At 32.2% G+C, this 123,474-nt stretch overlaps 4 protein-coding genes across 6 annotated transcripts; 1 reads left to right on the top strand and 3 right to left on the bottom strand.

The window, feature by feature from the left end:
- Nucleotides 1-4,238: 4,238 nt before the first annotated feature.
- On the bottom strand, nt 4,239-20,303 carry LOC134707214 (ATP-binding cassette sub-family C member 3-like). Its single transcript, XM_063566801.1, has 18 exons — nt 20,220-20,303; nt 19,672-19,737; nt 18,884-19,010; nt 17,971-18,147; nt 16,323-16,490; nt 15,758-15,947; nt 15,400-15,514; nt 14,733-14,931; nt 13,130-13,361; nt 11,819-12,129; nt 10,947-11,146; nt 10,386-10,509; nt 9,576-9,677; nt 8,931-9,074; nt 6,320-6,478; nt 5,889-6,055; nt 5,159-5,353; nt 4,239-4,354 (listed from the first exon to the last, which is right to left on the bottom strand). The coding sequence occupies exons 2-18, from the start codon at nt 19,701-19,703 to the stop codon at nt 4,243-4,245; spliced, it is 2,754 nt and encodes a 917-aa protein (XP_063422871.1). The 5' UTR covers nt 19,704-19,737; nt 20,220-20,303; the 3' UTR covers nt 4,239-4,242.
- Nucleotides 20,304-24,218: 3,915 nt separating this feature from the next.
- Nucleotides 24,219-32,174, bottom strand: LOC134705763 (ATP-binding cassette sub-family C member 3-like). Its single transcript, XM_063564481.1, has 10 exons — nt 32,163-32,174; nt 31,703-31,837; nt 30,863-30,991; nt 30,097-30,213; nt 29,405-29,466; nt 28,073-28,210; nt 27,473-27,706; nt 26,841-27,024; nt 25,457-25,636; nt 24,219-24,368 (listed from the first exon to the last, which is right to left on the bottom strand). The coding sequence occupies exons 1-10, from the start codon at nt 32,172-32,174 to the stop codon at nt 24,219-24,221; spliced, it is 1,341 nt and encodes a 446-aa protein (XP_063420551.1).
- Nucleotides 32,175-36,671: 4,497 nt separating this feature from the next.
- LOC134707213 (ATP-binding cassette sub-family C member 3-like) lies at nt 36,672-84,906 on the bottom strand. Of its 3 annotated transcripts, none has more exons than XM_063566799.1 (30): nt 84,647-84,906; nt 78,441-78,614; nt 76,909-77,043; nt 75,334-75,462; nt 74,359-74,475; nt 67,542-67,603; nt 66,360-66,497; nt 65,887-66,117; nt 64,584-64,767; nt 62,331-62,651; nt 61,873-62,010; nt 60,348-60,494; nt 56,966-57,050; nt 56,291-56,360; nt 54,390-54,516; nt 53,275-53,451; nt 51,898-52,065; nt 51,242-51,431; nt 48,152-48,269; nt 47,122-47,326; nt 46,543-46,774; nt 44,997-45,307; nt 42,713-42,912; nt 41,885-42,008; nt 41,122-41,223; nt 39,845-39,988; nt 38,864-39,022; nt 38,316-38,482; nt 37,567-37,761; nt 36,672-36,984 (listed from the first exon to the last, which is right to left on the bottom strand). In XM_063566799.1, the coding sequence occupies exons 1-30, from the start codon at nt 84,683-84,685 to the stop codon at nt 36,873-36,875; spliced, it is 4,701 nt and encodes a 1,566-aa protein (XP_063422869.1). In that variant the 5' UTR covers nt 84,686-84,906; the 3' UTR covers nt 36,672-36,872. The 3 variants fall into 3 exon arrangements, with proteins under 3 accessions (XP_063422869.1, XP_063422867.1, XP_063422868.1); XM_063566797.1 differs by lacking the exon at nt 84,647-84,906 and adding an exon at nt 81,659-81,911; XM_063566798.1 differs by lacking the exon at nt 84,647-84,906 and adding an exon at nt 81,659-81,911 and having other exon boundaries at nt 65,887-66,111.
- An 8,127-nt stretch (nt 84,907-93,033) lies between these two features.
- On the top strand, nt 93,034-122,288 carry LOC134707204 (zinc transporter ZIP10-like). The gene is made up of 9 exons (XM_063566786.1): nt 93,034-93,102; nt 108,206-109,171; nt 110,945-111,134; nt 111,429-111,598; nt 115,554-115,721; nt 115,963-116,086; nt 119,082-119,411; nt 121,362-121,549; nt 122,086-122,288. Exons 1-9 carry the CDS (start codon nt 93,070-93,072, stop codon nt 122,227-122,229), a joined length of 2,313 nt encoding a protein of 770 aa, XP_063422856.1. The 5' UTR covers nt 93,034-93,069; the 3' UTR covers nt 122,230-122,288.
- Nucleotides 122,289-123,474: the final 1,186 nt, after the last annotated feature.

Here is a 123,474-nt window from a genome sequence, read left to right as displayed (position 1 = left end):
CTGTTTACAGTTTATCTCTATCTATAATAAAATTCAAGATAATAACAAAAAACAGCAAAATTTACATAAAATTACCAATTCAGGGGCAGCAACCCAACAACGGGTTGTCCGATTCATCTGAAAATTTCAAGGCAGATAGGTCTTGACCTGATAATTTTTTTTACCTCGGGCAGATTTGCTCTAAATGCTTTGGTTTTTGAGTTATAAGCCAAAAACTGCATTTTACCCCAATGTTCTATTTTAAGCAATGGCGGCCATTTTGGTTGGTTTGGCGGGTCACGCCACACATTTTCAAAAGTAGATACCCCAATGATGATTGTGGCCAAGTTTGGATTAATTTGGCCTAGTAGTTTCAGAGGAGAAGATTTTTGTAAAAGTTAACGACGACGGACGACGGACGCCAAGTGATGAGAAAAGCTTACCTGGCCCTGTGGGCCAGGTGAGCTAAAAATCTGAGTATATTTTTAGATTCAGCATATCAAAGAACCCCAAGAATTAAATTTTTGTTAAAATCAAACTAAGTTTAATTTTTGACTTTTTGACCTTGATGTAAACCAATTTGAAAACAGGACCAAAAATTAAGAATCTAAATTCACTGTTAGATTTGGCATATCAAAGAAACCCAATAATTCATTTTTTTATGAAAGCAAACAGTTTAATTTTGGACCCTTTTTGGCCCCCAATTTCTTAACTGTTGGGACCAAAACTCCCAAAATCAATCCTAACCTTTCTTTTATGGTCATAAACCTTGTATTTAAATTTCATAGATTTCTATTTACCTATACTAAAGTTATAGTGCAAAAACCAAATGTCTTTGGATGACGACGACGATGACAACGACAACGTCATACCAATATAGAACCAATATTTTTAAAATTTTTGCGGTTGTATAAAAACAAATATACACAGATAAATGATTAAACTGTTGAGCAAACATACAATTACCCTACCACGTCCACTTGTATTTTTGTCCATCGGATGAGTTAAGTCATTTTCAACTGATTTTTATAGTTCGTTCTTATGATTTACTGATATACCACTGTCTCTGGTTACGGGGGGGGGGGTCCCGCTGACATGTTTAACCCCGCCACATTAATTTATGTATGTGCCTGTCCCAAGTCAAGAGCCTGTTATTCAGTGGAAGTCGTTTGTTTATGTGTAACATATTAGTTTTTCGTTCATTTTGTATATACTTAAGGCCGTTAGTTTTCTCATTTGAATTGTTTTACATTGTCTTATCGGGGCCTTTTATAGCTGACTATGTGGTATGGGCTTTCCTCATTGTTGAGGGCCGTACAGTAATCTATAGTTGTTATAGTTGTAATGTCTGTGTCATTTTGGTCTCTTACTTGAAGACAGTTGTTTCATTGGCAATCATACCACATCATCTTTTTTATATTATCATTAAAATGGTAAGATTTTACTGTTCATATACATGTAATATTATTGTGGTCTACCGTAAAGAAAAACGTGCAAAATGGTCTGAATACAAGTTTTTAGTCATGAATGAACATGATGAAGGTATTAGCAAAAAAGAGTAAAAGTATGATAGATCTAAAAAAAAAAATCACATAATAAAGTCATCAATATCTATTTTAACTAAATATTAAACAATTTTTTCAGAGTTGAACATTTTTTTTATAAAAGCAAGCATTCTGCGAGTAATAGATGGCAATACATAGTCCCCAACCCGTTACAAATTCATTGTAATGGAACAAAAAAATGATCTATGATTTGTCATAATGTAAACTACATAAAAATATCGGGACAAAATCTTCCAGCAAAACGTAAAAACTTGTTGAATTCTGACTATCTCAGTGAATTTTCTATGTCCAAAGACAACAACTCTGCACACAGTTATCAGACTGGAACAAAATTGAATCACTAAATAACAAAGAAAAGAAAAAACATTCAAAATGTCATTTAAAAAAATGAGTTATTTCCGTTTGAACAGAAGTCTTCTAATGAATAAGTAGTTCATCAAAAATTCAATTCTAGAGAAAGGGCTTCAACTGAACAAAGAGGAAAGCTTAAAGCGTGAATAATGAATTTGACCTGTAACTTGTCATGATAACTCAAATCAATTACAGATAGACAGACTGACAGACACGCAGTGCAAACCTAAGTCCACTTAGACATTAGCCGTTAGGGGACTAAAAGTCAAAATCTCAAAGTATCAACAAACACGAAAGAGATGCTCTTTTGAGAGGGAACATTCAAGATAATTTTGGAAAAGCTTTCGATTTTTGAAGAAGTAGGGTTACCTCAAATGTCTTTTATCTTGATTTAATCTGAGATATAAATCAAAAACTTTTATATGGCACATTATATATGCAAACATAATTTTAATTAAAAATTTAAATTAGATAAAAAAAAAATGGCCACATTTTTTTTTACATACGCTCTAATAGACACAACTTTCTAATCAAGACACTCAATGAGTGATTGGCCCTATAATTGGTCGCATTCCAATCAAAAGTTTCAAAGAGAAAGATTTTTTTAAGTACAAGTATGTTCACAACTCTGTTTCATATAACAAGCTTTTTAAAAGACTGTCATCAATTGAAAGTATGTGAAAACCAGGTGCTCCGCAGGGCGCAGCTTCATACAACCGCAGTGGTAGGAATCTGAACAGTTGGGGCAAATTAAATATGGTCACAATGTTCAAGCGTGATGCTGTCTGAATTTGGATTGTGATTGAATTTTTGGCCAAAAAAAAAAGGTTTTTGTTACAAAATAAATGTGGTCAAAGATCAACAAATCAATTGCACAATACTGTGAAGATTTCTTCTTGAAAATTTTGAAAATTTTAAATTTTAAATATTACAATTCCCCCCCCCCCCCCCCAAACTTATTGAAACCCCCCTTTCAGCAATAACCCTTTAAACAATCCCATCCTTTCCTTTTTAGTATTGAACCTTGTAGTACAATTACAGAGAGATCTAGATACATGTACTTAACCCCAAGTTATTGTTTGGAAACTAGAAATGAGCTTCTTTTCGGCCCTTTTTTGGCCCCTTATTCCGACATATTTTGGGCAATTAATCCAAAACTAAATCTCAGCCCCCTCCTTTGTTATATTAATCATTGTGGTACAGTTTGAAAGAGATCCATACAATTACACACAAGTTATCGTCTTGAAATAAGAAAATGCTTGTTTTGGGCCCCTTTTTGGCCCTTTATTCCTAACTTTGATTCCAAGACCCATTTAAAGGAATCCAAACCTTCTACTTGTGGTTTTAAACATTATGATACAATATCAGAGCAATTGAAATACTTATACACAAGTAATTATCCTTAAACTATAAAATGCTTGTTTTGGGCCCCTTTTGGGCCCTTAATTCCTAAACGGTAGGGACCATCATCCCCAAAATCGTTCCAAAGCTTCCTTTTGTGGTATTGAACCTTCTGAAAAAAAATCATAAAGATCTATACACTTAAACTAAAGTTATTGGCCGAAATATAAGTCTACTTTGATCAGTTTTAGTTAAAATGTTAAGGTCCAAAAACTATTACAATAGTGCATTTTATAGATATTTGGGGTCATTTTTTACTAACTTCCCGTTATTTGCCATGCTACAAATTTCTACTTGTCTTAGAACTGATATGCACCTTTAAAATAATCCTAAAAGTTTAAAAAAATAAATATGATCTTGAGAGAAAACACCTACTGAGTACATGTACTACATGCAAGTTATCTAATACATCAGTTGCACGAATCTCTCTGGCAACCTGCCAAAAGGTAAAAAGTATGTAAAAATGCATTGTTTCATTTTTTTTATAATGTTCTTTGCAAAATATAACAAGATAATGCTATATTTAAGAGATATATATTCAGACCTTTAAAAAGTACCTAAATTTTGGTGAATTTTTGGCATTACTTTTTTATAATTCACAAATATGCAAATAAGGCTGTTAAATGGAAAATCGTGTGAATTAACCAAAAAAAATTTTTTTATCTTAACTCCTAAATACTCAAAGATTTGGGAAATATATATAATGTTGCAAAGTTATTACTACCAATTTGGACGAAATTTGAGATTTTGCATGGTTTTATGGCAGACTGGCTCTTAAGATCAAATTATTGTAAATGATATGCTATATATGGTTATAAACACCCTGCAAGTGTAATGCGGATACTCACATGTCTTGTAGTCATAGATAAACAAAAAATTATAATGTAAGCTATATTTAATATGTGTTTATTTAATTTTTATTGTAAAACGTATAAAATCAATCCGTTCAAACTAAACCCGCGTCGTGTGCCATAGAGTAAAATATGCCATCTTTATTTCTCAGCAGATTGTCTGGTGCATCAAATTCTACAATAACACCTTTATCCAAAACCATTATCCTAAAGATTATAACAAAGTAATTACTCTATAATGTGAAAATGATTGATTGTATTTATATCAAATCAATTTCAGTTCAAATATTATTGCTAACAATGCAAACTTATAAGTTTTTTAGTCAAGCAATCAGACGGATATACAAATATTGTGTATACGATGGAAAAGTGTAATGCAGTAAAATACTCAGTTAGTTTTTTTTGGAGTTTATTATTCTTTTTTGCACAAGTTTTTTTTTTATTCAAGGTAAATGGTAATGAGAACTATTTCCATTCTGTATATTTCAACTTGTTAAATTAAAGTGAGGAGATGTTGTATTATTTCGAATGAGACTAACTATCCATCGAAATGAAGTAGATTTAAGTGCCAGTCTGCCTAAGAATCAGGCAGCGGTGAAAACATGACCAAAAAAACCCACCCAATTTGACATTGATTTCAGTTCATAATATGTAGTTATGCACAAAAATAACATTTATTTCCATTTTCTGTTCTGGTAATAGAAGATACAATTTGGTTGAAATGCACTAGAAATTAACAAATAAGGGGAGATAACTCCCTAATTTTTCTGTAATTTGCTATCATTCTAACCAATTTTCTAACGAAGTAATTTGATATTACCAGACACACACAAACGAAAGACTCATACTTTTTAACTCAGGATGATGGTTAGAATTGAATAGCATGATTAGCTCGGTGGGTTTTTTCTAACCATGTTTTAATTTTTACCTAAATTGCCTGATTCTTACAAAGATTGGCACTTCATCAATTATTTGCAACTGTACGACCTTCTACAATTTTTATTGTTTTACCTGTCGTAGTCCATAACTGTATTCAGTCTGTGGGCTATTGATAATACGGTACACTCAGCAAATTCTTCACTAATTGTCCGTTGGATTAAATCATCTGTTTCCATATCGACAGCAGCTGTTGCCTCGTCAAGGATTAATATATTTGTTTTGTGAAGGAGTGTGCGAGCTAGGCACACCAACTGTCTTTGACCAATACTAAGATATAAAAACGGGGATAAGTATGCTGTGTATGGCAGTGTTCGAGCTAATTAAATAACAAATATAGTGCCAATACTATGATAAAAAAAATTGTGAAGCTATATTCGACCTAGGGAACCAACTAAAAGTTTAATTTTGACACAAAAAAACTGTTGTATGGAGGCCCCGTCAAATGCGTACGTCTCGGTTACTTCTGACTCATACCATGCGCTCGATTTAAAACAGTTGTATACAAGGTTAATGAAGAAACATAACTATAGTCCGAAATTGTGCGTCAAATTAAAAAGAGAAACTGAATCTTTATAGACATTTTTAGTGATAACATATTAAAATTGTAACAGTTATTTGAAAAAGATTACACTATCCTGTTCTTCTACCTCTGTATAAGTGACTGACGAGCTGGCATAATTGTCAATATTTTTAACGAGAGAGCTGATTTAGTCTTCTTTCAATGGAAAAATATTGAAATTAAAATAGTGTTTATACATGTATCAATTTTATTTCTTTTCTGTGAAAAAAAATTTAGGAATACCTCAGATTATTGCCTCCTTCTCCAAGTTCTGACATAAGCTGTTTTGTCTGGTTCATTGTAAAATCTTTCAGATGAGCACATTCTAGTGCCTTCCATATTTCTGTATCTGAAAATTGTCCTAACGGATCTAGGTTTACTCTCAATGTATCAGAAAATAATACTGGGTCCTACAAAATTAGAAATGTGTGATCATATCATTTATGCCAATATATAAAAAAATTTCATCGTCTTTCTTCTATTATTTCATTTTTTTTAATTAGCCGAAAGATTATAGTTGCATTTTCGAGTATAGTACAAAGAAACTTTTATTTCGGACTACTTGACGTTATTATCTAATTGAAAAGATAATCGGGTTTACAATCATTAATTTTTATTATGTTTTAATTTAAAAGAGAGATTTGAATAAACATTTATTTAAAAGAATTGTTTACCTGAGGTAGTATTGTTATCTTTCGCCTGAGGTCATGTAAACCTATTGTTGTAGTTGTAATGTCATCAATAACTATCGAACCTTCTGCTGGTTCTATAAGTCTGAACAGAGCCTGCATGAGAGATGATTTACCTGCTCCCGTTCTTCCTACTATTCCAACCTGTAGTTATAAAAAGGTCACAAAATATTCCCTCAAAGTATGATTTAAATCATTTGTTTTCTTGTCACGATAATTGACAAGAATGTTTGTAGTTTTTTGAACATTTTATCATCGAACCATCAGCACATAAGCTTTCCTTCTGTTCTATACATCTGAACAGATACAATATGTATTTAAGAAATGTCAATTTACTGTTTCCAATTTACACACTCACCCGCATTTTGAATGTGTAGTTTATTGTGCGGTATGTGCCGAATATCATTCCATATGTTCCTCTCGTGGCACTTTTTTCCACAATTGATGCTTACACGAAAGACAGAATTTTGAAAACTAGCAAATAATGAACTATGCAGGGCATGATGATATTGTGATACGAGTAATAATTATCATTAATGATCTTGTTTTTAACTTTATAATGTCCAAGTGTTGGGTCAAGGGGAGAAGAGGGCGTTCACTTTTATCACCCAAAAAAGATTAAAATAAAACCCACACATTTCTCTGCTCCTTAGTTTACTATTTTCTGAAATTACGCCTACTTTAGAAATCCTCAAGACTGTATCTTGCACATTAACCTATGACTGATTGAAATAAATGATTATACAGACATGGTGGTACAAAAATGGAACGATCAACAAATATGACATACAACAACAGACGACAACCACTGGGTCACGTACAGAAAATTGAGGAGTAAATCATGTTTGCGGTACATATCTGATAGCTATTACAGTTATTTTCAGCTAGTACAAAGTTAATTACAACTTATAAAAACATCATGCATCATGTACCAAAGACTAAAATAACAACCACTTCTCATCCAACATCCAATGTATTTAGTATAGGAACGTCATATAAATAGTTTGGTTAAAGAAGGAAGGATACAGAAACAAAACAATTTTCTAGAAATTTTCTATTGGAACAATATGGCAAAACGCTTTAATATTTGTCAAGGATGAATCAAATTTCAAAGACGATCGTTTTTAAATGGTCTAGCATCACAAATTTATAAATATTACATTACAGAATTTGACTTGTAGTTTCAGAGAAGAGTATTTGTGAAACAGGTCAAATATATAGCTTAAAACGCATTTTTCCGACGTAGTCGGTATAGTTTCGGTTTGTGCCCTTTGAAATTAAAGACGCTCAACTATGACAACAGAATACGCATGCTCGAAAATCCTTTCTGTGATTGGACAAAATGCTGTCATGGTAGGTGATTTGGTTGTGTTTGAAAAAACGTCTCGAAAATCATATCGTGATGGATAGCAAGTGAGAAACTATAAATATTTGAACTAGATCTTACAAAGATTTATATTTTTATTAAAATCATTGTTTCTCCAATAATTGTTTGCATCCATGACAGCTGTTTATTCGGGACAATTATATAATTGTTAATGTAAACTATTGTACGAACGTACATGACTTTTAGAACGCACCTACGCATGTGAGATTTCCGCGGGGTTTGGTGAATGTAAAGAGAAAGATACTACTCATACTACCAATAGTTTCCAGCTTTGTTAACTAGAATTGAGTTTAATGTAAACAGTAGTAAATGTATAGTTGTTTCTTGTAATTTGCACTGGATTCTTTGACAAATAAACTTTTAAGTTACATTCAGATGGAGATTTTATTAAAGAGGTTCTGCATCATTAAGTCTTTGTGCTTATGAAGGTTATCGAAATGATAGTTTTAAACATATACTCAAATTTAAATACGTCGGATATCTTTTTTAAAGATAATTCTTTGTTTAACATTAGTTTTATCTGAACCAAATACATATCCGGAAATTTTAAAAGATACACTACAACAAAAATTCAAATAACAAAGGAGTAGGGGCAATAAGCCCCTTATTTGGCCCAAAAATTACTGCAAATTTAAAAGTTATCGTACATATTTTCAAATTACTAAAACTTGACTAAGGTATAAGGTACTAAGAAAAACAAAACAAATTTGACATCGAACAAGTTACCATGGCAACGAATCATGACTTAATTTGCATATTTTGTTAAATTTCATGATTTTCCTTGTTTTTTCATCAAATTTTAAGTATATTTTAGATTGAAAAAGTATGTGCGCACACAAGAAACAACTTTATATTTGGTGAGATTATTCCAATAGTTATAATAAAGCTTCTGTTAAATTATTTTGTTGTTTCTCGGCTGCGCAGGATGTTTCCTCAACGGAAATTATGATAGAAAACTGCATAAATTCTGTATTTTTCATCGTTTTTGTGAAAACAATACATATAATGACGTAATTGTGACGTCATCAGATAAAAATCTTTGTGTTTTTAATTTATATTTCTTGACCCTATACATTTCTAAACATAATGTGTCAATTTGAAATGGTTATCAAATATTTTATTTTCTTGGGCCAAAACTAGGCCTTAAAGCCCCTACTCCATTAATTTACTTAGCAAAAAAGTTATGTTAGGTGTAATATAACTCCATACCCTTTCTCCATTCTTAATGAAGCAATCAATTCCACTCAATACTAATTCTAATCCAATTCTGTAACGTGTTTTGTAATTACAGAACTGTATTGTTCCCTTTTGTGGCCAGTCGATTGGAGGTTTATGTCTCTGTATCCAGTCGGCCTGAAAAACAACAGTAATAAGTATGTATATGCTTTCTATATTTCAATTATTATTTTGAGCACCTGGTTAACTTATATCCTAAGTACTTTAAAATAGAGTTTCAGCTGACCTATCATGTCAATAGACTGAATGATGTCTTCATTTTCCGATACAAAAATTGTTTAGTCTTATATGGAAAAAAACTGCTGTGAAATACAAAATATAATTGGGAAAGTGTCAAAGAGACAAACCGATCAAAGAGCCGAAAACAGCTCGAGCTATGTACATATCTTTTTCTCTTTGGTTTTACGTTATTTTCGTCTATGGTCATCGACACCAATTTGGCAGCACATAATGCTTTATTTTAAAAGTAAAATTGGAAACTTTCGGTCATATTTGTATTATTCGGGGTTTATTTGACTTTAAAATATCGGTATTTCATTGCATCCAATATAATGAATACCGTTCATACGTACATGCTATTTCACAGAACTTTTATGGTGTTTGATCAAACTTACTTACCTCAGGAGGTAAATGCGTATATTCTTCACATCTTTCAATGGATACTAAGTTCATCTGCATTTCACTCACTCCTCTGACTACAATATTCATAGCAATAATTATCTGAAAGAAATTAGAGATGTTACATTAAGTAAAAAAGATAAAGACAATAGTACAAATATTGATCATTTCGAATGTTAAATTTAATTGATGTCATTTTGTCTGAGGGAGTTGGAACCTTAGTATGACTCTCAAGAATTTCATAATCATTCAATTTGGATTTTAACTTATTAAGTTAAGCATAATGTCAATAAGACAGCACCGGCAGGTGAGCGGATGATTCCTTCGTGAACTAAGAGTCCATTAATTAGCAGTAGTATCGTCAAATCATTATCAGAATTGGTTCTCAGTGTGTTAAATTCGTCAAAACAATTAGATTACATGTGTTTCTGTTAATTCTGTTTTTTACTCAGTACTAAATTTGTTTTTAGGATATGAAAGTTATTCCTATTTGTTTGATGTAACTGAGCTAGTGATTTCGACATTTGATTTATCTGACTTAAATTTTCTGTTATATTACTTCCTGCTTTGGGTTCCTTTGATTCTATTTTTTCATTGTTACTATTATAGTCTTTGGATTGTTGAAGAGTCAACTCCTGATGTATATTTTTTTGCGTCAGTCACACGGTATGTCTAACGCTAAACACTATTGCTAGTACTAGTGTTAATAAAAGGAGTTTATTGTCTTCAATGTTTCTACTTTATATGTTCATGAAAGTTTGATAGGATTTCATGCCCTTCTGAAAAAATAATGCCAACAAAATTATATACCTGAAAGGCATAAGTTAATGCTAAGCCAATATCTCCACCATTTATATCAGTAGAAATGATGCCAAATAAGGCAACGGCTAAAAGAATCAAATTTCCTAATGATTCAATAAAGATACCAATCCATCTGTGTAAAAGAAATATCATGTTTAATGATAACCATGCGTGCAGAAAGTAAACATCAAATTGGAATTCAGTTGTAATTTGACTGCGGATTCAGTCTTTAATCAAAAGAAAAATGCATCTTACACGGGATAACTATTGTACTACACACGACTCGTTTTATTTTCAAAAAAAAACACTACATTAATTACAGAAATATTGCAGTTCACATTAAGTATGGTTGCACTCAGCATTAATAATGAGTAAGTGTAAATTGTCTGTCAGGAATATTACATTTGCTCTGCATTCCTTTGATGTGTTGGAGCTTTTTGTTTTGGCTATCAATAAAGACATGTTCGTTTTGAATTTTCAATGTAGTTTTGAATTTTTGTTATTCTATATTTTGTTCTGCGTTGAATGTTGTAATTTGAACAAATCTATTATCTATTGAGTTATGCTTACCCCATTCCAGTGTTAGCCGCATAATAAAAACACGCATTTATATCAAGACGAGTATGAAGTTCATCAATAAATCTATTTACAGATCTGTAAGACCGAATTATGCTTGCACCAGAAATTGTTTCACAGAAGTGGTTATAAATGGGTGATCGGGTAACCGATTCTATTCTCTTAAGCTGTCTTGCCGACGGCAGATACAGTTTCTTTAAAAATAAAAGAAAACAAATCATCAAGAATAAAAATCAAATTGGTCACAAAAGTATAATACTCATCGGATGTGAATGAATTATGAGCTACATATCGCCGATAAATCAGATTATCTCGCATGAGATATGTCAACTGTCATTTATATACACTAACGAACATTTGAAACAATAATTACAAATAAAGACATAATTGGTGTTTCCTGTGCCTTTTTATTTTCTGAAGAAGGTTAAAGATAGGCATGGTAAACTTGAGAACGATCAAGTAATTAAAGTCACAATTCTTAACAAAGACATACTCAACATGAAATAATCATAAATCATAAGTGTGTTTAAAAATGTATATACGAATTTGTCAAGGCAATGGTTCGGGGCAATAAACCAATCTTTCTAGAATTGAACCTATGAATATAAGGAGATGGGGTATGACGTAAACGCATCACTAATATTATTCAAAATAAAGACATGTTTCGTGTCTACGTTATGTATACATTACAAAATCGAATTCATAATTGTATTACATCTTTTTGGTAAGCAAAGAAACAACGTTCATTTTCTTATGAATAACTTATGATCTAATTTAAAAACATTATAAAGTATAATGTAGATATCGCTTATGTGTGGGTTTATTTCTTCTTTTTTTTAGAAGTAGATAAAGAATAAAACACTTACAATGATAACGATGTATACTATTAACATAGGTAAGATAACAGCCAATGATACTGGAGTAGTCACAATGATAACAAATATTGTACCAAAAAGCATGAATCCCATGATTGACAACATTCGGAACGTTCTAGGAAATCTGTCATCTATTACGTCGATATCGCTACTAAAGCGATTCATTATTCGACCTACAGGCGTTGTGTCGAAGAACGACATTGGAGATCGAAGAATGCAGTTCAATCCCCTGTCATGTATATCACCAGTAGCTTTAACAAACCGGGTAAATGCTATCATTCCAAACAAGAATAGAGTAATACCTGAAATGTATCGATACACTTTGTAATACCGTAAATTCAGAAATTATTGCGTGTATTTATTATTGCGATTATGTCGTTTTAGGCTCAAATGCGATTTTAATTTTTACGATTTTGAGAAAAATCCTGTTAAATTCGTATAAGATATTTAAAGTTTAAATTATTGCGTTTACAACTCAGTCGCATTTTTCGCAATAATAAAAACCTCGCAATAATTTCTGAATTTACAGTAATACGATGCAAATTGTGTCTCAAAAATTACAATTCAAACACATTGCTGAAATATATGTCAATAGATAGTAATCACACCAGACAAAAAAACTTTATATTCAATTTGATAGATATCACATACGCATATTTAAATGTTTTATTAAAACATATTGTTAAGTTTCTTGAAGTCATTAATAAATCACACATAAAGTAAAGAATGAAAACGTGGAATATGTCAAAGAAAACAGCCAAATACCACCCTCTACAATGAAGCGAAAGATACCCACACCCGGAGGTGGATTTTAGTTTAAGCTTAAGTGCATTTAAGACTATTCTACAAAGTACAAACGATCACGGTTTGGGATAATTTGGGAGATAAAAGAGACCCGTGTTAGTTTATAATACCATGGCATTTTCTGTTCGTTTTTTATACATGTGTTTAAATATACCTTTGGTATCATCTGTCTTGCGTTCATAGCATAATTGTCAGAGAAGTTATGAACAGTTAGTGAAAATCAACATTTTGTCAACATGCACATCTTCAGTAAACATATACAACAAAACTGATTATAAAGTGCTATTTATTCTAAACTGTAATTGAAGCAGGACAGAAAAACTATGTTCCCCAAAAGCCAGACTAGCTGTAGTAGATCAATATACCCACGACTTCGTTTCATAGTTTTGAGGAGAATACAAATGAAATGAATTGCTACTTTGAAAATGTTTATCAAAAATCCTGATTATGAATCTCTAATAATTTGTTGAACGTTTATCATATCCCTGCATTTCTCACCTTGCAAACATCCTAGTAGGGCGTATATTCCTAGATAATAAAACGTAATATCAGTATATGACTGGGTTTGCATCAATGTTGTATTTTTGAGATAGCTGTCCTCTGTCCAGAATGTTATCCAGAAATTCTGGTATATATTTAATCCTTGCTGTGCTGCTAACGCCAACAGTCCCATTATAGTAGCAGGGATTCCCATGGCTTTTATGAACTCTATTAATACAGATAGATTAACCTTCAAGAAAATAATACGTATATATTGATTGACAGTGGAAATATCAATTATCAGAATTAAACTTAAGAATTTTAAGAACTATATGTTTTCTTATGATATCCTGTACAAAGTCAGGAATATAGAAGTTCATTTCTGTGTGCGTTGGCATGTTTCGTTGCACTTTGGTGTTTCTGTTGTTTCTTTGTTGTCCTCTTATAGTTGATATGTTTCCCTCGGTTTTGGTTTTTAACTCGGATTTGTTTTTTTCTCAATCGATTTATAACTTTTGTAACTCTGGTATGCTACTGTTGCCTTGATATATGTTATTTTTGCGAATTCCTGTTATAATCATCTGTTCAAATAGAGAGTATCTTAAATCATAACTCGAGAGAGGTCGATAGTAAGGAAAACAAAGTAAAGGTTCTAATACAAAGACAATACAGCTACAATCAATTGGTTTGTGTTATCTTTAATAGGCACACAAGTCTTAATATTTAGTCATGTCTGTAACATACATGTATACATATGTTTATGTCTATGTCATGTTGGTCTCTTGTGGACAGTTGTCTTATTGGCAATCATACCACATCTTCTTTTTTATATATAAAGTGTATGCTTTTCTGAATTTTAAACTTTTGGATTATTGTTTTAATAAGACATACACCGCATTTTCTTGATCCCCTTTCCTTAATTTCCACGTTAAATTTTTAATTTCAAATATTTATGGGGGCAGCGGGGTGAACTGGTAACCAGAACTTTAGAAAAACTAGACTTGAAACTTTATAGCTGAGAAAGCTGGCAATATATGCCATCAGTTAAACCTCGGTCAGTGTTTTGACAATAAAAAACGTACAAAAGCGTTGATAGAAAAAGATAAAAGAAGTTAAATAACTATGTTAGAATACGAGCAGTTACTGAAAGCTATGGCAAAGCTCAATTTCAACTAAAAATAACCCATGTTACCAAAGATAATCGTCTTTACATCATACCATACATATCTACCTTATTTATATAATATTACAGTAACAATTTGATTATAAAATATATATATACCCTTGAAAGAAATACGAGCAGTTACTGAAAGCTATGGCAAAGCTCAATTTCAACTAAAAAAAAACATGTTACCTAAGATAATTGTCTTTACATCATACTATACATATCTACCTTATTTATATAAAATTACAGTAACAATTTGATTATAAAATTTATTTATACCCTTAAAAGATTTCTACACAAATTAACCAAAATACTTAAATTATTTTAAGGCCTATAAAACACAATAATTATGCTCTGAAATGTGTTATGAATAACATATAGCTGGAAATTATGAACATGTTAAGCTAGGGATGAAGGCTATGCATATTCCTAATACTTCTACATTTAGAATCTTACCGATCCTTCTTGTGCTGTTTCTTCCTTGATCAGTTGTCCTTCTGTAGACTCTGGTATACTAGTTTTTCGTGATTTCTTAGACATGCTGGCCTTGGATTCTCTTAAATTGCGTTGCCGCCTGGCCATTGTGGCTTTAATCATTACAGCAGCAGAAAGACTTTTCTCCAAGTCAATTAAACTGCCTTGCTTTAATAGAAGTCTAAATTGAAAAACAAAATACACAGAAACATACCTTTAATGGGACATTGTATACAACATTATTTTCTTGAAATACAGAGAGTCGTAGCCTATCAACATATTATATAGGAGTAGCACGACGGATGTTACATGTGGATTTGGATCTGTTAACGTGTCCATAGCATCTGGGGCTATCCTATGTTTTTTTTGCGATGTTATGTGGGAATGTCTCATTGGGGGGGAGGCTCGACACAATAGTTTGCAAACGCAATTAATTTATATCTTATTGATGTTATTACGATTTTACTTCTCTGTCATGTTATAAAAAATCTAAATTATGTCACAGTGGGACTACTTTGAATTAACTAACACAATGAGTTTTGAGTGTTGAATATGTTTTACTAAAAAATTTCGAAAATAGTTGTGTAATAACTGCACATGCTTATGCATTATGAATATCTTACAAAACACATTGTTATTTTATACTTACTGGGATTTACGACGAGACAACCCCCCTTGCATAAATATATTGTCATCCGTCGTTAACCCTCCCTCAGAGGTTATACTTTCTACTTGATCCCAAATTTCATCTTTGATTTTGCTGACTAAAATTAACAAACAAAATATTTGCTCAAAATCATAATATAAAGCTTACAACGGATTCTAAAGAAATTAACAGGTCTTTTTGCAAAATATTAATTCCGGAGTAACCAATTGTATGTCCAGGGCTTTTCATTTGAGAACTAGTTGTTTGCTGTCCTCATTCAATTTGAATTTTTGAATTTTTAATTGGACCTTCTTTTAATTTTCTCAAATGATTTCATTGTCCTCATTTTTGTTCCACTTACTTTCGGCGTGATTTTCTTCGTCCGGAGCGTCATCATGTAAAAGGTAGATCTGCAAAAATTGTGCGAATGGTCCGTTATGTTGTAGAAGTTGTTGAAAAGTTCCACGTTCTGATATTCGACCATTATCCATGACAATTATTTCATCCACTTTTGGTAGCCAATGAACCCCATGGGTTACTAAAATCCTTGTCTTAATTTAATTGAAAAAAATAATTAATGCAAGCTGGCTTTGTTTGATATTGTTATATACATAAAATTGACAAATATTCATTTCAGAGAGAACTTAAGTTATATCTTACACGACAAACATTAACAAGAAACAGAAATCGATGTACGTTATACTTTCAGATTCGCCTTATTGCTGATCTGCCATAATTGTACCCTTAAATCACATAGCGTATCTCTTTCCATATTTCAAATGGTAAGGTATATTTGTTTTGAAATACAAAATATGACAATGAATCTACGGAAAGGTTTTGAGCAAATTATGTAAATACTATATATTTGAATATTGACTGTATCATGATTGAAACATTTTTTTTACTAGTACAACAATCAATCTTACCTTATGTCTTAACATCCCTTCTGGTCCGATGACCTTTTTGAACAGGTCTTGACCAACGTGTGAATCAACAGCACTTAGTGGGTCATCTAGCAGATAAATGTCACTATTACTATACACTGCCCGAGCGACGTTAATTCTTTGTTTCTGTCCTCCACTTACATTTATTCCCTAATAAAATAGTGGGTTTGTTTTATCTAATGATATAAAAGCTCAAAAATATAATTGTAAGTGTCGTATAGCTGAGCACTTTGATTATTCCAAATATATCTTGGAGTCGATAGGTACGTTTCTGTATTCTTGAACAATTCTAGGCTTTTTTTTAAAACAAAACCCGTACAGAATTAACGCCAAAAGAACACATAAAATTTTATAAATGAAACAATAAAATAATTTGACAATATTAATGTATGACTACATGCTACTAGGAGTCTGACTCGTCTATAATTATAACACTCCAACATACACATTTTTTTGCCATCCGATAAAAATCATATGAAGATGTTTTGTACAGACTCTTAAAACTCTTAATACTCATTAATCAACCGATTGACTTCGATGATCATATATTGTATTTGCCCGATACTCAATAAGGGACCCTTTTCAATGGATTTCCCTATACATTGTTCTAGAGGAGTGTGACTAAAGATGAAAGCATAGTTTTCCAGAAGTAGTTCAAAAGAAGGACTTAACTAACGAAAGACCACAAACAATGGCGAACGAATAAATAGAAATACAAAAATCTATATGGCTTACTAAACTTCGATGTATAATTACATTGTTTTAGAAAATATCCCTGATTATTACTATGAGTAGGTATTTACCGTGTTTATGGTGATAACTATGATTATCCCCGGCTTAGTATATATCTAGGATTTTGATTGGTTAACGCACGTCGTTACAAAACCCATAGCCCCTGGGTGTTGCTAACCCATATCCCCGGACGTTGCTAACCATTATCCCGGGGATCTTCACGCATGTTTTCCTTAGTTCCATGATTGCTCCTTGTGAAATATTGAATTCTGTAGATTATCCATGATGTGTGTAATTATATATTTGATTCATTAACGATTTTGTCCTATTATGCCGATCATTTACACTCATTTCATTAAATGCATCACTTGACTGCCACATTTTCAAGAAATGGGACTACTGACCTAGCTATGCAAATGACCCGCGTTGACGTCACACCATCTATGACGTAACTCTCACAACATTGAGCGCCAAATTTGACTCAATACAGTTTCTCTGTCTCCGTATTAAAAACGTCTTACATTTGACTTCCTGTAGGGTTCTACCAAAGGTAGTACCCTACACCCCGTAAAAAATATGTAAAATTTCCATATTTCAATAAAACTTTTTTAGATAATGAAAAAAACGTTGTTTTCACGTTACACTTTGTACCCAAATTTCCATAAAACTCGCCCGATTCGGACTAAGACCGGGGATAAATTCGTTATCTACGTTCATATCCGTAGATATGGATATTTTAACACCCTTCAGTACCCTGTACACCCTTCGGCTACGCCTCATGGTGTACTGGGGTACTTCAGGGTGTTAAAATATCCATATCTACGGATATGAATGTAGATAACTTATATTGTTTTAGATAAGATTTATAAACATTTCTAGCTTGAAAATCAGTACCTACCCTTTCACCTATTTCTGTCATATCTCCAGCAGATAAGATTTCAAGATCTGTTTTCAGACAACAGCCTTCAATGACTCTGTTGTATTTTCTATCGTTAAATGTGTGTCCATACAAAATGTTATCTTTAACTGTCAAGTTTTGTATCCATGCTTCTTGTGAAACATACGCAACAGAACCCTAGAAAATGTAATTCTATACTTAAGTACATGTAAATCGAATTATTATAATGTGTTTTAATTACGTTATGTTCATGATGGAATTTTACATTACATAAATATACCTTATGATTGTCCAAGACGAAAAAAAAAATACTAGGGATGTGTTTTAATTGATTTGAGTCTATGATGCATGTTTTTTTTTTATTTTAATTGTTTTGGTAATTCAACCTGTTGACCCAATTTGTAATGCATTTCTGTAATTCAATACTGATACCCTTAACAACATATTTGTTATATTCCTAATCAATGTTTACTTCTGTACTCATAACAACAAACATATTATATGTTAATTGACCCGTGTACGTTATTTCATGTAAGACCATTTAGTATCTTTATCTTCTTTTTTTTTTATTAATAATGCATACATTTTGTGGCATAGATCAAACCTATTCGTTTAGTGTATGTTTTTGTTCAAATTTTTTCTCGAGTAAAGCCATTGCAATTGGTATCTTATATTGTGTCCTTTTATGTTATAATGTAGCACTACTGTCTCAGGGTAGGTAGACGGTTGGTGCCTGTTAAAACGTTAATTTAACATTCTCCCTCTTCACGAGAGACATTTTTTCATCAACATAGATATTTTGATATCGGTATTTTGTGTAAATGTTACGGTCAAAATAATAGCTTTACTTTCATAAATGAAAATGTGAAGCATGTCTTTAGTATCATCATATTACTCCATATGTAAATCTTACTTTGACTCTGACTTCACCAGCAAGTTTTTCCATCTCTCCTAAGATGCTTGCTATAAAGGACGATTTCCCAGATCCAACATGACCAACAACCGCAACTAGCTTTCCTTCCTTTATATTGACATTTATCCTATAATACCCAAAATTGAAAACTATAATTAACTGCAAATAAATGTTCAACCAAAAATTGTCTGTTTTGTGTTTTTAACCTGTTACAACAGAAACATTGTTGATTATGACACACATGTACGTCTAGATAATCAAACGACGCCATGGCACAAATAACAAAGACGATGAAAAGACAAACAAGTTTGTAAACGTTACATAAACGTTTCACTTAAAACTGATCATCATTATTTCTCTGTTAAGGATGTTCGCTACTCTGTGTATTAAATATATACTCTTTACATAAAGGAACTTTAAAAACAGATAGATAAAATTACGGGTCCATACGCTTGTTTTTGAGATATAAGCCATTGAAAATTTGGCGGGAAATTACCCTCTCTCTCTAAATTTTTCATACATTTATCGTTGACACCTTTTTTGTTTCAAATACTATGTTAAACAAGTGTTTTATAAAAATTTTAAATTTGGTTTTTAACGTTAATGTATACGTACTGATGTACGAAAATAGAGATGAGAAGTTAAATATTTTTAATGGCATTGTATGGTTAAAACCAGGGAATTCCGAATATCTGGGATAAACGAGAGAAGCGAACATCCTTTAATTAAACATCGGTTATTATTAGGAACTTCTAAATAATTTAAAATATTTGTGCATACATACCCACCTAATGTAGATCTTTCTGTGTTCTTTTCCCATGTAAAACTACCATTTTGTACTGATACAGCAAAATCTAAAAAAAAATAAAACAGGACTATTATCTAAGGACATGCAGAACTCAGACCAAAAAGCAACATCAAAAGCAAATAATATCACACAAATAAGAAGAAAATATGTAGTTGAAATTATATATAATTCATATATCAATTTTAATGGTAAATTGTAAATAACAAATAAGTTTGATTTGTCCTGTTTAATTTGCCCTGTTTGATAGTCTAGAATATAAAAAGAAATCAAATATGTCGACTTTTTTATGTACTTTGAGTGTATTTAAGACAAAGTACAGGGCGAAATTGTAAATAAAATACAATTCAGCTGATGAAACACATCAACAGCTAATGTAGTTTTGTTTTGACCCATAGATTGATTCTACTTTACAGTGGTTATTGTTAGTGTCAATTAATCGTACATGGCTTTACTTGTTTGGTTCCACATATAAAATAAGAATTTGAATATTTTATTTTGAATTGATATAGATAAAACAAAATATCTTACCCGAATGTGTAATGAACTGAACATTTTGTGGATTGACATCATCTGTCAATAAAAACTGTTGAATTCTCCTGATGGAAACAAAGGCCTATTGTGCAAAATGAAAACAAACAAAATTAAAAACCAATTGTTCAGAGAACAATTGAAGGTCTTTCCACATCAGTTTTTGATAAGAAACTTGTTCCTGTTTACTCAAATTTGAAATTGGCATCCAACCATAATATTCTTTATACTTATGCAATAAAAAGTGGTTTCAATATGCTTTTGAGTCAAATAAGTAAGTTTATTAACTACTTCCGGTTAGGTAAATGTCACTTCCGGTCTCTTATGATAACTTTTTTTACACTGATTCCAAAATTATATAGTTTTATATACTTTTGCCTGTAAACCAGGGAATGATTGGTTACTTTCGGGTGATCAAAAGTCACTTGTAGTATTTAGAGATAAGTTAATGTATTTAAGTTATAAAATATATTAATTCTTGGTACTTTTTCATGAGAAAAGTGCAAAAATTGCTATTTCGGTTTTCTCAAGGTCACTTTCGGTTGTCATTTTACAAGGTTACATGCCACCAAACATTTGTTAAGGGTCATATGGCTTTATAATGAACCAAGTTGAAGTTATAATCATTTAACCTTACATTTAGATATTTAAGGGGCACCAAATCCTATAATAAGCCTTTTTTATTTATTAAGACCAAATATAACCGATCTTTATTACAGTAAAGCAAACATTTGCACTTGTTCTTTTATATATATCATTTAAATTGTCGGAGAAATGCAAAAACGAGGAAAAGTCAAAATTGTTAATTTGACCTTAACCTTTGACCTTGCCCTTATTTTCTAAGTTAGGACGTAGGGCCTCAAATAAAATCATTCAAGGGTAATACGGTTATCGGTTTATGGGTTAAAAAAACTTACTGACAAATTTATTCGGTGAAGGTAGATAACTCCTATAAAATTTCATCGAATCGCTTCGATTCAAATTACTTAGTAGCCAAAAATCCCTCAGTATGTAACGAACAATTTGTTAAAAGAATTTTGTCGATATCTTTTTTTTTGTTACGATGGCGATCCACAAATTGGATGAACAGTGAATAGGGAGAAAACACTAACAAAGAAAAATGTTTGTCTAAGCAGGGAGAAATTTAAAAGTGCATAAACTGTACAATACAATATATGAAATATCTAAGCGACATATTGCGAAACAAAATTTCAAAATAAGGCTGGAAAAGAAATAATCAGAACAAATTCAATAGGGCTTTCCACAGATTTTTGATTAAATTGCCTTGATGCATATTTTCCAAAGGAATATTCTTCATCAAACAGCATTTTAAGCAGCGAGGAATTCTTAAAATGTGTAGGTTCATAGTTATAAGTTATTGTAATTTAACATAGTTTTATTAAAGTCCTACACAATGGGTATTTGCCTCTTCTCCTCAGAGCAAGCAAAAAGTAGAAGTGATAGCAAAGTCAAGTCTACTCAGAGTCATGATAAAGGTTACGGTAGGATAACATGTCTTCCTTTTGGACTATTACCTTCTGATTAATCGCTTTAAAACAGGATTAGGTTTTCGGTTTAGTACAAAACATGGTTCAAATGTTTATATGATAAACATGTTCTTGTCCTAATATGCATGGAATTTTTGCCATGCTCGACGACCACCATTTCGTCACCACCATAACGCCGCTATTTATAATGATTGTTTTTAGACTAAAAGCAACAACAACAAAAAAATCAAAATGTACATGAACGTATTTGCTCATTTGAGATTCGTTTTTATTATTGTATTGATTAACTAATACGTACCTGTATAACTCCAGTTATAACAAAGGGAATCATCGTGAGAGGAAAACTTAATATATTGACAACGGACAAGGCAAGAAAGGCTTTTCCAGCGCTGAATGGTTCGGTTTGAGCAGTCATGGTGTATATAAGCAATATTGCAAAGTTCATCTGAAATATCGACACAATTGCTGTACTTGTGGGCTATATTGTAATGTGTTAGTTCATAATTTAAAATGCCAATGATACCTATGGAATTGAAATTTACATAATTGTAACTTGTTTTTACTAATGCTGAGTTCAAACGTAATTCGAAATCGCATTAACTTATTCGAATTAGTTTAATTCGCATTCAAAACGTTTTAAGTCCTAACGTCAATTATAATTCGAATTACAATGCGCGTCAAATTTGCTTTACTGTCTAAACGACGTTAATTTTTAATTCGTATTGACAAAAGCGTATTTCTAAATTTAGATAATTCGAGTTAGCCAATTCGAATCAATTCGAATTAAAAAGGAAGAATGTGTGAACGTGATTAGCGAATTCGATTTGCATTCGATTCGAATTTTATTCGAACCAAATGTACGTGTGAACGAGGCATTAAAAACTTTTAAAAATCCATCAAAAACTTGCCAAAATTCAATAAGATATAGCTAATTTTAAAATTGAATTATATAAAAATAAAATTACTGATACATACGTTCCAGTTACGTTGGACACGAGTTTATATCTTTATTTTGATTTTGATTGAGTACGAGTAGAATACATCGTTTAAATAAAGGCAACAGTAGTATACCGCTGTTTAAAACCCTGGTATCAGCCCTCGACTCCCATATCAAGCTTGATATGGGTCGTGGGCTGATACCATGGACCATATGAAAAATGACATGTAATAATCTATTTATCACATATTTTCAAGCAAGAGAAAACAAATAGCTTACACCAAATTATGTTTGATATTTCATCAAAAATCAAAAAGATATTTAACGAAAAAACATAAAAAAATGTATCACTGCGAGTTAAAAAAAAATCGTATCACAGTAGGTAAACAACGTTTTGTGAACAGTTTCAGATATAATTAACAATAAATATATTAATTTTAAGAACTGCAAATATTAAACGACTTTAAAGTGTTAAATGTAAAATGTTAAAAAATGCTTAAGAAGAATCCTATATCGCTACTCATTCCAGTGTGGCGTCATATATTTTCTAAATTCTTTATGACGTCAATATTTTACGGGAACTTTTGTGATTTTCACTGTTGATTTCTACTTTTTCTACTACAGCAGATTCATTACTTTCTAAATTTCTTTTCGTTGTGTTCAACTTGTTTACAAATAGTCTTTGATTGACAGGTTACCAGAAGTTAAACTCGGGGGCTTGATATGATTTCGAGGGCTGATATCGATATCGGCCCCGAGGGCTGATAACCAACCTTGACTTCCGGCTATTATTGGCCATGCAAAAACGTACATATCAGTACAAAATATGTGATAAAAACTGATAATATTTCACTGTCGATATAAATCAAGAGTTCATATTGTCTTTTGAAAAAAAAACAGGGCCAGTACGGAAAGAAACAGAGCATATACGGATAAAAGCTGTATTGGCCCATGGGCTAATACAGGACGTTTACTTCCTGTTTCAATCTTCTAACGCCATTCCTTAATTTTGGGGGTCATTTGATACATACAATATTTGTGTAATCATAAAATAAAAAGGTAAAATTATGTGCACTGTTTTGAAACGTCTTGAAATCTTGCAACGGAAATCAGACGATCCAACACAATAGTTAGATATGTTAACTGAAACTGTCTGATTTATTCTTCCCAGTTACTTTATATTTGCTACATAAAATGAATTGTATTTGCATTTTATTAAGAACATGGACGAGAAATCAAACATTTCATTTGACAATGAGAATGCCAAGAAATCCATGGTCGTGAAATTAAAAGCGAAAAGCGGTGACAAGTTCATATATGAAATGATTTTTGTATATTCTTCACGGTAAGTTTCTTAATTTATTCTTATCAAAAGTATATGAATTATTTAATAAAATTTTTAACTTGCTGTTTTTGTATTGGTCCTGTTATAGATTCTCGGTCAACCGTATTGGACTTGACTCTTCAAGTCGCGGTTCCAATACAGCTAACCTCGAATCTATAAAAGGGCAAATACAAAAACAGCAAGTTGATAACACTATAGTATAACTGGTCTTAATTATTTACCATAAAAGGACTGTGTGTTGCACCAACAATAGAGCATGCTGTTACACGTGCTATTTTGCCTAAGATAGCCATTTCTTTTAATCTGATTCCTCGTATCTTCTTCTGAAAATATGGTTCCCAAGCGTACATCTTTATAACCTGTAAACAAATCATAACAAGAAAATAAAAAAAATAAAAAGTTGTGCTGTGAGTGCACCACGATTGTAGACTAGTTTTTTTTTCTTTTGAATATTTCATAATTTTAATAAATAAACCAACATTTGTTTTTCATCGGCAATTTTTTTTTTTTTTAAAAACAATTAAAAATTATAAGTTGTTATATAATATATTAGATAATTAGAATAATTATGATCATCTTTGAAAAGAGTGTTATATGTAACAAGATAAATTCAAAGCAAATTATTTAAGCTATCGAGCAAATGTTTGAGAAATTACACAAACGACAGGCTTGAGATGCAAAAGAGATATCAATGGTGGACTTCTGCAGTTGTCTATTCTAGGGTCGGGTTGTTGTCTCTTTGACACATTCCCATTCTCAATTTTATCATAAGTCGAAAACTAACTGGTAATGTCATGTTCAAGCAAAAAAACGATAAAAAGACAAATAACAAAATACACAACACAACAATGAAAAACTTCACCAAAATCAGATGTCAAATAAATTAAAGATACTGCTGGTTTAGTACGATCATATGGATCAGTTCAATTCAAAATGTATTTAACTAGTGAAAATAAGTTTACTGGTGATATTACATTCTAACTTGTCTCAAGCATAATGAGATTCAGCAGAGACGAACCTACTCGATTCTACAAAATGTGAGTAAAATCAAACTATGTCTTTGATAAACCCGCATCTTGTCTAGACGACTTATAGTTTAACATTATTTATATACACTGTCAAAGGTATGTTGTCCTAAAGCGATATTTTCTTTTTACATTGTATCGTTGGGTTGTTGTCTCATTGAAGTTTATCTCACTTCTCGTTAATCTATAGACCGATTAATTATACTTGATAAAAATGAGATGCATAACTCTAAGTCCAAAAAAAAATGTACTTTGAATTGTTTCATATTAATTGCTATTACCTTCATCCCAAATATGATTTCATTTAGTAGTTTACACCTTTTTCCTTTATAATATAAAATGTCCTTTAAATATTTCTCTTGTAACTTTCCAAAAAAAGCATTTAGAGATGTTAGAATTACTATGACAACCAAACATCCTACTGTTGAAGCACCCATGACATCCCAGAGCTCATATACTCCAAACGTTAGTATAGAAAAGTAAGATAACATTTCGTGTGAATATGTGAAAGCATCTTGAATACGTTGACAGTCGACAGAAACTAGGTTGACTATTTCTCCGACTGTATAATCTTTTCTCACGCTGTTGTTTACTTTCAAAGTCTAAAAAAGAATGTTTTATTTAAATAACGATGCAAAGCTATTAGTTTCATTCGATAGTCGCACCATCTTGAAATCATTACTTTAAAAATATTGGTTCTGATTGGTTGCATTATGATGTAACTAAAATTTGATTGGATAGAAACAGTACTGACGAAATCAGTACCAAAAGTACTGTCAAAATCAGTACTGAAACAGTACTGTCAAAATCAGTACTTAAACAGTACTGACAAAATCAGTACTGAATTTATAGAAATAGTAAATGTACCGTTTTTGTATAATAATAAACAGTACTGAATAAACAGAAAGTATAACATTACAAGTTTTCTGTCTTGCGGAACAGTACTGATATATACGAGGGTAGAAATGTACCAAAAAAACGTGAGTAAGTTCGTGGTAGTGTACGTTATAGTTAGAACTTAGAACAAGTAAGAACATCTGGACAGGAGAAGATAAACATTGGTTATTTAAGACTTTATCAACAACTCTTGTCTCATATTACCGTAAACAGTGATAGCTCGAAGCTATACGTACCATTTGAGAAGGTTTAACTTGGACTTTTTAGTTCTACATAAAATAAAACTATGACTATTTAGTCTCCTTGACAGACATATTACAAAGGACGCGTTACGTTGAAACAAGACTTGTTATTGTTGATTGATTTGTGGTGTAAATTCGGTAGACTGGAATCGGTTACTTAAGATGATGGAATTTATTATTCCAAATTGCTTAGTAAACTACCAAACAATGTTTGACATTTTGTATATGCTTTGTTTAGCTTAAGTTTAAGTTTCGTCCCGGAGGGTATCACCAGCCCAGTAGTCAGCACTTCGGTGTTGACATGAATATCAATTATATGGTCATTTTTATAAATTTTCTGTTTACAAAACTTTGAATTATTCGAAAAACTAAGGATTTTCTTACCCCAGGAGTAGATTACCTTAGCCGTATTTGGCACAACTTTTTGGAATTTTGGGTCCTCAGTGCTCTTCAACTTTGTATTTGTTTGCCTTTTTAACTATTTTGATCTGAGCGTCACTGATGAGTCTTATGTAGACGAAACGCGCGTCTGGCGTATAAAATTATAATCCTGGTACTTTTGATAAGTATTAAGACCAGCACTCAAAAACCATATTTCATACTATAAAACATTTAATTCATGATCAAACGAAGAAAAATGGACAAATCACATGAAAAATTGAGTTACCTTCCTGTATATGATACCTATAAGTGCTGTTTTGACCTTTAACCCTAGTGTGACCATCAGCTGTAATGAATGAATATAGAACGTAGCATCCAACTGTCCAAGCAAAAATATGAGTACTGCTAATACTATTCCATACCACATTACTCTTTCTTCGCTTGGCTTCTCTGTTTCGTTAACAATTAGCCTAACAGAAAAATAACGATAAGGTGTAAATGAAAGTTGAATATATACAAATGACAAATGACACAGAAATGAACATTTATCTGTCACCGTACGGCCTTCAACAATGAACAAAGCCCATACCGCGTACTCTGCTATAAAAAGCCCAAAAATATATGTTGTTAAATTCGATTGATGCAACAGTCATTAAAAATGCAGATGCCAAATGTCAATTGTTTCTCCTTTAATATGTCAGACGACTAATTATCTCCCTTGAAGTTAGAATGTATGTAAAAGTAGCTCTTTTGTAGTTCTTTTGTTGTCATTGCTACTTAAACTAATCAACACATTTCCAGAAATGAAAGTATTGGTGAAAGAGAAATATATTTAGCACTTGTGATATTTAGACTGCTTTTAGTCAAATAATTTGTCTATGAGTTTGCATTGAAAAAAATAGTCTTTGAATTACTTACTTTAGAATTAAAGGCTGTAATAAGATTGAAATATCGCAGCAAATTTTCAGGCCGGCTGCACGAAACCATTCTAGTCCATAAAGTTGAAAACAACATTTATAAAGGGAAGGATTTTCCAATTTTGAATCATCTTCTTCATCAGAGAGACTTCGTTGAAGCAAGGCTGTCTCTTCTCCCGGAATATTCCCATTCGTATTGTATTCACTTCTGACTAAACTGCTCTCTTGAAGAATTCTGTAATATGCCATCAAATCTACTATTATGCACATCATACATATAAAAAGTAAGAGGATACTAAGGGAGTTATCAGAAACCACACATCAAAGACAGACAGACATTATCTTTGATACATAAAATTTGAAGTTTCTTACGTGGTTATTACTGGTAAAAAAATTATGTATCCATTTCCTCCAAACGAAGTTTAAACATAATCAAAATAAATAAATACGTTTGTAGTAAACGTCAGAACAATTTCTTACCGGTAAATTAAATATCAAACTTATTTAATTACATTGTCCAAATGCATTGTGATGTTTCTTCGTCATTGATTTTGTGTTTCATTAATATAAATATTCTGGATGCTGAAGTAAAAACAAATACCTCCTACGATTTGCAATATTTTCTTGTGTCGCCCACAACAACTGTAAATCATTGACTACTGTTTCCGCTTGAAGCTCTGGATGCTGATCCCAAAGGTCGTCTTTGCTGATTGTACGTTTATAACAGGTCCGAACAATTCTGTAAATATTTGAAGCAGTAGTATTTTGAATGGAAAGTCCGTTTACGCCTTCGATATCAACTGTTTTAGGAATGACATTTATCCGACAAGTTTGGTTTTTGTTAATAAATATTCGGTATTATTTAAGTCATAAAATATTGTAAACTATCAAAACCAAACATCCAACAATTGAACAGACAAAAGTCTTAGTTCTGTTACACCTGCATATCTAATACAACACACATTTATATCAAAGATGAATCGTTTAAATCATCACTTAGCCGAAATATTTAATTTTGATTCTGTTAAAAACAAATTACCAAGCAGTAATAACATATATAAAGTATAAAGACTAAACAGAAACCATTTATATATATCTTTTCCAAGGTAGATGTTTGGCAGCATTTTGAATAAGTGATAACTTGCATTCGATTTATTTGTTTTACTTAATGACATATGGTCCAAGGACACAGTTATCGTCCTTTGTTTTCCATAGTCAAAACAGTGTATAACTTGAATGTTTAATTTGATACACTTTCCCAATTTATTTCTTGATATTAAATGCATGAAATATTAAGTAGGGAGATGTAATTACATGTTAAAAAAATTTGGGTGCTGAATCTTTATGTTAAGTAATGATTTGGTTCAGTTCAAAAAGGTCAAATTTTATCACGTCTGAAGCTGTCAAACTGAATTTTTCACCCCCTTAACACAGAATTGTCAATATTTTGAATTAGAGCTGGTATAAATTCCTATAATTTTGACATTATTTGTCTCACTGATAGTAAAATACACTGTAAAAATCTTTTTGAGAAAGATTAGGTGCGATGTTTTAAATTTGAATTTATTGTCTAAAAGAAATGCACTACGAAATAACTGTGTTCTCGGGACATATTCGATTTCGATTCAATCGGTATATAAATATATGCATCGAACATTCGAATTATTCGGTATTCAGGAATAACAACCGAATGATTACTGAAACCACAATTCAGATCATTTTTTTCAGAATTAGCTATTCATTCAAAATTCGTCGGTCGGCCCATGCGTACAAACTTTATGTCAGAATCATTATCCTTTCTTCTAGATCTTTGAATATATGTACTTTTAAATGACGCACCAAGAATATAAATGATATATAACAGCATTCTGTAGGATAATACACTCACTGTATGAAATACAGACAACTGACGAATAGTATAGATAATACTTACGGGGTGAACCACCAGAAAAACAGCTTTGAGATTACTGAGGCATAAGACTTTGGGCACACAGGCTATAAATAAAGGTTATGCAAACAGTTTACTCTGGCATTCTTTATATATACATGAAAAACGTGCTTAAATGATTTCTTTACTGTAAAATTTGGTGACGGCAAAAGAGTGAATACACAATGTTACCGTATAACACCAAATATACTGCATTACGCGAAAACATGTCTTTTCTAATTTTAATTTATTTAGTTAGGACAAAAGTCGAAAAAAAATACGTAGAAAAAAATGCATAATTCCGAAATTCAGAAGAAGAAAAAATGGGTGTCTAAATTGGTCAGAGGTTTACACTCGAGGATATCAGCAGCCCAGAAATCAGCGTTTCAGTGCCACATGAATTTTCATTGAAATGGTCATCATTATTAATTAACTGTTTACTGAACTGTAAATTGTTTCGAAATACTTACGATTTTCAACCCGAGGAATAGATTTAATAACTTACTTTCTTTGGCAAAACCTTTCGGAGTTTGTCCTTTAACTTTATTTGGCCTTTTTATCTTTTTTTATTCTAGTACAATGATGAATTGATTGTAGACTAGCGTACACAATGTTAATCTTAGTAACTTTGATGAGTTTATATATATAATACCTGTTTTAACATCAAAAGTTAATCATGATTGTCAATTAATTTATACCTTTCCTATTCTTTCGTATCCATAAACACTCGGACTATCAGCTAAACTGTATAGTACAAGTTGAAAACACGACAATCCGAAACTGATATACTGCAATATACTACTTATACATGTTGGCTGAAAATGTAGAAGTATAGATAATTATGTCTATTGATAAGTCTAAAAAAAAACAGAAACTGAATCTTGTACACTGTTATTTACTACAAAGACATGTTTGCTCAAACACAAACATGTTTTTGGTTTTTATTTTCTCTCAGAAATATTTGATATAGGAGATGGAAAACCTAAGTCGACTAGTAAATTTGTTAGAAAATGCTTGGAAAGGATTTTGAATATATCATAAAAGGGGAAAAACCAATGGTTTCTGGAAAACTCGATGATTAATGAATGAAAAGCAAACCTTTCATGTTCAAAGGGAATTTAAATTCTCCTTAAATGACAGAATGGGCAAAAAATGGGCCCGACGAATATTAACTTTATAACTTTATAATTAAGTCGGTTTATTTTAACTGTTTGAAGTCTGGTTGTAAATGCATTAATTTAACACGTTTGACATTATTTTCGTTTTTTTCACGGAAATTGGCATGACATCTTTGTTCTTTCGTTCCTTCTGAAAAGTTGACTCATTCAGAGTCATTGGCAATCATGCCACATCTTTTTACTTTAAAAAAATCAATCTGAAGACATGATCTTTTATGATTGTATGTTCCATTAAGATGTAATTATAGACAGTCTATAGCAATCCCACAATTAATTCGTAACTTACTTGATATAAAATATTATCTTGTAATGGAACAATACCACATATTACAACAAATTTCCAAAATATCCACAGCAACCAAGATGATATCACACCTTTCCTTCTATTTATTTGCGTAAGTATAGCAACATAAATCTAAAATATACAATGTTTTCATTATTTTGTATATAATTAATATAGGACATACATATCTAATAAATAAGTTAAGTATCCTCATGCAGCAAAATTTATTTTGAATGCAAATATAAGAATTTATCTTAACGTTATCCAAGACCGGCAAAATATTGAATAAAGCATGGACACTCTTCTAATGACCATTATAGTCTAATGCAAATCGTCAGCAATATCTGAACAATTAATACCACGATTCAAACACACATTTACATTTTGTCTGTTTATTACGTTTTGTCTGTTGCTTGGTCCGTTTCTGTGTGCTGTTGCGTTTCGGTGTTGTGTCGTTGTTCTCCTCTTATATTTAATGCGTTTCCCTCAGTTTTGGTTTGTTGCCCCGATTTTGTTTTTTGTCCATGGATTTATGAGTTTTGAACAGCGGTATACTACTGTTGCCTTTATTTACAAAAACATTTCAGTACCTTTTCATACATTGGCTACATACATAAATTGTGTATTTCAATTCTATATAGCATGTAGGCAAAAGCAATTATAAAATTCGGTGTCCTAGCATTGACATTTTCAAAAGAGTGAGAAAAGGATTTATATAGATGACAATTTTTATGGTTATAGTGCTTCTGATTAATTGTGCAGGTTCGTTTTATTTTATATCAATATTAATTTCCGTACATAGCTTACACAACGAATTTCATTTTTCTTCTAAGAAATACTTACATAACTTGCTGTTATAAGTGCACAACTAACTGTATATGAGGTAGGAATAGCATCATCACTGACACATTTATAACCACAAGTATTGTGAGTATATAGAGCAAATAGGCTTAATACTGCTAGCACCACACAAATACTCTGTAAATAGAAATAGTAGAATAATTTTTTTGTAAATATCAGGTTAAGCATCCTGCTAAATTAAAGAATCAAAATTCGAAACAATATGATAAGTGATATCAAGGATTTGTATAGTTAGATCTAACTATACAAATCCTTGGTGAAATCATCCTATTCGGAAAACGCTTTGCAAGCATCTACATGACATATGTTATTTATTGGATTGGTGTGTTTGAGCTTTGATGTTGGCATTTTATAAGGGACGTTTTCGTTTTGAATTTTTCACGGAATTGAATATCTTTGTTATTTCACTTTCTACATCATAAGTCATTTATTTTTGATTTACCCCGAAGAACATCGTGTATATAATATTTGTTATGTTTCAAGTAGATATAGGAAGATGCGGTGTGAGTGCCAATGAGACAACTCTCCATCCAAATAACAATGTAAAAATTAAACCATTATAGGTTAAAGTTGTTTAAAATCCAGTCAAGTTTGACAGCTTATCATTTAAAATCTAAATATAAACATGGTTTGATTTTTTTGTTTATCAAGTATATAGTATTTGTTTACATATACAAGTTTGAAAAATTTACGAGAGAAATTCTTACTGTTTTGACAACGTTGGTGGCATGCAATGGCATTGAAGACGTTGGAGTTTTCTTTAATCCTGTCACATAGAGTATAAAAGTAAGCAAAAGCCATCCTATAGGACCTAAGGCAGGTACTGTTGATATAAAACATTCTGTAAACTTAGGTTTGTCTTTAGTAAATACTTCATTGTCCTAAAAATAAAAGCATATCAACCTTGAATGTCACAAACATTGCACCATTTTGTATGCATTAATCGTGAGTGGTTTTTTTAATCGGTTTTATCTTTTGTACTTGTAATGTTTTGTACTTGATATTCATTTTTGTTCAACGACGACGAGCCAGTGAGGGTCTTGCATGGTCGGACCGGGCTTTTTTACAATTATGTTCATCCTTTTGATCGTTATTATTATGTGTGTTGGTTATGTCGGATGTAGAATTGATTTATTTCGCATCCCATGTTTTTCAGTAAATATCATTCACCTCAGTGTGTATTTTCTATATGAAATCAAATACAAATGCAATGACTCTATTCACTAGGGATGTAAGATCACCGAAGGCAACTGATTTCCTGAACGTTTTTATTCTTCGGTTGTTTTCTGTACGCGATGCGTCGGTAAATTATCAATGTCTAAGAAATACCCTCTACACTGTTATATAAGATCATATAACTGTATACTATTTTGTATCTTTCGCCTTCATCTAGCAGCATGTCCTTCGCAGCTTTTTCATTTTCCATATTTTTGTACTGCTCCGTTTCTGTCATTTATTATACCAGTTGTATGCTTTGTGTATTTATCTATATATCTATTTGAACTCCGGTGGCTGATCCAGGGGGAGGGTTCCGGGGGTTGGAACCCCATTTTTGTGGACGATCAATGCATTTGAATGGAGCAATATAGTTGGAACTCCCCCCCCCCCCTTTTTTGGTCCTGTGTTTTAAATGACTGGATCCGCTCCTGAACTCTGTTCTTTGAAAAACTGATTTATGTTGTTGCCGAGTCATCGTATATATCATATTTGTGAATGTAAATGACACACAACAGTAAGCCACATACGAAGGACTGAAATAAACACGTGTTTAACTAATTCACATTAACAAAATGATACCTTTGCATATTTTATATAGCCTTTTTAAGAGCTTGCTCAAAATCTTAATTGAGATACAAGGTTATGTATAACATCTAGAGAAATACTTTTCTAGACAGAGGGAACTATGTTACAAAACTATCACAGGTAACTACAGTATAAGACCTTGTTCTATATTTGTTACATGTGACCTTGTATTTTTTTAAATGTTTATTGAATGATTTTACGAACATCTAAATAAACCTTCACCTTCAAATTCAAATGTATTTTTTTCTAAAAATAAAAGTTAGTGATCTTTGAAAACTAATATATTCAATAGAAACGGACCTCTTTGAAGGTCAATAAAAATAACTCACCCAAAATGACGAGTTCCCACAAAATTCTAAAAATGTCATGATGAATAATGCCTTTAATGCAGTGTTTCTATTCCTCCCGTATAAGTAACTGTTTGTATATTTGTATCAACTGTTGACCGCAGGTAAAACAAGTGCGCGTCTTTTCATTTCATATTCAACATAGCTTTATAAATAGTTTAAAAGGTTTTTGACCCCTTTATATACCTATTATAGTAAATAAAAAATAGCATATGCTCAGCGTCATTAAACAAAAGTTACAGCTAACTGCACAGTCGTAATATTTACCGTAAATAAATATGCATGTTTATCATATTTCGAAATTTTAAAGCAGTTTTTTTAAGTCTGAAAAAAAGTAATAAATATCTCGAAATTTAAGAAGTAAGACTTTACCAAAGTTCGTTTTGTATGCTCGCATTCAAACTGTGAACTGTTTACATTAAAGAAGTGCTTCTAACAGATAAAATAAAGCTCAAATGTGACACTTCTTCATTATAAAAGAGGAACTAAATATATCAGAAGGACAGACAAACTCATATATAGATCAAAAATAAACCGACAACGCCATGGCTAAAAAAGAAAAGACAAACATACAAATAATAGAAACAACTAAGAAAACTAAAGACTTAAGCAATACGAACCCCACCAAAACTCTAGGGGTAATCTCAGTTGCTCCGGAAGGGTAAGCATATCCTGCTCAACATGTGGCATTATACTTGATGTATCCATTAAGGAATGGATGAAGGTTGGATGTTCATAAAGTTACACGACAAGTATAAAAAAATATTTGTGATGTATCATTGCCAATGTGACAACGATCGCCCCGAGTTTTTGGTGGGGTTCGTGTTACTTATTTTTTGGTTTTCTATGTTGTGTCATGTGTACTATTGTTTGTCTGTTTGTCTTTTTCATTTTTAACCATGGGGTTGTCAGTTTATTTTCGATTTATGATTTATCTTTCGTCCCTTTTCTATCAAACAGAGAAAGGTGATGTATATTTAAGCAATTGATGAAAACATATGAAACGATCTTCATTAATGAGCAAAACTCATAAAATTGTTTCGTAACTTATAGAAACTATGAAAGAGGAAATATAAAGAAATAAAAAAGAAAATGCGCTTTTACATAGCATTTTATCTCACTTGTTTTTATTTTCACTTTCGTCTAGATAATTGTTTTTGTTTGGCTGAAATACGCGAAAGCTCTTAATACATTGCAAGCTTATTTCATTTACTTTTACACTTATAGAGTTTTTTTTAACTTTCTTATTACAGTTGCTGTCGCTACCATTATGACTTACCTTTGATAGGGATACCAAAAGCCAAGAAGGCAGGCATAACAGTGCTAGTATATTTGGAGCAATTTGATAATTTGAACGCAAAGTCCAGTTTAAGGTTAGGCTAAAGCAGTGAAAACAAATCCCAATTCAACCAGCTCTGATTACATTAGATATGTATCCAATAAATCTTAACTTAAATTTATTGGTGAAAAAACAATCAGTACCAATCAATTGATGATATCCTCTGGGACCAACAACCCACCAAAAAAAACTGTACACAATGTAGCATATCAAAGTTAAATTTATTGTTTTTTCTTTACGGTTCTTTAAAATACAATGATTTTCATTTTTGTTTGAAGTGGTGTTTTAAAGGACAACCACGTGACCAACCGAGCGTAAGAAACTGGTACTTCATGTCTTAGATACAGGCAATATATACACTCCTTTTTAGATTTCATACTTACATTTTATTTTTATGCAAAATTACTAATCAATAGGTGTTCTACAAGGATCACTAGTTCTTCACCTTTCATTTGACACTTTTTATGTGTTCATTGATAGGAACTATTTTGTGTTAGATATGTACTACTTTCCAGCATGTTCTTTTAAATTGATCGGGCCCGAGTTGTGATGTTACATCTTACAAAGTCTATCCGTAGACTTTAAAAGTCTTTCATTTAAATTGTTAACTGAATATAGGGTTATATAAACTTGATACTATACATACAAATGTCAAATGTGATCTCAAGTTACGACGTCAAATTGCTATTTTACTTTGTTTTGAAGAATGGTTCATGAGCCAAGGTGTTAATGTTGTACCAAAAGATATTTTATAAACAAAAATTAATCTTTGCATAGGGCATGTTGTAGAAAATATGTCTTGGTAAGACTATGGTAGGTTTTGTTTTTGTTGGGTTTCTTTTACATTTGAAATTTTATAGGAAATGTGTCTGCAATTCACGAATCACAATCTTATTAAAATATAGATCTCTGATTTCGTTAAACTACATACTCAAATGATTATAATTATGCTAATGCATGACACAAACACTTAGCCTTATTTGTTAGAAAGCAAGGGAAAGATGGTGGTTGAAAATATGAGTGTAAATCTTAAGGTGTTTTCTAAACTGTGTATTGCTACCTGACTACGACGGTTGCAACATTTGGATCAGGATCTGCTTTCACTTCCGAAGAACGGGTTTAGTGGGATTTGTGTTGTTGAATCTTTAGTTTTCTATATTTTGCTTTTTGTGTACTGTTGTTTGTCTCTGTCTTTTTTAGCCACGGCGTTGCCACTTTATATTCGACATAATTATATAAGTTGTATTGTCCCTTTGATATCTTTCGCCTCTCTTTTACAGCGTTGTTATGTGATGAATTCGTATATTTTGAAGGCACCAAGGCAATTCCGTAGGTAAATTCAAACTGGATAAAAAATGTTGTTTTTATTTTTTGTCAATTTACAAGATCTTTTTTGTTGACTAGGTCTTCAACAACGGTACACTACATTCAATGAAAAACAACATGTGAGGTAGAAAATTTAATGCATGTGGTTTTCACAATATAATGACCATTCATTTAATACATTTAAACATTACATATATAAAAAAAATAATAATCCATATAAATACAATAAAAATGCACTATTCTAGTGAGTTAAACATTTCAATAAAATATGCAATGACTTATTAACAGCTATCTTTTTTACATTTCTTTTTCTCAGTTATTAGATGTTTTCATCAATTCAAATTAATCCTGCATCCTTTGCCATTGAATAGAAAGTTCCATCGACATTCTTCAGAAGATTGTCAGGTTCATCAAATTCTACGATCATCCCTTTGTCCATAACCATGATCCTAAAACAACATATTAAAATCACACAATTTGGTAAAGCTTCAAACATACTCATCTAAATCTTGATTATCAATTTTAATAGATTATTGATAGTAAATTATTTTAAGATAAACACAACTTATCGTTCATTCACAACAATTTTATTAACTCTCCGTACATATAATTTTTTTTCTCCACTGAACCGTGACATCAACGAATGAAATTATCATCGAATGTTTACTTGCTGTGGGCAATTTAAAACACGACCGTGACACTAGTTTAGTACTAAGATATGTTAGCCCTTCTCAAAAACATTATGTTACCCCAACTTTTGGTGGAGTTCGTGTTGCTCAGTCGATTATATCCTAGGTGGGTTTGTTTTGTCTTTTCGTCGTTTTCTCTTTAAAGGCAATGTTTGTTTTCCTTCGATTTAAATTGTAGCTATTGACTGTTCCTTTGGTATCTTCTGTCTTTTATTTGATACGAGTGTGAGAGTGTGAGACCTTGTAACTGTAAAAATGATAAATTATGTGACGTAAAACAAAACCGGAAGAGTTGTGCATGTCCAGAACATATATATAATGTTATTTTTGTTATTTATTTACCTATCGTAGTCCATGACTGTATTTAATCTGTGGGCTATTGATAATATAGTACACTCTGCGAATTCTTCACTTATTGTCTGTTGGATTAAATCATCTGTTTCCATATCAACGGCAGCTGTTGCCTCATCAAGGATTAATATATTTGTTTTGTGAAGCAATGTTCGAGCTAAACATACTAATTGTCTCTGACCAACACTGAATGAATAAACAATATGCTATTGAGGTGTCGACCAGTGTACTATATGGTAACACAATTAGGTGGTGAAAAACACAAATTATTAGCTTGCATATTTCCCTTAACCTTTTATTGTTATAATACCAACATATATATGACATTTCTATAACTTGCATGATACCTGTAATGTCCATGATAAAATAATAGGTGTACATTAAAGAGGACGGTTAAACAAAATTGAAAAACAACTTTCCAAATCAGTTATTCTTCATATGTTTGATAAATCGGTTTCTAGATCAAAATTGAAGAATATGATGAATAGAGATTATAATGGTTATTTTACCTCTCGAAATTATATTGGTTGAGGTTTGATTATTATTGTGTTTCTGTTGTTATGGGTTTGATAGAGCCTTACAACCATGACTGATATTGATACCAGCACGGACAGCTGTTACATGAAGATTGATTGTTTTCCATATCACATTTACTAACTACCAAGTATAGAATAAAATTATTTGAAATAAATTTTAGATTGATGTAAATACTAAAAAAAATCATCTGAATTTTAGCATACCTTAGATTACTGCCCCCTTCTCCGAGTTCTGACATAAGCTGTCCTGACTGATTCATGGCGTATTCCTTCAAATGAGCACGGTCTAATGCTTTCCATAACTCATTGTCTGAGAACTTCTCAAGCGGATCAAGGTTTACTCTCAATGTATCAGAAAATAAGACTGGATCCTATAAAATATTTGTTATTCGTGATAAACTAAACTGGACTTTTTAAAGTCTTTACATTTGTAAATACATTTTTAATATAAAGGTGTTACAAAATGCTTGTCACATAAACATTTTTGGAACATTAGAAGAGATTTTTTAACTTTTAATTAAGAAGCTTTGATTAAATAAATCCTTTTAAACAGTAATGAAATGCATGATCTTAATACTGGTTAGTTTCATGGAAACAATAATTTGATTAACTGAGCTATCAGATTGTTTAGTAATGTTTTAATCTATTTGCATCTTATTTTAAATATTTTTTTTGTTAAAGATCGATTTTTTTTTACTATTACAAACTTCACTAAATAAATGAAACAAAAAAGTACTATGACTTATATCAACCTGAGGTAGTATAGTTATCTTTCGCCTGAGGTCATGTAAACCTATTGTTGTAGTTGTAATATCATCTATAACTATCGAACCTTCTGCTGGTTCTATAAGTCTGAACAACGCCTGCGTCAGAGATGATTTACCTGCCCCTGTCCTACCGACAATGCCTATCTGTAATATAAAAAGACATAGTTCATATTTCTTAAGTATCTATAAGTTTTCGATAAAACGACAGTACCATAGTGCAAAATATTCAATTCTCGATAAAATGGCAGTTTTATAGTGCAACTTATCATTTCTCGATAAAACGACAGTATCATAGTGCATTTAATCAATTATCGATAAAACGACATCATCATAGTGCAAATAATCAATTCTCGATAACACGACAGTATCATAGTGGAAACTAATGCGATTTTTTATTGGTAACTATCTAATAGATATGGAAAAATATAAAAATTGCGACTCAAATTATCTAGCGTTTTCAGAGCACTATATTGGATAGATCGAGACACTGATATTTAACAATATATAAACGAGCTAAACTACTTATCAATGTTGCTCTCTCAAATGATTTTATTATTAAATATTCTGTGTTAAATTCATTTAGGCCAGGCCAAATATATTTGTCTTGAGCATCACTGAAGAGACATGTATAATTGTCCAAATGTCATTCTGGTGAAAATTGGTATCATTGATGATATAACATTGTTATCACCAAGCTTAATATTTGGAATTGGCTACAATTAATCTACAGAAGACTAATACTGTCATATATTTGTCCTTTTGATGCAAACACGTTTGGATTTGATCAATCATCATCGAATGTAAACCCGATATAAACATGGAATGGAAAACACATTCACTATTCCATTTTCCTGATTAGAGTTAATTTGAATTTATTTTGATTTCGTTTTAAAATTTCCCTGTTATCTTTGACTCATATTAGCAGCAACTCTTTGGAAATACCAATTAGGAGCTTGTATAACCTACCCGTTCCCCATTCCGAATATTACAATTTATTCCATTTAAAACCAGTTCTAGTCCGGATCTATAACGGGTTTTGTAATTACAAAACTGTATTGTTCCTTTCTGTGGCCACTCTAACGGAGGTCTTTGTCTTTGTATCCAATCTGCCTGAAAACACAATGTTTAAAATAAACTGTTCAAAAAAAGAAACATATAGTTCGGGTGAATTTTTAAACATGCGAAATGAATATTTTACAAAATAAAATAAAATGGTCAATTCCATCTTCGGATTTTTACCAGTACGTTTTAAACTGTCAATGCCGTTTCTTTTTATTTGGCTGTCTCTGCCATGTGAAATTAACGACTCGCTTAAAGTGCATATGAGCTTTTTTTACCGCTAATTGTGCTAACATGTTTCACGAGAATTTTGTGGTCTACTCACTGTTACATGTTTGCGCATATAAAAACCAAGTTTGAAGATTTAATAAGTCACAACGTTAAAACGTTGTCATGTCAGGGTTGGACCCTGTTTTTCGAAATAGCACCATCGGATATCTCCAAGCCGGAGTGTCCCATAGTGAAGTAGCAAGAACTGAAAACATTAACCAGAGCAAAATTTTGCGACTTTGGAACAGATACCAGCAGACTGGATAAAGACCGCAGCCCGATTATTGTACGACCTCGCCTTACATCTCCTTGACAAGATCGATACATTCAAGTATTTTATTTACATAATCGAACCGTTGTTACAACAGCCACTGTAGTTGGGATACCAGGATTGAGAGGAATCGACTCACAAACAGTCTGCAATCGACTGCAATAAAATCGTATTAGACCCAGGAACCGTAATTTGGACCCATTTGAGGACGTTAAACAGACGGAGTAGAGTCAAAAATTGAAGAGCTGGACATTTCTCAACTTGTGTAGAATCTGGTTCGGTGATGAGTCCCGTTTATTGCTTCAGAAACGTGACGGAAGAAATCGTGTCTATCGGTGCATTAATAAACGTTTCGCTTCCTCTCTGCCTCATACAGCGCGTGTACCAAATGACTACTTTGAGCAGAATAACACCAATGCCCGTACTTTGGCATCTATGGGACCAACATGATAAACGTATGTGCCAGGGTCAAACTCAGACCATTGATCAGCTCTGACAAATATTGCAAAAGAAATGGTGAACTATTTCACACAACAGCATAGACTATTGATAGCATTAATGCCAAGGAGACGCTTAACAGTCTTAGCAGCTCTTTCAAATATGAGCTCTTATTGTGAAATATACATGGTGGAATAAAACTTACCTCAGGAGGTAAATGCGTATATTCTTCACATCTTTCAATGGATACTACGTTCATTTGCATCTCACTAACTCCTCTGACTACAATATTCATAGCAATGATTATCTGAAATTAAAAGTTATACTTAGGTTTAATAAGTTATGGCTAGTTCAAAAAAACATAATATGTATTTTTCTATAAGCAGCCCAACAGCAAATTCACTGCACTGATAACTTGGACAATGTTGCCACTGACACGAATAAACTTTTGATCTTTAACTAGATATTATTTTGTTTTTGCAACTGCTTTCAAAATTGTTTATTTAGTTAAACTAGTCATCCCAGCTTACACTATTATAGATTTTTTTTACAGGAGGGGACGGAAAAGTAAATTGAGTATATTTTTGCTATTCCAATTTTTCACTACACTTTTTAGAGAGCAAATGATCACAAATTTCTTTTAACAACTAACAGGTACAAGGTACACACATTTTTTTTATAAAACCGTATCATATGACGCAAAAAGAAGAAACCCCTGAACATAATTTTATCTATAAAACCTGTACATTTAGACATATATTAATGAACGCAAATATTAGGCAGTGCTAATTGGAACCGCAGATGGGAACATGAGAATTGAGAATAATTGCACAAACCACTATTTGTGACGAATTAAGCAAACGTAGTGGAACAATTTCAATATGGAATGTTGTGAGCAACTCTTTTTACAAAAAAAACTGCGTCACATTAAAATAGAAATTGTTTTTTTACTTGAGGCATGTAATTACCTGAACAGCATATGTTAATGCTAGTCCGATGTCTCCACCGTTTATATCAGTAGACATAATGCCAAACATTGCGACAGCTAAAAGAATCAAATTTCCCAATGATTCAATGAAAACTCCAACCCATCTGTAAAAGAGATAAAAACTAATATTGTGTCAACCGCTTTAGAAAGAAATAATTTAGATGATACTTATATTTGTATATATTATTTCATCTACAATAATGCTGCGTTGGATTTCATTGTAAGGTGGGTTTTTAACACAATAGCTTGCGTTTTTAGAGTAATGTACATGAGAAAAAAGCAACATAAGAGTAAAAATTGGGCAAACAGTTTAAATATTTGATGCAATACGTTACAAATAATAAAGGATACAACATTAGTTTTATTGGCTTTTTCTTATGTCATGGGGATTGTATAGGGTTGATGGGAGATCTGATTAAGTCTCTGATCCTGAATTTTTTTCAATATGTAGACTAGGAAATATTTAGAGCTTGACTTGTTATTAATGTACCTGCCATTATATTGTTGAAAACCATTAGTTAACTTTAGGTACCGTTTGTTTTTATGTGGTATTGCGTTTTCTCATTGGCATACACCTCACATCTCCATCTCTTAGTATTTATATATACTTAAATCCGGATTCATAAGTCTTGGACCTTGTTATGTTTAATAGCGACAGAAATAATCAATTGACTTGGCGAGAAGAATATTGATCTGTTAAATTAGGTTGAAAAGAGATGTGTTTAATCTAATTACTGCAAAAATATGCCCTTTTCCTACAATTCAAGTTTTCATCTTATATTTAAGCTCACATAGAGCTGATGCTCACCCCATTCCAACATTAGCTGCATAATAGAAAGTTGTATTAGTATCTAAACGTCTATATATTTCATCTTTAAATCTGTTTACTGATTTGTACGCCCGAATTATGCTTGCACCAGATATAGTTTCACTAAAATGGTTAAATACAGGTGACCTGGTAACAGATTCTATCCTTTTAAGCTGTCGAGCGGAAGGTATGTAGAGTTTCTGTGGATAAAGAATATCTCACTTAAAATACTAAAAACATAATCAATCGTAGTATAAATAGAAATAACAGCAGTACCAATATTTCTGTAGAAAAAAGTAACATCACAAAAATACTGAACTCAGAGGAAAATTCAAAAAGGAAAGTCCCATATCAAATGGCAGAACCAAGAGCCCGAACACATCAAACCAATGGATCATAACTGTCGTATTCCTGACTTGGTATATGCACTCTATGTAGAAAATGGTGGATTAAACCTGGTTTTATATCTGGCTAAACTTCTCACTTGTATAACAGTCGCAAAAAATTCCATCATAATGACATATTGATGTGATGAGCGAGGCAAAAATATATTTAAAAATCCCAAATTTACTTGTAGAATTCCTGTTAGAATCTTTTAAGGGCTCTCGTGTAAGGCAATTCAACAATTTTTAGCCTACACACATTCGACTTATTCTTAAAAATACTAAACTCACAAAATTCCTGAATTTTCTGTGGATAAAGAATATCTCAGTCAAAATAATAAAAAACATGATGCAATAATAGCAGTACGAATATTTTGATATGAACGTCAATGATGAACTTTTTACACCACTGGGTCGATGCCACTCCTGTGGACACTTCTGTGTTGACATGATATTAATAAGATGGTAATTTTTATATATTTCCTGTTTACTGTTTGTTTTCTCATCCCAGGCATAGATTACCTTAGCCGTATTTGGCACAACTTTTTTGGAATTTTGGATTCACAATGCTCTTCAACTTTGTACTTGTAAGAATTTATAACTATGTTGATATGAGCGTCTCTGATGAGTCTTATGTAAACGAAACGTGCGTCAGGCGTACTAATTTATTATCCTGGTACCTTTGTTAACTATTCTGAGTCACTCATGATAGACTAATAATTAAATTATAAATAGTTAATATTTGAAGAAGTGCTTATAAACCAAAAGGAACAAAACGTATAGCCAAAGCCGGGCAAGATACAGTTTTGAATTTGGGGGTTGGGGGAGGGCTGCATCACTTCCAAATTTTTGTAAAAGCAACGTTTAACAACACACTTTCCGTATTGGATTAAATCCTATAACTGAAATAGTTGAACTAGTTGGTGATTGCCAAAATAAATATAATATTATTGTTGCTTTTTCTGAAATGGAACAACTTACCTTCTGGGTTCATGCATAGTTTATCATTTTGACTACATATATGAGGGATGGTCATACTTTTCATATTTTCATTACAAAAAATGTCGAATGTGTTCTTGAAAAGTTGTGATCTATTATTTTCTTCAAAGGCGTTTCTTGTACAAGAATATTTTAAGTGAAAATAATTCTTTTCTTTTTGAAGATTTTAATGTAAAACTTATCAAAAATACCAACAGTCTGTCGCATATATAAATCAATTATCTACGAATGTTTTGTCCTTATCTTTTGTCATTAATCGAATAATATGAGACGTTTTTAAGCAATCGTAGCCACATATCATAATGGGGGGAAACTGAGGAAACCATGTGAACTTATAATAGGGCTATTTTAAAGGTTGTGTCACTTTTACTCGTTTTTTTGTAATAAGCAAGTTCCTGGTAATGAAGTCAGTATATTGTGAATATGCAATAGCTTTAAGTATTAATTGAGATTTATCAATGCCATATGATATGGCAAAGGGTATTTTACGGCTGAGTAATGAGAAGTTGACAATTGGAAAGTGGAAAAAATCTCGTTTCTCACAGTTCTAGTGTAAAGTCATTTATTTGTGTAAATAGCGCGGACAAGATCAAGATAAAGAAGAAGTTTCGGTAGTATCCGTGAAGCAAAATTCAATGGGATATATAATATGCAAGCACTTACTGAAGTATAAGTCTGTTTTCTAAAATCAGACACATTTTTTGTATTTATAGTTAGACATAAATTAACATACCTTCAAACTACATTTAAGAAAAACCTTTTTTAAATTTTATTGGATTTTTTAAGTAACCTTTGTTGCATTTCCAATAGTCAAATGCATATGATTTCAGTTACTTTACAATAAAACTTATAACCATAATATAAAATAAAGGGGTTGCTATGATCACAACCGTAACACTTACAATAACAACAATGTACAATATCAACATTGGTATGATGACAGCCAAGGATAATGGTGTAACCACAACTATGGCGATTACTGTGCCAGCAAGTAATGATCCCAACAACGTGAAAGCACGGAATGTTCTAGGAAATCTATCATCCAAAATATCTATATCGCTGCTGAAACGGTTCATAATCCTTCCGACTGGAGTCGTGTCGAAAAATGACATTGGTGATCGGAATAAACACTCAAGTCCTCTGTCGTGTAAATAACCAGTTGCCTTTACAAATTTTGTGAATGCTACTATTCCAAACAAGAATAGTGTAATACCTGAAATTGACACTTCAGCTTTAAACACAACCATCGAAAAGTAATGCAAATAAAACTAATTGATTTAAATAAATGCATATTTCCAATGGATGAAGTGTTCATTAGTATGTGCAGGTATTGAATAAATATGCATGTTTCAGGAATGTGTTTGCTCTACAATTATAACATTATTAACGAGCTGTTGGTATTTATATTTGATATAACATATATTTATGCTAACTTAGAACGCTAATAACGTCTTGTGCATTATCGGCTGGAGGTGAACTAATTCAAGTAATAAAAAACTGGGAAATGTTTCTATCAATTACATCATTTTTTGTTTTGTTTAAAAGTTTTACACATGTTCACATGTCGTGGCTTTTTATTAATGACTATACGGTTTTGGTTTAACTCATTGTTAAAAGCCTTATGGGGTCCTATAGGTGCTTAATAATTCCAAGTTATTTGGTAAGTTGTCTCAATAGTAATCTTGCAACATCTTTCCATTATAAACATGAACATAACGTAGGTTAAACTTAAGGTTTTTTAGCACCGAACCTTCTCCTTCCAAAAGATGAAATAGACTAGAAAATAAAAATTACGTTTAATTTTGACTATCATATACATCATTCAGCAACAACTTTGAAGTTTATTCAAGCAACAATTTCTTGACAAATGAGGTGTAATAAAACATAGAAATCTTTTGGTCTTTCGCCACAAAGTGACATGCGTAGATTATGATTATTAGGCGTTCATCTTTAAACTTATTTCATAGCTTCATTTCTATTATAAGTATATTTATGCTCAATTTTATACATCTCATCCTATCCTTCGAATATTGTTTTTGTATGTATATTTGTTTGTGAAACCAACTTACACTCCAAAAGTTTTATTTTTAATTTTGGACATTGAATTACTAATTGGAATAGTATATCATGTTAAACAACGTTCCGCGCATACGAAGACAAAGTTAACGCAATATTATAGCTAGATCTTATTTTCTAAAATTAATGGCATACACTTTCTGTGTTGTAAATCAGTATGAACTTTAATTTTAAAACCACAAATAGTAGATACAGGAAGTTGAATCAAGGAAATGAACACATGATGTATCATTTAGGTCGCATATCAATTTAGCATACATTTATTATAAAAAGATAACTATCATATTGTTTGAAAAAAAATATTCAAAAGTATTGCACTTTTTATTGATGTATTAATTCGTTTTGAAATAATGCATTTTATATACGACTTACCTTGCAAAATTCCAAGTAGAGCATACATGCCTAGGTAGTAATATTTTTTGTCTGTATATTTCTGGGTATGGACCAGAGTCGCATTTTTAAGATAACTGTCCTCTGTCCAAAAGGTTATCCAAAAGTTTTGATAGATATTCAGTCCTTGTTGAGTTACTAAGGCTATGAACACGATGAAAGCAGCTGGCAACCCCATAGCCTTAGCATATTCTATCAAAACTGAAAATTTGACCTTCAAAACAAACATTCTTGGGTTTATAGCAAAATTCAAATATACATTTGGAGACTAAATGTAAATTAACAGAAACTGTTTTGCATTTTTGTTGTAAATTAAATTTGCCATCAACAAAAAATGGTATTTAGAAATCAAATAACCTTAAGGCTACAAAAAACAAACAGAATTTCCAACATTCGATATTGTAATGAATTAAAATCTTTCATCAAACTTTGCTGAAAAATCTTTTCATCACACTACTACAGAATGAAACTTTTACCATGCCTTGGAGGATAAAATTTTAAACTTTTCATACCTTTATAAACATAAACTCGAATCTTGCTGTTATAAAACAGAATTCTTACCGATCCTTCTTCTGTGACTTCTTCCTGAATTAGTTGGCCTTCTACACCGACAGCTAATGGTGGATCAATTTTTGATGACTGTCTAAATATTTTTGCTTTTGATTCCCGTCTTGATTTTGATTGCCTCCTGGTCATTGAGGCTGCTATCATAGTAGAAGATAGACTTCCATCTGATGTTATAATACTGTTTTGTCTTGAAAGTCGCCTAATTCAAGACAAGACAAGAAAATAGTTAACACTGTTCGATCATTCTATACAAAAAATTTAAAACACTTTCGAACAAGAATGTGTCAAAAGTACACGGATGCCCCACTCGCACTATCATTTTCCATGTTCAATGGACCGCAAAATTGGATAAAAAGTCAAAATTTCTGAAATGTAGAAAGATCATACCATGGGAACATGTGTAGTTAGTTTCAAGTTGATTTGACTCCAACTTCATCAAAAACTTCCTTGACTAAAAACTTTAAACCTGAAACTCGCACTTTTATTTTCTATGTTCAGTGGACTGTAAAATTAGGGTCCAAGTTTCATGTTTTGCTCCAAAATAAAAAAGATCATATCATAATGAACATATGTACTAAGTTTCAAGTTGATTGGACTTCAGCTTCATCAAAAACTACCTTGACCAAAAACTTTAACCTGAAGCGGGACGAACGGACGAACGGACACACAGACGAACGAACGGACAAACAGACGGACGGACGCACAACCAGAAAACACAATGCCCCTTATTTTTAGGTATTTCCACTATTCATTTCATAGTTTGGTTACTACCAATAAACACTATATTCTCTTGGTTTTAATAAATTTACACTTCTTCTCGTTATGAATAGTGCATAGTACAATATTTGCTCTTTGTGTAAATATTTCGTCATTAATTTGGAGAATTATTTTTCTATGTTGTTTCTAGTGAACTATTACTTGTCTGTTTGTCTTTTTCATTTTTAGCCATGGTGTTGGCAGTTTATTTTCGAATTATGAGTTTGATTGTTCCTCTGGTATCTTTCGCACCTCTTTTGTAACTTACCTAACAGATTGTCGGCGAGATAAACCTTCTTTTATAAAAACGCTGTCATCTGTTGTAAACCCACCATCAGAGGTGACAACTTCTATTTGATCCCAGAGATCATCTTTTATTTTACTTACTGAAATTGAAAGAACATAATTATTCAAAATGTATTTTCATACCATATAAATACAGAAAGCACTGAAGCTGTTTTTTTCTTATTGGTCCAAAAATATTTTTAAGCGGATAAAACTTTTCGTTTTTGATACAATTTGGTATTCTTATCTTTAAGTTATCACAATTTTATTCTCAACAATACTGTATGTTATTGCAATAGATATTTACATTATTCCCAATTAAATATTACTTATCGTGCATATAATTCAAAAGTTTTCCTGGAGCAAAAAACGTCAAAGTACATATCCAGTTGGCCTTAATGATATCAAAGTTCAAAACCTAGAAGATAACAAAAAACTAAATCTTCGAATTGTACAAAATGTAGCATGTGATGTACTTTTTGCATCGCCCAAGTTTTAAGTTCTACAAACTTATTTCACTTATTTACATTGACAAAGAAAAATATATTAAAACACAATTTTAAATAGAATATAATAATAGTTATATATATAAATGTATTTCAATTACTGAAGTTATTCGAGACTAGTGCCGACATACTTCGATAGTTTTGAATTACATATTCTGTCTCGCAATAGAGACGGTTTTTTGTTACATCACCTCAACTGGAAAAACAAGTGAAACTGCGAGCTATTGCTCGCTGATGATACCCCCGCCGCAAGTGGATAATATTAATAGTGTAAAAAAATGCAAGTGTTCGGTAAACAGGAAGTTGTCGAGTGATGAATCTGAAAACGCATCACACGGTATAGCTGACTTATATAAATCCTGAAACCAAATTTCAGAAATCCCTGTATTGTAGTTCCTGAGAAAAATGTGAAGAAAATTTTCAACCTGGCTATCATGTGTAAAATCATACAAGTGTTCGGTAAACAGGAAGTTGTCGAGTGATCATTCTGAAAACGCATCACACGGTATAGCTGACTTAGATAAACCCTGAATCCAAATTTCAGTAATCCTTGTAGTGTAGTTTCTGAGAAAAATGCGACGAAACATATTCATGGGACGGACGGACTGACTGACTTGACTGACGGACTGACGGACTGACGGAAGGACAGACAGAGGTAAAACAGTATTCCCCCCTTTGTTTAAAGCGGGGGTATAATGAAAACTAGAGGTTTAGATTCATTTTTCTAGTGAAGTAATCGAAACATGTGCTTCGGAGAATTAGAATTTATAAAATAATTTGATTTTTCACAATTCTGGGTCGATAGCATTGCTGGTTGAATACTATTCCCGAGGATAGGATCAGCACAATAATTCGGCACCAGCTTAAATTATAACGAACCTTTCTTAAATGATACGTATATAAATTATTAATTGAACAACGGTACACTATTATTGCCTTTATTCAGTCAATTGCTTGTTCGATAGTTTTGGTTTCTTTTAGTAGTCAGCACTTCTTTGTGGACTTGAATTATCATTGATATGTTCATAATAATAAGTTAACTGTTAACAAAACTTTGATTTTTTTAAATACTAAGTTTTTTATACCTCAGGAATAGATTACCTTTGATGCATTTGGAAAAACTTGCAGAAATTTTTGGCCCTCAATGCTCTTCAACTTCGTACTTTATTTTGCCTCTTAAATATTTTTTGATTCAAGCGTCACTGATGAGTATTCTGTAGATGAAAGGCGCGTCTGTCGTTAATATAAAATTTTAATCCTGGTATCTATAGTTAGTTAATTTACATTCTTGGCTTTCAAATATTCGAAATTTAACGTCTCTGGTGAAGGTAAATATAGAAGCACATGCCACACGCATCGATTTTTTTAAGTGTTGTTTTCATTTTTAGACATGATCTCTGAAGCTATGTTGTTACAGGAGACTTATTAATGAAATCTACTTAAGCTGACCGCATACAGGATATGTCTAAGTGTTGTATATACTGGTTGTACGATAGTCCGAAAGGAAACCAAGAAATAAACATAATTTGTGACGAAGAAGTGTTCATTTTTATTCTAGACAACAATTGAAACTACGATAGAGGAACTAAATAAAGGGAAAGGACATTGTATTAAAAAGGCATCATGTAGAAGTCAATGAATTTTGCAGAGAAATCAAACGATACAGTTAGATTGTACTAGTTGCACATTTCTACAATTGAGGTCTCTTCAAGGGTGCTGGCTCGCCTAAATATTTGAAGATAAAAAACAGTAAAATTTGAAAGGCCAGTTTAACCAATAAAAGATAAACAGTATAACCAACCCGCAAAAGCAATCAAAGCTTTGCATGAGGGAACTACATTTCGTAATCAAAAATGATTTCAATAACACAATATCCAAAAGCTTTCATATGTATTGCTTTGAGAGCCCTTTCTTCACTTGCTTACGGTTGTTTAGACACTACCACATGACCTTATCAAACAACAACAAAAATCTGATATGCTCTGTAATGTAGCATCGTTCATATATGACCATAAACTGTCATAATAAATGGGAAGTGTTCGTAGTAACATACCAATATAGGAATTGCAATATAATTCTGTATATCATCTTAAGAGATGAAGATACTAAAAAGGCCACTTTTAAATCAGGGATACTATAAATATCTTAAGTTTGTCAAAATATTTATGAAGTGCTAACATAAAACTAGACATTTTATAATAATTACATGTTGATAAAGCTTAACTTGTCTACCTGTACCTGTACCCATCTAAACTGTACGTTTGTGATGGTCCAAGAACGTTAAACATCTAAATTTGAAAGCAGGATACATTCCTTTCTTGTTTACATATATATTCTCAAATGCATACAATAGTGTTGCTATGCATGAAGCGGTTAATAACAAAGCAGTCCGAATTTTAGATCCAAGGGAAACTACCGACAAATATATTGCCGAATTTCATATATTCATCTCCTTCTTAATTCTCAAATTTGAATTAAGAAATTCTTGAAATAATTACAATGTTAGAGATCTGCTTGGACGTTTTAAATATTTTAATTGTAATTTGTTTACAACGTTTTACTCTTACTTTCGTGGTCGCCTTCTTCGTCCAGTGATTCATCTTGCAGAAGATACACTTGCATAAACTGTGCAAAAGGTCCATTATGTTGAACGAGCTGTTTAAAAGTGCCTTGTTCTGATATACGACCATTATCCATGACTATAATTTCATCTACTTTAGGTAACCAGTGAACTCCATGGGTAACCAAAATCCGTGTCTAAACAAAGTATTGCATCAAATGGTTACGCAAGGTTTATATATATAAGAAGTTATAACAGCAAATTCAATTATATCGTATAAAATATACCAAACCCTGAATAACTGACAATACAAAACTTTTAAGATTATGGTTTGAGTTTGTTAACATGGTAAAGCATACATGTATATTTTCTTTATAGTATTGGCCGTCTGAAATTTCCTTGGGGAATTCATTGATAGCATAAATATGTTTTTATCTGCATTTACCAAAACATAATACACATATTATATTCAAATTGTCCATGATTCCATGATAGTTTTCTTCTGCTTGATACACATGTACATGAAAGATATAAAACTGGTTCGCTCATCTTTTTCTATGTTTATTTGTTTAATTTTTTAAAACCTTTTATTTGACTATGTATGGATTATTGTCTCTTGTAATGTTTTTTTCTGTTACTGAAGTTATTACTTAAACATCTCACCTTATTTCTCAACATCCCCTCTGGCCCAATGACCTTTTTAAATAAATCTTTACCAACGTGTGAATCGACAGCGCTTAGCGGATCATCAAATAAGTAGATGTCACAGTTACTGTATACGGCCCTTGCAAGGTTAATTCTCTGTTTCTGACCTCCGCTTACGTTGATTCCCTGATAAAGAGAGTTATATCTATAGGATTCATTCATCAATAAACTACTGACATAGGGATTCAAAAGTGTCAGTGGTAGTTTAGATTAAATAAACAGGTTTAAGTACGCCTTATTACAAATTATAAACTGCAACGACACTTAACAGGAACATATGTTCAATAATCATTGAACAGTAGTTATACCTTATGTCTATGTTGGTAAAAACAATGAGTGTACCTTTAATTATTAAATGTGGAGAAAGCAAGATTAAGCACTCTCCAGTTATTTACCTAACATTAAGCAAGATGTTTTGTTACTAAACTCTTTTAATTGGAATAAAACTTTATGCAGATCATGTTATGTAAAAATTAAAGCAACGTAAACATATACTGATAAAATGGAAAATGGAAAATGGAAATTGGGAATGTGTCAAAGAGACAACAACCCGACCATAGAAAAACAACAGCAGAAGGTCACCAACAGGTCTTCAATGTAGCGAGAAATTCCCGCAACCAGAGGTGTCCTTCAGCTAGCCCCATAACAAATATTTAGTAAGTTTTGAGTCAGTTTTGACAATAACAAAGGATAACGATCATTCATATCGTGATTGGAATGGATAACTTAGGTTGGATATTAATCGTTATCACATATTTGTTATGATTACCTTACGTTTTGCATATGCAATTACATCGAAATTGCCCGGGGCCAAAACGAGTATACTGATATTATATCCTAATTCCAAATGACGTGGCGTCATTGCGTACTAAACGACATTTTTTTAAAACTATTGTTGTAAGAAATTTAAGATGTTACCAGTTATGTTTCATTAAATTGTTATAATTGATTTGTTTTGCTCTCAAATCTGCAGACCTTAAATATGTGATAAATAGATTATAACATGTCTTTTCCATATTGGCCCTGGTATCATCCCTCTCTCCATATCGGCCCTCGGCAAAAAGCCCCGAGGTCGATATGGGACTCTCGGGATGATACCAGGGCCAGTATGGAAACGGGCATGATATAATCTATGATTATTCCTCTAACCTTTGTTTGTCGTAGAGTTTTGCTCCTCCTAATTAATTGTAGTATAGAAACTCAGTAAAGTGGAACAGATATAAATTGATGAATAAATTTGGAACTTATCAATGGTAAAACTGTACTTGTGATGATAAGTATATTAAAAGTGCGAAATATATGTCCTCTTGTTTTAAATATGTATTGGAAACATACCCTTTCACCTATTTCAGTCATGTCCCCAGCAGATAAGATCTCGAGATCTGTTTTTAGACAACAGCTTTCAATGACTCCGTTGTATTTCCTCTCGCTAAGTGTATGTCCATATAAAATGTTATCTCTAACCGTCAAATTCTGTATCCATGCTTCTTGTGAAACGTATGCCACAGAACCCTGGAATAGTATGTTTGTTATCTGATGTCAAAGCTGTTACGAATTTCGGGCTAATATTTTTCATATTTAAGATGTTGTATTGTACAAAATTGGAAATAAAAGCATAATAAGAATAATTAATATATGAACTTCTTCAATCAGAGGACTTTAATGATGAAAGCAATAGTTCCACCTTGCATTTTAAAAAAAAAATAAATGCTTTTTTAAAATTTGATTTGCATGTGAAAGATTTGACCTTATGAAGTTTTGTAAGAACCGCGTAATCGGTTTATTCTGAGAAAAAAAATTATAATAAATTTCAGAAGGATGCATTTATTTCTTTCAATTACATTTTCATGCTACAACCATGTAAAATTTTTCGATCGTGTTTCCCTATCCATTATTATTACATTGTCATGAGAAGCACGTACTATGATGAATGTTATATTTTATCTAGAATTACAATCTATTTGAAATGCGCCTCTTACGTTTTCAGCCGATCAAAATTAGAGTGCGAACGTCGGAGTCTTTAAGACATGTTTTGACTTAAAGCATGAACATTTGCTAAAAATGTAAGTTTACAATGCTTTGTTTGTTTTCAAACACTTTCTTTTAAAGGAACGTGGCTCTTACTACTAAAATAACTTAAATAATCCACATCCATTTACCGTGTATTCAAATCAAACACGCCCTCTATATCAAATTAACACTTATCATATTCTTAGAAGTGTAGGGAAGGTAAGATAAATGGAAATGCATACATATCCTATTGACACCAATACGCTTAAATGTCTATCTAGGTGTACTCGAAAGAAAACTAGTGTCGTCAATTTTCTTTTTGAAAATACGGCAATTCAATATAAATAGTTATCTTTATGTCAGTAATAATATAAATGGAAATTTCTCGTCATAAGTTACTTTGAATAAATTATATATATACTTTGTGACAACTAACTTACTTTAACTAAAACTTCACCTTCAAGTTTTTCCATCTCTCCCAATATGCTTGCTATAAAAGATGATTTCCCAGATCCCACCTGACCTACGACTGCTATCAGTTTTCCTTCCTTGATGTCCACGTTTATTCTAGAATTATAAGTCCATATTGAATGTTAAATACAGTACAGTTACTGGGTTTTTTTTCTGGTTATCATGAGGTAAACTTTTTTCTTTTCTGAGAAGAACATTTTTTTTTTATTTATTACATTGGCTGTTACAATTAAACATCTCATTTATAGAACATCCTGTGATTTAAATTTGTCTGGTCAAATTTCTTTATTGTTTAAAGTTGATCGGTGTTGTCCCAAAAATGAGGGGCGACAGATACCAGAGGAAAAGACAAACTAAAATATCGAAAATAAACTGACAAGACCATGGCTACAAATGAAAACGACAAACAGAAAAAAAAATAGAACACAAGAAAAAACTAAAGACTGAGTAACACGAACCCCACTAAAAACTGGAGGTGATCGCAAGTGCTCCGAAAGGGTAAGACGATCCTGCTCCACATGTGGCACCAGTCGTGTTGCTCGTGTATTTTATGCTCATTATTAGATATATATTTGGTCAAGTATCATATGTTCTCATGGGATCATAAATATAAACATCTGTCCGCAGTCATGTATGTGAAAGCTGTGGTGTTACGCTAATTAAATTTTACGGTTCATTCAGAGAGCTACGTTGCCTACCGTTATGATCTTATTTATATTCTATTAAAGTCATATATTTTTTATACAGTGTTCATTTACCTTCATTGGATACGGAAATATTGACACCTATCCGTAAATTAACTTTTTTGTAGAAATTTTGTTGTTCGTTTCTCTTTTTAATCAAATATTGATTTATTTGGACATGTTGTGGTCCATTTTTGCAAACATGCTGACTATATGCTTAGAAGAAAACGAAAGTATTGATATGAATACGAATCAAACGATGGGAAGGTCTTTCGAAAATCTAATTTAGATTATTTTTTTTAAATAATAACAAAATACACGTTTAATGATACCATTACAGAAACAAATCATGCAGAAGCGACACAAACAGCAAGTCTACTGAGTTATGTATGATATTGGTTGCAATCGACTAAACATATGAATAGTTGTACGACAATCATAAACGTTTATATCAAGATTATGACACTTGAGATCATTTTTAAGGATACCAGGCTCGTGATATTAATTTGGTTTTGTTACTTAATCGTGTAACAAATTTATAAGGGCACTGAATGAATAACTTTTATATTAAACCTTTGTTTTCCATGATACTGAATACATGTGTTATTCAATATCACAGAATACCACACATCTAGATTTATTACAGTGTACACAGCTTAAGTAAGTTGAATAACAATCAACTAATCACATAAATCAATGTTTGATCGCGAGTTTTGAAATTAACTATTGTTAAAGTTCCCACTCTTTAACATGTTAGAGCTGTGCTTAGTTAGTAGCACCCTCTTATCGAGCTATTAGCTCCAAATAAATTATGCAACTTGTATTGATTCCGTAATCGATTTTGCAGTGCTCGTATTAGTCTACAAGTCATATATGGTATTATTTGTGCTACTCTGTTTGAAAACATTTCCTATTGTCATGTTAAACTTTCAAATTATGGTATAATTAAGATTAAAATCTATGTTGTTCCGATTGTTTATTTAAGTATTTATTATTGGAACACAAAACAAAGCTACCAAGACTTAAGGTATGAAAATTTATCATCACCAATAATTGACCAGAAGTTCATTCCTCTAACATCAGGATTCAAAAAATAATATTGTGTAGCACTATATCATGGCGGTATCATCGTAATATATTTGTTATGATATTAACCATTGTATCAAACTATATTAATACGTACTTACCCACCTAATGTTGGTCTATCTGTATTTTTCTCCCATGTGAAACTGCCATTTTGTATACGTACAGCGTAATCTGAAAGTTATCGACATTTTCTAAATTTACATAAAATTGCGATTGGAATATGTTTGTATCAACAGTGACTATATCACAGGAACAACATTCATTACCTGTCTATCTTTAAAAAAAAATCCAGATTATTCCCTTTGGGCGCCCGTTTGTTATACGCGTCGCAAAGGATTGAGATTTTCATTTTCAAATTCATCATCATAAAATTATCATCAACATTTCGTCCCGGTTCATACCCGGTTTTATATTTTAATTTTGTATGTGCTATCAATTTTCACTGATAATATCTTATTTAATCTCAATTTCACCGGCACTTCTCTTCGAAAAAGTTACGTAACGGCATATATGCATATATTTTTAATGCCAAGATCAAGTGTTCAATTTTCAGAATTATCAAATTTAAGCCGTCAAATTACTGGGCATTTGTATATAATCAAAATTCTGGAAAATCATGGTTTCAAACATGTTTTTTTTCTAAATACTTCTGGTATTTTTTTTAAAGGTAGTATTAGAATTAGTGTTTTACTGATTTCATATTTTCGTGCTGCCATATTTTCAGATAGGTCCTTTTTAGTCAAACATAATTCAACAGTTGTTGTTTGTAAACCTACCTGAAGCTGTGATGAATTGAACATTGTCTGGATTGACATCGTCGGTCAATAAAAACTTTTGTATTCTCTTGATAGAAACAAAAGCCTGCATAAAAAAATGAATATAAATTGCATGCTTCTAATATATGCAATAATCAAACATTAAGGAACATATTTTTTTCCGTAGCACTGATAGAAAAAGTCATTTCCGAAAACAAATCCTGTTAATTTAATAAGGACTAGAGTGTGATGTCTCAGATTATATTAAGTTAGTGATATATTTTATAGTCTTAACTTATATCATATTCTTTTCAGTCGTTAATATTTCTTATCCAAAAATTTCACACAGTCCTACTTTATCGTATCAGCAAATACAGCTGATGAAATAATTCATATATTAACATCAAATGTTAACAAGGAAATCATTGTAAATACAACTTGTGACAACACTCGTCCGATTAACTCGCGTGACATCGTTGTTAATACTCAGCTGTTTAATTGTATTGTTCATTTAGAGAATCATTGTAAAGCGAATAGGGATACTTTTCAATGCTCTTCAACTTCAAACTTGTTTTGGCCTTTTGTTTATTCGAGCGTCTGACGATTATTTTGTAGACGAAACGCATGTCCAGTCATGGTATCTATGATGAGCACTTTTGTGTTTTAAATAAACTGTTTACAAATCTTTAAATTTGGAAATACTAAGGCTTTGCTACCTCGTGAAATAGATTACCTTAACTGTATTTAGCAATTAAATTCTTGGTCTTCATTTGTCTTCAAATTCGTACTTTATTTGGCCTTTTTATCTTTTTTTATTCGAGTCTTTTGTAGACTAAACGCGAGTGCAATCCTGGTATCTATGATGAGTTTATTTTCTGTGGATCCAAATGACATAATTGTAAAACTACTACGCATACTTCGCAGCTGTATAACTCCTTTGATCACAGAATGGGTCACTGTTAAACGGCTTTGGAAAAAAAACTCCACTGTAAAACTGCAGGATCCCAAACCCTCCCCGCATACAGTACAACATAAGAACGAACTATAAAAATCAGTTGAAAAAGTCTTAACTCATCAGATGAATACAAATAGAAATACATCTAACAAAAATAAAGAGTGGACGTGGCCGGGTACCAGTAAATCCCAACAACAAAAAGACACTAAATGCTGATCTGAGAGTACTCGCAGTTACTGAAAGCTAGTGCAAAGCAACTAACAACTTATAAAAAAATCATGCATCTAAGGCTAATTATCAATCAGTACACATCCAACATCCAATGGATTTAGTAAAAGATGTCATAAATAGTCAGAAAAAACACGACCGTGTGCAAATAGTCTGTTTGTGTGATGGTTGGCGTTTATTTTTTTGCAGTTTCATGTTTCTGTTGTTTTGTTGTTTTCCCTCATATATTTGATGTGTCTACCTCGGCTTTGGTTTGTGACCCAGACTTTGTTTTTCTTACTTTAGTAGATTTATGACTATTGATCAGCAGTATACTACTTTTGCCTTGGATTAAATTGTACTCAGCTGTTAAAATCAAGTGGCAACAAATGACAAAATTACTAAAGAAGTTTCAAAACAAATACTGGCAAGAACATGCATGATAAACAAATAAGTCATGGAGTTAAGGTCACATAATAGTAAGTCCTGATAAGAACAAAATATTGAAACCAATTATATTTTTTTTCAATTCTCAACTGGTAACAAAGGGCGTCATTGTAAACTGCTACGGATAACACACAATTATAAACGCAAGTGGGAACAAAAGGAGTCATTGTTAGACGACCATGAATAATACGTTAATCTTAAACGCTAGTGGTAATAAAGGGAGTCCTGGTTAAACTACTGAGGATACTATATATATAAAACTCAAGTGGGAACATAGAGTGTCATTGTAAAACGACTGTGGATGATACGCCGCTGTAAAACTCCAGTGGAAACAAGACGTCATTGTTAAACTACTTATGAAAATATTACGGCTGAAAACTCCAGTGGTAACAAAAGGGGATCTAATAAATACAACATCGGATAACACTCATCGGAATAACTCTAGTGGTGTGGTAACAATTGATATCATTGTTAATACTCAGCTGTAAAACCCTAGTGATAAATAGGTAATCATTATAAAACACTAGAACACACCCGTGATATCGCGGGTCCGTGACTGAATTAGAGTATATAACTATGCGCAAGCCTTATTTTAGTATTAGTATTGTCATCTGATAAAGTCATGCCGATTATTCTCTGCTTTCAAATCTTTCTGTTTGAACCCGTCGAACTGGAACTTATCAATCAATTGGTAATATTAATTATTTGGAAAACAAAAGGTCCTGGAATGGAGTATTTTTTAATCAACAGCATTGTCCTATATTAGTTATAAATAAAGTTGAATTCTTTGATTCGCTGTTTTACGTCATGCCCGCGAACAAATTGAAAACTGTACCTATACGCCTTATTTTTGGTCCAGATTTTTAGTATTCGTATTGTTATCTTAGAAAGTCTTACTGATTAAAATACTACAATAGGTAACAATTTGACAATTTAGTAGTGTCAACCCTGTGATTATGACCCGTGTATATAGCATATTAATCCTGAATACACCGTTTGTTGGTGCGCCTGTCAGATGCGGAACGTACAGATAAGGTAATAGGTAACAGGTGAATATACTATTGGTATCGGTATCGGACTCGACCCGGAACTTCTTAATTATTGGCAATATTAATTACTTGGAAAACAAAGGGCCTGGAGTGGTGTAATTTTTAATCTACACCTTTGTACTATATTAGTTATATATAAAGTTGAATTCTTTGATTCGTCGTTTTTACGTGATGACGGCTGACAAATTGGACCTCGTAATTTTAGTATTATAGATATAAAGGTACTATTCATCAGAATAACTTCGGTGGTAAAAAAGGGAACCATTGTAAAACCATTTGGGATAACACTACTCGGTAATGGTAATAAAAGGTGTCATTATTAATCGACTCAGATAATTGCTCCGCTGTTAAAGTCAAGTGGTAACCAAGGAAATTATTTTAAATAAAACGTACAATAACATTTATTCAACTGAACAACTCAAGTGGTAACAAAGGGCGTCAGTGCAATTTGATTCAGGCAAATCCTAAGCGATCAACAACAGGCGAACATTTTAAATACAACGTGAGATAACCCTCAACGGAATTACTCCAGTTGAGTTTACCTATGTTCAGATGTTCTATATCGATTGGCAGAGACAGTCAAAATAAAAACTGAGCAAATTGCATGAACTTCAAAGGAGCGATACCGGGTGTGTTGTAAAAGTAAGCGTTTCCTACTATTCAGGAATGACCCACCAAACGAATTCCACAACCAGACAAAACAAACCAAAAACATCATTATTAAACGACGTTTGATAATACTCACCTGTATAACTCCAGTGATAACAAATGGGATCAGTGTCAGTGGGAACCTTAATACATTGATAACGGACAAGGCAAGAAAGGCTTTCGAAGCATTGAATGGTTCTGTGGTAAATGTCAGGGTATAAATCAGTAAAATGGAAAAGTTCATCTGGAATGAAATATAGATTTAGGTTAAAAAAAATCGTTTATTTGTTCTGCAATATTTTTCTTTCAAAGACCCCATATTATCATAAATTCTTATTGCATTAAAAATACAAACAAATATACATTCAAACAATAGTCATGCCCATGTTCGTTTGTTATTTACACCAATACAATATTTACTTTCAAAAGACTTAAGGATTTAGTCAGGTTAAAAAAAACTAGAGTTTAAATTTATTCTATTTATCAGCAGGGAATAAGTCAAGAAACAAAATAGGCTAAATATATTGATATAAGTTATGAAACTCCTTTTTGTCGAGCCTTCGACTTTAGTCGAAAAAGCGAGACTAAGCGATCCTACATTCCGTCGTCGTCGGCGTCGTCGGCGGCGTCAACAAATATTCACTCTGTGGTTAAAGTTTTTGAAATTTTAATAACTTTCTTAAACTATACTGTAATTCTACCAAACTTTGACAGAAGCTTGTTTATGATCATAAGATAGTATCCAGAAGTAAATTTTGTAAAAATAAAATTCCATTTTTTCCGTATTTTACTATAAATGGACTTAGTTTTTTTCTGCGGGGAAACAAAACATTCACTCTGTGGTTAAAGTTTTTAGAATTTTAATAACTTTCTTAAACTATCCTGGGTTTGTACCAAACTTGGACAGAAGATTGTTTATGGTCATAAGATAGTATCCAGAAGTAAATTTTGTAAATAAATAAATCCATTTTTTCCATATTTTACTTTTAAATGGACTTAGTTTTTCTGCCGAGAACCATTACATTCACTCTGTGGTTAAAGTTTTTAAAATTTTAATAACTTTCTTAAACTATCCTGGGTTTGTACCAAACTTGGACAGAAGCTTATTTATGATCATAAGATTGTATCCAGAAGTAAATTTTGTAAAAAGATTACTCTGTTTTTTCTGTAATTTACTTTTAAATGGACTTAGATTTTCTTTCAATCATAAAATAGTATTAAACAAGAGGAATATTTTGATTTTTTTCCTCATTGTTGTTGAGCCTGCGATTTACAGCAAAAATAGGCGAGACACTGGGTTCCGCGGAACCCTTACAAATTTTTCTGGATATTAATGTTTTTTTCTTAAATGGGGAGAAAAGCTGAATATGACTTTTACCTTATGTTAGCATATAATGGGGTTCCAAATCGTACGGAAAAAATATAAATCTGCTTAAATTTTGGTTATGACGGTTAAACTATGGAAATCTTTAATGAAAAGAAAAGAAAAGTGTGTGATATGGGACAACTCATTTTACCCTGAATCGTAGTAAAAAACCTCAAGGTGTCCGAACATGTGACATAAATTCTTCAACCTGACATGAGGAGATCATATATATAACTAAGCAGTCTAAACCAATTACCATAAAAGGACTGTGTGCTGCACTAAGGATTGAGCATGCTGTTACACGAGCTATTTTGCGTAGTATAACCATTTCTTTAAATCTAATTGCTCTTATCTTTTTCGAAAAATATGGTTCCCAAGCGTACATTTTTATAACCTGTAAAATAACAAAATTTTCAGAAAAATATATATATATATATGTATATGTCGTCACTGAATTGTGTCAGTGTTGTAATGACACATTTAATAATCTATAGACACCATTTTTTTTTATTTTAAACCAAATTCCATTATCATTTTGGAGGTTTATTGACATCCTCTTCATTACTCTTAGTCTATCTGCAATTGTAACTTAACTCAGTGAAAGATTTTGACATTCATTATTTTCGTCTGTTCGTCTGTTTCGTTGTGTTGTAACTATGTATGATATGTTTGTCCTTAACGCAGACATAAATTAAAAAACAAGCATGTCCTTACCTTCATTCCAAATATGATTTCATTCAATAGTTTACATCGTTTTCCCTTGTAATATAAAATGTTCATCATATATTTCTGTTGTAGTTTTCCAAAAAGAGCATTTAAACAAGTGAGAATAGCTATGACCAGTAAGCATCCTAATGTAGCAGTTCCCATTACGACCCACAGTTCATACACGCCAACTATTATTAAGACAAAGAATGACAATATCTCTGCGGCATAGGTAAATGCATCTTGAATACGTTGACAGTCCACTGAAACCAGGTTGACAACTTCTCCCACTGTGTAATCTTTTCTCACATTGCTGCTTACTTTTAATGTCTTCAATAAAAATTACAAAACACTTATGAATGGTTTTATTTTAATCTAAATAAAGTGAACCATATTTTTATTATCCCAGGCATAGATTACCATAGCCGTATTTGGTACAATATTTTGGAAATATGGATCCTCAATGCTCTTCAACTTTGTATTTGTTTGGCTTTATAAGTATTTTCATCTTAGCGTCACTGATAAGTCTTACGTTTAAGTCTTTTGTAGACGAAACGCTCGTTTGGCGTATTAAATTATAAGCATTGTACCTCTGATAATTAACTTTAACAGTACAGCAATGGATAAAGCATAAATAATATAATAATGAAGAACTATTTTAAGTTCTTTTTAATACAAGAAAGAAACAAAATATCAAGTTCTGATTGTTTGAATGTAAAGATATTTTATTCATATATCTTTGCCTCAATACAATTTTCAACCATTTGGGTGTTTTTGTAACAATCTGTATTCATATCTATCAATCAGATTGCAATCGTTGTTATTAATGCTGTTAAATATTAAAATGTTTAAAATCGTTTAGGCTGGGGCCAGTTTCACAAATCTGTCTTAGGACTTATACATGTCCTAGGATGTTCTTACGACTTATCTAAGTCCAAAGAGGGTTTCACAAAGTGGTCCTATTAAAAGTAGGACATCTCTTAAAGTTGGTTACAGTTAGGACTATACGAGAATTGTCTAATGATGGTCATAGGATGGTCAAAAGTTTATTTGTATAAATTACACTTATTTTTATATCAATTTTGCCTTTTCCTGCTCATAACTAAACCTTAAAAGGTTGGCGGATTTTCAAGATTTTTCAAACAATGAACTTTCGATGTTTTGATATCAAGAATGCACGATTTTATCCTTCAACTTTATTTAACCGATACAGTGACAAATTGAATTCAACTCACTTGTACAAAAACATCATCATTATTAATTTTTTTTATTTTGTATTTAAAGTCTCATATATATATATATTGGTGTGTTTAAATAGATTACTAGTATTTGAATAAATTACACTTTTGTATTCTTAAAATTATTTAAAAACAAATTATCTTGTATTGAAGTATTAATCAATACGTTGAGCGATGTATGGGGAAGAAATACTACATTTACATGATTTTTTTCCAAAAATGTTAATATTTGAAAATTAAAAAAACTTTAAAAAAAGGTTTAGGATATTTTTCCTTCGATCATTCTAAGACTGCTTCGATACTAAGTCTGAGATATGTCATAGGACAGTCATAAGAGGATCATGAGACATGCCCTGTGACAGCCATAAGAGGATCATAATACATGCCCTATGACAGTCATAGGAGGATCATAATACATGCCCTATGACAGTCATTAGAGGATCATAAGACATGCCCTGTGACAGTCATAAGAGGATCATAAGACATGCCCTATGACAGTCATAAGAGGATCATAAGACATGTTCTATGATAGTCATAAGAGGATCATAAAACATGCCGTATGGCAGTCATAAGAGGATCATAAGACATCCCTATATGACAGTCATAAGAGGATCATAAGACATGCTCTATGAAAGTCATAAGAGGATCATAAGATATGCTCTATGAAAGTCATAAGAGGATCATAAGACATGCCCTATGACAGTCATAAGAGGATCATAAGACATGCTCTATGATAGTCATAAGAGGATCATAAGACATGTCATAAGATATATCTTATGACAGGTCTTAGGATAGTTTCGTGGAACAGCCACAGGTTTTTTCTGCTTGAGATGCATTAAAACAGAAGTACATATGTTAGAGTTAGATCGACGTCTGGTCGCTTATTGATGTCCAAATCTGACGTCACATTCTCAATTTGTTATCTTTCTTAAATAACAATTACAGTTTATGATATAAAATATATAATTGACAGGAAACATCAATCAAAGCAGAGAAAATATAAATAAACAATAATATATTTTACCTTTCTATAAATGACACCAATTAGTGCTGTTTTGACCTTTAATCCTAAAGATAACATCATTTGATTTGAATGAACGTATAACACAGCATTCAACTGACCAAGTAGGAACAGAAGTACAGCTAAAATGATTCCATACCACAATACTCTTTCATCTGCAGGCTTCTCTGCCTCGTTTATTATAAGCCTAAAATATGTAAAGTTTCAATTAGGTCTTGGTTGACATTGATTATGATTGTTAAGATCGAGCCAAACGCAAGGATCCAAGAGAACCTGATAGAGGTTAAAATAGTTATACTGAAAAAAATAACAATTGCATGAATCTATTACAATACAAAATCAGTATTGCGAAGTAACAAGAATAAAAACAATTAACAATATACTACAATCTTGTGATAGGGAATAGGATATCTATCAAATACAAGAGGGTTGTGTACTCGGTTGCTCCGAACGGGTCAAGAGCTTAGTCCGTTTATGACACCTGTCTCCAACATTCAATGTGAAAAGATGTAGTGTGTATTAATGCTTGAATTTAATAAATGTCTCCTGTAAAATCCTAACACATTACCTCATTCTTTATCAGAACATTATTTACCTAAATAGTCACTGGCGTAAACGTCTGTAATGAAGCTATAACCATTTTGGTAAACAGAACTTTCAGCTAGAAACCACTGAAGCTAGTTACGCAGAACTGAAGGTTCGAGATGAAAGTAGAACCTACCGGGCAAATATTCTTAGATAAATTCTGTTACGCAGATTTGACACATCGTATTGGAAACTCGTTTAGGAAAATATAAATGTAAAGTCATATATTTTTACCCGGTGAACCTAACCATTTATAACACTCTGCTCTTTAAATTTGTTATGAAAGAATTGTATTACAGCTTTTATTCCTAAAAATAAAATCAGGAAAAAAACATTTAATTTTTTTATATTTTGTTTTTGTTCATCTTTTACGGAAAGTCCCTACTAAAACGGCAAAAACAAAAGCTCAAACACATCAAACGAATGGATAACAACTGTCATATTCCTGACTTGGTACAGGAATTTCCTTATGTAGACATTATGTGATTGAACCTGATTTTAAAGCTAGCTAAACCTCTCACCTGTATGACAGTCGCATCAAATTCCATAGAAAAAACGAGACATTATAGGTCAAAAATGTCAAAAATAGGGGTTCAGCAGTCAATATTGTGTTAAAATCTAATCAATACGTGGCTTCTTTTAAAAAAAGACACCACTGACAAACATGTTGATTGTTTTTAGATTTCAACAGCTAATCAAATGATGATTAAAGTATGCTTACTTGAGAATTAAAGGTTGCAACAAAGTTGCGAAATCACAACAAAGTTTCAGACATGCTCCACGAAACCATTCCAATCCATACAGTTTCAAACAACATTTATGTAATGATGGGTTTTGTCGAACTTGATCGTCTTCATCCTCAGAAATGTTGCTTTTTAATAGCGCTGTCTTTTCCCCAGGTGTGGTACCATTTTTACAATACTGACTTCTGTATGAACTATTGTGTCTAAAACTCCAAATCAATAAATAAACGTTATAATTGAAAATAATTAACAAACTATAACATATGCTGCACATGATATAACTGTAAAACAATCTTTTGAAAGTTTTTCTAAAATTAATAAAATAAAAATATGCTCTTATAATTGCCATGTCTTTTATTTTGATTTTATTGTTCTTCGACTTAATCTCGTTCATTTTCTATAGTTTGGTCCCGGTAATACATATGTATAGAAATTTATATGATTAAAATACCTCTTTCGAATTTTAATATTTTCTTGAGCTGCCCAGCGCAACTGTAAATCGTTTACTAGACTTTCTGCTTGAAGCTCTGGAAGTTGATCCCAAAGTTCATCTTTACTTATTGTCCGTTTGTAGCAAGTTCGAACAATTCTAAAAAAATATTCAAAGAATGTTTTTTTCATAGCTGCAGATGTTAAAAACATAGTTTAGATTACTTTAAATATTTATTGTACAATATATTATGGAGTTCATATATGCATTTAGCTGTAAATAACTTAGGTACTTTAACACTTTAACTAAAACACCACCAGATATGTTTTCGTGTGACTGTTATTGTCTATCTTCAACAAAAGGTTTTCGGTCATTTCAAAAGAGGGTCATGGTCTTATGCCTTAACTACAATTTCTTAATATTTTGCACATTGTAATGATAAATGTCAAATGACCTTTATTCTGACAAGTTAGGAACTATTCTCATAAACTGGTACTATCCCCATTTATGGATATTATACACAGAAACGGGTATCAATTAAATGTAATAAAAAATCGAATTTTATGTTTCATGATAATAACTATCATGGGGCAAATATTCATATAAATGACAACATTTAACCTTTTAAGAATACATGTAAATAGAACAGATTATTTTAGATTAAATCAGAACCAAATACAAAAAAAAAATGTCTCCCAAAATCCTCCTTCTTTCCTTATTTTTTTTTTTGGGGGTGGGAGGGGATTAATTTCTATCCAGATGATATTCAGTTATAGTGCCTTCAGACAAATATTTTCATTTACTTGTAATGCTTGTGCCATGACAGCAAATATCTAAATATCTTTTGATCACTGAAAATCGATAGCTGTTATGTGGTATAAAAAATCGTGCTTTCACAATATTTTCATTAGTGTTTGTTGATACATATACGTTCCTGTATTATTCATAATTGCCTTAACTAGTAAAACAGTTGGTGCATTTACCACGTCCAAAAATACGCTTATTAAAATATGAAAAATACACGATTGAAGTGAGAAAAAAGAATTAAAGAAAATATGGTAAAATAGGAATAAACCTTACTTAAGACATTCATAAAAAAATGTATAGGCTTATTCGTCTGTTAAGAGTGTTCAGACTATTTCATTGAGAATTTATTTCATTTATGAATTTTTTAGTAATATATACACTCGATTCAATACTTACGGTGTAAACCACCAGAAAAACAGCTTCGAGAATACTGATGAATAAGGCTTCGGACATACTGGCTGTAAACAGGATTTATAACTTCTTACTTATTCTCATTGATATTTATATCATCACTATATACTATCTTTGTTCATTGTATATAATATACAATAATTTATTTTACAAAGGCGTCTAATAGCAAGTTAAAATTAACGAAGCACTGTACTAGGTATATGAAGACTAACAAAACACCAAATGTGCAATGAAAAATTCAGATATATAACAACATCTCGCTTGTGAGGCACATTATATTCCTATTATCACATATTTTATACTGATATGTACGTTTTTGCATGCCCAATAATAGCCGGAAGTCAAGGTTGGTTATCAGCCCTCGGGGCCGATATCGATATCAGCCCTCAAAATCCATATCAAGCCCCCGAGTTTAACTTCCGGTATAGTCCAGCGGATATCAGAATAATTGATCACTTTATGGTAAAAGCATGAAACTTGGCATAGTGAAAGATTAAGGGGTATAGAAAAAATTCAGATATGGAGCCACGAAAAAAAAATCCAATATGGCCGCCAAATTCAAGATGGCCGACATAAGTATAACATAATTCACTTGATAAAGTATTCCAATTTTAATGAGTTCAGAAGATGTCACAAACTAAAGGAAATACAATTAAGATATGTCAATTATTATTTTTTTAAACCTTATAATACAGAAATAATCAAAATGGCGTGCAAATTCAAAATGGCGCGTCAAAATGTCTAAGTTTGACAGTATTCGTATGTATACACCATCATTGTGTGATAGAAAGTTACCAAATCCGTGAAACTGATCATTTGATATCGACAAAGGCCTACAATGTATCATTCATATCTGAGTGCATAGATAATATTTTCAAAATGGCGGCAATATAAAAAAAAATGGCGCCGTTGAACATGTCAAAATTTGACGTTTTTTTTTTAAATATGTTATCAAAATAATTTAAAAAATAATGGATCAATTATTTCAATACAAGCATGTATAAACAATCATATCATTATTTAATGTAACAGGTGACATTAACTATGAAATAAAAATGGCCGATACAACTCAAAATGGCGACTTTGACGAGTTCTCATTTTTCATAGTTACAGGTAATTTCACAATTTTCCTGAAATGAAAAGAAATCAAACATGTGCAGTATTGAATCAGTGCAAAGAGTATTTCTTTTTTTAAAATGAGATAAGAAATAAATAAAAACTCACAAGTAACTATTTTACATAACAACAGATTAAAATTATAATTAAAATATGCTACAAATGCAAGAAAATCAAAGGAAAGCACAGTCTCAATCAATTTCTCTTTCACAGTCCGGTGAGCAGTTGCATAATGCTGTGCATTTTAATGCTGCTTTCAAGAATTTACATGCATGACATTGAAACTTCAGCAAGCACAGACCAGAATGGTACCATCAAGTTTTTGCCAACCTAATAAATCTGGTGATGGCATACTTGGATTTGCAACTTAACAATTGCCCCAAATAACACTACCTTGGTAAGCTGCACGCTTCGTATGTTCAATGAAGAAGTGCATCTCGTGTTGGAGGAATATTGTCAATTGTTCTTGTCTTCTGCGTGAATAACTGTTTTCTTAACTCATTCACCATATTAGCTGTACTAGACCAATCATACAAAAGCACACCATATCGTTCTATTACTTTAAAACACTTTTAAAATTTCCACTTTATTTAGATTCTCAATAACCTGCAGAAATGCCTCTGACAACTCCTCATATACGGACCATGTGTCCCAGAAAATGCATTGACTGTGTCACAACCGGTCCTAGAGCAAGGCACAATCCATGAATTGAACTATATCGGAAGTTCTTTCCAGTGCCAAATCCTATCCACAGCGATTCAGCCATTTGAATTCCCCTTTTAATGCAGCTGGGAATAAGGACATATCAATTGAAAGTTCTTTTTCAACTAATGGGATATCTGGTTCACTGAATCTTAGAACACCTGGTATAAGATTTTAGTAACTCTCTGGTAAAAGAGACACTCTCTTTGACTGGCTTTTCAACATAGGTTCAGATTGGTCAAATGTTTGAACAACGCCTTGAACATCCTCTGAAATATGATGGAATAAAGATATACCTGTACCATGGATGAATCTTTTAACAATATACTGCTTGGATTGTGATAAATTTTGTCTACAGCATATGAAGTGAATACATGTTGTATTAGATTGGTAGGGCAAACAGTACCTTCTTGGAAATAACAACGACAATCATCATTGGCCATGGAAGTAGACATTTCTAACACTCGGTCGTATGAGACAGACAGTCCAAGTTTAAAGAAAGTATCTACGAGATCACATTTTCTAGTCTTACAGTGGATCATGATTCCCAAATAAGCACAAACTGGAGGTTCATGATCTTTCATGTGACGGTTGCATAGTTTCTTTGTACAACTATACATCAGAAGTTGTGCTATTGTTTATGTCGACTGAGAATATGAACGATCCTGAATGTTGGGTCCAAACTGAATCATACTGACCAAAGAAAGCAATGACTGGGGTACAGAAGCTTACTGACATCCCTTTGGGAAGGTTCCTTTAAATTCTGAATTTGATGCGAAAATATCTTAACGAACAAACCTAGCTGCTTTTGATATGTTGACAAACTCATTATCAAAGTCTTCTAAGCAGACTCTCTTCAATGCAGGACCAATGTCATTTTTGAAAGCAAAAATGTTTTCACGGCCTTTTTTTTAAGCATCTAAGTTAGGGAAATTAGATACAATGCTGTGTTTTAGTCGTGTACTATTAACTCGAGATAAAACATCTGCACCTAGACATGTTATTCTTTCCGTATAAAGTTTACATTGATCTGACAACTTGTAAACACTTATGGTCTCATAGCATGACCTTGTTTCATTTATACAAGAGACTAGTTCTAAAAATGCAATACCATGGATTTGACATTCCTTCTTTGATTCGACATTATCATTTTTCAATTCGATTCGAGACGACGATTTTATAAGGAAAGTAAACATTTAACGTGGTACTTTGCTTCCTGTGCAATTAGATCACCAACACTTAACTTTGCAAGTAACAATGTGTCATTTAATTTTACTGCATATTCTCTCACATGTGTATCTTGTCCAAACGTTGAGGACTCATGAAGGGCTTCTTGACCTTTTGTCATTACAGAAAAAGCACACAGACGGGTTACTGGTGGACTGAACTGAAAGGCTTTATGTAGTTTTCTTTAAGATGTGGTTGCTTTATTATCTATTCTCTCATGTGAGGTTCGTTTTTCTGCTCTATTCAACTTTGTCATGTTCAGTTTTAAGTTGCAAGATTTGTGCCAACATGCCTTTTGGTCAATAACAAACTGTGCTATTCGAGATCCCTCATCTAAGTTTTCAATCACACATTTATGCCTTAAGTCATCAATCGTAATTCATGAAACTTTTTAATATTGTAAACTAAAGATTGATAACCAGCACCAACATTGAGACGTTTAGAATCAAATGAGCATATAAGTTTTTCGTCTATAATTTCTTGGCATAGGATGCAATTTGCCCAAACAATAATATTTGATTTAGTCGGTTTGTCATATTCTACATTTGATACCCTGGATATCTTTTCAATAGCTATGTTGTAAGAACTATGACCGTAAATTGGTTTATATTTTCCTTGTGGATAATTTCTGTATGCCAGACGCGTGTTTCGTCTACAAATGACGTATTAGTGACGCTTGAATCGAAAAAGTTAAAAAGACAAACAAAAAGTATGTTATTCAAGATTTGATGACCCGATATCCTGAAAGTTTTGCAAAGCACAAATATTTGTTGATTGTTAATAGCTTTCTAGATATACACGTTATAGTTTCTGATAATAAGACTTTTGGTGGCCATTTTGAATTTATCGGCCATTAAGGAATTATTTTTGATTGTTCAATATTCAGAAATGATTAATCAGCATCATAACTAGCAATATGCAAAGTTTTGTTCTTTTATTTTCAAATGATCAATTATACCCTTTTTTTGGGACTCTGCCTCATGACTGTTGGCAGCCATTTTATATTTGTCGGCCATTATGGAATTAATTTTGATTGTTCCATATACATTAAAGATTAATAAGCACCATAACTAGCAATATGCAAAGTGTGCTTTTATTTTCAAATAATAGATTATACCATATTTTGGGACTCCGCCTCATGACTATTGGCGGCCATTTTTAAAATTGGCGGCCTTTATGGATTTTTCTTTTAACGTTCCATATTCAGAAAAGATTGATAATCATCATAACTAGCAATATGCAAAGTTTTGTGCTTTAATTTTCAAATGATAAATTAAACTATATTTTTCGACTCTGCTGCATGACTGTTGGCGGCCATTTTAAATTGGCCGCCATTATGGAATTTTTTTTGATGGCTCCATATCCAAAACTGTTTATAAGCATCATAACTTACACTGTGCAAAGTTTCATGCTTTTACCATAAAGTGATCAATTGTCCCAAAATATTGAACTTAGCTGCTGGACTAGTAACCTGTCAATCAAAATCAATTTGTAAACAAGTCAGCCGAAGCAGCAAAACGACCAGGAGAGTTTTCTCTCAGATCAAATGACGATGCATGTAAATTCATACAAAAAAATGAAAAATGAGAACACAATGAAAAGAAATTTAGAAATTTACGAATCTGCTGTAGTAGAAAAAAGTAAATATCAATAGTGAAAATCACAAAAGTTCTCGTAAAATTTTGATGTCATAACTAAAAGAATTAAGATGTCAAAATTTGACGCCACACTGGAATGAGTAGCGATATGGTATTCTTCCTATAAAGCATATTGTAACACTTTAAGGAGGTAGACCTAGGTTAAGGGAAATAACTCTTAAAATCATCAGTACGTTTGTGTCAACCATTTTCATAAGTATATTCTAAGCTTCTATGTTACATAGATTATTTTCAATCTGTTTCAGTTAAATGCTTAAAATACGTTGATGAAACTTGACTTTTACAAACACATAACTGATTTAAAGAGTTATCTCCCTGAACCAAGGTCTAACACCTTAAGTCGTTTAATATTTGCAATTCTTAGAATAAATATATTTATTGTTAATTATTTCTGAATCTTATCACAAAACGTTGCTTACCTACTGTGATACGAACTTTTTTTTTTTAACTCAGAGTGATCATGGTGCATGGTGATACATATTTTGATTTTTTTTCATTAAATGTCTTTTTGAATTTGTGATGAAATATCAAACATAATTTGGTGTATGCTATTTTTTTTTCTCTTGCTTGAAAATATGTGATAAATAGATTATTACATGTCATTTTCCATATGGTCCGTGGTATCAGCCCACGACCCATAGCAAGCCCTCGGGCTAAAGCCCTCTGGCTTGATATGGGAGTCTAGGGCTGATACCAGGGCCATATGGAAAATGCCATGTAATAATCTATAATTATACACCATGTTATGTTACACGTTATTGTTGTCTCAACATGATTAGTGGTTATCTCATTGAAATACACCTTCATATTTGTTATACTTTTAAATATCATGATAGTATTTAACGCGACTATTTGGACATGAATAGATAAAATTTACCATCAAATAGATTTATTTCCAAATAAGATCCATTCGATTGCGTTGCAAATAAAAATATGATTAAAATGAAACAGACATGACACTGAACTGTGAATTAAAAAACTTACGAGGTAAATTTCAAAAGTTCAACACAATTATTGGTATGTAAAGGTATAGAATTAAATTTGTGTTTTACTAAAAAATGTTCAAATGCTATAATAGTGTAAAAAAGTGAATTGGCAGTTTCTATATATATATATATGTCTGTATGTTATATTTCTATTATAAATTAGAAAATACGTGGAACCACAAACGTCAAAATTATTTAATCACGTAGTATAATGAACCGTTTGTGGACTCCTGTAAATTCTATAGAACTTGTGGACTATTTTAAATCTCGGTTTATTTCTGAAATTAATTCTTTAAGTTACATAATTTTGATTGTTTAACTCTGTATTCTAACACTGTCCATGTGAAATTTTAAAATTGTTTGTATAAACATTGAACGACAAAAATATGTGACGTATACATTTTCTGACGTCAGACACGCAAAATTGTTTCTTTTAAAATTGTAACACGATGATGACTGCTGTACTCATATTTTGACTTTTTTATTTATTATGTCTGTTTAGCGCTACTAAAACCAGGCTTAATCCACGATTTTCTACTTTTGAAAACGCCTGTACCAAGTCAGCAAGGTCAGGAATATGACAGTTGTTGTCTTTTCGTTTTTCATATGTTTTGTCATTTGTAGTCATGTGATTAGGGACTTTCCAATTTATTTTCCTCTGAGTTCAGTATTTTTGTGATTTTACTTTTTGATAAGTAATACAAGTTTGACGTATTTTACGATATGAACTGTCAACAGCAGACATTCTGGACAACATGTCTGAATCTGATTATGAATGGGAAATAGTCAAGAAATTGTACGATGTCTCCTTCTTGATTCTAAAAAAAATCCACATACAAATATTATCAGTTCATGTTCATGGCCAAAAGTAAGTGTTTTGGTAAGACAAAATATAGCCAGAATTATGACCAACAGGAGTAATAACAGCCACGGTACCAGTTTTTCTGCACCGGACACGCATTTCGAAAGTATATGTATCTTCAGTGATGTTCGAAGTCAAAATGTCATATACACCCAAGCATAGAATATCACAAAATACATAACAGTCATCTCGTACGCTTTTCATCGACAAAATTCGCTTTAAAATTCGTAGTGTGCGCTTAGCAAATATACCTTTCCTATTCTTTCGTATCCATAAACACTTGGACTTTCAGCTAAACTGTATAGTACAACTTGAACACACGAGAATCCGAAACTGATAAACTGTAATATACTACTCAGACATAATGGCTGAAAATAAAGAACTATTAATTGAATCTGTTGATATATACAGTGCAACCTCCCTAATCCAACACCTGAGTGTTTCACTTTCCTGTTTTAACCGACACATTTTTCTGGTCCCCAAATATGCCTATCCTTGCAGATAAAAAGACTGAGTATTACGAAAATCTGCTCAATCAGACTTTTATTCTGGTCCCCCAGTGTGTTAGATAAGGCAGGTTACACCGTATTATGAAAAAAAACCCGATAGTTTGATATTAAAATTCCTTTTAATAGTTAATACTACTGAACACATAGAATTATCATCAATATTTGTTGACCAGTATATAAGTTTAATAAACAAAGACAACAATTAATTTACCACTTTTCAAATTTCAAAAAAACGGCGCCCGTTACAATTAAAACAAGCTGAAATTTTGTTACGAGAGTATCAAAGTAGAAAATAAAGGATGTTTTTTTAAGATAAGGGAAATGTTTGTCAATTTGTACTGTATATATATGCAGAAATCATTATTTCTTTTTCTAATCATCGTTGTATCGTTGATAACAAACTTTTGAAATATGCCCGATACAAAAAAGCTGTATTTCTTTTTACAAATGAAAGAATGATGTTTTACACAGCCAACTTATTCATTACTTTAAATCTCTTCTTACTGTCAGGCAAAGAAATCTTGTGTCTGACGTTTTAGTCTTGAACAGGGAAAGTACAAAGTCAATGCGTTTTTGGCGCCAAAAAAGTCGCATGCCAATTAAAAGTATGTTTTGGTCATTTAGATATGTGTTTTGGAAAAAGTAATATTTCTGACTCTGAGGACCAACATATATCATGATTATGACTTGATTTCAAAAGATCATTTCATAACAAACCTGATATGAAATATTATCTTGTAACGGTACTGCAGCACAAATTACAACAAATATCCAAAATAACCATAACAACCAAGATGAAACCACACCTCGTCTTCTGTTGACTTGATTTAATATCGCCACATATATCTACAATATATAAAATACTAATAACTGGGGATGTATATACAGTTCCTTCTCAAACAATCAATATATTTACGTTTAAAATTTCGGCTCTTTATTTTCAGATTTTCCTACATTGTGAAAAACGGGTTGATTGGTATAAGTACAGTTATTGCACGATTGTATTGATAAGATTAAAAACGCTTAAAATAAAGGATAAGAAGTAAATGTATAACAAAACAAATAAACAAACAAAAAAACAAACGTCTCTGATCGAAAAACCGTTAGATTCCGATTAAAAGTGTTTTTTTCCTGTTATAAATAGACATAACAGTTAAAGTGATAAAGTGTGCAAAACAGCAAATTTGGTAATTATTATATTCCAATTACAAAAGGGCATAAAATTCGTCAAAATGAATGGTGCTTTAAGCTATGACCACGGAGATGGTTATATTTGCTGAAACCACGACGAGGGCTGTATGTGTTCAGTTGAAAAAAATTGAACGATAAAAAATATTTCTATTCTAAGGCACAAACCAATATCTCAACTATAAAAAAATTACCAGGTGTATAACTGCCTTTAGTCGACACGTAGATATTGTAGAAAGTATTGTTTGACTCAAATATGGGTAGCACTATAGCAACTGTAATAACACCATAATATTGAAGGCATGTGGGTAAAAGATTGTCCTTTGAAATAAGTTGGGTTTTTTACAAATCGTTCGATGTATCGCAAGTTTGAATGCAAGTTTTAGTGCTCAAGTCTTGTCAATCTGCACATGTGTGTCGTATCAAAGGAATCAACTCTTATAACATTTAAAATATATCAAAAAGAGTACATATGATAATCTGATGTCAACATGTACACTGTAATACATATCTCTTTAGATTTAAGCGAAGCGGTTTTCGGAAAAACTCTTTTTCTTTAGAATTCTAGATTTATGGCTTTTTTAATATCCCGATTTCATCTCGGGTAACATTGGTGTCTCGGGTTGATAGGGTGAGCGTTATTGAATACAAGTTCGTATAATATACACTTTACATTTATCAAATACTTAAATAAGATTTTACATGTGCATGACATCATAAAAGATTTTGAGATTCGATGAAGTCTGTGCAAATGGGATCAAAAATCATTATGGCTGACACAAAACGATCGATCTAATTGATTATATAACATATAAAATGTACAAGTTTGGAACTTTTTAAGTACAGGATAAAAAACGAGAAGGGAGCATGATAAATATGTCTAAATTGTAGCCTTTTTATACTTTCCTGACCGGAGTAAAAACAACGTAAGGTTTTCGCCGTTGGTCAAAACTTAATGTTGTCGCCAAAGCGTTTTACACTGAATCTGCTATTGCAACGTAACAGCTAATTAAATTTTAAATTTGAGAGAAAAATCCTCGATAAATATAGTATCACACTCGATGAACTGGTAGAATATATCTATCTATATATATATATACTTACAAAACTTGCTGTAAGAAGTGAACAACTAACTATGTGTGATGTGGGAATACTTTGATCGTCGACACACTTGTATCCATAATTATTATTAGCATACAAAATAAAAAGACTAAGAATGGCTAACACCAAACATATACTCTGTAAATAAAATAAAAAACATATTGTTTACAATCAGAAAAGCAATGTTTACACTTAATCAAAATGCCCATAACAATTTACATCATTTTAACTACTAGTAATTGGAAGTGTATTGTATTTCTGGACTGTTCACACATATATATAGTGACGACATAACATCTTATAGTTACATACAAAAAACGTTCATTTAATATCGTCGCATTTCATAAGGTCATGTTTTGTGCGTATTTTCGTTAAATATAGAACTTATATTTTTAATTCGTTCTCATATTGAGCTGTGCAGCCACTGCTCACCGGTAGAGGACAGTTAAGCGCTCGCACACATGTTTAACCCCGCCACTTATTTTATGTGCATGTTCCACGTCATACAGAAGCTGATATTTGTTGCCGTCTCTCCGGCATTTATGGTTTTGGTATATATGTTTTTTTACATAGTGCAGGTCGTTTGATATAAATTTTCCCAATTAAATTGATTCCTATTTGTCATGCAACGGACTTTTATAGCTCAGTATATAGTATGGTTATTGCTCATTGTTGAAAGCCTTACAGTGACCTATAGTTGCGTACGTTCACGTTCTTTGATCTCTAATGGGTAGTTGTCGAATTGACAATGTTTCTCTCAATAATTGCGAGTTTTGCGAGTACTGGCAAACCGGTTATTTGTTTAATTGGTTTGTTTTTGTTGTTGTTCTTTAGTTATGCTGTTACAGCATTTGTCAAGATAAAAGAGGGGTCGGGGCTCACAAACATGTATGTTCAGTCTCTATGTTATATTCTGGTTCTAAGTCGGGAGCCTTTATTGCAGTGACTGTTGATTTTTACTGTCTGTCATATGTACTTTCCGTTTACTGTTTTAGCATAGAACAGACCGTTGTTTTTCTCGTTTGAATGTTATTTCAGTTCTTTACCGTGCCTGAGCCTGAGCCTTTAGTTTATTGTTGGGGGTCGTGTTGTTTATTCTTTAGTTTTCTGTGTTGTGTCATGTGAACTATTGTTTGTATGTTTGTCTTTTTCATTTTTAGCCATGGCGTTATCAGTTTGTTTTAGATTTATGAGTTTGACTATCCCTTTGGTATCTTTCGTCCCTCTTTTAGTGTCTTATTTTAAGGTATAATTGGTTAGGTTCATTGCCGAAGGCTGTATTGTGACCTCTAGTAGCTCAAATTCACGTCCTTTGGTCTGTGGTCACTACACTTGTATCATTGGCAACCAAACCACATCTGCTAGTTTTTATATAGAAATACATCAAAATTCATAAATCTAGCACTTTTCATAGTAGAATTATGTGTATTTTGGTGAAGTGGTATACAGGAAAAATAACTGTTTGTAACCTTAATTTCTTTCTAGTATATTTAAAAATAATTGGTCTTGTAATATATTATATGTAAAAATCTTACTGTCTTGAAAACATTTAGGGATCTAATTGGTATAGATGAAATAGAGCTGTCACGTGTTCCTACTACACAAAATATGAACGTTATCAAAAGCCAGCATACTGGACCTAACGCTGGCACTGTTGTCACAAAACACTCGGTAAACTTCGGTTTGGTTTCATTGAGTACGTGGTCGTCCTTGAAAATAACAAAAAAACTTAAATATTATATAAAACTGTCCAGCTCAGATATATCGGTGGTTAAATCTACATTGATCATGCAGTTTTAAAAATATGTTCACTATTCTATATACCACAGTATTGTCATCGTGAATTTGATGACGGCAGCTACTTGGGAATCTGATCATGTAAATAAGTTAATAACAAATGAAATAGGATTATCGTGTAGAGAATGTTGCACTTAAATATCATATTGTAGTGATACAATTAAGTAATGGATATAAAGAATTTTAATACCTTTAATTCAAAAGACATAACTTCTAGTTATAAAAAAAGGATGAAATAACACCACATTTGAAGTAACTTTTGCACTTATAAACCATTGAGATAAAGTGTAAACGTCGAAAGATGTAAGGTTATGAGGATTAAAAGGCATTCGAAAAATATAAGTATCGATTGATTAATTATTCATGTTAAAAGCCATTTTCAGCACACTTGGCTATACATAATGATTGGGAGACTTTAGTAAATGTGGAAGTATATAGAAAGAACCATTGACCTTTGGCAGGAAAACTGGCAATCATAGTCAACTTAAATGAAGTCGAGCGTTCCTTGCCTAAATCACAACCTCAAATATTGATAGGCAAGTGTTCACTGGGTCATCGAGGTCTGAACATTTAAAGAGGACATATTAGGCATGTTCCGAGCTCACTGGTGTCGTCAACAGTTGCAATAAAGAGTTGCCTCAGTATTCGATAAACACCAATCAATATTCAAAAAAAGGAGATCAAAATAGTGGCATTTATCTTTTTGTTTCCTTTCTGTCTGATTATCTTTTAAAAATCAAGACATGCAACACAGTGATATATTTTTTAGCCGCCTCCAGGTGCTGGATATTCTTTCCGTGTTGAAGACCCATTGGTAGCCTTCGGCTGTTTCTACTTTTGTCGCATGGTTGCCTCTTTGACATCCCCATTTTCATTCTCAATTTTATATACGAACACAAGGAATCAACAATTTCGATTATATCCCTTTTTCTGCAAATCGATTAACAGCTCTATGAGGTCCCACAACGAGCGTCTTTCGTAATTTCTTCATGCATGAAGGTAAGTCGACTGACAAACTTTCACAAAGCTTATAATGCCAGACAGTCCGTTAACACAGCTTAGAATGACAGACAGTACGTTCACACAACATATAATAACGGACGACACGTTTACACAGCATAGAATGACATACAGTCTGTACATAGAATGACGGACGTTTACAAAACATATAACAACAGACAGTCCGTTCACACAACAGGGAATGACAGACGTTTTCAAAGTATACAATGACAGACAGTTCGTTCACACGGCATAGCATGACAGACAGTTCGTTCACACAGCATAGAATGACAGACATTCCTTTCACACAATATAGAATGATGTACGTTTACAAAGCATAGAATGACAGACAGTCCGTTCACACGGCATAGCATGACAGACAGTTCGTTCACACAACATAGAATGACAGACAGTCCGTTCACACAACATAGAATGACGGACGTTTACAAAGCATAAAATGCTAAACAGTGCGTTAACACAACATATCTAATGACGGACGTTTACACAGCATAGAATGACATACAGTCCGTTCACACAACATAGAATAACGGACGTTTACAAAGCATATAATGAAAGACAGGGCTTTAACACAACATAGAATGACGGACGTTTACACAGCATATAATGACGTACAGTCCGTTAACACAACATAGAATGACGGACGTTTACATAGCATAGAATGACACAGTATTTTCGCATAGCATAGAAAGGCAGACAGTCCGTCCACACAGATTAGAATGACAGACAGTACATTCATCCAACATAGAATGACGGACGTTCACACAACATAGAATGACGGACGTTTACACAGCATAGAATGACGGACGTTTGCAAAGCACAGAATGACATACAGTCCGTTCACACAACATGGAATGACGGACGTTTACAAAGCAAAGAATGACACAGTCCGTTTGAACAGCATAGAATGACAGACAGTCTGTCCACACAGCTTAGAATGACAGACAAAACGTTCACACAACATAGAATGACGGACGTTCACTCAACATAGAATGACGGACGTTCACTCAACATAGAATGACGGACGTTTACAAAGCATAGAATGACATACAGTCTATTCACACAGCATATAATGACATACAGTCTATTCACACATCATAGAATGACGGACGTTCACTCAACATAGAATGACGGACGTTTACAAAGCATAGAATGACATACAGTCTATTCACACAGCATATAATAACATACAGTCTATTCACACAGCATATAATGACATACAGTCTATTCACACATCATAGAATGACAGACAAGCTGTTCAAACAGCATAGAATGACAGACAGTCTGTTCACATGTAGCATAGAATGGCAGACCGTCCATTCACACAGCATAGAATGACAGACCGTCTATTCACACAGCACATAAAAATTCATTTTTAATTATTTATTTATATAAGTTTGAATTTTTCATTATTAATTAATCATTTTGAAATTTAGCTTAATCTTACTTTTCATTAATATGTTTGAAATCCGTGATAAAAGAATTATGTTTTATTATTTGAAAGTGACTTATAGACCCAATGGGTCGGGTGTATTTTATTGTGTATGTAATATATTTGTACTTTATTGAAATGTGATTACACAGGTCACTATAATAAACATTTACTTACTTACTTACTTACAGTCTATTCACACATCATAGAATGACAGACAATCTGTTCAAACAGCATAGAATGACAGACAGTCTGTTCACACGTTGTGTCTTATGTTAAAATTATTTTGCCTACGGATACTTAGATTCCCGCACTGATTGTAAATTAGTCCTCAACCTTGAGGAAAGACCAATTTGCAACGTCTTGGCGTTGCGATTTTATCTCGGGAGTTTAATGATCATTTATGGAAATATCTAATTGATCTTATGTAAATTTATGTATGTTTGCATTCAATTCAAATCAATTCAAATCTATAGCAGAAACAAAATAGTAAATATTGTTACTCACCCAAAATGAAGAATTTCCGCAAAATTCTAAAAACGTCATGTTCATGAGTCGCAGTTTCATTCAACGTATATTATCGTTAAGATTGAACAGTAAGCTGCATATTTGTTTCATTTTTAAGTAACATCTTTTTTCAGATTAAACATTAAAATGTGTTTGTTTTGTTTAATTTTGTCTGATCATACTTTTTTTCAACTTTTGACATTTGATTGTCCTTTTTCTATTTTTATTTCACTACAACTTAACTTTTAGGTTCAATATAATTACTTCCTCCTATTCTATCCTCTTTTTTAATTTTTAACCGGATCTGATTTCAGTCTCGCCGCAACTTAAACATAATAGGTCCTGTAGCCCTACGGATCAGCGATAGCTTAATATGAACAGTCTCCTACTATTGTACTAATAATAAATAATGATAATAATAATATCACTAATGACATGAAGCATTGTCTTACAAATTACATATATTTTTTTTTTTTTTAAAATACAACATTATTCATCATATAGATCTTCATAAAAAAAGTAAAAAGTAATATAGTGCACGCTGTACTTACTGAAACTATCATCTAATTAGGAATAATAGTATGCTGGAGCTTACTTTATAAATGGATATATGAAGTTCGTTTTTGATAACACGGTAGCGGGTTCTTACACACATCTTTTTACTGACTCAAAATTTTTGTCTGTATCGTGTCTACCAAAACCAAATGCAACAAACAGGCATATGATGAACCTTCAAGGGCCTGGTAGAACCGTTTATCGTTTGATAAATCATGTTTTATAGTTACGGTTTGAATGTATGAGGGGGGCAAGGGGGGTCCCAATAACGGCAAAACAGAAAATTGGTTTGGCTTATAACAGATAACAGGGAATTAAAATGGACAAAAACAGATAACAGTAAATTAAAATAAGTCGGTCCTTGACAAATTCAGTATTTCTTATTACGGGTATAATCCTTTGCAATGAATTCCATTTTCTATGAAGAAGGTTTTTAGAATTATGTATCTAGAATGTGGTTACCATGTTTACTACTCAATATACTATTATACTATTTTGTTACGCTCGTGTACGGGACGTATTTTGGTATACTGTTGTCCATCCGTCGTCAACAAGTCAGACCTTAACTCAAACTCTCTCAAACCAATTTCCATAAAACTTTGGGAAATTGTTTATATATCTATTGACGTGAGCTCCCTTTCGTTTTTTATAAATTTAAGATTTCAAGTTTCTGAGAAATAAAATAAAAATGGTGTTTTTTTTCAGTTTTCTGAAATCTTAAAAATCCTTTCACAAATTTGCAAGGACTTTTGGTGAATTTTTCATATCTATTGACAATGATTGACATGAGCTTCCTTTCAATTTTTATAAATTTTAGATTTTACACAAAAACCTTTTCAGCAGTTCTCATGAAACTGTTTGCTGAATTGTTTATATCTATTGTTGTAAGCGCCCTTTCGATTTTTATTAATTTTAGATTTTATGTTATTGAGTTAAGGGGTTTTATTCATTAAAAAAGGTGGTATTTTACAGTTTTCGGACAATTATAATTCAAAAATGTTTTCAACATTTTTCATAAAACTTTGGTGTATTTTATATATATATATATATATTGACTGAAGCTCCCTTTCGATTTTTATAAATATTATATCTGATATGACATCGAGAAGTTATTGAATATTTCCAAAAGGCGACTGGCGTATTATGTGCTCATGACGTAGCTGTTTGTTTGTTACAGAAATGTCTTTTTCAGCATTTATTGAGGTGTGTGAATTTTTCTTAATAAGACTATGAGGCAAAGTGGTATATAGGGTAGAAAAATCCAAAGCACCAACTATAAGCGTGCAATTTATCAAGTACCTCGAACCAATTTTGACACTTTAAAAGTAATTTATTCCACTATTTTAAATTTGAAAGGCCTTATTTGAACATTTCTTAATCAGGTTTTTGATTGTAACAAGTGTACTATTGAGTAAAATACATAGTTAAGTAGGGGAACAATGGCTTGAAGAGGAAATAAATCTGTGTAATGATAATGAGCTATGTGCAGCTTCGGAACCAAGTACATGGTTGGAATTTTCATTGTACAATGTTTTTGGTTCTGCTTTGAAGAGAATCAGAGCTGAGTCTATGTACCATATAATATAAAAGGTTAACTGGTCGTAAGGACCTAGCCTAGACTAAGTCCTTAATTGAGATCCTTGTCAGATATTCTTGGCCATATGTTTTCCTTTTTGTCATATTAAGAATTGTTCTAATTTAATATGTTCGTACGGTAAACAAGGAACATTATCATGAATACCAAAAAAAAAGAATATTCTAAATACAATCATGTTAAAAAAAATGGAATTTACAAAGGATAATCATAAGATATACTGGAATTATCCTGGAGCTCACGTCTGTGCTCAGCTTGAGCCTTCTGTGATGGGTATATGTTAATGGAATCCTCCGACTACGGGACCAAAATATTAGTAGTAGTAGACCCCAATGTGCAATGATCTTCAATTTTTACCGAACATTGGCTGTCAAAAAATGCTAACATTCCAATTTTCAATAACAGTTAACAGCAAATACATTGTCACAATAACAGATAACAAAAAAACTAAAAGCCCAATAACAGCTAACAAAGAATAAGACAATAACAGCTAACAGAAAATACATTTTCAGAAAAACAGATAACAAAGAATTGAATTATCCCATAACAGCATAACAGTTAACCCCCTTGCCCCCCTCATGTATGGGTTGATATACATAATGCATACGGAATTTATTGTAAAATTGTAGTTGAAAGTGATATATCCTTTCATTTTGCTTTACAAAATTAAGTATGTAATTGATGTTTTTTAACCTTCACCTTAATATCATCCGAAATTATTTTTGTCTAAAAATAACAATAGATGTATATACAGACTGAGTTAAACATCGAATGAATAGTGTAAAAGAAACACACATTTACTCGACTGAATAGCGTTAAACAAAGACACATTTACTTACCCAAAATGTCGAATTCCCACAAAATTCTAAAAATGTCATGATTATATCTAAAATAGAATCCCAGGTATATTGCTGTTATTGCAACATTAGGCATTAGATTACTATCGATGCGAGTGTAAAGCTTTAAAGTTAATGTCCAGGTGGTCTATCAACCATGCTTATGTACGTCCACGACTAATGATAAGTAAAGGAAGATGGTCACTGTTTACAAGTGATGACCCTCGCATATTATTCAAATAGGAATAGTATGGCCTAATTTGGTTGACTTTGTAATGGCTGGATAAGTTGTAATTTACCTGGAGAGAAATCATACATGTTTACTGTCCATGTTATTGAATAATTAGGTGGGTAATCGGTCATCTTCTGGACAGGGTATACTTAGATATTCACTGACATTGATTCTTTTTTCACTACATTATAATTTAATTTTTAAACATTCACATGTGCCAGTCTATGGAAGAAGCGAACCGATAAAAACGTTTCTTATATGAAACATATAATATACAAAATATTTATTTTGTAAATATATATGCAAACACTCCATGAATAAATAGTTGGTTTGGGCAATGCAAAAAATATGTTATGTTGAGAAAAGACTTTTAAATGTATTGTTCATATACACGTCACACCAATTAAGTCTAAATAATATATGTATTCATCAGTAAGTGAAAGCCCAAAGTTTGTTTAAAATTTGAGGTGCTGTGTTTTTCTAATTAAGAAATAATTCATGGAAGCCATAGATTTGTTGGAAATTTACACATGGCCTGGGCCGTGGTATTCGAATTTTATCCTGAGCGTTAGCGAGGGATAAAATTAACGAATATCACGGCCCAGGCCATGTGTAAATTTACAACAAATCTATGGCTTCCATGAATTATTTCGATTCTAATAGGACAAATAAGTTAATTTAAATACTGAAGCGAGGGTTGGTATGCCGTGTGTGGAGCTGTTCTTTTTTACTCCTTGTTAGATAAAGCTCAAATATTCTCATACATCTTTAACTTGCATTAATTATTTCGTTAATAACCGCTAGAAAATTATGTTTAATTCTCAAACCCAATATTTCCGATTTTTAATTTACATGTTTTCTCGTAAGCTACCGTCAAATCCAAAATCGACATTTCGTAAAGAAGGAGCTGCCATGTTGACTCGCTGAATCAAAGGCAATAGAATAGAAAACCTCAGAATTCCATTTTAATACAATATTATACGAACTTCGTTGGTTACAAAAAAGTTTTTATTTTTGTGATATTGACTAAATATTGTTTTTATACTGCAACTTAAATTAGTATATTGATATTTTTTCTAAATCGTAACTTAAATATCAAGCTTATTTGCATCCCTTAATGAACCCCTCATTGTAGAGAAAGTGTTCCATGATGAAATTGACATTGCACAAAATATACAGTGTTACTATATTTAGGAAATAAACAAAACTAGTTGCAATACATTAATTCTTTTTATTAATATGCATCTGAATAAAAATAAAAGTTCTGTAATGTTTTTGTTTAATTAAAATTAGTAATACAATAAATTTGGCAAAGCGTTTGCAATGTAGGTTCAAATACATGTGGATTTACGTGGGAGGTATATTGTAACATCCATTATTATGTATATCTCTGAGTCTGCGCTAAGTATAGATATATCGAGAATTTTCACACAGTGTTGTTTACAAAGCGAAAGAAGCACGTCATATTAGAATGTACATTATCAAACAAATGAGTTGAATTATAATATGTATGCGATACTTTTGAAATATGATAGCAGTATTTTTTTATGTCACTAAATGTAACATTGTATATTAAAACGCAGCTTCAATGTCACTGTTAAGCTTCAAAATATTTTTGTTAACAACTTTCAGTCGAGAAAGGTCTTTGGTATCCAATAAGAACTGTTTTCCTTGTCAGCAATTTTTTCAATGTTAATAATAATATTGATTTTATTATTCTAGAGCCAGACAATATAAATAATGATAGAAGTTAACCAAGAGAGATCCTACTCTATAAAAAGGCAAAATGAAACCTTAAAAATCACAGGCACTTGTCTCAGAAAACAAATTTCTATATACCTTATTATAACACAAGGTACTTAACTTGCATTTTAGAAAAATATCAGGTGGTGACGAAATTCCGTTATATGCCGCTTTCTAGGCTGTCAAAATTATTACGATTGACATACTTGGGTAGGATAGCTACAGATGATTCCGACAAAAAATGTAGATATGTTATATACCATTGTAAAGATAAATCAATTTAGATTTACGATATAACAAGTTTTAGTAGGATTAACAGCCTATTAAGCGCAAATAACGGAATTTCGTCACCACCTGACATATTTCTAAAATGCAAGTTAAGTACCTTGTGTTATATTAAGGTATATAGGGACAAAAATTCTGAGACAAGTGCCTGTGTTAAAATTGTACAACTAAGATTGCTTCGTTATTTTAAGGAAAATGCCAGTGCAGAAGTCATTTGGGAACTATTTTGTAAAACAACAAAAGACAGCTTCAAAAGAAATATTCACACAAAACATCTCGCACTAAAAATGGTTGCCAATGGATTTCAACAGATATCCATCGGCTAATCAGAAAGAATAGAGCATACAAAAGGAAGAATAAATCAAATAACGCAATTCACCACTCAAAGTACAAAAAACTCAAACGTGAAGCACAGAAACAAATACGCATGGTATACTTGAGATACATAGAAGATATAGTCACACTAAGCAGTGAAAGCAATGAAAAACAAAATTGTATGAAACGTTTGTGGTCATATATTTAACACAAAAAAATCAGTTTGAAATAATATACCACCGCTGAAATCAGATAGCCTACTTCATGAAGATTCATTTGATAAAGCCAATATATTCAACCAGCAGTTCAACGATGCTTTTTCCAGTGAAAGATGAGTTTACAAGCTCCAAATACAAACAGAGATGCAAAATGACTGGAAACTTTAAAATAGCAATTATAGACATACAAATAACATATGTCAGAAAGCTTACATGACAGTAGGATTCCTCAAACGAAATCTAAATATATCGAACAGTGAGATCAAGGAAAAGTTATTTACTGCTTTTGTAAGACCAAGGATCGTGACCTACACAATGACAAGCATAAGCTAGATATAGTTGAAAGAAGATCGGCAAGGTATGTTACAAACAGATACCACAATACATCATCAGTTGAATATATGCTTCACTGAACTGAATATATGTATCACTGAACTAGTATATATTTGTTTAGGGGCCAGCTGAAGGACGCCTCCAGGTGCGGGAATTTCTCGCTACATTGAAGACCTGTTGGTGACCTTCTGCTGTTGTGTTTTTTTATTTTGGTCGGGTTGTTGTCTCTTTGACACATTCCCCATTTCCATTCTCAATTTTATTCAAAAACTAAAGTGACCAACACTAAGGGAGAGAAGGAAGAACGCAAGACCAAACGTAACCTCTTATACAATGTTTCAAATGAGGAAGTAAAGATTGATGCCAGCCAGAAACTGATACCACCTGACAGAATGTCAAGGTATACTAACAAATACTAACATCAGGAAAGAGTCTTTTTTATCCAAAAACGATAAGAGATTGGAACACCTTACCTGCATCTGTTACCGCTGCTAAAGATCTTGGCTCGTTCAATAGACTACTGCATAAACATCAGATTCTAAGTCCCTAGTTTTATTTGCACATGTAAAAAGGTTATGTACAGCACATTTTTTTTCATTTCTTTTAAATTATTTATTTGGACTTGTTAAGTATGTAAGGGCACACCAAACAGTGACAGGATAGTCAACCTAATGACGATGTACACTTTGTGGTTGAAGTAGAAGTAGAAGTTATTGCTAAAGAAAGAAGACAAAACAAGTACATTATACTACCTTGTACGAAAGTAAGTTTTCATATCCTATGACATTCCCGTAGCCAAGGGGTTCGAGTGGTTCGTACGAACCCCCCACCCCCCACCCCCAATTGAAAACAAATAAACACTGTGACTGTTAAAGTTGAAATTGAGAGTCCAAATAACCCCTCCTTTGGCTACGGGCCTGAATTCTGGTGGCTCCCAAAAAATGAAAAATAAAAATAAGCCGGTCCATAGACACTGGATGCAAATTGCAATGAGGTTTCAATATTCTTAAACTGGCCAGTTGTCCAAATGTATCAATTTGCGCGCATTTTGGGAATGCATTGTTTGCTTGCGCAGCTTTTGCGCGCATTTATTTTACAGGTAGTTTTATATAAATTAAGTACGTCGATAATTATTAATTTTGAAAATATTATTCGTTTTAAATGATACATATTTTTATATCGAATGGTCGGCCCTTATATTCCTCTAACCAAATTCACCCATCCGTACACTAGAAACAAGTTTCAACCACAAACCCGTCTCTGGCTTTGGAAATCCCCCCTTTTTCTAGTTGTCTTTATTGTGTCTTTCTTTCCTTTTTTTCATATTAAGCAAGTTAAAACTATTACAATTTTTTTTCTAAAAATATATTTGAAACTAATATAATAAAAAATAAATTGGGAATAGTCAAAGCAGTCTACTATTCATATAAAGAATAATGTTGTTATAAATTGTGTCAAATTCCTTTTGCTGCTTTTGCAAATAGAATATGTTTTATAAAAACTAAAACTAGGCTAGGATTTTAACATTGCTTTTCTAGACACTGACAAAGAAATAAAAGCAGCCTTTTACCGGTGTTCAAATATTGATTTTTTTTTACTAATAAACAGATTATACGGAGAGAAAGAAACATTTATTTGAAGAAAAAACTATGCTTAAGGTAGATTGATGGTATACCGCCATCTTGGATTGTTCAATCACAGTACAAAATCGTATATAATATAGTTATTTGCCCCAAAATGAAAATTTGGAGACAGATTTGCATTTAAATGGTAAGACTGTTGTTTATATAGAGAAAACTTTGTGTATTATTCAAAATAAACAAATATCATTTTTGTTTTGTTTTTAGAAGAAAAAAAATTCAAATGAGCCATTAAAGGGAAGATAACTCTTTCAGTAAACAAATATACTTGACTAATAAAGATTTTATTTTTACCTGAAGCAAGAAAACAAGATCGATGAAACCTTATTCCTTTTTTCTCATAAAACATATTATAATAAAAGCTATCTTCTCACAATTTATTTCAAAATTTTATCTCAGAATTTTTTTATGCACACAAATGGTGTTTTTTTTCAGGAACAATCTAACCAAATGTAGGCAATTTTCAGCGACTCATAGCTTGAAAAATAACACGGTGACCCATACTTTTTATTAAATATTTGAAAAAAGCATAGTAAAATCTTTGTTTTGGTAAATTATTAGAACATTCCGTCTCAAAAAAATCTATACTTTTGATCTACCTTAACCTCATGAAAAATATTGAGAAAAATGTGATCAAATCATTCACTTTAGGCCTATATAGAAGTTGTATTATTTGCTATGTTTTATGTTGAAATAAAGATAATTGTTTTCCAACAGTATATATATTGTTTTATTAAAGTGCAGCCTGATATAACATTATAATACAATTATGAAACAATATTTTATGTCAGCCAGCCTTCATAGGCTTATGATGCACTGTACCTATAAAATTCCCATAGTTATCTGTTACAATTATCAAATATCAATTTAAATGTACAATAAATAAGTAGTTAATTTTTTCTAATTACTGTTTGTGTTCTAATATCAGAAATGTTAGTGATAAATTTTGACACTATTTTAACACCGGCACTAAGTAAAAATTTTAATTTATCCATGTCAGACATGTTATCAAAATTACAGTTATATCTCTGTTGACAGTCCATAAACATGCGATTTCTCTGTAACGAATAGGTAGGACAATGTAGTAAAAAGTGTTTTTCGTCTTCTACGCTTCCAGTTCTGCAAACTTTACAAAGTCGTCTATCAGCTGGAACTCCCCGATAACGCCCTTTCTCGATTTCAAGGGGGAAAACACCACATCTCAGTCTTGCAATTGCTGATCTTTCATAGCGTGAAATGTCTGATTTTAGATACGGCTGAACACTGTATGTGGTGTTCAAGTCTCTATGCGTGCGGAGTTTTGGCATAGCTTCTACGGCTTTTTCCCGTGTGATCTGGTACTTTTGCATTAGCATGTCTTTTGCAAAACTACTAATAAACTTGGTACTAAGTCCATCCGTACATTTCGAGTTAAATAAAGTATCAAGTCCACTTTCGCTCATAATTGATTTTATATTGTTGTACCACGTATCCTTATGATTTCGTGAAAAACTACAGTCCCAGGCATATATTCGTGATGGTAATCTTTCCGAGTGCATATTTACATATATAACTGTATGTAGTTCTAAATTCTCATTTAAAATAGCCTAAGGTATGATCGATATTTCCCCCTATAGTCTAGATGTATCCACTTGAAAGCAGTGCAAAAGTGGTGAATGTAAGAACATGTTACTGCAGTGATGTGAACAGTTACTGTACTGTAGCTTATTTAAAACTATTCAGTTATTAAGTTTTAAAACAAATCTCTCCACTGTGACTGCATTTTATTAATTTCAATTATTAGTAACCTCCATATTATCTGTTTATTTGTAAAAATATTGATCGATGAACTGCAAAACCAAATGTAACTTTAAATATTCTAGAAGAATCGTCCGCTTTCAAACATTATCCAAAGAAAGACAACTCTAGACAAACTACAAAACATATTGTGTCTCTCCAAAAGTCAATACTTCATTGCGTAAAATCTACCGATCATTTCGATTGGTGAATTCACACAACAAAAGGAGTGAAACGTGAAGCAGCCATTGTTGTCTTCACATGGAAAGGTTTGCACACGGCACGAAATTTACGGTAAGTTTACAACATGGGAAACCGAAATGGGAAACGAAATGGGAAGGGGTTAATCAGGCATCAAAAACAGATTCAGTACAACAATTTGTAAGTAAAGAAAGACAAAAAACAAAACTTTAACATCAGCCTGAGGTTTGAACGTTGCATCATCAATTGGTTTTGCTGTTCACATTTATATTCAATGGCACACAAGCCATGGCATTATTTGTATAACTTTTATATTCAAAAATAAATAATTAGTTTTTGCAAGGATTTGTATAGTTGAAGTAAGATGTGTGATGATTTTGTCTTTTTACTTTTGACCACTTATGTAGAGTAGATTAAGTGACGCACGCGGTACATGTGCGTAGTTATGCACTTCATTCCAAAAGTTAAATATTGACATTTAGCATGGAACATAATCATTGATTTGGTTTGGTGTAAAGAGATGTCGGAAACAACACTCATTGCTATTTTCACTGAAAGACTTTTGTTTTAATACACAATGAACGTTACATTGACAACGACATGGATAAACTGAGTTTGTACTGAATTAAACTTTGCATCATATTTTTTAATCCCAATTTTACTCCAAATAATTATGACATCTTGAAAGCCTATTATATTTTTTTTTTCTTTGACGCCTTACATCGATAGGAAGGCGTCAAAGCAAACATTTACAATAGCCTTCCAAGACGTCATAATTATTTGGACTATCCCAATTTCATGAAAAAAAATTATGCACTAAAAATATTTTTGTTTGTGCTCTTGTCAATGAAACATGTTGTCAAGATGAATTTTTGAGGGTAGTAATGCCCTTTACCGTCAGGCGTCAAACCGTGATTCGTTAAAATATACTTAGCGTGAGTCGTCAGAGGTCTAAAAAAATTATCGTTACCGTCATTTTTGGGGGAAATTTATCGTGATTCGTCAAAACCAGTAGACCTTTTTATCGTCTAAAAGAGAGTGAACATATTATCGTCATGCAACAAAAATTACCGTTAACGTCATTTGGCAAGAGTTTTTACCGTTTTTCGTTATGAAGGTACCCCCATTATCACCTCATTTATATATTAAATGCTGTACAAAGCCTACAAAACAGTAATTAATCTTCCGATTATTGAAAAACTACCGAAAACCCACATTTAAAATGACTATGATGGCAATTTTTTCCCCTAGATCCTAGATCTATCAACTTGAAGGCAGTGTAAAAGTGATGAATGTAAGAACATGTCACTGCAGTGATGTGAACAGTAGCTTAAAATCATTATGTAAAACTATTCAGTTAATATTCTAAAAAAAATTGTGCTCTACTGTGACTCTACATTATATCAATTTTTCATATTTGTAGCATACAACTAATCTCCATATTATCTGTTTATGTGTAAAATTATTGATCGTTGAACTGCAAAACTTATGTAAAGAAGAATCGTCTAATGCAACGTTCTAACTACCGCTTTCAAACATTATCCTAAGAAAGACAACTCTAGACAAAAAAATCTAAAGCCTCAAAAAATCAATACTTAATTACTTAATATCTACCGATCATTTCGATTGGTGAATTCACCCGACAAAAGGAAACTAACGTGAAGCAGCCATTGTTGTCTTCACATGGAAAGGTTTGCACACGACACGAAATTCACGGTAAGTTTACTGTATGGGAAATGAAATGGGAAACGAAATGGGAAGGTTCAGGCATCAAACACAGATTCATTAATTTACAACAGTTTGTAAATAAAGAAAGACAAAAAACACAAAACTTTAACATCAGCCTGAGGTTTGAACGTTGCATCAGCATTTGGTTTTGCTGTTCACATTAATATGCAATGGCACACAAGCCATGGCATTATTTGTATAACTTTTATATTTCAAAATAAATAATTAGTTTTTGTAAGATGTGTGATAATTTTGTCTAGTTACTTCTGTAGAGTAAAATATGTGACGCACATGGTACATGTGCGTATACACTTTATTCCAATAAAATATTTATCATGGAACATTAATTTAATAATTTTGTTAAAAGAGATGTCGAAACAATACTATTTTCACTATCAACATCGATCATTACATGAATTAAATGATTTTTTAATGCGTTATCATTGCATCATATTTTTTAATCATAATTTAAAATATGATGCAATACTAATGCGGTACAAAATCATTTCATTCATTATTTTTGTGTGTTCTTGTCCATGTACCACGTTGTCAATATGAATGTATGTAGTTAATGCTGCACAAAACAACAAGTAATCTCAGATCATTAAAGATCTACTGAAAAAAACTAAGGAAGACAAAGAGACGTGTAAAGGTTGGGAACAAACCCTCTTTATGGTGTTTATAACTGTATAGAGGGATAATCCTTCTTTCTCTAATTCGTCGGGAATTTACGCCTTTCTGAACCCTTTGTATATTTTTTTTTATTTCAACGTGTAGTTGCCGGTGATCTCAAAAGATCATTGGATGATTTTAAAGGTCATAACCATTTAATCTAACTGGATGAATCAAAATATTATAAAATTGACAATTTAACTTCGTGGAATGTGAAAGGCACTCGAAGGGGATTTTCTTTTTAACAAAAAAAGTAAATTTACTATTGAATCATTAGAGAAAGAGATTCTTACATATTTACTCGTGGATTACTAGTATCAGATTTATCCAATATCGATAGCTAAATTATAGATTTGAAAGTCCTCGCGCTTTAAAATTAATATTTTCTAGTACTATCTCGATTGGATAAATCCGATAATCCACTGGTAGCAATGTAAGAATCTATCTATCTTGTCTCCCGCCGTAAAACATGAAAAACTTGTATATATTTTATATAGGAAGCTCGTTTTTAAAGAAATTGATAAAATGTCTTGTTTTTTATTGCTCTTCCAAGTCTTGCCCATTCACAGTGTTGTTTCTTCTGCTTTAAGAAACCTCAATAACTTTTTTACTTAGGCAGCATCATTTGATTTTCGGGGGGGGGGGGGGGGGGGGGGGGTGCTATGGATTTTTTGTTTCCAGTTTTTGATTCTGAGAAGAAGAAAAAATGTTTGTTTCACCCTCAGCAGCCACTATATGTAATGCTAAAATTGAAAGAAAAAAAATGTTTTCGACACAGGCGAAAAACAAGTTTGTCAAGAAAAAAATCAATAGCCCCCTCTCCCCCCCCCCCCCCCCCCCCCAGAAAATCAAATGGTTGCTGCCTTACTGCTAAGCCGTCTGTTTGCATTGCATGCGTAGGTCTGATGAATACTGAGAATTTCGTGTCGCTTTTAGTGATATTTCGTTACAAAAAAACTTCGTTTTAAAAAAACCTGCTTGCAAAATAAAAAAATAAAATTCATTTGAAAAAGGGATATACTTTAGCGAAAATGTATAGTACAAGCAGGTAATGGAAATCAAGTAAAAATGGTTTGTTAGAATGGAATTAACAAAGAAAGAAGAATTAAATTGTCTTTGAACTATATTTCCGCACACTGAACTCTTCCTAGTCTATCATGTTCCAAGTGTACTAACCAGTTTCTAAATATAGAAGAACTGTACATGTAGAACATATGGTTTCAAAAGCTTGAAAAAATTAAATTGCCAATATTGTAATCGGATATGCGGAATGAAGAAAAAGTTAAGTTAATAACAATACCTTGACATTTTCGATTGTCAACACTTTATAAGCACCCGTTGAGACGAAATAAAATTAAACCATTCTGATCAGGTTACATATAGTTTTTCAATTCCGTTTTAAAACAAATTATTTCTCGAAATTTACAATCACACGATTCATGAATGAAAACCAGTGGGCAACAAAAATGAATAATCGGTATTTGAATGAAGGTTAATCCAGAAGAGCGCTCCAAGTAAAATAAAACCACACAATTTTGATTTAGATTCATGTTGATTTACACTTGGATGATCTTGGATTGAATGTTTTGTTGTTTGAGTTGTACTTAAATGTATACTAGTCAACGAAAGAAACGATACACAAGTTTGAATTAAAATTATATTAAAATATATTGAATAGGAAAACCTTTTTTAATTATCCAATGAAAAACATCCATTTACAAAGCGAACGCTTGTGATTAAAAAAAAACTAAATTGGAAGGTTAGAAAATTTCGAGTTGTTGAACATAGGGGTCAAATTTATTTTGCAGAAAATGATGACAAAAATCGGCACTTAATTTCGAAGATAAGAATTACGAATTCAAATATCTGCAAAGGTATTCAAAATTTTAAGCAGACCATGTTATTGTTTAAAAGTTTTAAGTTCTAATATCAACTTTAGAATGTTTAGGCGAATTTTTTTAAAAATTACAAAAATTACAAATATTTTTCTTCCCTTTTTTTTGCCTTAAATCAATGTTTTTGAAGAGAAATTAACACTCCGTAAAAATTATACCAATAGGGCAATTATTTTCCTCGGTACAGCTTATCCAAATTCATAATAAATGGAAAATACATTGCCTTGTACCGTGTCTGTTGTTGACTACTATATTTTGTCACCAAGTGCTATATGAATTAGAACATAATCATATACGCTTTTAGAATATATATTTCTGTCTGTCAACAAAATGTCGGGAGCATACTGTTTTACACGTGTCCATTTGACCGCCCGTCTCTCACTTTGTAAATAGCTAAAGGTTTATACAGTGCGCATATTGTCAGGGTTTTTTTTAAACAAAATGTTGCTAAATTTGGCATTTTGAAAGTATATAGAGGCACGTAGAGCACATAGTCTGACCTTCTCCTTCTACAGTGTACAGTTTCAAGGTTAAACTTTTATAATGATCCGAGTGGTTTCACAGGCACTTGTCTCAAAAAAATATTAAGGTATAACTTATAGGAAATTCTTTTTTTGAGACAAGTGCCTGTGAGTGGTTTCCATAAGGATAATGCATTTATATATTCAGGATTTTTTTATGAATGACAGAATGTTGAACTTTGTTTTTTCAAATGTAAGTTTGAATACAGTTTGTAAGTTTTGTCTGCAACTACGCACACAACCCAAAACCTTTACATCATACAGAGTATATATATTATAATATAAAAAATGTGTCTCATTTTATCTATCACTTTTACAACTAACGGAATGTGTTTACTAGTAAACTTTTTTGTTGGCTGCATTAAAAATGTGTCTGTTAAACACAACTTTTCTAATTGTCCTGAACATGCCTTAAATATTTGCCACCGGTAATTTAGCAGCCTCAAATCAATCAATTCAAAATGTACATGAAAATCACTGTTTATGTGATGAAATTTTTGAGCAATTTATCAAGTAGCGGTGGCATAACCTTTGTCTTGTTTGTTAGGATTAAATTTTAGAAATGGCTTTTTTTCTAGTAGAATAAATAGGAAATTTAGATAATTGGACAGGGGAAATGAAAACAAAATAAGTTAAATAACAAATACTATACAGATCCCGAACTATACAAAAAATTTTCAATGCCTCCGAGTAAAAATAACGTTACTCTACATTCAGCAATGTCATCTTTTTTCTGCCAAATTTTATGCTTATCGGTCAACATTGAAGAAATTTATCTAATAAACAAGGATTGTAACATGCGTCTCTATACATGCACGGACTCACTATAAAATCCTGGAAATTGTTAGTTTTTATACTTTTTTGGTACATAGTATATATATAATAAGAGATTGTTATGAATTAGTGACCTTTAATATGTCGTTGCTATAATATTTAATGAAATTTTATGAGACTATGTGCAAGCAGAGACGTATTTTGTATATATGACTCTGATACCAGTGAGAGGTTTGGGTTGCTATAAAACAGTTATCCATTTGTTTGATGTGTATGATCTTTTAATTTTGCCGTTTGACTTTCCGTTTTTAATTTTCCTCTCTGTTATTTTTTTTTTGGTTATTTTATGTTTTATTAGCACTTTCTTGAAGCTTCTTGTATTGTAACTTATTTGATAGAATAATTGTTTTCCAGCTAAAAAAAATATAGATTTTTTATATACATTTTTGTATCCCTTTTTGCCCCTTTTCTCCTTCCCCTTCTATTCTTTTTTCCGCCTTCTCTCCTTTCCCACACCCTCTCTCTAAATGACGGTGGCCCAACATAGTTTTCCAACGTTGGTCCAACAATGTTGCCAACAGAATGTGGGCCCAACACATGATTGCTATCTGGGCTCCCTGTCCCCCTTTACCCTGTCTGCCCACTTATATAGGCGCTCATGGTTAAGGGCATATTATATGGTACCTCGAAAGCGGTCTACTGGGCAATATTGATTTTGGATATAAATGTTGGTATGCAATCAGAAAATCATCTTCTTAAACTGGAGTAAGATAACTATTATTGCACATTAATTTCTCCTGGATAAAAACAATGTTAAAAGAAATATTGAAAATGAAACACCCAAAACTGTCTAAATGTATCTGTTTAAAAAAGAATGGATCTACCTTTTTGTCCTTAAAGTTGAATGAAACCAGTTTCTTGTAATTTTAATGTTCACAAAATTATTAAATTAATGTATCATAATGCATATATACCAATTGTTAACTTAAAGACCTGAATGCATTATTGTTTGTTATATTTATTAAAATCTATACTTTTTGATTAAGTACCTTTTATTATTGTTGATGGCAAGATCATTGACTTTCAAGATTGATCCGAAGTTTACTGGATTGTGATCTAGAACGTTTTCACATGGAGCAAAATATGTAAATAAAGAGAGTCATGATATTTGTTATTATAATTTCAAATGTGTTACCATTTGTGAATCAAACTCTTCCTGAACAGTTTAACGATTTGTTTTTGTTTCTTTGAGAATCAGTTATTACTTCATTGTCTTCAAGTACATATATACAATGTATGTTTGTATTTTCGTCACTGTTTTCCCATTGCATTTGCAGTGCAATGGCCAACGTACAAATCAGAGGTCTTAAATTGTAGTTCAGGTCACTGCACACAGGAAATATCCACAAATTAGTGTATGGGAAGACAATAATTAAATAGCGGTCATTTATGACAAAGATAATATAAAGGATTTTCTTTTACAACAAGAAATTTTAAAAACAAATGTACATATTGTTTTATCATGTTTATAGTAAAAATTAAACAATTCAAGTTTATAAAGTTACAAAGTTTTCAATATGTATGACGATAACATTTTTTAGGGTGGCCCTGGTTTCGCCACTGTGTTCATCACTGTTTTTCTATGATGATTTTATTTACTATCACTGGGTCGATGCCACTGCTGGTGGAGATTTATTTTCCCGATGGTATCACAAGCCCAGTAGTCAGCACTTTTGTGCTGACATGAATTATCATTGATATTGTTATATGTATAAATTAACTGTTTACAAAATTTGGAATTTTTCAAATACTAAGGCCTTTCTACCTCAGGCATATATTACCTTAGCTGTATTTGGCAAAACTTTGAGGATTTTTTGTCCTCAATGCTCTACAACTTCGTACTTTATTTGGCATTTCAAACTGTTTTGGATTCGAATGTCACTGATGAGTCTTTTTTAGACGAAACGCGCGTCTGACGTATATACTAAATTTAGTCCTGGTATCTATGATGAGTTTATTTACTACCACTTGGTCGATGCCACTGCTGGTGGAGATTTATTTCCCCGAGGGTATCACAAGCCCAGTAGTCAGCACTTTTGTGCTGACATGAATTATCATTGATATGGCATGTACGGTTATATGTATAACCCAACTGTTTATAAAATTTTGAATTTTTCAAATACTAAGGCTTTTCTACCACAGACATAGATTACCTTAGCTGAATTTGGCAAAACTTTTAGGACTTTTTGTCCTCAATGCTTTTCAACTTCGTATTTTATTTGGCATTTTAAACTGTTTTGGATTCGGGCGTCACTGATCATGAGTCTTTTTTTAGACGAAACGCGCGTCTGGCGTATATACTAAATTTAGTCCAGGTATCTATGATGAGTTTATTTCCCATTAAATTCGCTGTGCGGTGGCCAATGTTCATATCAGAGGTCTTGTAGTTCAGGGCACTGCACACAGGAAATATCCACAAATTAGTGTATTGGAAGACAATAAGTAAATAGCAGTACATTTATGACAAATTTAATAATTTAAAGGATTTTCTTTTACAACAAGAAATTTTAAAAACAAATGTACATTTTGTTTTATCATGTTTATAGTAAAAATTAAACAATTCAAGTTTATAAAGTATATGAAACCTATTCGGATTTTATTTTAATTCCAAGTTACCAAGTTTTCAACATGTATGACGATAACATTTTTTAGGGTGGCCCTGGTTTATAGTAAAAATAAACAATTTAAATATATGAAGTATATGAAACCTTTTCAGATTTTATTTTAATTCCAAGTTACCAAATTTCATACATGTATAAATATAACATTTTTAAGTGTGGCCATTACGAATTCTAATGCAATTACTTTGTAACAATTGTTCTGATTGGATAACAACAAGCGTAAAATTATCTATCTCTTTGTCTGTAACTAAGGAAGCCGACATTTTGAATTTCGGAATGTATTGACATGTTATTTCTGCAATAATAAACAAAAAACTCACTTGTTGCGCCTAAAAATCTTCTTTTTATCAAATTTTATTACATTCTGAAGCGGCACAGAAGCCAGAACACGCCCGGTGTTTATGTTTCACGCCGGAAGCATACATATGACGTCACCTAGTGTAGGAACCAAAGTACATACAAACATCTTTTCGCAATATTTTCTTTAATGAACATTTTACACTGAAATGATGATTGAAAATTAATTATGAACTTGTTTTGCATTAGAATAGAGATAACTGTATTGTATTTGAAACTTTGCGGACGTCCATCGGTAGTTTTACTGTCGCAAATACCCGTTTACCTGTTTCCGCTCCGCGTCGCCAGGTAAACTAAATTTGCGACATTAAAACTACCGATGGACGTCCTTAAAGCTTCAAATACAATATAGTTATTATCTCTTAAATGTAGAAGAGATGTGCATGTATTAAGAACACTTGAAAATTAAGCAGTTTAGCCTAGTACTTAGTAGTATCTGATATTGCATCATAAAAAGAGGGATGATGAACTTTTACAAGTTTAGTACAATTTTTATATTTAATGAATGGCTGTTATTTATTTTGAATTTATTGAACCATAAAATTAATTTGTGACTCTTCACATTGAATAATCCGCGAAACGTACACAAATGTTTGCGTATGAATACACAACGTTAGAGTGGGCGTGTCTTCATAAATATTGATAACATTTAAAATAAAGCTAATTATTTTAACCAATCAGAAGACAGTAAATACATCAAATTTATTTATTTATGTATATGTCTATCAGCCTGGCAAACACATTTTGAAACACTGGGAACACCAAACTTTGATGAAAATATTTTTGACCTGGAGCGTTTAGAATTATCAAAATTACAAAATAACATCATACCGGAATTGGACATTCAAAAAGAAGAAATAACAAAAGCTACACCAACAGAAATTGAATCTGCAATTAGAAAATTAAATACAGGAAAAGCTTCCGATGAGAACGGCATCGTATCTGAACACTACATACATGCCATTGATGTAATCACTGATGAAATAACTGACATTATAAATCAAATTTTTGAAGAATTAGACGTACCTCAGAGTCTAAAAAATGGAATTTTGACACCTGTTTTGAAAAAGAAAAAAGATAAAACTATATCTGGAAACTACAGAGGTATTGTTGTCACTAGTATATTCTCCAAGATATTCGAAACAATCATAAAAGACAGACTAGAACCTGAGCTATTTCCATCACAAAATAATCTACAGAGGGGATTCACAGAAGGCGCATCAAGCCTATTTACAGCTTTTATAGTCTCTGAAACAACTATGCTATACAAGTTCCTAAAGATTGTACTAGAGCTATTAACATTAGACGCAGAAAAAGCTTTTGACACTGTTACCCATGAAATAATGCTGAACAAAATGTTCCATGATGGGATTAGAGGAGATATGTGGATATTACTGAAAAACATCTATACCAATATGACACTGCAAGTTAAATGGGGAGACCAAACAACCCAACATGTCAACATACAACAAGGAATACGTCAAGGAGCTAAACTATCTACTCTCCTGTACAACAGGTATAACAACACTATCCTAAATGCAATCACAGGCAGTCACCTTGGAGCAAAGATTGGTACCATCTGCGTAGCCTCACCAACCTGTGCGGACGACATCGCCTTACTAGGGGAACCGCATGATATACAAGCAATGCTCAATATTATTGAATTCCATACAAAGAGAGACATGGTGAAAATAAACCCAGAAAAATCAGAAGTCCTATGCACATCTAAAGGAAAGAATTACCAACAAAAAGCATACACCCTTGGTGAAAAACAAATCAACAGAGTAGACAAGCTAAAACATCTTGGTATTACAAGGAACGTCAAAAGCAAAGTAAACACAGATGAAAGGCTAAAAACTGGTAGACAAACCATATATGCACTTCTAGGATCTGGCCTACATGCACGTACAGGAATGTGCCCGTTAGTACTCTACAAAATCTGGAAAACATATGTAGTCCCAAGATATCTCTATGGTCTGGAAGTACAAATCTGCACAAAAGCTGATATATATGAGCTGGAAAAACTACAGAGGAAAATATTTAGACAATTTCTCAGTCTACCTGAAAGGACTGCATCCTCTGCCCTATATATTCTCCTAGGAGCTGAACCAGTTGAAACTGTACTAGACAGAAATATGCTTTAGTTATTCCTTACAATCTCTCGGCTAGATAATGCAATAGAAAAGAAAATCCTAAAATGGGAACTTGAAATCGGAAAGGACTTCACAGAATCCTTCATAAACAGAATAGACAAAATTTTAAATAAATACAGTCTGCCAAATCCAAAAGAAATTTTAGAAAACCCGCCATCAAAATACAAATGGAAAAACATGCTGAAAAAAGCCATAAATACATACTGGTCAAATATCTGGAAAGAGGAATGCTTGATAAAAACAACGATTAAGTACTTGACAATCCAGGAAAATCCTACTGAAAACCCACATAATATCTGGAAAGCTGCCAGAAACAATCAGAATGACATTCGAAAAGCAGAATTCAAAAGTAGACTAATAACTGGAACCTACATGCTACAAACAACTAAAGCAAAATTTAGCAAAAATCAAATTTCAGGAATATGTGAGCTATGTACCAAAGCTGAGGAGGACATTAAGCACTTTCTGCTGGATTGTGAGTCTCTGGAGAGTGTTCGTCTAAAACAGATGAACAAACTTTTATCTCTAACCGAGTTGAAAGGGGGAGGTGATAAAGCTATTTATAAAGAGGAGGATGTACTTCAAATTATAATGGACTGCTCGAAGCTATCAACAACTAGCCTTAACCACCTAAAAGCAATTGACCTGATAGAAATAGAAAAACAATCTCAAACTTTCTGTCACCAAATGCATAAGGAGCGCACCAAAATACAAACACGATGATACATGAAGTAGAGGCTGAAGTGAAACCGCTGAATCATCCAAGTACTTTTCTTCAAGACCCTCAGCAAAGTGAATTTACATTTAAACAACAACACTGTTATTGTATCCAGCTATATAAACTGCATATATATATATATATATACAAAATGGAAAGATGGACCAAGCAGTCTGCATGGAATGCCAAGCTAACTGCCCCCATCTACGACTAGATTAGCTGCTTACATCTAATTATATGCTAAGACCTTGGCAGAAGTTCACCTTTTACTTAAATTTTACGATATATATACGAAAGTTTTCAGTTTTTTGTTCTTTTACTAGCTAAAGATAATTTTTTTATTTTTTAATTGGTTACCTTATCTATTAAAAGCAATAACCATACTGCCATATTTTTAATCCCATTTATATTCTTTTTTGTTTGAACTACTTTTTTTTTACCTTTTACCCTTTGATTTTATCATTTTTCTGTCACATTTAAATCTTTTAATTCCTTAAACATAGATAGTAACGTCTCATAAAAAGGGATCAAAACTGTTTTTAAAAATCATAAACTCTAACCTAGGTAGAATCATAAATGATGTAAATAGCACATAATTCACGGGTAGTAAGGTCGTCATATCGAGGAGCGTTTAGTACAGTGATTTTGTCATAGTTTGGATAAGTTTGACATGGTTAATTTATGTTGCTTCCCTAAACTTATGCCTCAGTTCTATTCACACGAGCAGATAAAAAGCAAATCAAATGCTTGAATCTGTATTGGAGGTCAAACGATCTATATTGGAATTGTTGTTTCACGAAATTAACGCAGAATAAGCAAGATATCGGAATTGCTATGGTTTGGTTAAGCGATTGACATGGTTCGGTTAAGAGTCTAGAAATTCGTCAGGGTTTTGGTCAAGATTGTCATGGTTTAGATCGAAATAAATATATATGTGTTGTGGGTGTAATCGTCAAATCGTAAACTAAACATGTCATGTTACTCACTTTTTGTAAGTTTTCTACAATATAAGTTTAAAAGTCAACTAGCTTTCGATATAATTTTCCAAAAAAAAAGACAAAGCGTTGCTTCTGTTTCACTACTTATAATCTTTTCTTCATATGTTCATGCTTGACTCTGTCGAGGATATCATGAACGGAATCCCTAGTCAAATAGCTAAAGACTTCTACTCAAAAGTGGCAGCCACTGGCCCAGTCAAAAAGTAATTCTTGTTTTTCATTTTCTTTTCTAGAAAACTATGCATTTGTTGTTTTTTCTTTATTTTAAATTTTGAACCAGTATGTTGAATAAAAGGAGATGTGGGGTTATAAGTCCATGATACAGTGACCAAACTACAAAACTAATCAAAAGATATTAAGAGGACATCATAAGTTTTCAACCATTTAAGAAACCGAATAGTTACACGTGACTTATTGGTTTTAAAACTATGATAGATGAAATTACAATAAAAGTACTTTCAAAGTTCGAATTTAAAATATGAAAGATTACAACTCCAATTTTGGATTTAAGCCGATATAATATTCAAGTTTATCAATCATTATTACGAATCAATAAAACTCTTTGTAATACTGTATAAACATGATAAATGTATCGTGTATAGTATCATTAAATTATTATAGGTTAGACAATACTTGGTCATGTTTTATGAAGATTTAAGCCCAAGGCGAAGCCGAGGGCTTAAAACTTCATAAAACATGACCAAGTATTGTCTGACCAATTTAGAACATATTCACACTTTCGAGTGACCTTACAAAACTATTCTTTCCCATTGTACTATTCAAATCTAAATAAGAGTTCACTTTTTATAATGAACTAAATTTAAAAAAAACCCATAGGTAATGATCATTTCAATGGATGAACTGAAATAGCACCGACATAGTTTGTGAAGGATAGATTCATTTGCTTCAGGTAAAATTTAATACTTATATATCTTAATTTGTTTTTATTTTAAAAAGCAACACAATGTTTTATAAAACACCTTTTTGAAATTTTATTTTTTTATAAGTTTTAAACTCTCTGTTAATTTGGATTCAGACATTCAAAATAAAATGCTTACTTTTTATTGATTAATTTAAATGTATTGTGTTTCTCCGAATGCAATCCTTTGTTTTGCAAAATTCAAAATGTTTTTATTTTAATCTTTGCTCTTTCATCTTTAATCAGTAGGCTATTTTCCCTAGGAAAATGCCTTAGGGGATTGTACACTTCGTTAGTGTAGCTATTAAGCTATTTCACTTTCAAATTAACTGACAATGAAAAGTCATTCATGTATAGCATTTCATAGTGCATGGAAAACCATGTACTATGAAAATTAGAGGGCAAAAAACTGACTTTTCATTGGCTGAGAAGGGGTGAGTATGTTCTAATTTCAAATATTTTACTTCTTATGTAATATAGTTTCTATACTATCTGAAAAAAACCCTCCTGCTATCGAGTTTTGAATATGAGGTGGTATATCATTAGTGATAGAAAAAAAATTGAAATTCAAATAAAAACGTGTTACATTGGCTGCTACATGTACATTTAAACTGTATACGACCTTAATTTTGACCTGGCTAGACAAGAAATCATCGTTTGTAAAAGGACAGAACGCATTATTAGATGGACAACGATGAAACAGATGGTAAGTCTGTTGATATATAATATCACAAGGACACTTCATTTGAACTTCTAAGAACATTCAATGCTATTTTTATGCTATCTATATTTGCCGTTTATCATTTTTACTTATTTGATTTTCGATTAACTAGGTAATAACAAATATAAGACGACGTGGGAAAAACATAAATGAGACAGCAAACCAACAACACAAACATGAATTCTTTAACAATAGGATGAATTAAATAGGCCAAACTCTATATCTGCCTGTTTCTATAAAAATGGTAAATAAATTTAACAGAGACAACCAGAGATCTGAAACCATCAAACTATTTTCAGTATAGTGTAAAACAGTAAGGTATTGCATAGGACAACTTGTCGCGTCACTAGGTTCTGGACCTTTTTGGTGAGTCACAACATCGGAATTCAGTAGATCTGTTTTTGAAATTAAATGTGTAAAACCCTTCCTTTCACAATAGTTAGCACTTATGAATGCCTGTTTGTTGTCTGTGTTGTAAACTTATATTTCAATGATTTCGTAGTTAATAACTTCTTTTCAATTTGTGTTACTAAATATGTTTAGCATAAAAACAACGCAGCCAAATTCATAATTGTTTTTTTTGTTATTTATTTACACGATAAGGCTCGAAATTTAACACAAATGCATTGAATTGGACTCATACAATTTTTCAGAGGAAATTGCACCTATTACTCGGGTCATTTGAAGCTGTTGGTGATACTGATTTAATTGAATTAACAGTGGGTTTACTCACAAAGACAAATAAGATGAAAACAATAATGACGATCAACAGGGTTTGCCAAAAACAACTTAAGTTCACGATTGCACTTTTACGTTTAGCAGTAGATCTTCGGGGTTGGTCAAACGTTGCATGGCTTCTGAAATAAATAAACGTAGTAATGTTAAAAAGTCCTTTTGGAATCATGTTTATAATATGACTGCTGCAATAAAAGATTTAAAAATTAAGAAACAAATACTGAAACATAGGATCCTCTCAATATTGCAATATATGCAATGAAACTACAGTGTTAAATATATATCGTTATTTATTGCTAGACATAATTCAAAGTACATTATATGCAGATAAATGTTCTGTCAGAAGCTATTATCAATTGATGCATATCACAAGATGTGATTTATCGCATTATTTTACTAACAATGACCGACATAATGGCTGTCCCTTATGGTACAGGATCACCTCGCCCTTCAGGAGCGAGCGAGCAGCTTAGAGAAAACACAATTCATGAGTTTGTGATGCTACTGACTATTTCATGAGTTATGCTTTCTTGATATCATTAACATATTAAAGATTGGTAATATTATGAATATAAGAACAGGAGTTTCTAATTCATTTTTTTATGATTAAGAGAAGGGATGTTATGTCCCGTTACGATGACAAATAGCTGCTTACATCTACATCATTGGATTTCAGGTGGATAGTTATTGCATCATATTGCATCTACTTATAACATATTACTACATTGTATGTGCGTTTTTATACCTGATATGTTTCAAATGGAACGATTTTTGTTAATTTTGATAGTAATTCCGCATTATACACGACAAGAATTACATAACTGAACCATGTCGAACATGAACTTAACCATGACACGAATGAACCAAACCATGACACAGATATTTCAGTAATTTTGAATTTATTGCAAAAGTAGGTATTTTTCAGAATAATTGACCGCAGTGTTATATCACGAAGATATATGTGATGTAACAGACTGTAAGAAAATAACTTTTTGTATGCACGATAAACCAATTAGCAAGTTTTAAATTTTGACATACGCAAGATTTTTTCTGTGTTAAATCATTAACCATATGATACAACTTATGATGTACGAACATATTTACTTTATACAAAGGTACTTACCAGCTTGAATTGATGATCAGAAGTTCCATTTACAAAATATCCCAATGTTTACATTTTTGCATTGATTGTCATCAAAAAGACTTAACACCGTCATGTCAAACTTATCCAAACTATGACAAAATCACTGTACTAAACGCTCATCGATATGACGACCTTACTACCCGTGTAATTTTAAACTATTGTTCTTAAAATTCACAGTTTTACCTGTATATAAGGTTTTTTGAAACTTAAGCACCACACCTCACTGTAAATATCTGTAAATATTTTAAAACCATATATCCCCAAGTGGGAGTGCTCCGATATATAACGGAGGAATCTACCTGAACAGAACAGAAAGGATGGAGAAATGTCTCATTGGCACTTATACCAATTCTTCTTCAATCTATACAATCTATCTCTGTATAAAACTATTATTTAAATGAACATACATGACATATAGATTGTGTAAAATTGAAAACATGAAATATCTATCCTAATTTTAACCCTGAAAACATATGAAAGAGTCTAAATGTTCTATCATCACAGACTATAACTCTATAATATAAAATTCTTTAAGTTAGCCAACAGCAATCATTTTGTGCACTGAAGTAATTTTAATTGAACAATGTGTATACATGAACATGAATATGATCCTAAATTAGAAGGATAAACCAGAAGCAAGGTTCTTGGGGAAATAACAAAAATAACAAGATTAAGACTTGCCAAAAAAAGACTAATTTTTAAATGTTTAGTGGTACATTTGAGATGGTTAAACATGGAATATTTCTTTTCATACATACAGTCAATATAGAATGTCAATAATAATGTTTTTTTTTTTATTCCAGATGTGTTCCTCAAATCTATGCTTTGTATGTCTAGCATTATTTATGCTGTCTTTTTTACCTGAACAAAGTAATTGTAAAGAAGCAGACCAAGGCAGCTTGTATGATAAAATCACCACAGAACCTATCAACCCAAATGAGGAAACCCTAAAGCAGATCATTCCACAGAACGTCAGTAATACATCACAAAATGAGAGACTTGTAAAGAGGGAATATTTTATTTCTAAGTTATTTGAAGATTTTGGTAATGAAAATGGTATTTTGACACATAATGGACTGGATAAAATGTTAAAACAGTTAGGTTTTAAACTTGGTCATGTTCACAGCATTGAATATCATGATCACAGCATTGAATACCATGATCACAGCGTAAACCACGATCACAGCGTAGACCATGATCACAGCAAAGTCCATGATCACAGCAAAGACCATGATCACAGCGTAGACCATGATCACAGCAAAGACCATGATCATGATCACAGCGTAAACCATCATCACAACAATCAAGATCACAGCAAAGACCATGATCATGATCACAGCGTAGACCATGATCATAACAATCAAGATCACAGCAAAGAACATGATCATGATCACAGCGTGGACCATGATCACAACAATCATAATCACAGCAAAGATCATTATCACAGCGTAGACCATAATCACAGTGAAGACAATGATCACAGCGTAGACCATGATCACAGCAAAGACCATGATCACAGCGAAGACCATGATCACAGCGTAGACCATGATCACAGCGTAGACCATGCTCACAGCAAAGACCATGATAACAGCGTAGACCATGCTCACAGCAAAGACCATGATCACAGCGTAGACCATGATCACAGCAAGGACCATGATCACAATCACCATGAAATTGAGCAAAAACTATCAGAAGAGGAAGATCATACTCCCAGGAATAAAGTAAAAAGATCTTTGAAAATTAGTACTAAAAATGACAGTTCTGTTAAAGTGAGTATGTACATTGTGTAGCATATATATAATTTAAGAAATGTATCTACTAGTATTAGAGTTATATCAGTATATTGGACACGAATATTATTTCAAAAGAGACATTTTTTATTAATCAGCTTTCGCATTAAGGCAATTGCAATTCCATGAGTCCTAGCGAGTCAAAAGATGCAACTGAGTACACATATTATTTATATCAAGAGTATGATACATGTACATATATTTCAAAGTATTATATGAACATGATTAATGAAAAATGAAATCCTTCTTTTATCACTTATTATCTTTAAAGAAAAATGATAAAAGAGTACATTTTGTAATTTATATGCAGTATTAAATGATAATGGTGATATAATAATATAAAATTTAAATACTGTATAAAATAATTTGCTTGAAGGTATTTGAAGTCATACATAAGCTATTTCCACAAATCATAACTTATCTTATAGACATGAATACTTCACTTGCTTACATTTGTAACTTTCTCTGCGGGTACAATTGACATTTGATCAAATGGACTCTGTTTACTTAAGGTGTTATATCATCATTTATTTCCCCATTATAGCATGCTTAGTCGTTGTTAAATTTGCACTTTTCAAAAATTGTTACAGAAATTATCTTTATTTCAAATAAAAGAATATTTTTTCGACCTATTTTCGAATGCAACCGGATGTGATGTAATATGATTTGGTGGCATTACACCTTAAAAGGTGACCATGTACATTTTTACATGTTATAAAATTGAGAAAGGAAATGGGGAATCCGAATATGTCAAAGAGACAACACCCCGACCATAGAGCAGACAACAGCCGAAGGCCACCAATGGACATGTTTCATCAGACTTAATAATGTCCCCATAGTCAATTTTTGTTTACTTCTTTTTCGTCTTATGATTTAATTTGTATAACACCAGGGGTCACCACACTTCATAATTATAGGGAGTGACTTCTACCTGAAGGCCTTTCCTAACGAGGAGAATTCAGCGAGGATTGAAGGATTGTATCACTTCTTTTGAAAAATTGTACATAGATATGAATTTTTCAAGCATCAAAAACCTTTTGTTATTTTTCAAAGCCTTTCACATGACAACTGTAAAGATCAAAAGTTATAGATCAATTTAGCATTTTGTTTCAGTGCAATGAAAAACATATCTTTTTTTCACTTGATGAAACTGGTGAAAACTTTTAGTATTTAAAACATGAAAAACTCAATGTCAGTTTTAAGTGATATGAAAATTAACGCTAGAATCTATAAGGAGTCACGTGGCATTGCTATTGAATTCTTTTTGACAACGTCGTCATAGGTAAAACAGCGATGAACAGATTATCATTGGTCATCTCGCTGGAATGACTGTAATATGTTTTCTGTCTATGAAGAAACAACATAAAAAATGTGGTGCACACTGAATAACGCATGTAGCAAGTTATTTAACAGTGTGCACCACATGTTTTATGCTTTTTCGAATAGACAGAAAAAATATTACAATTATTTCTTATAATTTAATTCTAAATTCCATTTTAAACTGGAGAAAAACCATGAAAAAACGTTGATGACGTCACGGTCACAGTCATGACTAAATTATGTCTATGGGCTGATAAACAAAACAACATCAGCCAATCAGAAGACGCGTTACATCCAAAATAAAATTCTTGGACCTTAATCAACGAAGGTATAACATGCAACAGTCTGTAACATCAAAGTGAGACATTGTTGCTCACTCTGCCTGTATATAAACTTTTGTAAAAGAAAAACATGTTTGCTTCAATTTTATAGGACAAATATAATGTTGACAGTTTGTTTCATGAGTATGGATATACAGATGGTATAACAAGGAACCAATTTGTTAACTTTTGTCCTGGGTTACTCTTTATGTTGATTGGTTTAGAGCATGCAGATCAACATTATCCTGATGGAATTCACCAACATCTGAATACATCAGAGAGTAATTATCATCTACCAGAAGGTACGTAGAAAGTAAAAAAGAGATATTAAAATCCTTCCATCGGGCTCCTAGAATTCGTAAATAGAAGTTTTGAAATCAAAATTTTGTCTAAATGAGTGATATGCATTTGTATTATGGACATTTTTAAATCCAGAATGTGTATAAGTTGTAAGGCTTAAACTATAAACAACAGAAGGAAAATCAGGAGCAAGCGCGAAGAAGTAATTTTTATTAAATTGAACTGTTTATAAACCTATAAATACAAGATTGCCCAATGCAGTTAAATGAATTCACTAAACATTTTTTTTATTTCAGTATGGGGATTCAGCTGTCTCTCAGTGCTTGTGATCAGTTTAGTAGAACTACTTGGTGTAACACTTATTCCTTTCATGCAGAAAGTCTTCTATAATCACCTGTTACAGTTTTTGATATCGTTAGCTGTTGGAGCCCTCTCTGGAGATGCGATGTTACATCTCATTCCTCATGTAAGTTTATTTATTAGTTATAATGTATGATATACCTCCAAACATTGATGTTAAGGTATATATGGACCCTTAACTTAAAGTGGCAGATTTTTCACCTAAAATTTACTCAGCATACAGACACCTATATGCATTTGGAAAAGATTTAAGGCATAGCATGCCCTAGATAAATAGATTCCAAATACATTTTATGAATTATAAAAATAAAGACTGAACAGGATTTTGCGTTGCACTTTTTTTTCATTCCTCCAGAAGGTGCCAAAATAAATTAAGATGGGATGAGGTTTGAGAACTTCCCCACAGGTAATACTTAAAGTGAGCTGTAATAACTGACATGGACAATAGATGGTCAATATATACCTGACAATAATTGGTGTTTTAAACTGTGTACCGGGGTGGACCATATCTAGTGAAACTCAACTGTTTGCTAATTATATCATCTTCTGCAGGGACGAAAATAAGTGCACAGCAAAATCCAGTTTAGTTTTAAATTTTTTAAATCATACAATGCATTTGAATTTTATTAATCTAGGGCATACACTACATTAAATCTTTTCCAGATGCACATGTTTGTCTGTACTCTGAGTAAATTTTGAGGTGAAAACACAGCCATGTAAGCCAAAGGGTCCACATGAACCTTAAGGATATGTCAACCAAATAAGCTTTCTTTGTGGCATAAAATCACCTATGACAGTGACTCCCTCATTTGCATAACTTCTTTGAAATTGCAAATTCATATTTTAATCACATAAAGTTTCCTGTTTCATTTTTTTTGTGTTTTTACCTTTTTAAAAAAACATAAGATATTACCAAATAAAAAATCTTTTAATAAAATTTAAAGTTTGAATTTAGTGGTTAAGGGACTCACTGTCGATTATTTATTCATCGACAACATATGTTTTTCTAAGATAAATCATCTCAAGAAAATTACAATATTCATGCCCCTTGTACCTACGGCTAAGTCATTATCACTGTCTTAGTCATTATCACTATCTTAGTCAATGCCACTGTCCTGTTGGCATTCCATATATCACGATGATGGCCAGTTTTCATAAACTGTTTATCACAGAGATATGTCTGCCTTTTTGGTAATTTTGGCAATAATTGTGCCAATTAATGCTAATACAATTGCAAACCAAATATCAATGACCTACCACAAGTGGATCCCCATAAATTGACCTAATCACAAACTAATACATGTAATGTAAGCAAACCAATCAAAGTCAATAGACCATGACTGAGGGGGCGGAGCCAAATAATCTCCATGGCAATGAGATGTGACAATGCTAATAACATCTGCATACCAATTATCATTGACATACCACAAGTGAATCTCCACAAACTGACCTAATCACAAAATAATACATGTAAAGTAAGCAAACCATTCAAAGTCAATAGACCATGACTGAGAGGGCGGAGCCAAAAAATCTCCATGGCAATGAGATGTGGCAATGGTAATACATCTGCATACCAATTATCATTGACATACCACAAGTGAATCTCCACAAACTGACCTAATCACAAAATAATACATGTAAAGTAAGCAAACCATTCAAAGTCAATAGACCATGATTGAGGGGGCGGAGCCAAATAATCTCCATGGCAATGAGATGTGGCAATGGTAATACATCTGCATACCAATTATCATTGACATACCACTAGTGGTTCCCCATAAAACTGAGCTAATCACAAACTAATACATTGTTGACGCCGTCGCCGTCACCGTCACCGACGCCGGAAACAGCATACATTGATCACGCTTTTTGACTCCGTCAAGGCGAGACAAAAATCATTTATGTAAATAATGCATGCCCATTGAGCCATATGGCAAATCTTAAAAACATCAATTGTAAAGTGGACGTGACAGGATACTACATGTATATACTGTATTAATGTTTTTGAATTCCTCTTTCAAACAAGTCATCTGCATTCAATGAGTCGACTAAATGCTCTACCACTTGAATTATAGGTACTACATGACTACGGTACAAATGAGGTATTTCAACCAATAATGTCTATAATAAGAGTCACATTTATTCTCGTAGCAATCAATATGTCTGTCTGTTTTTCTGTCCATCCCCTTTTCCAACAAATATTTTTAAAACACTTATTTCAGAAACTACTGAACAGAACAATGAACTTAGAAATTAATTTTTCACACTTTATGACTACATATTAGAGTTACTTCATATTGAGTCATTATATTGACAATTGAGTTATCATCTTGTCAATTGAGTCACCATCTTGTCAATTGAGTCATCATCTTGACAATTAAGTCATCATCTTGACAATTGAGTCATCATATTGACAATTGAGTCATCATCTTGTAAATTGAGTCACCATCTTGTCAATTGAGTCATCATCTTGACAATTGAGTCATCATCTTGACAACTGAGTCACCATCTTGTTAATTGAGTCATCGTCTTTACAATTGAGTCATCATCTTGTCAATTAAGTCATCATCTTTACAGTTGAGTCATCATCTTGACAATTGAGTCATCGTCTTGACAATTGAGTCATCATCTTGACAATTGAGTCATCATCTTGACAATTAAGTCATCATCTTGACAATTGAGTCATCGTTTTGACAACTGAGTCATCGTATTGAAAATGGAGTCATCGTCTTGAAATCGAGTCATAGTCTTGAAAATTGAGTCATCGTCTTGACAGTTAAGTCATCGTCTTGAAAATTGAGTCATCGTCTTGACAATTGAGTCATCGTCTTGACAATTGAGTCATCGTCTTGACAATTGAGTCATCATCTTGACAATTGAGGCATCATCTTGACAATTAAGTCATCATCTTATCAATTATGTCATCATCTTTACAGTTGAGTCATCATCTTGACAATTGAGTCATCGTCTTGACAATTGAGTCATCATCTTTACAATTGAGTCATCATCTTGACAATTGAGTCATCGTCTTGACAATTGAGTCATCATCTTTACAATTGAGTCATCATCTTTACAATTTAGTCATCATCTTGACAATTGAGTCATCATCTTGTAAATTGAGTCATCATCTTGACAATTGAGTCATCGTCTTGACAATTGAGTCATCGTCTTGACAATTGAGTCATCCTCTTGACATTTGAGTCATCGTCTTGACAATTGAGTCATCGTCTTGACAATTGAGTCATCATCTTGACAATTGAGTCATCGTCTTGACAATTGAGTCATCGTCTTGACAATTGAGTCATCGTCTTGACAATTGAGTCATCGTCTTGACAATTGAGTCATCGTCTTGACAATTGAGTCATCGTCTTGACAATTGAGTCATCGTCTTGACATTTGAGTCATCGTCTTGACAATTGAGTCATCATCTTGACAATTGAGTCATCATCTTGACAATTGAGTCATCATCTTGACAATTGAGTCATCATCTTGACAATTGAGTCATCATCTTGACAATTAAGTCATCATCTTGTCAATTAAGTCATCATCTTTACAATTGAGTCATCATCTTGACAATTGAGTCATCGTCTTGACAATTGAGTCATCATCTTGACAATTAAGTCATCATCTTGACAATTGAGTCATCATCTGAGTCATCATCTTGGCAATGGTGAGTGGTAAATTGTGGACACATTTTTGATATTAAATTTTTTCAACATCAAGAACTTGCTTAATGATAACAAATATTTTTGTCAGTGATAATTTGTTGTTAAGTGAGTTCTCTTTTATTTATAATTAGTAAGACACCTACCTCTTTTTTCCTATTCATGTTTTTTTTATTACAAGTGGGGTTATGCTGAACATGACAATACATGCTTTCTTGTTGTGTACCATGGGTGAAACTAAAGTGTACAAATTTTGGTGTTTTTCAAAACGGCAACAGTGATTGTTAAAATTACATGATGCATTTGAAGTTGAACAATTCTTTTATGCTGACATTTAGCCTTTATCTAATATAGATACACCAACTGAATATGTATCTTTATGTTCTACATATATTTCAGGCATTCGAAGGTGGCCATTCCTCGCATGGTGAACATGATTCACATGACAACTCACAGCATATATCATCAGTATTGAAAGGACTGTGTGGACTTGGAGGAATATATTTCTTCTTTCTGATAGAAAGACTCTTGACAATACATACACAAGAAAAACGCAAAAGAAACAAGGTAGGTATCATATATATTTGATTGCCCCTGGTTGCTGATATACAAAACACAAATTAGATTTCTTTATCGCATTGTTTGTAAGATAAAAACTGATTATTTTACTCCTCTGACGTCATACAACGATAGCAAAAATGACATGATATAAAATTGATATGGCCACATTGTTGTATGTTGTAAAGCTTATATACATAAACATATTACTTAGTTAAAAAAAACCTTTCTTATTTTTATTTATTTACAGGGACAATCTAAACACACCAATAACAAGACCGTATATAGTAAGGAACAAAACACCAGTTTTATAGAACATGCGTCTGGACATGATTGTGACGATATGGTAACGGGCATTCATCCTGGACACAAAGGTATATTTGGGGTTAATTCTAGAGAGGTTCACATGCCATTCATCCTGAACACAGAGGTGTGTTTGGTGTTAATTTTAGAGAGGTTCACATGCTCTCATACAACTGGATCTAGTCAATGCATTTGTTTGAGAAGCCAGTGTCTTATTAACAAAGTTTTATTACCCTTTGTTGGACCTGTCATCACATGTTCCTAAATGAAGTTATTATAAAAGACATCCTGTTTTATTGTCAAGCCTGTAACATTTATGTTGCAAATTTAAACAAAGCGATCCTCATAAGTTAAAAAAATGAAATTGTGTTGTTATGTTTGCAAAATAAAATTGTAATTGTATGGATGACATTGGTATTGCATTCCAAATCCCCCATATGATTGTTCTGGACAAGTCCTTGCTATAGTCACATGATGGTACACAGTTTTATAAGAATTTTCAAATCTCATTTCCAAGACGTTGGTGTTGCGCAATACCTCAATCATAGTTTATTGAACATGAAGTTTTTGCATAGTTTAAATGTTTAAAGTTTGATTTCGCAAATATTTGTAAATACTACATGTATACAGCCAAGACAGATCTTTGCGTCAAAAGTTTATTCAATCTTTAACATGTCAGAATTATTTGTATTCACCTGGATAGTCAGGAGCGTGTTGTTCGGTGGTTGTCGTTTGTTGGTGTGTTTCAGAGGGGACTTTATGTTTGCACTCAGTCCATCTGCCTGTCTGCCCATCTGTCAGTTCGGCAAATCAGTTTCCAGACTTTTCTTTCTTCGTGCTTGAAGACATTGATTTGATATTTGTTTTTCTTTATCATGGCAAGTTACAAATTGACAAAAAAGGTCGATTGAAAACAAAACTTTACGACAAAAAAAGATGATTTCAGCTTTCCAATTGTGAACTTTCCATTTCTAAGTAGCAACATTCCAGCAGCACCTGCATACGGGGCTTGTATTTCATATCATGATTTTCTTGATAGATGATTGCTGCTCACCAGGAAGCTAGTAAACAAAGTTGGAATCAGTTGAATTTTACGGACGCCATCACGAGTTGGTTGACCGTTATAGAATAAGCGCTTCACATATGAGATCGTATATGTTCCTTACGTCGTAACTACAATCCCCTTCCCTCAATCATGAATGTGACCTACCGACTTAGACTATTTACCGGGTTTGTTATAACAGGATTAACACGACAGGTGCCACATGTGGAGCAGAATATGCTTACCTTTTGGAGCACCTGAGATCACCCCCAGTTTTTGGTGGGGTTCGTGTTGCTTATTCTTTATTTGTATATGTTGTGTCATTTGTACTATTTTTTGTCTGTTTGTCTTTTTCATTTTAATCCATGGTGTTGTCAGTTTATTTTCTTTTTATGAGTTTGACTGTCTCTCTGGTATCTTTCGTCCCTCTTTTACAGGTCTGATTTCACGATTTTTGCTATTTTTCTTTTTTGGTCCCTAGAATTAAAGGACAAGGTAAATATGATAAGCCCCCGTTTTGGTCTCCATTTTTTTTCTTTTTTCAAATTTTGTTTTGGTTTGAAGTTTGTTTGGGAGAACTTCAAAACCAAATAATTTCAGCAACTGGTTGTGATGAGGGGTCAACTTTCCGTGATTATTCAAATATTGTAATTTTTATTATCTTTTGTTGGTCATTCTTGAAGATTTCGATTTGATAATTAGTATTAACAGTCAAACCTGTATTAAGAGTCCACTCAAGGAATAAAGCAATGCATGTGGTTTCTGAATACAGTTTCTATAATTTGATCATACATCACAAGACATAGCCAGACAATTCCTGAAAATAACCCAGGTTGCAACGCCCTCACATGTTCTTCAAGATTTTAATATTAATTGCCTCATTATGCAAGAATGTCAAATAGGTTTTATTCAATTATAATATAATTCGATCGCTTGTTCCTTATTCTTGAATCATAACTGTAAAGAAAGTTTATTTTTGTAGACATGCTAATAATATTGTGTGCTCAACTTCATCATCGTCAGTATTGGCAAATTTTGTCTCAATCATATAACTTACAATAGCTCTGTTTGAATAACCAATTTCACTTCAATCACGAGTTAAACTTTAAAATCGATCTTGGACTGGTAAGAGACATCCTGATTATTGAACCTTGTGGTAATCAATCGTCTAAACTCGGGCGATTCCGTTCTAGCGGATTTACTCAAGGATTACCGAAAGTTATGATGTCAACAATCGGCAATCCTCGAGTGAAACTGCTACTCTCGCAATAGAATCAGCCGAGTTTTAACGAGGGAAAGGTCAACATTGATCATCAAAATGGCGGTACGATTACAGTTTGTCGAACAAGGCTGACCCTTCCAAGTAAATTATCAGTGTATTCCAAACTCTGTCTGACCGACAAAAAGCTCGACAAAAAGTCCTTCAGTCAGAAAGAAATTTTCTAATTTTTTATTTGAATATGTAGTGGAAAAACGTCAAATTTCCGTTTCAGTCAGAAAAACTTAAGACAGTTTGGCACATACTGAATTATGGTCGTTTTATACAATTAAACGCAGTTGCTGATCTCTTAAATGCTTAACACAGTTGAAGTATATAGGGAAATATGTTTGTGGGAATATCGCTTGAAAATTGGTCGTTAACAGCAGGTGGTCTTTGGACATAGAAAATTCACTTAAATTATCAGTTTTCAAGGGTTTTTTTTTTGTCATGCGTGTAAATTTTGACTTGATACTTTTATGTAGTTTACACCATGACAAGCTATAGATCACGTTAGAATTGTTTGTCATTACAATGCATTTTTAAATGGAACTACAGAATGCTTGTTCTCTTTGATTTTTTCCCACTAGTCATTTTGAGACCCTTTATAGCTTGCTGTTGGTGTGAGTCAATGCTCCATGTTGAAGGTTTTACGTCGACCAATAAGGTTTAAACGTTAATATATTGTGACTTAGATGGAGAGTTTTCTCATTAGCACTTGTACTAGTACAACATCTTCTTATTAACATGTATGTTTTTGTTCCAGTTTTGAAGAATTATGCTGAAGAATCTCACAATACTGACTGTCACAAGCTAGATGATTTGAGTGACGAGGAAAATCATGTCAAATGTAAGAAGTCTACAGACGAGGAAGACCCATCGCTAGTATTAAGTCATACTCATGGTGGTCATGGCCATAGCCACTGTCACAAAGTACCCAAGACAGTGGCAGCTATTGCATGGATGGTTATTATTGGTGATGGAATTCACACCTTTTCTGATGGTGTAGCTATTGGTGCAGCTTTTGCAGCAAGTTTAACAGGAGGATTGAGTACATCCATTGCTATATTCTGTCATGAAATTCCTCATGAAATAGGTTAGATATTAATATGGTCCTTGTAAGACTTATAAAAACATTACATTGTTCAGTTTTTGCAATGCATATGCTAGAATCTGGCATTGAAAAGATTTTTTATCGTGGCTTCGACTTAAAGTCATAAGAAACCTCAAGTCCAAAAAAAATAATGCATATGTTTTTTATAACTCAATGGATAGTTTTCATCATAAAACTTATGTACATATACTTTTTTCTGAAGAAAATTCTTCAATTTATTCATATTTAGAAGAAGTTTACTTTATTTGAATTGCTTCCTTCCAGCAAGCAATTCCCCCAACATATTTTCCGTATGCAAGGTGACCTCAGTGTGACCCATCTCGTAAAAATCCGGTGACCACAATACGCATGGATGTCCTTAAAATAAACTATTATCTGCATTTACATGTTAAACACGTGCTCAATTTCCATGCTTTTTTGTTTATTTTTTGTCAATTGTTGACAAACAGGTGACAATCGTTAAACTTCGGCTTCAAAACACGAACTTTAATTACCTGCCATATTTTCACAACAACACTGACCGATTGAAAAAAAAATTGCCGATTATACGAAATTTACACGAAAAAAATGACAAATTCGAGTGCAGAAGACTAAGTTTATGATGTTTGTATGCGTTGGTTCAAGAATTAGAAGAACATTATTTTTCACCGGTCACTCGTTGAAAAAGCGAGACATAGCCATCCTACACTTCGTCGTCATTGTCATAAGTGGTGGCGTACAGAAATATTCACTCTGTGGTTAAAGTTTTGAAAATTTTAATAACTTTCTTAAACTATCCTGTATTTCTACCAAACTTGAACAGAAGCTTGTTTATGATCATAAGATGGTATTCAAAAAAACATTTTTGTAAAAAGAAAATCCTGTTTATCCGTATATGACTTATAATAGTCAACACTTCGGTGATGACATGAATATCAATAATGTAGTCGTTTTTATAAATTTCCTGTTTACAACATTTTAAATTTTTTTAAAAACTAAGGATTCTCTTATCCAAGGATTAGATTACCTTAGCCGTATTTGGCATAAATGTTTTGGAATTTTGGATCCTCAATGCTATCAAACTTGTTTGGCTTTATAAATATTTTGAGCGTCACTGATGAGTCTTATGTAAACTAAACGCGCGTCTGGCGTACTAAATTATAATCCTGGTACCTTTGATAACTTTTTCATAATAAAATGGGATGAGTTTTTCTGCCAGTTAACATAATATTCAATCTGTGGTTAAAGTTTTTAAAATTTTATTAACTTTAACTTTCCTGGATTCCTACCAAGCTTGGACAGAAGCTTTTTTATGATCAAGAGCTAATGTGCAAAAGGAAATTTTGTAAAACTATATTTCCAGTTTTTCCGTAACAGATACTTATACGTATTTTATATGGACTTAGTTTTCTTCCAGTTAACAGAAGTAAACATTAATTACATTCATAAAGTAGGTAAATAATGTGCAAACACTTTTTCATTCTACAGCTCTTTTCAATTATGCTGTTTCAAAAGAAAAGAAACAGGCTCTCTTGCTTGTTTCTAATATCAAAATATAAAAAAACACTTTTGCAATTTTAATCGGAATATATTGTATTGGTAAACCTAACTGTGTTTGCAGATCTGCAACATATCGTATTTATTTCAACGTGGTAATTTGTAATTTTAAGATATATCACTACCGTTTACAATGCCAAGTATTTCGTGTGGAAACAGTTGAAAAGAAATGATCTCAATTTTAACATTTTCTTTAAGGTAAGTAGATAAATGCTTCAAGTGCTATCACACTTTGATATTTTTTTAAACAATTTAGCAGTATAAATTAAAGAAAATTAGAAAAATTCATAAACTTGCTTTCCAATTTTGTTCTAAGGTATTATATTACAACATGTTTGTAGTAATCTAATGGATGTACTTCTTATAGAAAACGTGAAGATGGTTTTGTTTTTTCAGGTGATTTTGCTGTTCTATTAAGAGCAGGGATGACTGTTAAACAAGCCTTGATATACAACTGCTTATCGTCTATTCTTGCCTTCATGGGTATGTGTGTTGGTATTTTCATCGGTAATATAGAAGGTGCTAGCCAATGGGTTTTTGTTGGAGTTGCAGGCATATTCCTGTATATTGCTTTAGTTGATATGGTAAGATAATCATAAAGAATGTTTTCCAATAACAGCAAGAGCTTTGTAATATAGTACTTATGTGAAGGTTATGTGTGGTACTTTATACAATTTTAGTAAAGGTCTTCAGTACAAGAACAGAATTCAAACATGTCCCAATCAAGGTTCAATATTTAAAATCTTTAAACAGCATCCAATGTGACGTACTGAATCACAAAATCAAAGTCCGACTGATCAGCAGATTCTCATTGTGATGTATAACTATTGAGTTATTTATTTTCAAATTGATCTTATCTGTTTCATTTTGGGTTTTTGTGAAGTAGCTTACTGAAATTATACTGTTTTCTTACATTTTTATCAAAATAAAAGGAGAAACGAAACTCCAGAAAATGGCAATAAGAATCACCAACATCAAATTATGAGTGCATGTAAATGCATATCATATTATAAGTTAATTTGTTCGCTACTGATCATGAATAAGTTATCAATTATGTCAGTAAAACTGTATTTGGCATTTAGTTTTAACTGCAATGACAGTGTAAATTATTTGTTTTCAGCTTCCACAGGTGTCTGATGTAGATACGAAGAAGGGAGAGCATCCACTTTGTCATCTATTATTACAGATTTCAGGAATGACGTTAGGAGGAGGAATAATGTTTCTCATTGCTTTATATGAACATGACCTGAAGAATATCTTCTGATGTAAATCAGCAGATAAACCAAAAAAAAAGGACTTCCAGCAGCTGGTGACATAAAAGAGTGAATGATGATGTAGTAGTAGTATGTGTGTAAGTGTTGTATGAGGGATAAAATTACAGTAACAAATGAAGATTAGTATTGATGTCCATTATACAAATGTACAATGATTTAAGAAATCCTTTGTGGACAAATGAAATCTCAAGAACCTTCTTTTTTTTTATTTGGTGTCTCTTCTATAATAATGTCTAGGTCTTTTGATGGATCTATTTCTTTTTGGAGATGGATGATAAGTGACAAGTCTTATAAAACAATTATTTACTTATTTTGAAAGCATCTGCTTATGTTTTGTCTTTACGTTGGGTTTTGGGGATGGGTTGGATGAAGCCTGCAAAAGGAAGCTTAATTTAACTTGCAGGGGGACCATATGTATTAAATGTTTACAAACATGATTATGCAACTACTTATAATGCAATGATTTTTAAGATGAAATGCAAGATATGAATTGTGTGATAAAAAATGTGTCCATGTATTCCAATATATGTTTGGATTTAAAAGATGTTTAATAATGAGATTAAAAATGTTTAATAGTGAGATTAAAGATGTTGTATACTAAGTTAAGCTCATTTTTGAGTATTGTAATGTCATGAATATAAAAAACAATGTTATATTATTTTATTGACTTTTAACAATCCTTGATGTTTAAAACATCTTATGTTTTGTGGACTAATTTTTGCCTATAAGTTAAATATATTTATTTAGGTGGTTGTATAATTTCATAGATGTCTTTTACAACATTTGTCTTGAAGATATCCCTTAAATGACAATAATTACAGTCTACTGTATCCTTTTCCATCTCACACTACCAATTGTTAGTAGTATGATGTGTCCTTGTAATAGCGATGAGCTCTTGTGAGGTTTTGATAACGACACAAAATACTACCTTTATAAACATATCATTTCTAGGTAAAGATTGCATAAAATGCAATACAAACCTTATGGGACTGACTTGATGTCTAAATGTCCAAAGGCTGATTACTACCTTTTTTGATACACCAAATCTAGTGCTTTGATTATAACATTCTATACATACTATCCATGAACATTTCCAGAAATTTATAGATGTAATATATGCTCAGAATTTCAAGGCTCAAAATGATGTTTCACTTGTCAAGAAAATTATATAACATTGAGGTTTGAATCACAGTGCATAATAAGTCATTTCATATAATTTAATTCACCTATGCAAG

Source organism: Mytilus trossulus, chromosome 2 (genome assembly GCF_036588685.1).
Source record: "Mytilus trossulus isolate FHL-02 chromosome 2, PNRI_Mtr1.1.1.hap1, whole genome shotgun sequence".
NCBI lineage: Eukaryota > Metazoa > Mollusca > Bivalvia > Mytilida > Mytilidae > Mytilus > Mytilus trossulus.
The sequence above is the reverse complement of the archived record's forward strand: the minus strand, read 5'-3'. Positions and strand labels throughout refer to the sequence as shown.

Bases quoted from the DNA above. Each gene is read 5' to 3' on its own strand.
- LOC134707214 (XM_063566801.1), bottom strand. From the start codon at position 19,703: ATGGGAAAAGAACACAGAAAGATCTACATTAG. The intron at 15,515-15,757 runs GTAAGTGGAACA...TGTTAATTTTAG, and splicing joins CGAAGAAAATCACGCCGAAA to TCAGCAAAATCAAAGATGAA. The intron at 10,510-10,946 runs GTAAGCATAACT...TCTTTTACACAG, and splicing joins GCGGCTAACACTGGAATGGG to ATGGATTGGTATCTTTATTG.
- LOC134705763 (XM_063564481.1), bottom strand. The intron at 30,214-30,862 runs GTAAGTTACGAA...CTACATTTTCAG, and splicing joins AAGATAATATTTTATATCAA to CCAACATGTATAAGTAGTAT. The intron at 25,637-26,840 runs GTAACTCAATTT...ATTCTTTTTTAG, and splicing joins TAGGTATCATATACAGGAAG to ACTTTGAAAGTAAACAACAG.
- LOC134707213 (XM_063566797.1), bottom strand. From the start codon at position 81,718: ATGAAACTGCGACTCATGAACATGACGTTTTTAGAATTTTGCGGAAAT. The intron at 46,775-47,121 runs GTAAGAATTCTG...TTTGTTTTGAAG, and splicing joins AAGTCACAGAAGAAGGATCG to GTCAAATTTTCAGTTTTGAT. The intron at 45,308-46,542 runs GTAAGTCGTATA...TGTCAATTTCAG, and splicing joins TCTACTTGGAATTTTGCAAG to GTATTACACTATTCTTGTTT.
- LOC134707204 (XM_063566786.1), top strand. From the start codon at position 93,070: ATGGAAAGGTTTGCACACGACACGAAATTCACG. The intron at 109,172-110,944 runs GTGAGTATGTAC...TCAATTTTATAG, and splicing joins AAAATGACAGTTCTGTTAAA to GACAAATATAATGTTGACAG. The intron at 121,550-122,085 runs GTAAGATAATCA...ATTTGTTTTCAG, and splicing joins ATATTGCTTTAGTTGATATG to CTTCCACAGGTGTCTGATGT.